Here is a 131680-nt window from a genome sequence, read left to right as displayed (position 1 = left end):
TGTCACAATTTATGTTTAACAAACATCTTCGTGAACAACACGGTATAGGCAAACCAGTCTGGCGCGTCAACAATAAACACATAACACAAACTATTTCACACAAAGACATGAGGGGGAACAGAGGAATAAATACATGCAGTGTGATTGGGAAATGAAAACCAGGTGTGAAGGGAACAAGACAAAACAAATGGATAAATGAAAAATGGAGTGGCGATGGCTAGAAATCCGGTGACGTCGACCACCAAACGCCGCCCGAACAAGGAGAGGAGCCGACTTCGGCGGCAGTTGTGACAGTTACTTGATGCGGAATAGAGTTCCATGTAGTCATGGCTCTATGTAGTACTGTGTGCCTCCCATAGTCTGTTCTGGACTTGGGGACTGTGAAGAGACCTCTTGTGGCATGTCTTGCGGGGTATGCATGGGTGTCCGAGCTGTGTGCGAGTAGTTTAGACAGACAGCTCGGTGCATTCAACATGTGAATACCGCTCATAAATAAAAGTAGTGATGAAGTCAATCTCTCCTCCACTTTCAGCCAGGAAAGATTGACATGCATATTATTAATATTAGCTCTCTGTGTACATCCAAGGGCGAGCCGTGCTGCCCTGTTCTGAGCCAATTGCAATTTTCCTAAGTCATTTTTTTGTGAAACCTAACCACACGACTGAACAATAGTTCAGGTGCGACAAAACTAGGACCTGTATGACCTGCCTTGTTGATAGTGTTGTTAAGAAGGCAGAGCATCGCTTTATTGTAGACAGACTTCTCCCCATCTTAGCTACTACGGAATCAATTTGTTTTGACCATGACCGTTTACAATCTAGTTTTACTCGAAGCAGTTTAGTCATCTAAACTTACTCAATTTCCACATTATTTATTACAAGATTTAGTTGAGGTTTAGGGTATAGTGAGTGTTTTGTTCCAAATACAATGCTTTTAGTTTTAGAAATATTTAGGGCTAACTTATTCCTTTCCACCCACTCTGAAACTAACTGCAGCTCTTTGTTGAGTGTTGCAGTCATTTCAGTCGCTGTAGTAGCTGACGTGTATAGTGTTGAGTCATCCGCATACATAGAAACTCTGGCTTTACTCAAAGTCAGTGGCATATCGTTAGTAAAAATTGAAAAAAGCAAGGGGCCTAAACAGCTACCCTGTGGAATTCCTGATTGTAATTGGATTCTATTTTATAGACTTCCATTAATGAACACCCTCTGTGTTCTGTTAGACAACTAATTCTTTATCCACATTATAGCAAGGGGTGTAAAGTCATAACACACAAGCTTTTCCAGCAGCCGACTATGATCAATAATGTCAAAAGCTGCAATGAAGTCTAACAAGACAGCCATCACAATCATTTTGTCATCAATTTCTCTCAGCCAATCATCAGTCATCAGTCAAGTGCTGTGCTTGTTGAGTGTCCTTCCCTATAAGCATGCTGAAATTCTGTTGTCAATTTGTTCACTGTAAAATAGCATTGTATCTGGTCAAACATTTCTTTTTCCAGTTGTTTACTAAGGGTTGGTAACAGGCTGAATGGTCAGCTATTTGAGCCAGTAAAGGGGGCTTTACTATTCTTGGGTAGCAGAATTGACTTTAGCTTCCCTCCAGGCCTGAGGGCACATGCTCTCTGGTAGGCTTAAATTGAAGATGTGGCAAATAGGAGGGGCATTATCGTCTGCTATGCTCAGTAATTTTCCATCTAGATTGTCAGACCCCGGTGGCTTGTCATTGTTGATAGACAACAATATTTTTTTCACCTCTTCCACACTGACTTTACGGAATTCAAAAGTACAATTCTTGTTTTTCAGAATTTGGTCCGATATACTTGGATGTGTGGTGTCAGCGTCTGTTGCTGGCATGTCATCCCTAAGTTTGCTTATGTTGCCAATGAAAAAGTCATTAAAGTAGTTTGCAATATGAGTGGGCTTTGTGATGAATGAGCCATCTGATTCAATAAATGAAGGAGCCGAGTTGGCTTTTTTCCCCAGAATTTCATTTAAGGTGCCCCAAAGCTTTTTACTATCATTCTTTATATAATTTCTTTGTTTCATGGTGTAGTTTCTTTTTATTTAGTTTAGTCACATGATTTCTTAATTTGCAGTACATTTGCCAATCAGTTGGGCTGCCAGACATAATTACCATACCTTTTTGCCTCATTCCTCTCAACCATACAATTTTTCAATTCCTCATCAATCCAAGGGGATTTAACAGTTTTTACAGTAATTTTCTTAATGGGTGCGTGCTTATTAGTAACTGGAATAAGTAGTTTCATAATTGCATCAAGTTGCTCCTCATTACACACCACAGACCAGAAAATATTCTTCACATCATCAACATAGGAATCACTACAAACTTATTGTATGACCTCTTATACACTATATTAGGCCCAGCCTTTGGAACTTTGGTTTTTAATATGGCTATTATATTGTGATCACTACATCCTATGGATTTGGATACTGCTTTAAAGCAAATATCTGCAGCGTTATTAAAAATGTGATCAATACATGTTGATGATTTAATTCCTGTGCTGTTTGTAACTACCCTGATAGGTTGACTGACAACCTGATCCAGGTTGCAGGCACTGGTTACAGTTTGAAGTTTTTTCCTGAGTGGGCAGCTTGATGATAGCCAGACAATATTTAAATCACACAGAAAATATACTTCTCTGTCGATATCACATACATTATCAAGCATTTCACACATATTATCCAGATACTGACTGTTAGCACTTGGTGGTCTATAGCAGCTTCCCACAAGAATGAGCTTTAGGTGAGGCAGATGAACCTGTAGCCATATTACTTCAACAGTATTTCACATTAGATCGTCTCTAAGCTTTACAGGAATGTGGTTCTGAATATAGCCCGCAACACCGCCTCCCGTTGGCATTTCTGTATTTTCGGTAGATGTTATAACCATGTATTGCTACCACTGTATCATCAAAGGTATTATCTAAGTGAGTTTCAGAGAGTCAGAATATGAATGTCATCTGTTTACATGCAAGTTATTGACTTCATGGACCTTGTTTCTTAGGCTACATATATTAATATGGGCTATTTCTAGCACTTTTCTGGGTTGCTTGATTGTTTTTAATGCTTTACTGGGAAGCTTATCAGAGGTAGACTTACTCATGTCATTTACATTGGAACTGATAGTGCAGGGTGAGCTACATAAAGGGGTCTTTCTACTATTGCACACCGTCTCAGTGCTAACAGTGTAACTCTGGTGTATAAGCTCATGATTACTGCTTACAATCACTGTAGGATAAACAGATGTATTCGGTGCAATTAGGAGTACATAAATTAAATTACTTACATTGTGTTTACCAATGCCCTTAAGATCATGTACATTTGATGCAGCATTATGACAACTCATTGTCGCAATGGTAGGAATTAACTGATCATTTACCAGTCATTGTTTCCATGCAGCCTTGAAATGGGTGGACAGAGTCCAGGAGGCCAGATGATTTAGATTGACTCCATCATTCCTGTCGAGTATCTTCTGTTTCCAGAAGGTGTCAAAGTTATCAATAAAAGTGACTCCAGCAGAGCTGCAGTAGTCTTTTAGCCAGATGTGTAATTCCAGCAGTCTGCTGAATCTTTTACACCCGCGGCTCAATGATGGTACTGGACCTGAAATGATTGGCCATTTTTTGGAGTCTTTTAATGCTAAAATCAGTTCTTTAAAATCCATTTTCAAATGTTTCGAGCTAGGCCTCCTAATGTTGTTTGACCCACCATGGACTACGATAGTGTCAGCTCCCGGCATCTATGGTAGAACAGTCGGAAGCAGCCTTATGTCCTGTACTCGTGCTCCTGGGTAGCACAGGGTTTTTGCCTTGGGGACCGAGATGTTTCTCACCATAGAGCTGCCTATGATGACAGCTGATGATGTTGAATGGCCGCCTTTCCTTCCAGTTCTCTGCTGCCAGTGACTGGAACGAATTGCAAAAATCACTGAAGTTGGAGACTTTTATTTCCCTCACCAACTTTAAACATCAACTATCTGAGCAGCTAACAGATCGCTGCAGCTGTACATAGTTCATCTGTAAATAGCCCACCCAATCTACCTACCTCATCCCCATACTGTTTTTATTTGATTTACTTTTCTGCTCTTTTGCACACCAGTATCTCTACTTGCACATCATCATCAGCTCATTTATCACTCCAGTGTTAATCTGCTAAATTGTAACTATTCGCTCCTATGGCCTATTTATTGCCTACACCCTCATGCCTTTTGCACACACTGTATCTAGACTTTCTTTTTTCCACTGTGTCATTGATTTGTTTATTGTGAAATTGGCTTGTACTTCATGTGTAACTCTGTGTTGTTGTCTGTGTCACACTGCTTTGCTTTATCTTGGCCAGGTCGCAGTTGCAAATGAGAATATTTTCATAATATACTTTGAAATTAGCATTGCAGGAGTATTGGTGAAAATGTTTGTAGTCATCCTTATATAATGTGTCATGATTGAAATACAAATGTAATGCTTTTTCATCCGTTTTGGCCTTATCTCGTACCAGTAACTGCTTTCAGACCTAGTCATGCTGATCAGGGTGAAATTCAATGGTGAACAAAAATATGTCAAGATCATTTACCTGACACTTGAAGACCTTTTGATTGGAGGTAAACTTTTCATTTGCAATTGGAAATAAATGTATTGTTTTCATACCAGTCAGTCTGATTAGTCTTACCATTTACGATTGCGATTCTAATTGTAGGTTGTTTTTTAAATGTTTGTCACAGCTTTCCTGACATTTGAGATCCCACTTACTAGTTTATCAGAGGCAAAGCTGTATGATGGGTCTGGAACTGAAGTTGATGGGAATGTGTTTGAGGAGGCGGTGACACGGCCAAATCTTGGTGTTTTCAAGCTCACACTGTACAATGATGCTAAAGGTATGTTCTGGTTTTCAAGTCTTGGTTACTTGTGGCATCACTTTCAATATAACCATACATTTGACATGCATGTCTTTGTTTACGGCATAATCTTCTCTGAGTCCTGTCTGCCAGTTCTGTGGTGGGTGGTTCAGACCATAAGTCAGTTGATGATACAATACTTTTTGGCGAGGATGGAAGCCCTCCACAAAAGCGTCAAAGATCTGATGACGAAGCAAAGAATTTACATTTGTAATTCATTCTTCAATTCAATGGATTTTTCACTGCTGTTTTTAAATTATTATTTTTACAGCTAATAGAGATAATGAAAATGGTTGCACATTACTTGCTCCCATATCTGCTGAATGTTAAAAATGACTTCTGTATCAGTAGCTCAATCGCATAATTGAATAGGCTACTGCTGACCATCCACTGCTATTGGTAGAAGATTGATCTTGTATCAAACTCGATGTGATTCAAAAATCACTCCTGATATTTAGCTGACTGGGGACCAATGCTGCTTGTGGAGATTCTGATTGCCGCCTAAACATAACATTATATTCTTGTCAGGACATCACCACGGCGCAGTGTGAGAGAAACATTTGAAAAGGCATCGTCTCCTTGTTCCCATACCTAAAGGATCCCTACACCGCATATGGATATGTAATTAAAAATGACAACTGATAAAGGGGATCTGCGTTTAATTCATCTGGTATGATATCTGAGCAAATGGGACTTGGTTATTTGTTTTTTCTTTCAAGATTAGTAACCATGTTCATTTTCTTAAGGAACATTATTACGACCCTAATAGTGGAGTAGTCTTATAGAATCAAAACCATTCAGAGGAATTTGGCTTCATCAGAGAAACGGCCGACTCAACTATACTCTGGAGGGCCAACTGCTGAGAGGGAGTCCAGTCCATCCACTTTGGCTACCCTGAGTTAAGACCAGTGCCGAGAGGCCATTTCTCTTATGAAGCATTGTTCTGATGAAGAAACAGTCAAACAGAAGATGAAATTGACCTTTGAGTACAGGAAGAAGTTGACCCACGACCCGTGTAAATGCTCCACCATCCTAACCGAATTTCCACGCTTTCTTAATGTGAAGGGCTTGGTAAGACTAAAAAAATGCCAATTCAGGTTGGCCGGTAATAGTAGTTCAATGAATGTGTAGGCTGGTGATTTACTCAAACTCTGCTTTGGATGTTAAAGTGGACAATTTTTATTTTTTTGTGATGCTGTTTGGAGAGGGGGCCAATAACATTCAAGCAAAAGATCATCATGCTAAGCAAGACCCTAAGCAAGGCGATTCAGGGACCTGAACTTCAGGAGCTGATCCAGATGGCAGAATCTGCAGTTGATGAGGGAGCTGACACAAATGCTGAAAATTAAAGTGGAAAACCACACTACAGGCTGATCCAACTTTGATGTAATGTCCTTAAAACAAGTCAAAATGAGGCTCAGTAGTGTGTGTGGCCTCCACGTGCCTGTATGACCTCCCTACAACGCCTGGGCATGCTCCTGATGAGGTGGCAGATGGTCTCCTGAGGGATCTCCTCCCAGACCTGGACTAAAGCATCCACCAACTCCTGGACAGTCTGTGGTGCAACGTGGCGTTGGTGGATGGAGCGAGACATGTCCCAGATGTGCGCAATTGGATTCAGGTCTGGGGAACGGGCGGGCCAGTCCATAGCATCAATGCCTTCCTCTTGCAGGAACTGCTGACACACTCCAGCCACATGAGGTCTAGCATTGTCTTGCATTAGGAGGAACCCAGGGCCAACCACACCAGCATATGGTCTCACAAGGGGTCGGAGGATCTCATCTCGATACTGTGCGGCCCCCCAAAGAAATGCCACCCCACACCATGACTGACCTACCGCCAAACCGGTCATGCTGGAGGATGTTGCAGGCAGCAGAACGTTCTCCACGGCGTCTCCAGACTCTGTCACGTCTGTCACATGTGCTCAGTGTGAACCTGCTTTCATCTGTGAAGAGCACAGGGCGCCAGTGGTGAATTTGCCAATCTTTGTGTTCTCTGGCAAATGCCAAACGTCCTGCACGGTGTTGGGCTGTAAGCACATCCCCCACCTGTGGACGTCGGGCCCTCATACCACCCTCATGGAGTCTGTTTCTGACCGTTTGAGCAGACACATGCACATTTGTGGCCATTTTACAGTGCTCTGGCTGTGCTCCTCCTTGCACAAATGCGGAGGTAGCGGTCCTGCTGCTGGGTTGTTGCCCTCCTACGGCCTCTTGATGTACTGGCCTGTCTCCTGGTAGCGCCTCCATGCTCTGGACACTACGCTGACAGACACAGCAAACCTTCTTGCCACAGCTCGCATTGATGTGCCATCCTGGATGAGCTGCACTACCTGAGCCACTTGTGTGGGTTGTAGACTCCGTCTCATGCTACCACTAGAGTGAAAGCACCGCCAGCATTCAAAAGTGACCAAAACATCAGCCAGGAAGCATAGGAACTGAGAAGTGGTCTGTGGTCACCACCTGCAGAACCACTCCTTTATTGGGGGTGTCTTGCTAATTGCCTATAATTTCCACCTGTTGTCTATTCCATTTGCACAACAGCATGTGAAATTTATTGTCAATCAGTGTTGCTTCCTAAGTGGACAGTTTGATTTCACAGAAGTGTGATTGACTTGGAGTTACATTGTGTTCAAGTGTTCCCTTTATTTTTTTGAGCAGTGTATTTCAAATAACTCTGAAATGTTAATGTCACTGGAGGAATATACCATTTTAATCAGGATCTCTTTGTTTAGGATGGGATAGTGACCTATCCTCCATCCTTCTCCTGCTCCATTTGACTCCTCCTACATCACAAGGCCGCAAAAGACCAGGAAAGATGTCTGCATCCCAAGCTGAACAGCATCTTGTCATATTCCAAAAGGTTTGTATTGACATTCTTATTCATGGACAGTGCTGCAGCCGTTATGATGAACTAATGATGGTGTTAGTTTTTGTCTTCTTCAGGCAGGAACCAGTATCCAGGAGCACCTTGATGCGATTGACCAGAGCCGCCAACCATATCTTATTGCAGTCGGGACCAGGAAGAGCAGCATCCATGCTTACTTCATCATCCTGGACATGCGAGCCTTGCTGTGCAAGTCAATGAGAGCTCTTGTTGCCTTCGATGAGCTTTGCAAGACTCACTTTGTTTTTGGTACTGCTTACAATAGAATGCTGCGCAACATGTACACCTTCATACAAACAATTGTGTACAACATAGACATTGGGAAGGTTAAGGAGACTCCAAGGGTTGCTGAGCTCAGAGCTTTTTTAAAGATGGAGTTAACTTTGATTTAGAATATGGACTATATATGAAGAGACATCCTCTCTTTTCTAAAGAGAAAAATGCGTTTCAAATTCAACTCTTATGACTTTGAGACCGCTAATCCATTGGGATCAAAAAAGGATATTCACAAGTTGGAAAGTATATAGTTTACTTTGAGAAATGTTACCCCAAAGTTTAATTTAATTTTGGTAAATATTCACTTATGCGCACTTTTCCATACCCAGGACCTTAAAACTTATGGATTGGATTCCATTCTTGAGCCAATAGTAAGTGATTTGAAAGTGCTTGAGACTGAGGGTATTGAAGTTGCCTTCTTCAGTGGTCGTATACATGGCAGTATTGTCCAAGTAACTGGAGATAATCTTGGTATACATTACCTGTTCGGTTTTGTGGAGTAATTTAGTGCTCGTTATTGTTGCTGTTTTTGCCACACTGGGAAATGCACTCAGACCATTGTCAAACTATTCAGTCAAACTCAACACTACCTCATGTGTACGGTGTGAAGCATGCTTGCTTATTGAACTCTATGCAGTTCTTCAATACTACAGACAATTTTTCTGTTGATATAATGCATGACATTTTAGAAGGAGTTGCACAACTTGAGGTAACTTTGTGACTGCTAAAGATGTGTACGGTAGAGTTCGTTCATTTTACTATGGCTACACAGAGAGGAGGAATTTTCTACCTGCACTCAAATTGGATGATGGGGGCAATGATTTGGGTCTAAAGGCTATTCAGTCTTGGTGTCTTTTCTGTAATTTGCCATTGATATTTGGTGATCTGGTACAGAAAGATGATAAATACTGGCAGCTGCTTTTGTTACTACTACAAATGGTAAATATTGTGTTTTCTCCTATACTAACAGAGGGCATGACTATCTATCTGACACACTTACTTGCTAAACATCATAGGCTTTTCGTGTATTTGTTTCCTGATAGAAATCTGTTACCGAAACACCACTTCATGATGCATTATCCTCGTCGTATAAGGAATATTGGGCCCATTCTTCATTCGTGGTGTATGCCCTACGAGGATAAACATAATTTCTATAAAAAGCAACTGAAGAGTTTTAATGACCTTAACCAAGAAACACCAAAATGACATGGCATATAATTGGGAAACGTTCAGCCAGGATAGACTAGCTATAGGTCCAGGAAATATGTCAAGGCTCAATGAGCTGAAAGAAAGCCATGAGATTGCTGCCAAGCTGAATGTCTCAGTGCACACATGTTTTGTCAGTTAAATGGGTATAGCACCATGGTACAGAATATCGTCTTGATTTGGTCATACCTGGTGAAGTAGTCATTGAAATGCCAGTATTTTACAAAATTAAGGCTATTGTTCTGAAAGAGGAAAATGTTTTTGGGGGTTGGGTCAGTTCTTGAAACCTTATGTTTTGATGATCATTTGCATGCATTTAAAGTTGTTTTGAAGCAATGTCCATCATGCAAGGTATTTCATGTAAATGATATCATTTACCACAAACCTTTTCATTTGCTCATGTCATATGGAGCAAGGGATTCTTTTGACTACATTGTACTCTTACTTGATAACAGTTTAAGCCAGGGCTGGGACTTGTGGTTTGGTCATAATTCACATATTTGAATGTTGAAACAGCTTTGCTTGAGTTTATTGTGAAATTCCAAGTGCTTTTACAAAATATAATTTATATTTACATGGGGGAAGAGTAAATGAATAAATGAACACTGTTTAGAGTAAACACATTTTTACTCTAAAAGGATTCACCCTAGATCAACACTAGTGAGTGTCACTATAAAGTGACTCTCAAAGTGTTGATTACCTCTTAGTGTTACATTTTATTAACACCGGCCAGTATAGTGCAGTGTTAACTTTTTGCACTCCTCAGTGTTAACTCAACACTAGAAATGTAACACTTTGATCACTTTTTACTCTGTGAAGAGTGGGGCCATATGTACTTGCCGACAGTGTTACATTTAACACTGTTAAATCAACACTTTCAAATTTACTGTGTAGAGTTTACAAGCTTGATGTAACCATTGTGTGCTAGGAATATGGGACCAAATACTAAACTTAACCACTAATACACAAGTGAATTTGTCCCAATACATTTGGTCCCCTAAAATGTGGCGACTATGTACAAAAAGTGCTGTAATTTCTAAATGGTTCACCGGATATGGATGAAAATACCCCCAAAAATGAAAGTGGACAGTCTGCACTTTAACCCCATAGTCCTTGTATAATTTCAAATTCAAAGCTTCACTGTCCCAATACTTTTGGAGCTCACTGTATATCTGATCTTATGCAAGCAGTATATTTGTTGAAAGGGGAAGGTGAATTAGGGGTTAAATAAGCAGTTGGAGCTGCAGATCTCCTTTCAAAGTCCTTTTTACACAACAATGATGGCTGTGCATTCATCATTAAGTATACCCAAGTGCGCGTGTTGCTCTTTAAAATGGGCTTGTCATGTTTACATTGGTTAGTTATTGATGAATAATTCTGCGTATCATAATAATTTGTAAAGAGGTTATTGATATCCCCCTTCTCATCTTAGTGCATGGATCTAAAGATGTGTGTGAAACTTCCCTCAAGAGGTAGATCTCCAACTTGGTACTATGTAAGTGCAGCAAGTCATGTGCCAATACAGGATTAAAGGGATAGTTCACTCAAAATTTAAACATGATCAGATGTTTCCATACTTTAAATTCTACCACTCATTCAAAGCAGTGAAAACATCTGACCTGGTCCCATTAGTGGGCTGTTATTGTCAGTGTCTATGTTCAGTAGTAAGGCTTTTGCTGTGTCATGTTGGGATCACATGACCTGAAAGTATGCCTCACTGAGCACCTCTCCCAGGCTAGAGGTGGAACAACATCTCAGTTTCCATCTAAATATACACCCCTGGCAGGAACACAAACGAAGAATGACTTGGCAAAAAGTGTCTGCAATCATTTTGCTTCATGCTTCACAATCCACTCGGAGCAGATTATTGTAACAAGTGAGAGTATGGTCTCTTTTCATCGTATATTTGAAACATGTTTCGAACAATATATTAATTATCAAACAATGATGCGTAACCTATTTTACTTAATTTACCTTCTCTTTGTAATACCACAATTGTTGGGAAATGGACACCGTACTCCACGACCAGCTGGCTCCACTGGGTACGACCATGAAGGAAATCCTCCGCCTTCTCCACCGCCTCGACACCACCAGCGAGGTTCTCAATACTAGAGGTCAGCCGATTATGATTTTTCAGCGCCGATACCGATTAATGGAGGATCCCAAAAAAATTGGCCGATTAATTTATATTTGTAATAATGACAATTACAACAATACTGAATGAACAATGAACTGTCACGGTCGTTATAATGAATGTCGGACCAAGGCAGAGCTCCACATGTTTCATTGAAATGAAACTCACGAAAACAATAAAGAGCAAAAAAAAATAACGAAAACGTGAAGTCATGGAGTGCTCACAGGCCACTAGACACAAACAAGATCCCACAAAACACAGTGGGGAAAATGGCTGCCTAAATATGATCCCCAATCAGAGACAACGATAAACAGCTGTCTCTGATTGGGAACCATACCAGGCCAACATAGACATACAATAACCTAATAACCCACCCTAGTCACACCCCGACCTAACCACCATTGAGAATAAATGCTTTCTATGGTCAGGGCGTGACAGTATCTCCCCCCTCCCCCCAAAGGTGTGGACTCAAACCAGACTCAGTAGGGGAGGGTCCGGGTGGGCATCTAACGTCGGGGGCGGCTCCAGTGCGGGGCGAAGTACCCACTCCCTTGCGGATATGGTACCGGGTAGAATGCCGTGCCCGGACTGGGCACCGGCGCAGAGGAAGGCTCCTGCCATGGAGCGTGACTGGACGCCGTGCCTGGACTGGGCATCAGCGCAGAGAAGGGCTCCTGCCATGGAGCTGGACTGGACGCCGTGCTTGAACTGGGCATCGGCGCAGAGGAAGGCTCCTGCCACGGAGTGGGACTGGACGCCGTGCTCGGACTGGGACTCGGCGCAGAGGAAGGCTCCTGCCCTGGAGCTGGAGGTTCTGGACCGTGGACCGTCGCAGGAGGTTCCAGACTGTGGACCATCTCAGGACTGGGAACTGTCGCCGGAAGCTCTGGACTGGGAACTGTCCCCGGAAGCTTGGTGCGTGGGGCCGGCACTGGTGGTACCAGGCTGGTGACATACACCTCAGGATGAGCGCGAGGAGCAGGCACAGGACGTACTGGACTGTGGAGGCGCACTGGAGGCCTGATGCGTGAGGTGACACGCACCTCAGGTCGAGTGCGGGGAGGCACAGGACGTACTGGACTGTGGAGGCACACTGGAGGCCTGATGCATGTGACCGGCACTGGTGGTACCGGGCTGATGACACGCACCTCAGGGCGAGTGCGGGGAGGAGGCACAGGACATACTGGACTGTGGACATGCACTCCAAGGAGAGTGCGAGGAGCAGGAACAGGACGCACCTGACATGGAAAGCGCACTTGAAGGAGAGTGTGAGGAGCAGGCAGAGGACGTACTGGGTTGTGAAGGTGCATTGGAGACCTGGTGCGTATAGCCGGCATCAATAGTTCCGCAACTTTAACACACTTCTCATGACGAGTACGGGGAGCTGACTCATGTGGCACCAAACTGATAACACGTTCCTTTAGTCCAAATCCGTGCATCCTCCACCAACTCAACAACTCTCCCTTTTCTCTCTCCTCCAAAGTCTCCTTCTTCTCCCAGACTGACTCTGGTTCACTCCTCGGCTCCGCCCACTGCTCCATGTGCCCCCACCCAAATTTTTTATTGGGGTTTCTGTGGCCTTCCTCCCCGACTTTGTCGCTGTCCCTCCTTCGCTGCTTCCGCCTGCTTCCATGGCAGGCTATTGTCTCCTGCCATTATGTCTTCCCAAGTCCAGGCTATTCTCTCCCTGATCTCCTTCAAAGACCAGGATGCCATCTCCTCCCGAGCACGCTGCTTGGTCCTGTTGTGGTGGGATCTTCTGTCACGATCGTCATAATGATTGGACCAAGGCGCAGGGTGTGTAGAATTCCACGTTTAATAAATAATAAAACTCACCAAACAAAACAGAAGAAAACGAAACGTGAAGCTAACATAGTGCTCACAGGCAACTATGCAAAGTTAAGATCCCACAAAGCACAATGGGGAAATGCCTACCTAAATATGATCCCCAATCAGAGACAACGATAAACAGCTGCCTCTGATTGGGAACCATACCAGGCCAAAATAGACACATAATTCCCCTAGATAACCCACCCTTAATCACACCCCGACCTAACCAACACAGAGAATAAACAGCTCTCTATGGTCAGGGCGTGACAGCCATGTAAAAAAGCGTTTAAGTTCCTTGCTCAGAACATGAGAACATATGAAAGCTGGTGGTTCCTTTTAACATGAGTCTTCAATATTCCCAGGTAAGAAGTTTTAGGTTGTAGTTTTATAGAACTATCACTCTCTATACCATTTGTATTTCATATACCTTTGACTATTGGATGTTCTAATAGGTACTTTAGCATTGCCAGCCTAATCTCGGGAATTGTTAGGCTTGAAGTCATAAACAGCGCAATTCTTGAAGCATTGCAAAGAGCTGCTGGCAAACGCAGTAAAGTGCTGTTTGAATGAATGCTTACGAGCCTGATGCTGCCTACCACCGCTCAGTCAGACTGCTCTATCAAATCATAGACTTAATTATAATATAATAACACACAGAAATACGAGCCTTAGGTCATTAATATGGTCAAATCCAGAAACTATCATTTAGAAAATAAAACGTTTATTCTTTCTGTGAAACACAGAACCGTTCCGTATTTTATCTAATGGGTGGCATCCATAACTCTAAATATTGCTGTTACATTGCACAACCTTCAATGTTATGTCATAATTATGTAAAATTCTGGCAAATTAGTTCGCAACGAGCCAGGCGGCCCAAACTGTTGCATATACCCTGACTCTGTTGCACAGAACGCAAGAGAAGTGACACAATTTCCCTAGTTAAAAGGAATTCATGTTAGCAGGCAATATTAACTAAATATGCGGCTTTAAAAATATATACTTGTGTATTGATTTTAAGAAAGGCGTTGATGTTTATGGTTAGGTACACATTGGTGCAACGACAGTGATTTTTTTTGCGAATGCGCTTGTTAAATCCCCCATTTGACGAAGTAGGCTGTGATTCAATGATAAATTAACAGGCACCGCATCGATTATATGCAATGCAGGACAAGCTAGATAAACTAGTAATATCATCAACCATGTGTAGTTAACTAGTGATTATGTTAAGATTGATTGTTTTTTATAAGATATGTTTAATGCTAGCTTGCACCTTACCTTGGCTCCTTGCTGCACTCGCATAAGAGGTAGTCAGCCTGCCACGCAGTCTCCTCGTGGAGTGCAATGTAATCGGCCATGATCGGTGTCCAAAAATGCTGATTGCCGATTGTTATGAAAACCTGAAATCGTCCCTAATTAATCGGCCATTCAAATTAATCGGTTGACCTACTCCTTACCTCTGATGGAGGGCCTCCTACCACAGGTCGTCACAGTGAGCCAGTCCCCCAACCTACCCAGCCGTCCACCCAGGTCAGCGATGCCCGACTGTCCCTTCCGGAGAAGTATTAACGGCACTCCATTGAAATGCCGTTGCTTCCTACTCCAGCGCTCCCTCTATTTCGCCTATCAGATGGGAGCCCCCACCACCGAGAGGTCCAAGGTTACCACGGTCATTTCTCTGCTGACCAGACTAGTGTTGGAGTGGGCTACGGCATCTGGGAGAGAGGAGAGGAGGAGCTGGGTTCCCATGAGAGGTTCATGGCTCCGTTCAGGTGGTCTTCAACCATCCTCCAGAGGGCAGAAGGAGGTGAGTGACTTTCACAACTCCAGCAGGATGCCCAGAGTACCGCCTCACCTTTTGGACTGTGGCGGCCTCCAGCTGGTAGAAGGAGCTGGCGCTCTGTACTCTATTCTGTGGTGGACTGCGCAAAGAGGTCCAGATGGAGTTGGCATGTCAGACAAAGGACAAAATATCCTTGGACGCTCTCATCGTGATGGCCATCCGTCTGGAAAACCTTCTTCGGGAGCTCCGGTGTCCACCTCGTCACTCACCTCCCTCCTTTGGCTGTCCTGAGGCAGAGCCTGAAATCATGGAGGTTGGGGCCACACACTTCTTCACGTCAAAGCGGGGTCGCCTTAGACAGCTGAGACTCTGTCCCTATTGCGGCCAGGAGGTGTCCGGTGCATTCCAACCTGGGGTCCACGCCTACCCCGTGACCTTCCGTCTCCCTTGGCTCCAACTTAATAACCGCAAAGGTCAAAGGTGACAATCACTGCCCGGGGGCCAGGATGCTGGAGAACATTCTTTCCCACACCCTGTGGTTCCACGTCGGTGGAGGGTCCTGTGAGTGTCCTCCAGCCCATCAATCGATCCTCCCATATTGTTGGCTCATGTTTTGGGACATAGATGTGGGCATCCACCAGGTTCTGGAGAGGGAACCCGCTCCTTCTACCTGCCCTCCAGAGCGCAGCTACATCCCCACGGGGGTGAGAGAACGGCTGTTGACCTGGGAACACACATCCCTCGCCGCTGGACACCCAGGTATCACCTGCACCATCCAATCCCTCTCCGTTTCAAATATTTTTATTAAACACACACAAGAATGGTGTATAGGTATACATGACAGGTATACAATTCTTATCTAAACATAAAAGAGCATACAGGAACAACAAGACCCAGAGTTCTGGGTGCAGAACAAATAATACAAAACACGACATACAAAACAAGGACACGTAGAAAGAAAGAGGGAAGATGTCCCCCCTACCCCCCCCCCATCCCCCACACGCTGCCCAAAGGTAGATTAAAATATTACAATTGAGAGTGTGTTAATAAGTACAAATTCACAGCGCCGACTCGTCCAAGTAAGAGAGGAAAGGCTGCCAGATTTTATCAAATGTTGATAATTTATTGTTCAGGATATATCTAATTCTTTCTAAGTGTACAGTGTTTGCCAATTCACTGAGCCATAACTTCCCTCCTTTTCCAAAACAACAAGATTAGTTTTTTTGCCGAGATGAGACCATACGAGATTAGTTGTTTTTGGGGGTTGGTTAATCCGTTTAGGGACTCAGATACTCCCAGGATTATCAGAAGCGGGTCTGGATCTATTGAAGTCTCCAAAACTTCAGAGAGGATCCTAAAAATTCCACACCAATAACCATGCAAGCTAGAGCATAGGGCAAAGCAGTGGAGTAGTGTACCCTGCGTAGCCTGACATTTATCACATGTAGGGGATGTGTCAGGAAATATCCTATGCAGTTTAGTTTTGGAATAGTGTAATCTGTGTAATACCTTGAATTGTATGAGACGATGTCTGGAATTAATGGAGCATGTGTGGATATACTCCAAGCTCTCTTCCCAGTCTGCCACTGAGATGTCAGTCCCTAGTTCTTCCTCCCATTTTGCCTTGATGGCATCAGTAGAAGGTGTGCTAACAGATTGAAAAGCATCATATAGACGCGATATCAGTTTATCTGAGGTGGGGCATATCTTTATGCATCCGTCAAACATGGAAGGTTTAGCATTCCCAAATGTTGGGAGGTGTTTTCTAACGTAGTCTCTAATTTGTAGGTATCTGAAAAAATTACTTCTGGGAAGATTATAAGTTTCCCTCAGCAGCTCAAAGGAAGCAAAGGTCCCTTCTATGTATAAATCCCCTATGGTACTTATCCCCAACTCTCCCCATCGCTCAAAGGTGTTATCAAGGTTAGAAGGGGCAAAGGAGGGATTCCTGGCGACAGGGAGCATGAATGACATTGGTCTGAGCTCAAAGTGGACTTTAATTTGCTTCCAGATTCGGACTGTGCTATGTATTATAGGATTGTTACAATAAAGTGACATCTCCAGATTGACAGGCGACAAAATCACAGCGCCAATAGAGAAGGGGTGACACTCCTCACGCTCCATACTAAGCCAGCTGGATGCCGGGAGTACGTCATCCAACAGAAACGTAACAATGCAGAGGTTAGCGGCCCAGTAATAAAATATAAAATTTGGGAGAGACAATCCTCCTTCCATCTTGGATTTACAGAGGTGTTTTTTTACCTATCCTGTGTGTTTTATAATCCCAGATGAAAGGATTGATAATTGAGTCCAGTTGTTTATGAAAGGATTTAGGTATGAATACTGGGATGTTCTGATATAGGTAGAGCAGTTGTGGGAGGAAGACCATTTTAATGGCATTAATTCTTCCGAGCAGAGAAACTGGGAGAGTTCTCCAAAATAGTATGTTTGCTTTGAGTTTTTGTATCAGAGAGAGGAAATTCTCTTTAAATAGTAAGGAGTATTGTTTGGTAACTACAATTCCTAGGTAGGTAAACTTTTCTGAAGATAACTTAAATGGGAGATGTTCTAGCCAGGAGGTATTTTGCGACCGTATGGGCATTAATTCACTCTTGTTCCAATTTATTCTGTATCCCGAGAAGGTACCAAACAAATTGATCACATCAAGAATAGCTGGGATACTAGCCTGGGGTTCTGTTACATAGAGGAGGATGTCATCTGCGTATAGGGAGATCTTATTTAGAGTATCTTTAGTATTATAGCCGTGTATTGCTGCATGAGATCTAATCGTCTGAGCGAGCGGTTCGATAATTAGGGCGAAGAGCATAGGCGACAGCGCACAACCCTGCCTTGTCCCCCTGTTGAGGTTAAATCGGGCGACAATGATTGGTTAGTGAGTATTCTGGCACAGGGGTTCCTATATAAAAGCTGGATCCAATTTATGAACCTATCTCCAATATTACATTTCTGTAGGACCTTGAATAGATAGGGCCACTCAACTTGGTCAAAGGCCTTTTCGGCGTCAAGAGATATGACGGCAAGGTCAACGTTGGGTAACCTCTGAGAATACATAATATTGAAGAGGCGCCTGAGATTGAAGAATGAGTTTCTGTTAGGGATAAAGCCGGTCTGATCCGAATGGACCAATTTGCCAATTAAAGTGCTAAGCCTGTTAGCCAAAGTTTTTGCTAAAATCTTTTGGTCTGTATTAAGGAGAGATATTGGTCTGTATGACCCTACCTCTTCTGGATCTTTACCCTTCTTATGTATAACTGTAATGAACGCTTCGTCCAAAGTAGAAGGGAGAGCTCCATCCTCATTGGCCTGAATCAACATTTTGGCAGATAGGGGGAGAGCATGTTGCTGAATGTTTTATAGAATTCACCAGGGTATCCATCTGGGCCCGGGGTCTTGCCACTCTTTAGAGATTTAATTGTTTCTCGGATTTCATCAAGAGATATTTCCTTATTCAGGAAGTTAGAATCTTCCTGGTTCAGGGCAGGAAGACTACAGTCCTCCAAAAATGTTTGCATAATTAAGGGGTTAGGATCCGCTTTAGATGTATATAGAGTCTCATAAAACTGCCGGAATCTGTCATTGATGTCTTTGGGGGAAGAGAGTAATTCCCCAGATGCAGATTTAACCCTGTGAATCATTCGGTCACTCACATTTTTTCGAAGTTGTCTGGTGAGTAATTTGTGTGGTTTGTCACCAAACTCAAAATATTTTTGCTTGGCATAGAGAAAAGATTTAGCAATTTTAGCTGAGAGAATCTGATTATATTCAAATTTTAAAGAGGTAATTTTTTTATGTTTCTCCATAGATGGGTGGCTAGCATTCTCCCTATCCAGTAAGTGAATTTGACCCTCTAGTTCTTCCAGTTTTCCTCTGTTTTGCCTACTCCTGGCAGCCTGAAAGGAGATGATACAGCCTCTCAGATAAGCCTTCAGTGTTTCCCACAATAATGCTGGGGAGGTCTCTGTGTTGTCGTTGGTATCAAAGAAATGTTTTATTTGGTCTTTAAGATATTCACAGAATGTTGGTTCTGTGAGGAGCTGAGGATTCAACCTCCAGACCTTCTCGTTTGGTACAATGTCACCCAATCTCAGGGAGAAGGTGAGTGGACTGTGGTCCGAGATTATAATATCATGATACACATTACAGGTATAGGGGAGTAGTCTAGCATCCAACAAAAAGTAGTCAATTTGAGTGTAAACCTTGTGAACATGAGAGTAAAAGGAGTATTCCCTACCCGTAGGGTTAGCGATCCTCCATGTATCAAATAAGTTAGAATTTTTTATGTAGGTATTCAAGAATTCGCTTGAATAGGAGGTAGGGGTTCGCCGGGTAGAGGATCTATCCAAATATTGGTCTAGCACACAGTTAAGGTCCCCTCCAATGACCAGGTTAGTATGGAGATATCTGGAATCAGGGCAAGGACTCTTTTGAAAAAAGAGGGGTTGTCAATGTTTGGCCCATAGATATTTAGTAGAGTTACTGAGGTAGAGTGGATTTCTCCTATTGCGATCACATACCGACCCTCTTTATCCGCAATAGTGGTTTTATGTAGAAAGGGAATTCCTTTCCGTACCAGAATCGCTGTGCCTCTCGTTTTGGCAGAGAAGTTAGAGTGATACACTTGCCCCACCCACCTACACTTAAGTCTGCTATGAGAGTTATTCTTCAGATGGGTTTCTTGCAAAAATATAATATCAGACGAGAGTGCTTTCAAGTGGGCTAGGACCTTGCCCCTCTTAATTGGTTCGTTTAAACCCTTGACATTCCAGGAAGTGAATGTAAGCCCCGCCCTCCTCTCGTTTGTAGTTCCTATGGTGGCCTGCATACCATGTAACTTGATAAAAAGGTAAGAAAGCGCACCAAACCATCACGATCAGCATATGTAGCACCTACACCCGAGCAGTATCCAACCCACCCCTCCCCCCCTGCAAGCACCTTTACTTCCCACCCTGTTCCCCTAATTTCCCCAACACTTACCCCCCCCCATCAACCCACATTTAACAGGCATGTACAAACAGGAGAGAAAAAAAAAAGGAAAAATAAAAATAATAAACACATTGTCTGGCCGATGCCAAAAAAGCACGGCGTGACCTCGAACAAGAGGTAAAACAAAAATAAAATCCCAACTATACGTTCACCTCTCACTATCCTAGAACTTCTACTAACATATGAACTGAGGAGGCTCCCGCGAGTTAAGTGTTCAGTTAGCATCTAATAAACCTAAACCGAATAAGTTGCAACTTAAACATATTGCGCATTTAAGCGTCATCCTGGGTCAATCCCAGAGATAAGCAAGATATAGCCTCAAGATAATATTGCTAAGCACTGCCGGTCAAAAAATAAATCATCCGCAACCGACCTAGTCAGCCATACCTTTACATACTGTGGGTCAGGAGATCGGAACAAGGATTTGTTAAATTAAACGTTCCCCCCATAAAAAAAAATATGTTTAATAAAAAAGTAAAAATATATATATATACACACACACATACATACATACACATATATAATATATATATATATATATATATATGTACATATATATATATACACACACATACCTATATATACATATATATACATACACACACACATCCATACATATACATGTATGTATACATACCCACACAAAAAAATCATATATAAAAATATCTATTTAAAGAATATGTATATACATCCATATGCACACATACACATACAAACATTCATACCCCAGAATAACAATCTACACTGATTTAAAATATACACATACATAATACTAAAATGCTAAGAGAAAATAGTAATAAAGTACAAATAGTAATTATATTTACGCACACCTACACATACATAAGCACTACAGAGGGCTGGTGGGACTCTAGTCGGGAGAGAGGCCCACGGCCAGACAAAGGCAGAACGGCACAAAACATCAACTTGCTAACCAGGCGTCTGCCCCCTCCCAACCATCACCCCCAGTCCCCTGCAAGCAATAAATAAATGGTATGGTAGTAAGAGTGATGTGAGGATTGTAAAATAAATAACGAAACAAAACAAAAGTGGGGGAATATAAGTATATCTGTCCGAAGGTGTCAGTGATCAAACCTGGAAGTAAAAAATATGCATCGCTGAGCACAGCCAGGATGAAAGTGAATTTAACGTTAAATGAGAGCTCTGACCGCCATCCATTGGTCTGCTCAGCGTCTTACATGCTCGGTAGCCCTTGTTGAGCCCGTTTAATACATTTTCACCCAATATGGTATAGTATGGATTCGAGTCCATGAGCAGACCCTGACACGAGGCACTCTAACCTGTACGGGGGATTGGTGTATATCCCCGGATAAACTTCTCTGCGTCCAAAACCGAGGAGAGCCAAATCTTCTCACCGGAAGGCGGGGAAATTCTTAGTCTTGCAGGGAAGAGTAAGGCTGGGCGAAGATGGAGTTTGTAGAGTTTGGTCATGACATCTCTGTAGTCGGCGCGATGCTTTGCCACATCGGGCGCATAATCCTCATAGACACGGAATGTATGCCCTTTATGTGACAGGTTGCCCCTCATTCGAGCTTCACACAGGATAAGATCCTTGGTCTTGAAACTGTGACAACAGATTATTACTGGGCGAGGACGTTGGCCCGGTCCAGGCACTGGGACAAGGGAGCGATGTGCGCTGTCCAGCTGGGGATCCGAATCCAAAACATCCCATTGCATCCTTCAATAGCTTGGCGAAGAAGTCGGTAGGGCGAGAGCCCGCCTCTATCCCCTCTGCCAGACCAACAACGCGAAGGTTATTACGTCTGGATCGGCCCTCCAGGTCCACCACTTTCACAGAAAGCCTCTGCACAGTATCCTGCAATGACATGCATAGCTTCTCTAACTCGTCGATCCTACCAGCGTTGAATTCAGAAGCTTTCTCAAGGTCCACAATACTCTGGCCATGCGAAGCGACCGTTCGAATGACGCTCTCGATTTTGGTGTCCAGCTCAGCAATAGTGGCCTTAAGATCCTCAGCTATAGCAACACGTAGCTCCCCCAGAGCCCGGGTAAGTTCTGTAAGTGTCACGTTGTTGCATGTGCCTCCCGCCATGTCTGTCTCGTTGTTTAGTGGGGAGTAGGCCTCCGCTGTCGATTTATTGTCCTTTGGTCGCTTATTACTCGGCATTTTCATATAAAAAGTTACAATCTTGTATTAGAAAGAAACGTTTGTTGTAAAAAGTGCCATAAAGTAGGTTAAATTAGATTATTTCGCAAAAAAGTTGCAGGAGCCTCTCACGCACAGCCGTTCACTCCAACATGCTAGCTCCGCCCTCTCCAATCCCTCTCCAATAAATACTGGTGGCCCACCTTGGCTCAGGACGTCGCCCACCTTGTCAACTCATGTTCGGTATGTACTCAATCCCAATCCAATGATTGGGTTCAAGTCCAGGCTCTGGCTGGGCCACTCAAGGACATTCAGAGACTTGTCCCGAAGCCACTCCTGCATTGACATGGCTGTTGCTTAGGATTGTTGTCCTGTTGGAAGGTGAACCTTCGCCCCAGTCTGAGGTCCAGAGCGCTCTGGAGCAGGTTTTCATCAAGGATCTCTCTGTACTTTGCTCCATTCATTTTTGCCTCGATCCTGACTAGACTCCTAGTCCCTGCCGCTGAAAAACATCCCCACAGCATGATGCTGCCACCACCATTCATCACCATAGGGATAGTGCCAGGTTTCCTCCAGACGTAACGTGACGTCAGGCCAAACGGTTCAATCTTGGTTTCATCGGACCAGAGAACCACTGAGGAACTCTGGAGCTCTGTCAGTGACCCTGACCAAGGCCCTTCTCCCCCAACAGTTTGGCCGTGCGGCCAGCTCTAGGAATAGTCTTGGTGGTTCCAAACTTCTTCCATTTAAGAATGATGGAGGCCACTGTGTTCTTGAGGAACAGGCCACCATTAACATCGATAAGGCTGAAGTGAAGCGGGTCGATGTCAGGAAGCTTGGCCCCAGTGATGTACTGGGCTGTACGCACTACCTCCTGTAGCGCCTTACGGTCAGATGCCGAGCAGTTGCCATACCAGGCGGTGATGCAACCGGTCAGGATGCCTCTCGATGGTGCAGCTGTAGAACTTTTTGAGGATCTGGGGACCCATGCCAAATCTTTTCAGTCTCCTGAGTGGGAAAAGGTGTTGTCGTGCCCTCTTCACAACTGTCTTGGTGTGTTTGGACCATAATAGTTTTTGTTGGTGATGTGGACACCAAGGAACTTAACTCTCAACCCGCTCCACTTTAGCCCCATCGATGTTAATGGGGGCCTGTTCGGCCCTCATTTTCCTATAGTCCACGATCAGCTCCTTTGTCTTGCTCACACTGAGGGAGAGGTTGTTGTCCTGGCACTACACTGCCAGGTCTCTGACCTCCTCCCTATAGGCTCTCATTATTGTCGGTGATCAGGCCTACCTCTGGCCGGCTTACTTTATAGTCAAACATTCCATGCACATATGTCTACTCAAAGACTGGAATAATACCGTTCAGGTACGGGCAATATTTACTTCCTTGGAGAGCATGGGTCAGGGTGGCTGGCCAATCAGGGTGTGCCCAGGCGTGAGACACATGGCTTGTCCGATTGGATGAAGCCATGAGCTGGAGGAGATATCAATCTCTATAGTGAGTGGGAGAAAGGGTGAGGATGGTTGAGAGTCAGACACTGCAGCTCCAGGCAGACAAAAACAACAACACCCGCTGGAAATTAGTCCTACAGCACCCTCGGCAGGGGGATTCTGTAAGATTGAGGCCAAAGGGTTGATCAGTAGGGAACAGTGTCAAAGAAGTGAAAGTTTATCAGAGCTGCTGAGGTTTCAGAAGGTTTTGCCTGGAAAAATACAGATAGGATTCTTTAGTTTCATTGTCAGAGAATTTCTCCCATCCCCAGTGTGGTGTTTTAAATGCCAAAAAATGGGACATGGGGGACGACGACATAGTGCAGCATTTGGTGGATGCCAGGTGGAGAGAGGCTAGAGAGGCCCAGAAATATAGAATCAGTCATGATGTATCATATGCACAGGCTGTAAGAGACATTGGTGGAACTACAGTGCGAACTGATGGCGCTTCCATGGCTGCTCCTGTACTAAGTGGATCTACTGTTGGGGTTGGTGCTTCTGCTGGTCCTGGCATGTTTTCGAGACCTGTTCAGAAATCTTGAGATCATGAATGTGCTGTGTCAGAGGACAGTTTGATAGTGAATAAACTTCATAGCTTTCATTGGTAAGGTTATCAACATGTGGAAAGCAGAAATGCCAGATTGAAGGTCATAGTGGATATGGCAAAATAATTATTGGGGGTAACAGATGTTAATGTCGAAATGGTTATTGACATGCTGAATAATTCTAAGGGTGGATTGTTTCAGCATCAGTGGAGGCTGGTGGGAGGAGCTATAGGAGGACGGGCTCATTGTAATGGCTGGAATGGAGCCAACGGAACGGAGTCAAACTTGGTTTCCATATGTTTGATACCGTTCCATTCATGGCAGCCTCAGGGGCTGAAGATATTTGGCTTGGCCCCTAAGATCCTCAGAAACCTTTACAGATGCACAATTGAGAGCATCCTGTCAGGGGCACACTGTCTGCCTTCCAGGACACCTACAGCAACTGATGTCAAAGAAAGGCAAAACAGATAATCGAAGACATCAACCGCACGGGTGGGTAGAAGTTATATTTGTTTTTTACATTTTATTTTCGTAGTAGTACAGAATTAGGCAGAACATGATTGCTCGCACACTCCAACACAGTAGGGGGCGGCATGCACCTTAAATGGTTGTTTGCGGACCGCCATGATATATAAAAGTACTCAGACCTCGTTGACTTCTCTTGCTTGTACAATGTTTTTCGTCTGCTAGTGCTAGCTAGGTAATAAATAAGATATTATCTTCGCTGTGTGTTACCTTATCAAAATGTCTGCAAAGAACCAGCGAGAGAACGAAAACATTGATGAGGAAGAGTCTACGCTGAAGGAGGAATTAAACAAAAAGGTAACGTTAGATAATTCCAGATTGTTGGTGTGGGTAATGAGCAGATAGGCAGCTAAATTAGTCAGAATCTGAGTTTCTGGCAGCCAAATAATCCATCTAAACTCTCAATTGCCTCAATACATGTTACACGCTCGAACTTTCCAAGCCCTCTTACTGGGGGAGCCGTTTCCGGTGCGTCAGGCATTAACCGACAGGGAGGATATCTCGTTAAATATGGTTTAAATTCGTTAGAATTACTAAATTATATTCGCATAATTTAAAATCTACAATACTGTGCTTGTGAGAAATTTAAGGACATTTTTAAAACGAGTGTTTCAACATAGTAGTAGTTAGAACCACTACAAAGCTGATGCTATCTAGCTACCTCTTCCATAGACTTGACTGATTGCTAGCAGCAGAGCCTTCTGGCTAATGTCATAGACTGGATCTAACGTTGTTTTACAGAGAAATCGGTCGAAGTACTTATGTTGTTGTTAAATTATTGTTAAGGCGTGTTTGGTTGGATTTGCTATCTAGAAAATTGAGATCTCAGTGCTCAAGTTGGTCCAATGTTTTGAAAACAACTTTCTAGCCCCGTCCTGCTAACATATGTAACGTTATCTAATTTTATCCTAAGTAATGTTATTTCTCTGAACCGTTTTTTTTGTTGTCATTGACACGCTCTACATTTACCTGCTTATTCCCTGTCCATGTCATTTAGGGATGAGCTCCGTTTATACATCCATGAAGTCACTCACTAATTCTCCCTTCCGCCAATATATTCCATATTGCCCACTTCACTTCCTCAAAAGACAGCAAAAACAAATATTCAGAAAGTGTTAATTTCGTTTACAGATCATAATCCAGCTCAAAACTAATAAGGCTGTTACACCACATCCACCAAGGTACCTGCAAGTTCCCGGACATTTCTGGGTGGAATGGCCCTAGCCCTCACCCTCCAATCCAACAGGTCCCAGAGGTGCTCAATGGGATTGAGATCTGGACTCTTCGTTGGCCAGGGCAGAACACTGACATTCCTGTCTTGCAGGAAATCACATACAGAACAAGCAGTATGGCTGGTGGCATGGTCATGTCAGTGTGAGGGAGGCAATGCAGAAGCACCAGTGACTACCTGGCTGAGCTCAATCAAGGGTCCGGGATAAGGTAGCACGCCCGGTGAAATCAGGCCAGGAGTACACAGCTGCAGTTGGAGCAGCTGCACGACCCAGGGGCTCAGGTTGTCCAGAAGGGGACACATAGGGAGGGTGGGGATTAGTGGGAGCATGCCTAAGAACCCACAGTAAACCCAGATAAGAAAAGCTGACCCTAGCCCCTGGCACATAAGCTATTGCAGCATAATTACTGGGGACTGATGGGTTGGTAGACTGTGGGCCTGTTAAACAGGCATGGCCAACCAGGAAGGAGCTTACCCAACAACTCTGAGGCACAGTCGCCCTAGATCTTGAATGGAAAAAAACAATACTATATGGTGCAATAAACCCCCCCCCCCCAGAAATGTCCGGGAACTTGCAGGTGCCTTGGTGGAAGAGTGGGGTAACATCTCATAGCAATAACTGGCAAATCTGGTGCAGTCCATGAAGAGCAGATGCACTGCAGTGCTTAATTAACATCATGCGGTGTCTTTCCATCGGCCCTGTGTAGTGGTGCCTAGAGAAGTGGGTATACTCTAATTTTGCCAGAAAGTTCCCAAACGGCTCGCCCAGTGAAGGAAAGGCACCCTGTGTGAAAAATCCTGTTTTCCTACATGTTTTCCAATAGATTTTCACTCATTCACACTTTTTTATTTAGACCATCACATTTTTGTATTTATTCTAAGTCCACAACAATGCTTAAACCACATCAATCTGATTGGATGGGCCTGTCAGGGCCTGGCTCACCCAGGTCCATCCATGTCTACGCCCCTGACGCAAACAGCACGACAATTGTACATTACAAATAGCCTACTAACCAACACTTCAGACTAAACTTTTTCAATACCTGGTTTACTGGTAGATGTCATAAATTGAAACGTCTTTCCTAACCTCCCGGCTACCGATGTCATTCTTCTGTGAGTTGCTCCATGCCAAAACCAGTTGAGAAGTGCATATTCTTGCTGCCTGCAGACGATATTCTGTGGAAACTAGGCTGTGTGTGGCGCACAGTTGAATATATTTCACATGCTTCGCGATTGTGCAGGCTACTTTGTGCATGATTTCTCTATTTTACTACAGATAAATCGTATTCCTCCACTACACTACTTTGATACGCATCAGTGGGGATTAAGAAGTGAGCATATGCAACGCCCAATGAAAACATGAGTGCATTGGTATTAGGGATGCTGTCCTTTCAGAATCAAAAACCTGTCACACACTGAAGCCCTATAGGTTCGCCACTGCGCAAACATGTCTATAATAGATATAAAGGCTGTTAAGATATTGTTTCAAGAAAGTAGTGTGTATATTTGGCCTGCAGACGCAGTTTTATGCTCTGACAAAATGGAAGCTAATTCTGAGTTTTTTTTTTTTTTTTTTTTACCCGCTGGTCTCAGGAAGAAATGAGTCCTCACTTTCAAGACTGAGTACAAATGTATCCAACACAAGACCGAGACACTCTTGTGGTCTCGAGACTGGACTTGAGACCAATGCCGGTCTCGTACTATAACACATGCTATGAACGTCATATCAATTAGTTTCACCTGCGCTACACGGAATGCAATAATATGTAAGAAGATTAAGTACACAATATAGGGTATCTTTTTAGTGATTGTATATTTCAAGATATGCTTTAGTTAGTGTATTTGAATTATATTTACTAATATTGCAGGGGGTGCAGAACAGGCGCATGCGCACTTCCTCAAAAACAATACTTCTTTCAAAAAACTTCTCTCAAAAACAACTGGATTCTTTCCAGACTACATTTTTTTGGGTTGCATGTAACTTTCTATGTAGACCTTTTTTGTACATACCGGCCGGGACGCCAGTGATGACGGTAGTTGCTCAGTGAAACTCCATTCTTTGGTAAGTACAGAACGTAATTTGACATGTATTAAGCTTGAAAAGCTGGTGAATGGCTGCTTCCGGGGCTTAAAGGAGACCGTCTGCTGTACCCAGATTCTGGTTGACCTGCCATTCAGACCTTACAGGGAAATTGGGAGAGTAAAGTCAATCTTTAGGCTAATGGCCGTCTCTCTTTGGTTGTGCCATCATTTCATGAAAGTTCTCTGAACTGAACTCATGTCTATATTATCTGGGGTTTTTTCACTGAAAGTCATGTTTCTGCAGATCAAGGAACAGAAAATTGTGTTTGATGAACTCTCCAATCTGAAGAAAAACCGGGTAAGAAGTGGTTAATAAAATGTAAAACCTAGTTTAATTTCTTTAAGGTGTGATGTTCCTGTGAAGATAATGCTAATCTTGATGCATATTCCTTTCAGAGGGTCTATGTTCAACAGCCCAACAGTAACATATTCTTCTTGGCAGACAGAGGGCAGACTCTTGCTTCATGCAAAAGTAAGAATTACCATTTTTGTGTTAAAGTTTTGTTCTCTCTTAACCATTATTTTTGTGAGATACACTACATGTGAACTTCTCTTCCCTCAGAGGAACTCGACAACATGAAGAAGGATATGTAGAATCTACTCAATCTGTGACGGAACTACAAATAAGGCCTTACTAGCTATAAATATGTGTGGTATTTGCTGTGTACTGAGCTTGTCCCCCTCCCAGCTTGTGCTGGAGAAGCGTGTGCATGAAAACCTAAGGAAAAGAGGGCCTAACTCCAGTTGCAACATCACCAAAACAGTTTCAAATCCCCACTACCAGTGTCTGTTCTCTGCTCACGTACTTCACATGAGAGGTTGCCCTGCCCCTCAGCCAGCACAAGACCGTAACAGCAATGTATTGATGTGGAATGGAGAGGTTTTTGGAGGACTGTTATTGAGACCAGAAGAGAATGACACTGACGTTCTTTCACACCACCTCGCAGCCTGCCACAGCCCTACAGAGATCCTGTCTGTCCTGGGCAATGTCCGAGGACCCTGGGCTTTCACTTATTACCAACAGGCTGGACACTATCTTTGGTTTGGGAGAGACTTCTTTGGCCGGCGAAGCCTGCTTTGGCAATATGATGCTGAGGAGAAGTCTTTGACTCTGACGTCTGTGGCTGCCTGTCTCCCTAGCTCTGACCGACCACCACAGTGGCAAGAGGTTCCAGCAGTTGGTGTTTACAGGATTGATCTGAGGGCGTTTGCTGAGTCTGGCTGTTTGACCTTTGAGGTTTATCCATGGGTTCACGCAGGCGATAATCTATCGTCTGTTAGTCATGAATCTAAGTGGGAGGGTCTACCAAGTTACACCTCAGCAATGATGAACAATTCAGGTCTCTCCCTCACGTCTCCAGTTTGCCCACTGAACATGTCAATCCCTCAGTTGTTGGAGATAGAACATGATCCAAGCTTACAGTCCTCAGTTGAAGACCTGGAGGTGTTGCTAAAGTCTGGTGTGAGAGAGCCTGTGGTAAATCGTCTCATTGATGTTCTCAGTGAGGCAGTACGGAGGCGTGTGCAATGTCTTCCCTTTGATACACAGGTGACATCACCACTGACCAATGACCAGGCAGCAATTGCAATTCTTTTCTCAGGAGGGATTGATTCCATGGTTCTGGCTGCCCTGGCCGACCGCCACATCCCAACCCACCAACCAATCGATCTTCTGAATGTGGCATTCAAACTGCAGGAACCAAAAATTGTGAAGGAGTCTACCAAAAAAAGCAAAAAGCACAAAACGAAGCCAATGGATTCTAAAACTGACGTTCCTGATTCCAATGTGTACAACCCCTTCGGCGTTCCAGACAGGATCACTGGTAGAGCAGGTCTGCAAGAGCTTCAGGACTTGAACCCAGAGAGAAGATGGAATTTTGTTGAAATCAACGTTTCTCGGGAAGAGCTGCAGAAAATGCGCCAGGAGCACATCTGTCACCTGGTGCACCCATTGGATACCGTGCTGGATGACAGCATTGGTTGTGCTGTGTGGTTTGCGGCGAGAGGAACCGGCTTCCTCACAGAAAGCAACGAAGAAAGGGGGTTCACATCATCTGCCAAGGTACAGTAGAGTATCAAATGGGTAAAACAATAAGGAACATTCCATTTACAAGTTGTGAAAAAAGTCTTTCATATTCTAACTCCTTTAAAAAAAAATGTTTTTTATAAATCAGACCCAATTAACAACCTTTCAAGTAAATTGTCTGTTCCACTACTCTGTGATGGCAGGTGATTTTGACCGGTATTGGAGCGGATGAGCAGCTGGCAGGGTACTCCAGACACCGAGTCCGCTTCAAGACCTCTGGGCAAGAGGGTCTGGTCCAAGAGCTGGCCATGGAGCTAGGCAGAATCTCCACAAGGAATCTGGGTCGAGATGACAGAATCATAGGGGACCACGGGAAGGAGGCTAGGCAAGTCTCGGTCATTAGAAGCAATCAGATTTTCCAGTACCAAAAATACACTACATGACAAAGTATGTGGACACCTGCTCGTCAAACACCTCATTCCAAAATCATGGGCATTAATATGGAGTTGGTCCCCCCCCCTTTGCTGCTATAACAGCCTCCACTCTTCTGGGAAGGCTTTCCACTAGATGTTGGAAAATTGCTATGGGGTCTTGCTTCCATTCAGCCACAAGAACATTAGTAGGGTCGGGCACTGATGTTGGGCAATTAGGCCTGGCTCGCAGTTGGCATTCCAATTCTTCCCAAAGGTGTTCGCTGGGGTTGAGGTCAGGGCTCTGTGCAGGCCAGTCAAGTTCTTCCACATGATCTCAACAAACCATTTCTGTATGGATCTCGCTTTATGCATGTCGAAACAGCAAAGGGCCTTCCCCAAGCTGTTCCACAAAGTTGGAAGCACAGAATCGTCTAGAATGTATGCGGTTGCATTAAGATTTCCATTCACTGGAACTAAGGGGCCTAGCCTGAACCATGAAAAACAGCCCCAGACCATTATTCATCCTTCAACAAACCTTACAGTTGGCACTATACATTCGGAAGGTAGCGGTCTCTTGGCATCCGCCAAACCCAGGTTCGTCCATTGGACTGCCAGATGGGGAAGCGTGATTCATCATGCCAGAGAACACGTTTCCACTGCTCCAGATTCCAATGGTGACGAGCTTTACACCACTCCAGCTGATGCTTGACATTGCGCATGGTGATCTTAGGCTTGTGTGCGGCTGCTTGCCCGTGGAAACCCATTTCATGAAGCTCCAGACGAACAGTTCTGCTTGGAACTCGGTAGTGAGTGTTGCAACCGAGGACATGATTTTTATGCGCAAAAGCACACGCCGGTCCTGTTCCGTGAGCTTGTGTGGCCTATCACTTTGCGGTTGAGCCGTTGTTGCTCCTAGACTTATCCCCTTCACAATAACAGCACTTAGTTTAACGGGGCAGCTCTAGCAGGACAGAAATTTGACCAACTGATTTGTTGGAAAAGTGGCATCTTATGACGGTGCCACATTGAAAGTCACTGAGCTCTTCAGTAAGGCCATTATACTACCAATATTTGTCTATGGAGATCGCATGGCCGCGTGCTCGATTTAATGCAACGGGTGTGGCTTAAGTAGCCGAATCCACTCATTTGAAAGGGGTGTCCACATACTTTTGTGTATTTGAATTAATGGTGATATGCTGGATGTTTTTGTTGGCCTTGTATAGGTTTCCCTATTTGGACGAGGATGTGGTGTGTTTCCTGAATGCCCTGCCAGTGTCTGATAAGGCAGATCTGTCCCTGCCTCGAGGTATAGGGGAGAAACTGCTGCTGAGGCTGGCTGCCAAGAAACTGGGTCTGGGGGCATCTGCTCTACTGCCTAAGAGAGCCATGCAGTTTGGTTCCCGCATTGCAAAGATGGAAAACAGCCACGAGAAGGCCTCAGACAAGTGCAAGAGACTCCTTACACCTTAGATCAGCATAACATTTCATCACAATTTTTTTTTATACACTCGACAAAGCAACTAAGTCATCCTCTTAATTAGGGTCACAGTGAACTACAATATGAACAGACGTGTTAATTTCTAATAAATATACAAATACACATTTTGATTGTAATATAATTTGAATATTTTCAAAATATGTTTAATAGTTAAGGCACAAATAAAGTGGCAATGTGAAGAAAATTGTAAATCTCAAACATGGCTCTGTGCACACTACATCATATAAGACTTCACATCTTGAAGATTTTCTCTGAAGTACCGGTCACATTCAACATAGGAGGGCAGGTTTCCCACATCAAAACGGCCAGAAATCTGATGAATATACACAGGCTTTCTGTGGTGGGAAAAGGGAAAGTGTACTGAGAGAATATATTGTTTTTGCAGCCATGAATGTTGATCCTCAATTTTGAAATAGTACCTTGAAATGAGCCATGACAAAAAGTTTCCAGGTGCGTCCTTTTCTTCGATTGGTGCGTCCTTTGACAAAAGAGCTGCTTTAGTTTAATATCAAGTGATGGATTATCAGCACAAATTAAGGAAATTACTGTTTACCTTATTTTCATCAAGAAAGGCATCCAATAGATGAAGGATTTTCTTGGAAAACAAGTAGAAACATGGACACTGAAAAAAAAAAAGGCATACACTAGCAATAGGCGAATATGTAGACACTCTGGGAAACTGGGAGGTTTAGTAGCAAGTCGCGAATGCTTCTTGAGCTTATCAGCAAATAGATTACTTGCTCCTAGTTTGAGCCTTAACATAAACCAAAGGTTTATCTGCTGTGTTCAATGTTGCAATTATAAACATTCCAAAGTAAGAAAAGTCTTGAGGTTGTATATATATTGTAGGGAGGGACAGAAAAGTGTTAGTCTGCACATACTGCTCTCCTTGATTTTGTCTCCGAGGGAAGAGGTTTCTCCTTCATACAGAGCACCCGAAGGTGTTCATCGACTTCCAAAATACCATACTTCTGTGTCTCTATGGGAGCAAATACAGAAATACAACTCATTAAGAAGGTGTTTGGTATACTCTATGTAATATTACATGTAATGATACTCTCACAGATGTTATCCAGCTGGATGTGCTTCAAACAAGTCATGTGATTTGTGCAGCAATGGAAAGGTTTGTGTAAAAAACAGGATAGAGATACAAAATAGATTTGAGTTCTTTGGGGCTACAGCTAGCATGACAACTTCAAAAGCACACAATCTGACTTCTCACTCACCCTCATCTTTACATTGGTAGGAAAGAATCAGACTGCTGTCTTCACACATTGCTTGCAGTTCAGAAAACTTCTCTTTAACTTTAATGAGACTGAACTCTTCCTTGAACAAAGTGTCTCTGTGTGGAGAAGAGCCTGTCAGCATGAGTCAGTAAATGTTTTCTACATTGAGTCAAGTGAAGGCTTTTTCAAACGTACCCTCCGATAACTATTACATGGTCTTCGATCTTGAAGTGCTTGACTGTTAGCTGAAGACAGGCGACAGCACCAAGACGGTCCTTGTGGAATAAAAATGGTCAAATGTACAATTCATATTTGACCTGGACAATGCACATGGATTAACATGAGACAACACTATCCCAGGGGAAATCATGCAAGCTGACGAACCTCATTGCTCTTTGTTCCATCACTTAGTACTTTGACATTACGGAAGTCCAGGGCCCACTCCTCAAATGCTTTGTGGTGAAGGGCATTGGTCTGTTAAGGTAAAAAGATAGTCATCGTTGACATTATCACCACATATCATAATCTCAGTCCTTTAAACACGAATTTAGGTATTTCGAAATTCTTAAAATATTTATTGGGTTTTACGTTCCAATGAACTGATGAATGTTGAAACTGTTGGCCAGGTACAGTTACATGTGGAGTAAAACAATTCACATAAAATACTCTCTCTAATGTACTTTGATACTTACAATGACAAAGACGGTGTCCACGCATCCAGTGGTATTCAAAGCTTGGACCCAGTGAGATATCAAGGCACAGTGCCCCACAGGAAGCAGTGGCTTGGCAATGCCAGCCAGATGTTTGAATCTTCCGCTCGTGTCGTTATCAACATCTCTCTGCAACCTTGTTCCATATCCCGCAGCGAGAATAACCGCTTTCATTTAAACAACCGTGCCAGAGTGGGCTACTTAGCGTCAGTCACTTATTTAGCTAGGTGGCTAAATAAGACGCTAGTTCAAATGTTGCTGTAAACAGTTACCTAAAAGCAGTGAGTTATAGGTCAAGTATACGTATCAAAGCAGCAATGATAACATACGACTTCACATCTGTGTGCAATAGTGAATACACGAACCTGTGTCAATCAGAATCTCATTCCTCCACGACGTAAAAATAAATTTGGGGGGGAAAACCGACAGTGCGCTATAGGTTACAGTACAAAGTCTCAACAAAGCAACGCCTTCAAAAGTAATTGAACAGCGCCCCCATATGTCACAAATTGGAAAACTTTATGAGGAGATCAGGGGTGCGTTCGAAAATTCACTCTGGCTATCTACTACGATTTCAGAGCACTCTCTTTGAGTGTGCCAGGGAGCAGAATAACTAACGAATTTACGAACGCACCCCAAGTCTGTCTAGACAAAACGCGCCCGTAACCAAGGCTGAGCGTCTTGGTTGCCAAGAGCAAAGAATCTTACACATTCATTTGGACTTTGAGGCAACAATGTTGTGCTGTAATGCCATCAACAAGTTTAACCCATTATTCTAAAACGGTCTATGCAAGTACTTTAGAGTGTAAGCAAAGGTTAAAATAGCCTGCTAGCTAACGTAAACTATGGACATAATGGCGCGCTCACTGACATCCAGTGCTTCGTCCAGATTACAACATTCTTCTGTTGAAGAGGAGAAGGATGACACGGCCCACCTTGCTGCATTGACAGCTCAAAGAAATGCCAACGCTTTCTTTGAGAAGTACGACAAGGGTGAAGTTCAGGAGTTGCTGAGCCTAACCTCTTGTAACTGGTTTCTGGGTGGTGATGACTTCACTCAGCCAGTTGAAATGCCGCCGGGCATAATCAAACAAATGAGGAACTTCACTAACTCAAACTGTATCATTCTCGCACCTGTGGATGTGCGAGTCCCTCTTGATTACAAGGTGGTCCATCAAATAGTCAGAGAGCTCACAGTTGGCATCTATTGTTTCAACCAAGTGCCATGTATAAGTCTTGAGCCCAACTTTGACCAGAGCACCTCGTGCCAACTGTCTCCAGCATATTATGATACGAAAGTAGGACAAATTTTGGTTCATGTTGACTACACCATCAAGGCTCTTTGGCATGGAGCCAATATTCCTAGAGAAAATCGCATTCGCTTCTCTGAACTCTGGAGAAGCAGCATGGGTGTAGACTCAAATGGAGTGCCCCAGACAAAGAAAGATGTGTTTGCAGAGTTTCTCACTGCAGGTATTTGGGTGACAGTGAAATGTAATGTAATGCAAGATCAATACTGACATAGATAAATGCATGCCCTAACTTTGAGGCAAAATTGTGTCCGTTTTTTAATAATGATGTTGATTAGATTCAATTGAACATGCCTACTTTAGAAATAGGATTCCCCTCAACTGGTGATGCTTGTTGAATCCTCCAGGTCTTCAGGACATCTCAGAGGAGCCCTGTTACCAGGGCATATACAACATGGAAGTCAATGTGGATCCTACCTACGACCCCAACAGTGCAGAGGAGGAGAGGCTTTTTTCCCAACACCAGGAGAGCATCCTGCTTAAGCTGACATCCTACCTGTCCTCTGTCCGACAGCACGGCAACCTGTTTGTGTTCGAGGGCGCCCACAGTCTGGCCAGTGTGGTGAGGCTGACTGAGGAAAGGCTGGAGCTGGCCACCTATCAGAGGCTGCAGCAGAGGCTGGGTCTACAGGCAGGTCTGGTTAGGGGCTGCTTGGAGAGGAAGGCAGAGGTGTGCAGAGACCTGGCTTACCTGCGCCTCCTCACTTTCCTGGTGCCCTTCCTGGTAGGGCTAAAGAAGAGGATGAAGATCCCAGACCTGGCGCAGATGCTTCCGGCTTACTCAGGTCTGTTGCTACAGCGCAACAATGAAATATAACTTACAGGATCTCCATGAGCAACACTAGCTACATCTCTGCTACGTACTTACTGCGTTCATAACGGTATTTGAATTCTAGACTGAGGCCAATTTTCTGTCACTGAAACAACTAGGTTCCCCATTGCCTAATAAATCAGACTTTTATAACCAATACTTAATATACAGTCTGAAACATAGCAATGCAAAATCAAAGTTTTCCTTATAAGCCAGAATGTTGACTACAATTCCTTTTTAACTTACTCTACCGGTTGTGTGGTTGGTCCTTCAGCTGCTCAAAATGTTTGACAAAATATCCACAGTAAAGCGTTGTTTCACAACTTTTTTTTTAGAGCGCCAGTACTGCTGTTGAAATGTTTATCACCTGACGCGTGTAAAACCATGTAAACAACTGCAGACTTCGGTTACTGTACTTCCGTCTTGTGCACGTGCCTTTGGTCACAAGCAAACCAATCTTAATTGCCACACACAGAGATGCGTATCTTGAAGTCAGGCTAATAACAATTCCTTTGGATATTGCCTCAAATTTCAACCAACTGAAGGACCAACGCCACAAGACAATCGGCAGAGTATGTTCAAATTCTGTTTATTCAACATTCTGACTTGTAGGAACTGTTTGGAATGTTTTAACATCAACTTGTGTGGCGATGCCTACACAATTTGAAGGCATTGCCACGTTTCGTGCCAAGGTTCCCTATGGCTATCATACCATTGACTTTGGGGTTGCAACAGATGTGCTTATCTTTGTTTTCATTCTGTTTTTGTAGATGATAAACTGAAGACAGAGAGGGAATTACCACCATTGCTCCTTGGACCTGCGTTCGCCTGTAAACATTTTCCGTACAAGTCAGATGAGTATTTTCACCTTCACGGTGGGATTGAAGTTGACATCGGAACCCCTCAGCTAGAGGAAGTCTCTGAGGAAACAAAGGTGAGAGTTAGATTCACTTACTAGTGAGCCGTCAATAGCCACTTAAGAGATATCTACTTCCACAGTGAGGCCCTAGTTTCATAATGAAATCAGGTTGTCTTGTGGTTCCCTCCAGGAAGCCTTTGCTGCACTGCAGAGTCTTGCAGTGGATCACCTAAGAGATCTGCTAAGTCAGGACACCACCTACAAAGAGCACTTCCCCGTACCAGTCCACAAGGTCAACGGCAATAAGTATGTTAAGTTCACTTGCAGAGAAGCGGTCTTAATATGCACGCATAAACACACACATCTCACTTACATTGAGCTCGGAGGCCTTACACTCGCACACAGATGCACTTGTAAGAGAACACAAACCCATGCTTTTCAGTGTCCAATGGTCAGGCTCTTACACGCTGCTTGATGTCTTTGGCAGCTATCATGTGATCTCCATTGAGGTGGGCTCATTCTACCCTCAGCCTAATGTGGTTCCATGGTGGGAGGCCCTCAACACTGCCATCAAAACCCTGAGAGGGAAGAGACTGCCTCTCTCTGACATCCAGCTGCATGAGCAGTTCAAGAAGACATTTGGCTACAAAAAGGCCATCAATTGCAAGGTGCTGATGGAGAAGAAGATATAGCAATATAGGAAGCTGTTCTTCTTTTTTTTGTATTAAGTAAATGTAAAAGGCTTGTATGATCGTGTGTGTTATTTCTCACTGGGTTCAGAGTGTGCCATTTGGCCTGCGTGCTGCGGCAGAGCGTGGCCTATCCGCTGTGTTCTACTCGCTGAGCCGTCGGAACTCTCCATCTCACCTGGGAGTCCTGGATGAGCAGGGCTACTCCCTGCTGCACCACGCCGCCAAACACAACCACACTCACATCATCTGCCAGCTGGCCACCACCGGGGTCAACCTCAACCAGACAAGCAGTGGCAGGTTCAGCCGCACAGGTCAGAGACATGCCTCTCTCTCCCTTACTCTCATTTACACACTGTCCTCAACTGTTTACAAACACCTTTTATTTTGCAGTGAAATCTGGAGGTGGCGGTGGGCCCCCAAAAGAAGGAGCTGGTAAGCACATACCAGTGAGAACATGCCAGCCTCACTCTACTGTAACGAAATAGGGCTTTCAGACACCGCTTTCCACTTGTTTGTACCTGTTCCAGGCTCCACTCCCATGCACCTGGCTGCTCAGTGTGGTTCCCTGGAGGCCATCAGCTGTCTGCTGGCTCTGCAGGCCGACCACCGGCTAGTGGACCGCAGGGGCTGGATGGCTGTGCACTTTGCTGCCTACTACGGCCAGGTGGCCTGCATACAGGCCCTTTGCAGGAAAGACCCAGAGCTGGTGGAGATGCAAACCACTGCCGAGTGAGTGAAGAGGCACTTCTAGGTTTAGAATAGATGACATGTCTAACAGGATTCAGTAGGATGCAACAGCAGGCCACTGGCACCGTTCACAGAAGCTTTCAGTGTCATTTAATGTAACACTAGCATGACATTGCTCTGTAATCAGCACATACAACAGTGGAGGCTGCCGAGGGGAGGACGGATCATAATAATGGCTGGAATAGAGTCAATGGAATGGTATCAAACACGTGGTTTCCATGTCGTCGATACCATTCCATTGACTCCGTTCCGGCCATTATTATGAGCGGTCCTCCCCTCGGCAGCCTCCACTGACATACAAGTAACAGACGCCACAAAATGCACTGGAGGCGGTACGGATGCATCTGCTTCTACGTGCACACAGGTTGACGGTGTTGTTTTTTTGTCTCCTCAGGTACCGCAGCTGCCCGTTGCTCCTGACGGCCACGTCTGGCTCCGTGGAGGCCCTGGACTACATGCTGTCCGCGGGAGCCAACTGGAGGAGGAGGGACAGCAAGGGCAACGACGTCGTGCAGCTGGCCGCCCTCTACTTCCACCCCAAAGTCCTCAGGCACCTCATCTCGCTGGGCCTGCCGGACCTGCCTGTCTGGAAGATCCTCGTGGGTACGCTGCCTGGTGGAAGAGATGGGAATTAGCTAGCGAGCGAGGGTTAAGCAAGGCCAATGTTTGTTTGGATCGCAGGTTGTATCCGTTCGATGAGTCTGCACGGATACTGAGGTGTATGTGTGTGTGTGTGTGATGGAGCAGAGATGCTGCACAGCGAGGACCACCGCAGGCTGGAGATGGCCATCCGCTGCCTGGAAGCTCTGTGTGTCACGGCCAAGTCCTTCTGGAGGGATATCATGGATGCAGGTGAGTGAGTTTTTGGAGAGTTTGGGCCTATATCAGACAGGAATGCCTTGTTTTATACTATAGCCATGAATACTAGCTTTGTATTGCCAATTTATATTTAGCTAATTTTCAACCATCCTTAGAGTTATACTCCATATCACAGTAACATTACAGCATTAAACATTTTTGGTACTACGGAATACAAAGCTAGGCCACTTGCAATAGAATCAAAATATCGAAGGACCCTAAAGCAGTTGACCTATTCTGTAGGAGGGATCCCGGCCCTGTTGGAGCTAATGCGCAGCACGAGACCAGCGCTGCAACGTATGGCTGCCGCCGTGGTGTGTCACATCTCGGAGAGGACACCCGTGTGTGAGGCCCTGGTGCGCTATGGTGCCGTGCCGGTTCTGGTAAATCTGCTGGGCAGCCAGCAGGCCGAGCTCCACTCCCGCTGTGCCCTCATACTGGCAGACCTGGCAGGGCACAGTGACCAGTACCAGTCCCTCATAGCCCAGCAGGTTAGTACTACTGATATAATCAGTCTTTCCCATAGCCCATCTGGTTAGTAATTGCTCTAACTAATAGGTGGGTTCAGTTATAACCAGGCTTGTGTGTGTGTGTGTGTCCTGTATTTGTGTATGTTTGACGATTCCTGCATGCGTGTTTGACAGTTCATTTGTGTGTGTCCAGGGTGGAGTGGCCCCGTTGGTAAGGCTCCTGGGCTCGGACCTACATGATGTGCTGGTGAACACTGTGCGGTGCATCAAGGCGCTGTGTGTCCGTAGCCCCGGCAATCAGACGGCCGTGGCTTTGGCTGGGGGGATTCCACAACTTGTGGAGCTCTTGACTGTCAGATCAGGTACACTGTTAAATCATGAGTAAGACGATGATCATGATGTTATAGAACATGATGATGAATCGTCTTTCTGGCCATGTATTCTCCAGAAGTGTTGCAAGAGGAGGTGTGTGCGGCTCTGGCTGAGCTGGCTAAGGGACACCGGGAGAACCAGGACACCATCTGTGGAGTGGGTGCCGTGGCCCCGTTGGTGCTCATACTGCGGGGGAGGAAGATAGCCACGCAGGTGACGGCAGCCAGAGCCCTGGAGGCCATCGCTGATCACAACCCTGCCATTCAGGCCCGCTTTCTGAAGAAGTCGGCCGCCAAGCACCTCCTACGACTCTTAAAGGTAGGACCTGAGCAAGTCAAATCATTGTTTCCCTCATTTTTAAATATGCTTATGGAATTCTTGAACATTTTATATTCATGTACTTTAAGTTGTGTCCCCTGGGCCATGTTCAGGGTTGAGTTCAGTAGGGCACACTGTATCAAACTGTTTTGCCACAGAAAATTAACATTGTGCTCTTGTGGGACAAATTCAGATAGTACCTCCCCATTTAAATCTTTCAAAAAAGTTTTCTCCCTATTGAACGTGACCCAGGTGTTCCAGGTGGAGGCGAGGGAGCAGGGGGCCGTCTCTCTATGGGCCCTGGCAGGACACACTCTGAAGCAACAGAGACTCATGGCAGAGCACATCGGCTACCACTTCATCCTCGAGCTCATCCTCTCCTCCTCCGACAGGATGCAATATGTCGGTAGGTTCTCTCATTTCTCATATTTTTGTTTTAAACGCTACCCCTCTGTACTTGCTAAGTCTCTTATGCAAAATAGGTCTTTTACACCAAAGTAATCTCTCTCACAAGAGGAAGTTAAATGGCAATCATCGGTTCATGGACAGAGTTGGCTCGCTGACATCAAGCTTTTCCAGACATTTTATTCGGGTCAAGGGGATGCCGTCTCCGGGGATCGATGAAACTAAACACTGAGTGTCGTAAAACAACGAAACTTCCATGCGCTGTTGACAGGCGATGCGGATAAATGATTGACGGTACCATAAACAGGCACCCTGAGGTTTGTGCTGGAGCGAGGCTCACCTCTGTCACCACAAGACCAGCCGCCTCCTGCCCCCAGACGGCTTTCTTCTGCTAGACTCATCACCCGCAGCCAGAGCACAGGAAGGCATGCAGTCAGGAATGCCTGTCTGTCTATCCCTCCATTGGGAATCCCAACACCTTGAAAATAAGAGGAACACAATCTCAAACAAAATTTGAATGAGACAAACATTTCAATATCCCAAAGTTGATTTGGAAGAACTGGGGTATCAATTGAAATGGGATGGGTCACTCCCCATACCTCTGTCATTCCTTGAACACATGTTCCCGGGTAGTTTTTAAGAGCCTCTACTCTTCCCTCAGGTCCTCGGTCTGTCAAACATGTCTACAGAACATCTGTACAGCAGCTTCTGAAATAGTTTCTGTCCAGACAAGAGGACAGATGGTTCTTTCATTCCAGCCTTCTTTTTCACCAAAAAAATGCCTGTCGTTCTCTTAAAAGGGAGACGAACTGAGGTTAATGATGTGGAAATGGTAGGCCTGCGCCTGACCACAGTAACACCCCGACCAATGGTTTAAAAAGTGAATGTACAGATTGAATTCTAGGTAACACTTTACCTGAACCATCTGTCACAAAGTCTACATAACGCCACCATAGTAATGGCACTAACAGTCATGACTGCTAATGTCAGCTTATAGTCCTAGCGACTAACTTTACACTATGCATAACCCAAAATTGTTATTAGGGCCAACTAATTGACAGGTCAAAACTCTAGCCAACTAGCTTACCTAGATAATATTTTCCGCCATGACTCTTTCATGAGCTGACAGCTGGCAGCAACTTATGCCTTCGTCCTGTCATCTTTACACTGATGGACACCACTGCTGGCCGATACTCCATAAAGGCATCAATCACTCACACCCCAGCACTGCCACCAATTGTCAAATGTGGTGTGGAGGTTTCAGATCTGGTCACGCCAGAGAGGGACCGTATGAAAGAATTCAAGTCGAGGTTTACATACAATTCAGCTTGGTAAAGAGTAAAAAAAATAGTATTGTCTTTCAGGCTGCCAGGCAGTTATAGCACTGAGCAGGGACAGTCGGAGCCACCAGGATGGGCTGTGTAAAGAAAATGGGGTGCCCCCGCTGGTTCGTCTACTACGGGGGTCCCGGACCACAGAGAGTACCCTCCTCAGTGTTATACGATCCCTGGGCATCCTGTGTATTGGTTTGTACATTCTCACTGTTGCATGTACTGTGTTTCTCAAGATAAGATTAAGGCAATCAAAGGTTTGCGTAAACCATGCATTGGTATCAATGGGCGATTTGAGTAAACCTTTGTCATGATACTACTTGACGATTTTGACCATTGAAGTTTTAACAGTGCTACAGTAGTAACATGGCTTTCAGACTTGACTTGGAAACAAGTCATGGTATACAAGCTAATAATATACCATAACTTCTAGTGCATGCATGTTTCGTACATCTAATTTTAGGAGGGGCACACACCAATAACCCAAACAGCCAGAGGGTCATAGCTGAGGCGCAAGCCATTCCAACTCTGTTAGAACTTGTGAAGCACCAAGAATCACTGCAGGTCAAGGTAAATACATTGGAAATCGATCACACACACAAAAAAGCGTTCTCTCTCTCCCCTTAAATGTCCTTGGTAGTGCCACAAAAGTCCCACATACAAGGGCGTCCAATACTAGAATTTCCATTGAAAGAAATTGAGGCTTGGGTGACATGTTGATTCTCCCTCAGGTCCAAGTGGCTCAAACGCTGGCCTGTGTGCTGCTGGGAAACCAGGACCTACAAACAACCTTCTGGGAAAAAGAGAAGTTTACCTACGAAACAGTTCTAGAGTTGCTGCGAGTGCCAGATCAGGTAAACCATTTGAAAGGCTGTTTGTGGGCTACTTCATAACTTTAGCCCAGAACCTTTCGGTATGTCAGCTGTCAGCACAGTCACTAACAAGATGAGGTGGAACAAGATATGGGTCTAATAGAGATTAGAAAGAAAAGCATCCAAGATACAATACTGTTATCGCAATGTGCAATGAACTACTGGCACTTAATGGTCAAGGACTGCTCAAGCAGTAAGGGGTGTTGACACTCCGTAAAGTGCATTCCCCATGGCAATTTGTCATGTTTGCCTTTTTCCCAGCAGGACATCTGCCTGGAGGCTGGTTATGCCCTGTCTCTGTTTGCCTACAACAACACCACCCAGCAGGCAGCTATCCTGCAGAATGGTGGCATTCCCATAGCCATGTACGAGCCCTTCTTGAACTCCAGGAACGAGATGGAGAGGGCCAAAGCTGCTTTTCAGGTAGCCATGAACTAGATCATTAAAAAAAATCACCTGAGGGCCACAGTAATATCAATGAGTCATTAACAGCTGCTGATTTGTATGTGTTTTCCGACTTGACACGGAATTAGTGTTAGGTAATGCCTTTTATCGCTACCTTTTCGTTTTGTGGTAACTGGTCTCTCCAGATAGTTGTGCTGGCCAAAGTGATCACAGACACGGACCAGGTGACTCTGTCTGCCAGAGGGGTGACTGTCCTTGTAGACCTTCTGCAGTCCACTAATCCCAACACTGTGGTCCTGACAGGTAACTTCAGCCCAGTACTATGTATGGGAAGAACATTATATACACTGAGCAAAAATATAAATGCAACATGTAAACTGTTGGTTCCATGTTTCATGAGCTAAAATAAGACCCCAGAAATGTTCCATACGCACAAAAAGCTGATTTCTCACATTTTTTGCACAAATTTGTTTACATCCCTGTTTAGTGAGAATTTCTGCCAAGATAATCCATCCACCTGACAGGTGTGGCATATCAAGAAACTGATTAAATGGCATGATCATTACACAGGTGTACCTTGTGCTGGGGACAAAAACCCATTCTAAAATGTGCAGTTTTGAGTGTACAGAAATATGTGATGAGATCCTGAGGCCCATTTTTTAAAGTTATCTGTGACCAACAGATGCATAATTAATTTATTTCAATTGACTGATTTCCTTATGAACTGTAACTCAGTAAAATCTTAAATTGTTGCGTTTTGTATTTTTGTTCAGTATAGAAGAACACTAGTCTTACCTTACTGCATACATTTCTGCCATAGCTCAGTTGCTAGCCAGTCTGGCTCACACCCGGGCAGGTATTCCTGATGCTATTGTCACCATGGGAGCTGTTGGTCACCTAGTCTTACCTTACTGCATACATTTCTGCCATAGCTCAGTTGCTAGCCAGTCTGGCTCACACCCGGGCAGGTATTCCTGATGCTATTGTCACCATGGGAGCTGTTGGTCACCTATGTGCTCACCTGTATTCTGAGGAGGAAGAGGTAAGGATGGGACTTGTGGTGTGGGGGAGCATTCCTGTCTATGACTATTGCCTGAAATCTTATTTGGAGAATCTGAACTGCTCTTGACTTCAAGTAATGACACTAAATGATATGACTGACTGAAGAATTTAACTTAACAGACTATCAAGATAATTAATTCTACAACCATCAAATGCTATCCAACTTTACATATTTCAGGTTACGATGTGCAGATTTTTGATACAAGCATTGTGGTAAAATCTTGAATATCTTCAGGTGCGAACGGCATCTTCAAGTGCCCTCGGCTACCTCACCTTTAACCGTCACGCACATCGCCTCTTGTTGGTGGAATGTCGAAACACTCCATCTATGTACAACCTTTTGACCCAGCATCTCATCGAGGATGCCAAGATCTCACACATTTTTACTGCAGAGTTCGAAAGGCAGAAAATAGTGGGGCTGCCATCACTAAGGTATGTTTGTTTTTTTTGCCCTAAAAAGCTATGCTTTCATATTTCTAGCTGGGATAACATCAATCATTTCTGTCCTTTTTTAAAAGTTTGGAGATAAATGGTGGCCCACCTGTTCCTCAGCGCAACAAAAAAGGTACATTTTGTTATGCTGTACATAATTATTTGAATCTATTTCATATAATAAAAAGTCGCAATCGTCTTTTGTCGCCTCTACCTACGGCAGGTTTGTCCAAAAAGACAAGCCGCACTCCTGGCCTGTCAGTGTCTGCAGGCCACTTTGGAAGGACCAGCTCGGCTCCAGTTCTCCAGCTTCAACCCCAGAGGAGCAGGACAGCCAACCCCAAGGTTAGGCTGCAGGGAGAGGGGCCAACCCATAGCTCCCAGCCCACCCTGGAGTCACTGAGGCTGGATAAGGACAGCCAGTGGCCCTGGCAAAAGCAGTGACCCTGGAGGTCAGCCTAGGATCTAGCCTGACTGGGCTAGCTTAAAGTTGTAGTGAAATGATGACTCAGGGAGCCATTCTATTTATGTTCAAGATGAATATATTACATTGATATTATTAATGGGAATGACTGACTTAATGGTATAATATATTGGAAGTCGATTGAATAAAAAAAACGAAATGAAACACCTAACACAGAATGGAGTCCTTTCTGCCAGGATGTATTTCAAAAGTTTAATGGTAAATAGTAGGAATTATATGGATATGTACATAAGTGAACGTCAGTCCGTAACCCTCAGCTTTAATGGTGGAAGTTTGATAGCTGCCTCCTTCACTTCTGCTGTTATGTTCACACCCAGGGGAGCTCTAGAACACAAGGGGCAACAATTAAGCTATAGAACTGTTATCAATTGAAGTGAGTCATCTTTTTTTGGACTTACTTGGGCTCATAGTTGACCTCCTCAGTATGGGACAGGATGCCCTTTCCTTCCCTCAGTCTCTCAACTCCATTCCTGAAATAACGTGTGGTTGAATGCACTGGACTCCAAAGCCATATATAAGCTGTGTATTATAGCTTATTTGTCATGTTTTCTTTATTATATACAGTACCAGTCAACATTTGACACACCTACTCATTCAAGGGTTTTTATTTGTACTATTTTCTACAATGTAGAATAATAGTGAAGACATCAAAACTATGAAACAACACACATGGAACCTTGTAACCAAAAAAGTGTTCAAACAAATTAAAATATATTTTATATTCTTCAAAGTAGCCACCCTTTGCCTTGATGACAGCTTGGCACACTCTTGGTATTCTCTCAACCAGCTTCATGAGGTAGTCACCTGGGGCCTCATAAAACTGTGCAGAGGATTCACGTCAAAAGGTGGCTTACGGGCGAAACACAAAGTGCTTAAGCACAAAAATATAATGATTTATAACACAGTGCGCACCCACGTCGGTTTCCCTTTAACAAATCACAATCGACAAGAAATTTGCCGCACGTGAGCGAGCATTTTGTCCCACCCTTTTAACACCCAAAGTTGCCTATAAATAGTGAAACGCCCCTAATTAATATTCATCCATACTGACTGCATGATGGCAAATCGCAACAGAAAGGCTAAAAAAATACATTTCACCTAGTGTGAAATGGAAGTTCTTGAAGGGGAGGTTGAAGCAAGGAAAAAAATATATTGTTTGGTAGACACAGTGTGGCACATTGTCTGTGCAAGGTTAAGTGTTTGTGCTGCGGGGGAAAGGGGACACCATAACACAATCCCCTTTGAGCGACTTGCCAGTACTATATGGGAATCCCTCCTGAGTGGAGTAGGGGGACATGCAAGACGTACAGGATGATTTTGATTGTCAAAGCTACCCAATTGCCTAACACCTTCAGGTGTGGTAATTACCCTGATTGTAACTGACAATGACAGGGCCATTATCACATTGACAGTTCTGGGCAACGAACATGTGATAACATAAACTGCACTCGTATCTGTCCGACTGAGGCATCGTAAACGGCATCAGTTTAAACGTAATTTGTCCTACTGTTCACCTTTTATGAGAATAGATTTCATAACATGCAAGTATTGTTTAATAATTACAGATCCAATTAAATATGATTCCCGATTAAACTACAACATATTTGAGGGGTTATTTTGTAAAAACATATCTCCGTTTGTATTTATTATCCTAAATCATGTTTCTTGTGTGTTTTTATTTGTGTGCACTCCAGGGAACTCTTCATATATAATATGTGAGGTAATATTTCGATTTATTTTAAACAATGGTATCGATTTCAAAGTGTTTCTCGAGTTTCATCCATCTGCCTTTGGAGTCACCGTTTCTCATTTCTCCAGGTTATGTGCGTAGGTATGGGTCAAAGTGTCGGTGGAGGACTGCACATTCTCCTGTCAAGTTTGTTTTTTATAAATCCCAAAAAGTTTGCTTCGAAAGTGGTGTACGCCTTCTTTTGTGCCTGTGCAATGTTTTTAAATGAGGCCCCTGGAATGCATTTCAATTAACAGGTGTGCCTTAATTTATTTTCTTAATGCGTTTGAGCCAATCAGTTGTGTTGTGACAAGGTAGGGATGGTATACAGAAGATAGCCCTATTTGGTAAAATACCAAGTTCATATTAAGGCAAGAACAGCTCAAATATGAGAAACGACAGTCCATTACATGAAGGTCAGTCAATGTGAAAAATGTCAAGAGCTTTGAAAGTTTCTTCAAGTGCAGTTGCAAAAACAAAGCGCTATGATGAAACTGGCTCACAAGAGGACCGCCACAGGAAAGGAAGACCCAGAGTTACCTCTGCTGCAGAGGATAAGTTCATTAGAGTTAACTGCACCTCAGATTGCAGCACAAATAAATGCTTCAGAGTTCAAGTAACAGACACATCTCAACATCAACTGTTCAGAGGAGCCTGCATGAATCAGACCTTCATGGTCGAATTGCTGCAAAGAAACCACTACTAAAGGACACCAATAAGAAGGGACTTGCTTGGGCCAAGAAACACGAGCAATGGACATTCAACCGGTGGAAATCTGTCCTTTGGTCTGATGAGTCCAAATTTGAGATGTTTGGTTCCAACTACTGTGTCTTTGTGAGACGCAGAGTAGGTGAACGGATGATCTCCGCATGTGTGGTTCCCACTGTGAAGTATGGAGGAGGTGGTGTGATGGTGAGGGGGTGCTTTGCTGGTGACACTGTGATTTAGAATTCAAGGCACTATGTGAGACGATAGTCTTACTAAGCGCAAACTAGATGGGTTGGCCTATCATTTTTTCCCCAACAGAACAATGACCCAACACACCTCCAGGCTGTGTAAGGGCTATTTGACCAAGAAGGAGAGTGATGGGAGTGCTGCATCAGATGAACTGGCCTCCACAATCACCCGACCTCAACCCAATTGAGATTGTTTGGGATGAGTTGGGCCGCAGAGTGAAGGAAATGCAGCCAACAAGTGCTCAGCATATGTGGGAACTCCTTCAAGACTGTTGGAAAAGCCTTCCAGGTGTAGCTGGTTGAGAGAATGCCAAGAGTGTGCCAAGCTATCATCAAGGCAAAAGGTGGCTACTTTGAAGAATCTCAAATATATTTTAATTTGTTTGAACACTTTTTTGGTACCTACATGATTCCATATGTGTTATTTCATAGTGTTGATGTCTTTACTATTATTCTACAATGTAGAAAATAGTAAAAAATGAAGAAAAACCCTTGAATGAGTAGGTGTGTGTGTGTATATATATATATATATATATATATATATATATATATTTTTTTTTAAATTAGTTATACTATTTTGATATTGATTACTGCACTGTTGGGTAGAGCATGCAAGTTAAGCATTTCACTGTACTTGTGCATGTGACAATAAAACTTTAACTATATATTTTCAAAACCAAAATAACTAATAGTCTTCTACATACCATGCGATCATGACTCCATTGTCAGTACAAAACTTGGATGGAGGACAAAGCAAATGTAATCCAGTGGTGTCTGTGACAATCTTCAAAATCTTTCGGATGTACTGGTTACTGGCAACTCCTCCTGACACCACCTAACAGAGCAAAACATTTAGGACACCGTATGGACACCATACAATTGTTTGTAGAAATACTGTGCCTTCAGAAAATATTCACACCCCTTGAGTTTTTCCAAATTTTGTTGTGTTACAGCCGGAATGTAAAATGGATTAAATTGAGATTTTGTGTCACTGGCCTGCGCATAATACCCCATAATGTCAAAGTAGATTTATGTTTTTCAAAATTGTTACAAATTATGCAAGCCTATATAAATTCAGGAGTAAACATGTGCTTAACAAGTTGCATGGACTCACTCTGTGTGCAATAATAGTGTTTAACAGGATTTGATTACCTCATCTCTACCCCACACATACAATTATCTGTAAGGTCCCTAAGTTGAGCAGTGAATTTCAAATACAGATTCAATCACAAAGACCAGGGAGGTTTTGCAATGCCTCGCAAAGGGTTGTAGTACAGAGCCAAAACAAAACAAAAAGTGTCACTGCCCCAAAACTTTTGGAGTTCATTGTACACCGAGTATACCGAACAGTAGGAGCACCTTCCTAATATTGAGTTCCTCTTGGCCTCAAGACAGTGTCAATTCATCAGGGCAAGGACTTTACAAGGTGTCAAAAGTGTTCCACAAGGATGCTTGCCCATATTGACTTCAATGCTTCCCACAGTTGTGTCAAGTTGACTGGAAGTCCTTTGATTGGTGAAACATTCTTGACACACACAGAAAACTGTTGAGTGTGAAAAACCCAGCAGCGTTGTAGTTCTTGACACAAACCAGTGCACCTGGCACCTACTACCATACCCTGTTCAAAGGCACTGAAATATTTTTTATTTCCCATTCACCCTCTGAATGGCGCACACACACACACACAATCCATGTCTCAATTGTCTCAAGGCTTAAACATCCTTCTTTAACCTATCTCCTCCCCTTCATCTACACTGATTTGAAGTGGATTTAACAAGAGACATCAATAAGGGATAGCTTTCGCCTGGATTCTATGTCATGGAAAGAGCAGGTGTTCTTAATGTTTTGTTTACTCAGTGTATATTAGTGCTTTATTCTTGTTCATTTTTTACAAATGTTAGTATTTCTTCTTCCACTTTGACAGAGTATTTTATGTAGATCATTGACAAAAAATGACAATTAAATCCACAACAAAGTGGAAAAAGTCATGGGGAGTGAATACTTTCTGAAGGAGATCATTCAATGCAATATTGTGGATTAGATCATCTTGATAGCTGTGAAAACCCCTATCCAATGATTGGATTTCACTCACCAGTGTTGGATTGCAGGAAGGCAGAAGGTCTTTGGCCTTACAGAACAAAATGGCACGATGTGTGCGCTTGGCAATGTGAGAGGCCACTGCGTGCTGCGTAGCAGCAGCTATGTCATTAACACATGACAACAAAGTTCCCTGCTCCACACCTTGGATGAAAAAAAACATGTAGGTGCATTTTCACACAAAACTTGTCTTTTGGTATTTGTTTCATTAGTCCATTGTTGATATAGTCCCAAAATGTTTTGCATATCAGCAATCAAGGATCAAGATATAACTTTCAAAATAAAGAAATATAGCTGGGATTTCTGTATTTTGAAAGTTATACATCTCGAAACCTTGATGGCTGGCTGACATGCAAAACATGTTGGGCCGATATCAACAATGGACTAATGAAACAAATACCAAAAGATTGTTTTTTGGTGGAATTGTCCTTCAATTTAAGTGATCTGATTCTATTAGTTGATTAAGGAAAGGTTATGATATAAATGCATATTATATCTTTATGAATTATTTATTACCTTCCTCTTCCTCTTTTTTCTGTATTGACATCGTCACCTGGTTTCGCAGACCAGCAAATGAGAAGTTACAGTCATAGTGCGCTCCCATTGGTGGCTTGAAGAGAAACTTCAACCTGTTTCCATCTCGAGCCAGAATCTCTATTGCTTGACCCCCACTTATCATGGAGCACTTTGGGTGTTTGATGAGTGACAAACGTCTTGCCACCTGTGAACACACAAATGTCACAAATTCAAGGCCAAAAAAACCCACCGGCCTCTTAAGTGTTTTCTAAAAAGTTATACTCTTTACCTTGTCCATAGTGTCCCCTGGAGCTTCATCCAGTGTTTGACCCAGGAGAAGAAAGTCATCGATTCCTCTGGCCAGAGCCAAGAGAGAGTGACCTCCGGAGACTAGGAGGACAAGGAAGGGGAATACTACAGGCTGGAGCATCCTGACTGTCAGGGCATGGGCCTCCATGTGGTGGATGGGGATGAAGGGCTTCTGGTGTAGCTTTACAAAGTTCAGGCTAAAGTCCAGGCCTATCCCCAGACTCAGGGCCAGGCCCGGCTTCACTGTGGTGGCTACAGCAGACAGTTGACTCTGGGTGACGCCACTCCTCTCCATGGCCTCCTGGACAATGCGGCCTATGTTCTCTCTGTGGAGCCGCTGGGCAACAGTGGGAATAATCCCACCAGTCCTACAATCAAATACAAATGGAGAACATGATGACCTTTGCAAGGTTTTATCTTGATTCTTGACCATGGGGGGCATTGCACTGATAAATAAGACAATCACTTTTGTTGAATGAACATGAAAAAAATACAAGATTGTACCCACTTCAGGTGCACCTCTTTTTGTGAATGAAGAGATTCTCCAAGGATTAAGCCTGTTTCATCCATTACAGCCGCACCTGTCTCGTCACAGCTTGTCTCAATGCCGAGAACAAGCCGGGAACTCATTTTTCTTCTAAAAGCACATTTGCTTAAAATCTTGGCTCTAAACATATGTGTGCCCTGTTGAGCCGAAGCTTTAAATGCAAACATTTTATTTCACTAAACCCGATTTTCCTGCACTAGCCAAAATACATGCTTAAATTACTGAAATTTGGTAAGCACCGCTATCCGTAGAGATTCGCAAGAGGCGAGGAAAATAGCTCTGCTACTAGGGACCATTACGATGGTCTATTAGTATTTTCTAAAGGTATGTCATTCATTAATAACTTGATTTTAAGTCTCACGACAATGCCACTGTCAGTGACAATTAAATACGTTTGCATTTGTCGCAAATGCTAAAATTGCGGTGCTCCACGACCTCACGCTTGTACTTCTGAGGAGCTTGTGTCACATGTAAACAATTCCTCCATGAAACATCAAATAGTTTTCTAGTTAGGTGCAGTTACATTTTTCCGAGTTGAAAATTTGAAAGAACATTTCAAAATGTTTTGCGGATATCGACGGGAATATGTTTTAATTAAATAACTACTTTTTTTATTAACCTAGAAAACAAAACTGTGGGTGTCTCTGAATAGTGATAACCTTTGTTTCAGGGGGAAATTATATGCAGTTGGACATCAACAAGCATTTACGGAAATGTTGGATGAAATATCACTTTTTACAGCTCTAATCAAACCTGGTCAACAAGGCACATTTAATTCGGCAATCAATATGCGATAGGAATTCAAAGTGTGTACTTGTTGTATTTTGTTCGTCTGATGTTAAAGTATCCTCACATCTTTTCGGCACTGCATCCAATGTTTATCTTATTTGGATGATTTTGCAACTACGGGCACTCGGGGTAGTACATTTTTAACATTTTATAGAATGTTTTATTTTTAAATTCTTTAGATGTTAAATTCACACGACAATCACCCCATTCTTTTTTTAACACCTCTCTATCAAGAATTTTGACATTTTCAAAAGTATTTTATACCTACATTTCACTTTTGCCCTTGTCCCTGACCCAGAATGTTGAGCTTCTACTGTTTTTCTATGGGAAAACATTGTATAATGTGTAATTATTAATGTTAGAAAATAGGGAGAAAGATTCCCCAAAGACAAGAAGAAAGGGAACTGAAGGGAACTCCAAAGAACTTGAGAAGGATTTTATTTTATTGTTTCAAAATGCCATCATTGCAGAGTTAAAGCAAAAATATCAAAAAATGTGCATTGCCAAGGACAAACAACTGGCTTAAAAAATGCTTAGAGGCAACATCCTGAGAAAATATGGCCTGGTCAAAGCCGCAAACGGATCATTTGAATTTTCAGCAAAAGCAATGAGGGCAAATGAAAACAGGTCAACAAGTCTTCAATACTCCAGGAAAAAGCAGTGTAACATAATTAGCACAGCCACAGAAGAGAAAATCACTTGATTTTATGAACGTGATGACAACAGTAGAGCAACAAAAGGGGAAAAGGACACACTAAGAAGGAAAAATAAGAAAAAGCAGAAGCGCTTCTTTAATGGCATAATTCAGAAACTTTTCCTACTATGCATTCTTTAGAATACGTCCTTTTTGGGTTGTCAAGCTAACAGTCCAGGATAGGGACACATGCCTCTGCAAAACCTACGCCAACCTCCAGTTCATGGCAGACCAACTACAGTATCACAGCAGTCACTGTTATATATCTCAAAGGCGATAAAGAGCATCGAGGCCCTCCCACCAGATCACCTGGAGACAATCTGTGGGACAGTGAAGATACACCAGGTAATAGTTGTGGGTTATTTTATGTCAAATCTTCCATTTGTTATACAAACATTATCACTACACTATGTATCACTAGACTATGCTATCATTACATATTTTGAATGTGCATAACTTTTAGAAATCATTTTTTCCAGATCGTCAGCGACAGTCCAGAGGATACTCAGTTGCTTCTGTTCCTTTCCACATCACTGCACTCCACAGACTGTGACTCTGTTTGAAAAAATAGAGGCAGACCAAGATGGAAAATCCAACACATCTCACAGCGCCTTCCAGCCCGTTGAAGATCAAAGTGAAGCATTGATTGGAAAGTGGTGTGGGGTGGAGTGTGATCAGGACGTTTACCCTGGCATCGTGCAAGACGTTCACACAGAGAGTGGTGCTCTTGTTAAAACCATGAGTCGCGTTGGCCCCAACCGTTTTTTTGGAGGCCGATGAGAGACAACATCATATGATACAGACCACAGCATGTGCTTGGACTTGCCCTTGAACCCCGACCCTGTGACCAAGAGGTACATGGAGCTGGATGGTTGGTCTGAGAGGAACGTGGCCCTATTTCTAAGCCTTAGATACTCATATACAGTACAAAGCAGGACATAAAATCATGCATTAAATAAAACATGTGCAGCTCTCAATGAACTTTTCCCTCAATATATAGGTGCTGGAAGTTCTAGTTGTTGCATCTAAGTGTAGTCAAAGACAAAACATTGTTCTCATGTTAAAAAGGTGCTAGTTCCAGTGTTTTAGAATCTTACTTTGTCTTTTATTATTTAAATGTTTAAACAATGGTTGTGGTTCAAAATGTTAGCAATAAAATATTGTTTTCCTACGTAATTTTTTTTTACATATACTCATTTATTCAGAAATATGTGTTGTGGTCTATGTATAATTTACATTGATTGATCATTTACATTGATTGATTTGTTTTAGATAGGGAAATCATATGGTTGTTATCATAATCTCACAAAAAGGTTGGGTGGAAATATCTTATTTTTCATAAATGTTTTCAGCTGTCACCAAGGCAAGTTTATACATTCAGGCGTCGTGTTGAATTATTCATTTTAGGAAAACCTTAATCACTAAAAATAATATTCAATACAAGTTCATGTACACATAATAAATGTGTTAAAAATAAGTTCATTTCATTTTCAACTAAAATGGATGATTAATGATATGATGCAAATTACATTTGTCTGGCTGTCTGGGAAAAATGACAAAAATAGTACAAATGCAGCCGTTTTCAGATATTGTTTCTAGACAAATCAAAGACAAAATACTGGTAAAATGGTGTTTGAATATGTTTAACTTGGCCAAAGTGCCCAAAGTTGCAGAATCACCCATTTTATGTAAACATTGTCTGGATCGGAGTTCTTTGGCCAGATTTGTGGTTGAAAATCTTTTTAACACAGGTACTATGTGAAATGGAGCCACAGTCCAAACGCATCAAATAATCTGAGTGTGACATAGACTCCTGGGTCGCTAATCCTGTGCTGTCCAACGTTCACTCACATGACGCTGAGCTAATCGAGGCCTTTGCAGCTCCCATCGTCAACAAGAAAGAAACCTCTCGTTTGATAAAGGAGTTTGCCACATCAAGAGAGTACGGGGCATGCAAGGATAAGGGCAACCCTCACCCTCTGGAGATCATTATATGCCTTGCCAGTGATGCACCAGACATTGACTGCAGTAAGGACATGCACATATCTGATCTGTCGCCCTCAGGTAGAATAAACTGTGGAGGTCTAGGGGACCTTTTCCTGGTCAAGACACCAGCATGCCCTCCTTTGACCAGATCAAAGTCCTATTATGAGGACAAGCAAGTGACGGTGGCACTAAAAGGCCAGCTGTTCACCTCCTCTATGAAAGCCAAGATGCAGGACTACATGGCTGCTGTGGCTGCAGCAAGAGCAGGGCAGGAGAGAGGCATGGAGGCTGTAGGGGCTGCAGTCGTTGAGCCCGAGGCAGTGAGGATTGTTGCTGCTGGAAAGGCTTTCACCCACTTAATCACGCTGTCATGGTCTGCATTGACCTTGTGGCACGTGGGCAGCGTGGTGGGGCCTACACCCATGATAAGTACCCCTCCTGCCAGTTTGTTTTGCCCGACTCCTCACCCTCTGAAATACATGTCGCCAACCATCCATGCCAACCTGCGGGGTCCTGCGGGACAAGGACAGTGCAGAGGAGAGCGGTCAGCCGTACATCTGCACCGGGAACAACCTGTATGTAACTTGAGAGCCTTGTATTTTTTTGTGCCACGCTGCTAGTCCAGTCCAGGAAGTCTTCTATGGAACAGCCTCTATCGATGTGGCATTTGGGACTAAATATAAAATCGATGCTCAAAAATATCAGACTCACCGCTTTGAGGTTTTCAAATGAGTTTTGAGCAAACAGTACCAAAATTAATTCCTAAGGTTCACATAATTGTTACAGGAATGCTCTACCTTTATAATTGGATAGTCTCACATGTCAGATTACTATGCACACACGGTTTAGGAATAAGATCAAGGTGTAACGACATTTTGGATTACATAAATTTTCACTTTATTGCATTTCATTTTAAACAAAGCTTTTGCCACTGTGACATCACTTAAAAGCATTCACAGCTTGTTTTTATGCTCATCTCCCACTGTAGTCAGTGCATGTCAAAATATGGGTTTCCATCCATTTCCCTCAATAAATTTAGCCAGTTAAGACATACACACTGCTTTTAAGGGCACAAATGTTTTAATGATGTTAGATACAGGGGCTGACAAAGCTCCAAGAATACCGTGGATAAGCCATGACCAAACAGAACAGGACTAGCTGCCTTGGTAATACCATCCAGGAGATCTCCTAAACAAGTACAGCTACATGAATATAGGTACATAGGCAAACCGTAGACCCCTCTCAGTAAACACTTTCATCTGACAAAACATCTTATGAAAAATCATCAAGAAAGACATGAACCTATACATACAACTATATACACTGAAAAAAATGCCTGCCCTATATAACTGAGTAACAATGAGAAATGATTCATATACCAAGGAAATCATACAAAATGTGTATTTCATATTGTTCAGTTCTTTTCAGCAATGATAACCCATCTAAAAATAAGTGTCAAACATTGAACCATAGGCTCCTACTTTTATGGAGAAATTATCTTTAAAAATGCATCTGATATTTCCAAGGCTTTCGGTTACGATGAGAAACATTTATTGTAACAAGGAGGAACGCAATCTTTGTCACTGTGTGAAGTGAGGGCAAACAAAAACAGAACAAAAAAAGCTCCACTTTTTAAACATGGGCCAGCCCAGGTCTATGTAGATTAAAAATAATAATAATTAAATATTTACTTAAGTTAGTAATGCACATGGAATTATCGTCGATCTCCAAGTCTCCCACTATAGTTTAACCTGGCGTATCTAAACAATGAGTGACAATTACACATAACGTACAAAACTGCTCAGTACAAACTCCAGTGGTACAGAGTAAATAGGGTTAACTATTCATCTTGCTATGAGCCAATAGCTCCTTTGAGAGTTTGTCACACCACTGACTCTCAACACTCAGCTTAATACTTGTTGATGCCAAAGATGCGGACTCCGTGTAGTTGTGGCAATTTGGGGATCAGCACACTCAAAAGGGAGGCAGTGTTTATGACAAAGTGTGTAGTGTCGTACTTCGTGTAGAAACTTGCAAGAAAATATCTATAGGGGGAGAAAAAAAGACAAGTTAGCAAATGTGTCAGTTAAAAAAAGCTCTGCAACATGGTAAACAGTTGGAATTTATAGGGCTGGTTTCCCAGACACAGATTAAGCCTATCCTGGACTAAAACACATTCTCAATGGAGGATTTAAGTGGTTTTTAGTCCAGGACTAGGATTGATCTGTGTCCGGGAAACCGTCCCATACAGTTTGCAATTATTTCTGCATTGGATGCTAAAATGGGTATCTAAAGCCAATGGCCAAAAATGTAACCTCTTGTTCTAAATGACGGGAGGCGACGTACAAAATGATTGGGGAGATGGTGAAGAATTTTCTGGATGATGTGAACTGCACGCCGTAGTCCAACTGTTCCCAATGTGTCAGGAGCCGGGCTTTGCCTTGGTCTGGGGTCTCAAACGGAGTGCCTTTCACTGCATGCATGAAGACATACATCCCCTGCAAGACAGACACACAGTGAATGAGTCCAAATCTTGATGACGAGAGACAGTCCACTAAGACAAGACAAACTAATCATAAAGTAGCAAATGGTGCCTGAGACTGAGGGTAGATGTTGCAGCACAACTACGTGTCCTTTTGGTTCATTAAAATAAAATGTTTATTTGAATTCATCCTTCCTTGGAATGAGTTGGGATAGAATCGGAACTGTATTTATGCTAAGAAGCGGAGTGCGTGTGAAATCTGCTTACGGGTGCAAAGCTGACCAAAGCCTCTCACAATTACCTCAACTGATACTTTATGAACTACTAGGTCATACGTGGGACATTGGGAGTGAGTATATTCTGGTTATTCACTTCCTACGTTCCTTTACAACACTTGGCACTGAGAACATCAGGTCATTTGAATGAGAATGCTACATTCTATTAAATAACAGGGTCTGTAAAAAGTCTTCATATACCAGCTGAATTAGCAGTTAATGGCAAGCGAAAGATACAGTAAACAATAAGCTGCTGAACTGAAATAGCAGGATATTGTGGTTCCCTTTTAATGGCCTTCCTTAGGGCCATGATACAGAAGACTTTTCCAATATGGGGACAACAGTTAAACTTAGTGAGTTGTCATGTCAGTGACCTTGTTTCTTTATTCAACAGATTGTGCAAGGAACAATGAGAGGCCAGTGCAATGAGGAAGCAACAATTGTCTAGGCAACAACTTTGAAGGAAGGGGGGGGTTTACCATGATATGGCTGAAAGTAAGAAGAACAAACTGGTGATAGGCTATTAAAGTGTGAGAAGATAAATGACTTACAAAATTGTGTATAATATTTGTGAGAGTCCACACCACAGGTACACTGAAGAAGGGTATGCTCAAGAGCACAATGTGAAGCATTCCAACACCGAGGGCATAGGTGAGCCAGATCCCTCGACTGTTCATGACCCGAGTGTTGGGGTTCACCTCACTGTGCGCTACGCCAACATTCATTTTGTTTCTGTGAACAAGAGGAGTATGAGGATTGTGTTACTGATGAATACACCTTATTCCTTTGAAAACATCACAAAAATGTGTCACTCATAAATTATCCCAACAGGGAGCCAATTACTACTGCAATACACAAAGTTCATAGCCTGCAGGTACAGGATAGATTACGCAAATAAAATGAACATGATCTGCTTAGGCTATGTAGTACATTTTCACCTTTCTTGCACAACAATACCTCTTGCTGTTGTTTTCAGACAAATCATTAAAATTACGCTTTCCACAACATGACATATTGTAACCTATTTGGACTTTAAATTGTCTGAGAGTTGCTTTTCAGACCATTGGTTGGCTTGAGATTTAAAGTTTGAAGTTGCGTCATAAATTCTCAGATTTCTCAAGTTCTTGATAATGGTGATGTCGAAAAACGTAACTGTGGGCAAGTAGCTATCCTTGTTTATATACCAGTATGCTTGGAATAGGGTTTGCTGGTATCTCAGCCATTTGGAGAAAGTGTGTAGCATTTTCGCTTTCAAGCATTAAAGGGGAAACCAACCTATTCACTTGCAAATGTCCCATGAGGGTCATGCATTCAAAAGCAGCTGCACAGAGGCTTTTCATTTGAAAAGTGCAGCAACAATGCTATGGCAGACACTTGCTTGCTCTGATGACCTTCCCACCGATTCTTATTACCCTGTTAAATGGAATCTGATCTGTTCTCTAGAGCACCAAACAATATTCCCTAAAATGTTCCCTAAAACCCGTAATATTAAAAGGCAAAGATGGACTCTATAAAGCATATACAGTGCATTCAGAAATTATTCAGACCCCTTTACTTTTTTCAAGCTGTTACATTAAAGCCCTGTTCCAAAATTGATTAAATTGTATTTTTTCCCTCAATCTATGCACAATACTTCATAATGACAAATCAAAAAAAGTATTTTTTTTTCTTTCTGCAAATGCATAAAAATAAACTGAAATCACATTAACATAAGTATTCAGACCATTTACTCAGTACTTTGTAGAAGCACCTTTGGCAGTGATTAAAGCCTTGATTCTTATTGGGTATGACGCTACAAGCTTGGCACACCTGTATTTGGAGAGTTTCTCCCATTCTCTGCAGATCCTCTCAAGCTCTGTTAGGTTGGAGCATTGATGCACAGCTATTTTCAGGTCTCTTCAGAGATGTTTGATCGGGTTCAAGTCTGGCTGGGCCACTCAAGAACATTCAGAGACTTGTTCCGAAGCCACTCAGCGTTGTCTTGGCTGTGCGCTTAGGGTCATTGTCCTGTTGTGAGATGAACCTTCGCCCCCAGTCAGAGGTCCTGAGCGCTCTGGAGCAGGTTTTCGTCAAGGATCTCTGTACTGTGCTCCATTCATCTTTCCCTCGATCCTGACTATTCTCCCAGTCCCTGTCGCTGAATAACATCCCCACAGCATGATTGCTGCCACCACCATGCTTCACCGTAAGGATGGTGTCAGGTTTCCTCCAGACGTGACGCTTGGCACTCAGGTCAAAGAGTTCAATCTTCGTTTCATCAGACCAGAGAATCTCATTTCTCATGGTCTGAGAGTCTTTAGGTGCCTTTTGGCAAACTCCAAGCGGGCTGTCATGTGTATTTTACTGAGGAGTGGCTTCCGTCTGGCACTCTACCATAAAGGCCTGATCGGTGGAGTGCTGCAGAGATGGTTGTCCTTCTGGAAGGTTATCCCATCCTCACAGAGGAACTCTGGAGCTCTGTCAGAGTGACCATGGGGTTCTTGGTCACCTCCCGGGACCAAGATTTAGTACCCTTTCCCAAATCTGTGCCTCGACACAATCCTATCTCGGAGCTCTGCGGATAATTCCTTTGACCTCATGGCTTGGTTGTTGCTCTGACATGCACTGTCAACTGTGGGACTTTATATAGACAGGTGTGTGCCTTTCCAAATCATGTCCAATCAATTGAATTTACCACAGGTAGAGTCCAATCAAGTTGTAGAAACAGCTCAAGGATGATCAATGGAAACAGGATGCACCTGAGCTCAAATTCAAGTCTCATAGCAAAGGGTCTGAATACTTATGTAAATAAGGTATCTTTGTTTTTAATAGGTTTGCAAAAATGTCTAAAAACCTGTTTTTGCTTTGTCATTATGGGGTATTGTGTGTAGATTTTAAGGGGGGGGGGGGATTATGTAATCCTTTTTAGAATAAGCCTCTAATGTAACAAAATGTGTGAAAAGTCGAGGGGTCTGAAAACTTCCCGAATGCCCTGCATAAAATGCTTGGAGGATTGATTGTACATTAAACTTTCTCCATTTCCGTATAAATAACAGACATTGTTGACATTGAGTGAATGTGTTCAATGTTTCTTTTGTCGGAGAGCTAACTTGTTGCCAATGATGTTTCCTAGGAATTTGTAGTCCTCCACTCGCTCAATGATCTGTCTGTTCATCTCCAGTGGTGGGGATGGTAGGTTGGTCTCTTCTGTAGTCAATGACCAGGTCTTTGGTTTTGGTTGCATTGAGGTCCAGGTAGTTCTGTATTACACCACAGTAAAAACATGTCCATTTCAGCCTCGAGGTGCCCTTCTGAGTTGCCTGCTGTGTCCATAATTACTGTGTCATCTGAATACGTGATGAACATCATCTCTGGGTCTGAGCTCCTAAAACAGGTGAGATGAGGGAACCTTGTGGTGATTCTGTAAAGATGGTTCTGGACAAGCTGCAATGAGACAATTGAATCTGACCAGCTGTTATCTATTTGTCAGAAAGGAGAGGACCCAGAGAATCAGATGTGGATTGACATTCATGTTCTGGAGCTTTTAACCCATTAAGTGAGGACTATATTAAAAGGCACTTGAGAAATCCACAAATACCATTCTGACGCATGTCTTGGGTTTCTCCAAGTGGGTGTAGGCACAGTGCAGTAGGGACTGAACTGCATCATCAACACCCCTGTGCCGCTTGTAAGCAAACTTGAGTGTAGGCAACCACTAAGGTTGTCTGGCCATGATACTTTATCCTTTTAAATAAAGCATCTTCATCTTTTAGTTGAAGCTCAACATTTGTTACAGTGTGTGACATGTTAGGTCAGAGTTCAGCTCCTTCTTTTCCATTGCAAAGTCATATTGGTCAAATCTACAACAAACAAACAAAAAACTTGAGTTTCTCTGCCAAGCCAACAAAATCTTTTTATTTTGGAGCAGGGGACAGTTGGGTGTTGTTAAAGCCTGCCAGTGTTTTCACACTCTCCAAGCACCTCTGGCTTTACCTTCCTGAAAGAGCCTTTCCACCTTATCCTTGTACACTCACTCACTCTTGGCCCGTTTCATCTGTTTATTTAATTTGGATTGAATTAGTTTACCTTCAATCTTGTTGCCAGTGGTAAATGCTATTTTCTTTTCAGATCCTTTGTGATCATGGGTTTTTTGTTAGAAAATAACTTTTAAGTTTTGGAAGGAACAATAATATCCTCAGAGAATTTGTGGCCTCAAGACTTGCTCCCTCTGAACACACTCCAGTCTGCACAGTCAAAGCAGCCCTCTAAGGTCTCACTGGCATCATTCTCCCATTTTCTGACCACATCTTCCCGTTGTAGTTTGGTGCAATAGGCTGGGATTAGATGTATTGTGATCTGCGGTACTAAGGGGTGGTTTTTAATAGCTTTTTATGCATTCTTTAATTTAAAAAATAAATACAAAAATCCATAAACATATTAAGTCTTATGTATTATAGGTGTATGTATATATGTCCCTCATCTTTCATCGGCGATAAACAAAATCCTTCAAATAAAATAAGATACTGTAGCTGTTTAGCACAGATCCATACAGCTATGGGTGCCTCCACCCGATCATGCTAACGTTAGATAGCGAATTAGCACAGGTGGTGCCTGTCTTCCATCTGTTTTCCATAACATGGAGATATGGCCATGTGGGAACACTAACCCTATAAAATGTGTATATCCACTTAAATACTTTTCAAAAAACAAAAAGGTTCTCACTGACATGAAAGATAAGATCCTTATGCTTCAAGCCATGCGTGAAAATGTTCAGACCGAGCGTCGGGGCTTTTAACAAAACGCCCCCGTACAGAAGATGCCTTCATCCAATGACTTATGTTTAATGCAATGGAACTGAGAGTCACGATCAATGGCTAATTTCTAGTTAGCTTAGCCGCACTAGCTAACATTAGCTAGGTATCTACCATTACTTTCACATGTCTTTAAGTGCCAGCTAACGACTCCGCTGGAAACTAAGTAGCTAGCTTACTTTAGCCAACAGCCAAGCTCCAGCTACTTTCAACAAGTCAAGTGAAGTATTGTATGCTTGAAACAACACCAGTTGAATTGCTAACTTGCTAGCTAGATATTTTTTCGTGAAAATAGCAATACATAAGTCACAATATTTGCATATCAATAGTGTTATCAAATATTTTACCAAACAGTCAACACAGATATTGTCATGTACTTACTGGAGTACCTTGTTATGAATCGGTTTTTAAACGTGGCAGTAAGAACGACAGAAGGCCAAGCTCCCCTTCACTAGCGGCACAAACGATGACGTCACTTTTGAGTTGCAATTAGGAATCCAAAAAAAAATAAAAGCCAGCCTTTCAAAACATTGCAATGTGGATAACTCATTCAAAGATATTATATTTGAATCAATGTCATTTTTTTTATTGTGCGTATAAGCAAATGCAAAGAGGACTTTATGGAAACAATTATACAAATATGCTCCTAAATAAAATAAAAAATAAGACCACTCTCGAAAAATACAATGTTCAGGTTGGTATGTTCAAATCATTGGGGTGTAGAGAAAAAACGATTCTATGTGCTGAGGTAAAAGTGGGGTTGGGAATACTTAGTTGGGTCTATAGTACCTATATATGCAGTTATTTCATGGAGACTGAGGTCTAAATACCCATCAGCACTTTCTACTCCACTCACTCCATTGGTCCCAATGCAATACACTTTGGGTCTATAAATTACATATTGGCTTATAGAGAAAAAAAAACAATTTTATGTGCCGTAGTAAAGGTGTGGTTGGGATTACACAGTAGGGTCTGTAGAATATTTTTTGGTGTTATTATTACTTGGGGGACTGAGGTCTAAATACCAAGCAACACTTTCTATTGCACTCACTCCATTGGTCCCAAGCAAAACACTATGGGGCCAATTCCGACCCTTGTTAAGCAGTGCATAAATGGAACATAATTAACTTTATATGCACTTTTCTCTATGGCCCTGATTCCGACCCAAGTTAAGCGCATGTAAATGGAACGTTATTCCCTTTTATGTACTTTTCTCTCTGTGTATTCTGACCTTGAATTTAAGTATGAGTTATTCACCCGCTATTAATTCATGGTGGAGATCTAAGAATTTAAGGTGTGGTGGATGTGTCTACAGATAAGTCGTATTCTGACCTTGACTTAATGCCCTCATAATTCCACCACCTTACGTGCAAGGAAACCATGAATAAGGTAGAGTGAACCTGCCGGTTCCAAGTGGGAAAAGGTATCTACTTTTTCCCCCTGATATAAATAACAGCATTCTCCATGCACCTTAAGAGCTATTGATAAGAGCTAGGTAAATTAGTAAGGTAAAGGGGATTGTAAATACACATAGCAATTGTTTTAGAGAATTATTCCTTATTATTTCTGGAGATGAATGTGAAACCAGCCATATGGAAGCAAATTGAAAATAATATCAACATGAGGTATTGCAGCCCCTTTTCCACAGTGAAATAGGTGCCGTTATTCAGAATTTGATTTGTGTGCCCTCATAATTTGCGTGGATGAAATTTGGACACTCAAGCTATAGGCTTCTGTTGGGCTGAACCTGCTGAGAGGATGTATGCACTTTAGAATGTTTTAATTATAGACTATGCCCAGGCTTTTCTCTATTTTATTTGACAAATTGTATCATGTTAAATTTTAGCCACTTTCGGAAGCCACCGTCACATAACTGTCAGTGTTTTAGTGTTTGTTTTCTTCAATTTGTAGTTTATCTTTTTGCATCATTCTATTCTATTCCATTTAACTTTCTTTGTTTTTCCTGAGGGTCGCTAGCGTTAGTGGATCATATTATGCTAACATTGTGCAATAATTTGGGACATGCAGCCAATTTGAATCATTATGGAATCATTATGAAACCTGGTGCATGGTTCACAACTACACCGTTGTCATACAGTTCCATGATTAGTGACAGACTATTGTTCAACCCCTATGGTACACTTTTATCCACCTTCCAATGTTCCATGGATTGAACTTGAATATGACAAAAGTCTGGATGAATTCAAACTATATTTTTTATTCCTCAATATATTATAGTGTATAAAGGCTCTCCAAATATTTTTTTGTATGATTCATACATACTTTCCTAACCCTTAAATTTGCCTAAATAATCTACAAGATCAGAGTATTTTAAAATCTACCAGTTGGTACTGAGGCGGAGACTAATATGCATATATTTAGATGGCTTTCTTTCATTGATCCCTATATTCTGACACTGTTCTCTCAATGTATTCTAGTGTCTGTTGACAAACTTCAAATGAAAGGTACACCACATTTATAGGGATGGCTTAAGATAAATGTACTGAAAACCCTATTGAATGAAAATGCCACAAGAAAATCTGTCGAATGAAATGTCTTCAGCGCGGAAGGGAACCACGCCTGCAAAGCCCGTTAAGCACCTGCATAAGGTGTCTGAATACTAACGACTGAGAAGTGCTGAGGAAAGGCGTGCATAGAAAAGGCTTACATTTCCATAGTTGGAATCGGCCACTACAGGCCTATAAATTACACATTGGCTGAAAAAATAAAATACTAATATATATGCCGAAGTAAAAGAGGGGTTGGGAGTACTTAGTAGGTTCTACAGAATCTATGTATGGTATAAAACATATATAGAAGTGCTCCTGAACCCCCCAATATGAAAACAAGTACTGCATTTAAATCAGCAGCAACGCTCCTAGGGGTGTAAACTCTGTGGATTTGGAAACTACAAATGAATGGAACCCCCTTTTACTGTGACACAATGTAGGTGCAATAAATTATAGGAAATACACACACACACAAAATAACATTGTGACCATTTAGGCTTGAAGAAATATACAAATGAATCACATCATATCTTATGGAAATACTTTAAATTATAGCTAGTATAAAATATATCAGTAATTGTGCACATTTGTCATCATTTTATTAATTTACAAAGTGTACAGGTCATAACTCTAAAAAAATCCATGACCCGGATGTACTTAGTTAGGAACTAACTTTCCAAACAGCCAATCACATGCCAAAGGTGTGAAGGCGCTAATTTGACCTCTTCCACCAGCAAGAATAAGGCCGTGACCTCCGCGATTTCCCTTCAAAATAAAAGTCCCGCAATGAAGATCGTAAAAAATCGATAAAAATGGTTGAATTTCATTACATTTTATGTGGAAATGTTAGCAAACTTAGAATTTTGTTTAACAATATGAAAAAAAGGGAAAAGTTAATTGCCTTTATAGCACAAATAATACTATATCAATGTTTTTATTGTTAACAGCTTTGAAAGTAATCATCCATTGCGACATCCATTTGACTTAATTGTGTATGCACACACCCATTTTGATTCTTGACGATTAACTTATACATACCACATGTGCTTAGTTCAACTATCATACCCAATCAGAACCCAAAATAAAAGCTTGCTTTATTCCAATGTTTAAACACTGTCTCAACGCTGTGCGTTACAAGGATGACATCCTCCTCCTTCATGTGGTATCCTTCCTGCAGGCCCATCCTGACATGACCCTCCAGCATGACAATGCCACCAGCCATACTACTCGTTCTGTGCATGATTTCCTGCAAGACAGGAATGTCAGTGTTCTGCCATGGCCAGCGAAGAGCCCGGATCTCAATCCCATTGAACACGTCTGGGACGTGTTGGATCAGAGGGTGAGGACTAGGGCCATTCCCCAAGAAATGTCTGGGAACTTGCAGGTACATTGGTGGAAGAGTGGGGTAATATCTCACAGCAAGAACTGAAAAATCTGGTGCAGTCCATGAGGAGGAGATGCACTGCAGTACGTAATGCAGCTGGTGGCCACACCAGATACTGACTGTTACTTTTGATTTTGACCCCCCCCTTTGTTCAGGGACACATTATTCCATTTCTTTTAGTCACATGTCTGTGGAACTTATTCAGTTTATGTCTCAGTTGTTGAATCTTATGTTCTTACAAATAATTGCACATGTTAAGTTTGCTGAAAATAAACGCAGTTGACATTGAGAGGACCTATTTTGTTTGTTGCTGAGTTCATTTAAGGACCACAAAATGAGCAGCACGCTCCTCTGGGTGAAACTCTGTGGATTTGGAAACCAGAAGTGGTCCTGACTAGAATGGACACCCTTTACCTGTGACAAAATGTTCAGAAAATTGTGTACATGGTGCAAAAAATTATAGGGGTACACACACAAAAAACATTGTTGACGATTTAGTCTTGAAAAAACAACTAATCAATCACATATCTTATAGAAATCATTTTATTATTCTTTGTATGATAACTAATCTGAAAAAATATAATAGCAACATGCAACTACTTCAATGATTAACTGAGTTACAGTTCATGTAAGGAAATCAGTCAATTGAAATAAATAAATTAGGCCCTAATCTATGGATTTCACAACTGGGCAGGGGTGCAGCCATGAGTGGGCCTTGGAAGGCATAGGCCCACCCACTTGGCAGCCAGGCCCACCCACAGTGGAGCCAGGCCTAGCCAATCAGAATTAGTTTCCCCCCCAAAAAGGGCTTTATTACAGACATAAATTCTCCTCAGCACCATCCCACCCCCTCTCAGATGGTCCTGCAGGTGAAGAATCCAGATGTGGAGGTCCTGGGCTGGTGTGATTACAGGTGGTCGGCGGTTGTGAGGCTGATTGGACATACTGCCCAAATTCTCTAAAACGAAGTTGGAGGTAGCATTCAATTATCTGGCAACAGCTCTGGTGGATATTCCGGCAGTGAGTTTGCCAATTGCACGCTCCCTCAACTTGAGACATCAGTGGCATTGTGCTGCGATAAAACTGCACATTTTAAAGTGGTCTTCTATTGTCCCCAGCTCAAGGTGCACCTGTATAATGATCATGCTGTTCAATTAGCTTCTTCATATGCCACACCTGTGGATGGATTATCTTTGCAAAGGAGAAATGCTCATTAACAGGGATGTAACCAAATTTGTCCACCGAATTTAAGAGAAACACACTTTTTGTGCGTATGGAAAAAAATAATAATAATTTAAATCGTGTTTTTGTTCAGTGTAGGATAAAATATATCGATAATTGTGCACATTTTCCATAATGTTCGTCCTAACTTTTATTTACCAAGTATACTGGACGGGACTCTTATTCTGAATGATTCCAAAAATCCGTGACCTGGAAATACTTAATTATTCTTGCCTGCTTTACACACTGAACTACTTCACAGCGTCTAATTTTTTAGCACGTGTATTTGCGTTGTTGTTATTGAACCAGACCGGACGCGGAGGTAGGAGATAGCTGTCTTTCAAATAAATAACTACACAGTCCACCAGTGAGTCCCTATTGTGTTAAAATGTATTGTAAATGAATTCATCGTTTCGAGAGTTCATGGCTGTCAGGTAAGGTTCGTTAACTAGCTAATGTTATTCATTCAGCCAGCCATGGGTATAATAATTAGCTGCAACTAAAACGAGAGTTTATATTGGACAAATTAATTGAAGTCCCGTTCCGTTTTAACAAACTTTTAGCAACCGAATCTGCGGAATGACTACACCCTTGCTAGCTAATTTAACCCTAATCAGCCAACCAGTTAGCTAGCAATTGTGTTGTGAGTGACATCTCATTGCACTACAATCAAAGATTGGTATAACTCAACCAAGATAGACCATGGCCTGTCGTTTCCAATTGGAATAGAGTCATATTGGCGTTGCAGCCAAGCGAGATCCTATTGGCCCGTTCTTGCACACGTCTAAATATTTCCGTTCGGGAACGCCTACTCGTGAAATGCGCGTGTGCAATAACTCAATTCGACTTTACACTCCTAAACAATGTGATTTAAAAAAAACTTTAATCGATGAGAATATTTGCAGATTGTAGCCAAAATCGATCTCGTTTCATCTTCTCCCACTGCCTGCCATATTTGGTAGTGAGTGGAAACGCCAAGTGGATGCTTCATATGTTATATTCCAGTGAAATATCTCATTGTTCCATCTGTGCTACAATGTCATATCAGTTTTTTCCTCCATATTGCAGGTGTCCATAAACGGTAACAAATCATGAACCGGCTGCCTGCAGACACCGTGAGGCTTCTGTCCAGCTGTCAGGTCATCAACTCTGTGGTAAACGTGGTGAAGGAGCTGCTGGAGAATTCCTTGGATGCTGGTGCCTTGAGCATTGACATTAAACTGGTAAAATATTATTTTAACTGTTACTGTGACCAGGGAAGCACATGAAAATCACTAATGGCATGTTGAAATTGTCACGTTGTAAAGCACATATTTGACTTGTTTTCCCTGGTGAGAATTAGGCCTACTTAAAGGGCAATTGCACCACTTTTCAACCTGATATTCATTATCTCCAGCACAATAAGTGTCTTCATGTGAAAATATGTTTTTCTACATGGGGTGGTCATTTTGGTGCGCATAGAAAGGAGTCATGAGTGCATTCAGGTAGGTTTGCCGTGGTAAATTTAAAAAACAAACTGGGTCATTCTGTTAAGAACAACCCAGGGTATGACGGCATGTCATCTTGTAACTGTACATCAAACAGTTTTCATAAAAGTTGACACTGTATATGACATGTTTGATGATTTGGAAATATGAAGTGCACATTTGAACTCATGGCTTGCTTTTATGACATCAAAGCAGTATTTATTTTAATACTCAATGTCTCATCTGTCAAAATACATAGTCATTTTAATTTACAGCATTTCATTCTTGCAGACAACAAATAATGTGCAAAAATTGCTAGGAGGGATGGGGGTAACTTCTTGTTGCTTGCAGTGTTTAAATTCAGAACGGCTGTCAGTCAAAACCATACAGCACAGTGAAGCGCAGAGCCAGAGCTCTGACGTCATGTATAGCATGTTACTGTACAGCCATTACGTTCCAATTTAGGAGGCTTATAATTGCCCAAATCTGCCATTTTCAACCTATATACGAGAACGAACGTTAATTAAGGGTTACTCCTACCCTGCATTTTTTTAGGACCTTGTCTTTTTAACCACAGATCATAGAAACGTTTCCACATACAGTGCAATCGGAAAGTATTTAGATCCCTTGACGTTTTCCACATTTTGTTAATTAAGTTACATCCTTATTCTAAAATGTATTAAATGTTTTTTCCCCATCAAGCTACACACAATACCTCGTAATGACAAAGCAAAAATAGTTTTTTTGAAATTTGTGTACATTTTTACCAAATAAAAAATGGAAATAGAACATTTACATAAGTATTCAGACCTTTTACTAAGTACTTTCTTGAAGCGCCTTAGGCTCGCTGCAGCCTCCAGTCTTCTTGGGTATGACGCTACAAGCTTGGCACACCTTTATTTGGGGAGATTCTCTCATTCCTCTCTGCAGATCCTCTCAAGCTCTGTAAAGCTGGATGGGGATCGTTGCTGCACAGCTACAGTACCAGTCAAAGTTTGGACACAACTACTCATTCCAGGGTTTTTCTTTATTTGTACTATTTTCTACATAGTAGAATTTAGTGAAGACATGAAATAACACATATGGAATCATGTAGTAAGCAATAAAAAGTGTTAAACAAATCAAAATATATTTTCAGATTCTTCAAAGTAGTCACCCTTTGCCTTGATGACAGCTTTGCACAGTCTTGGCATTCTCTCAACCAGCTTCATGAGGTAGTCACCTGGAATGCATTTCAATTAACAGGTGTGCCTTGTTAAGAGTTCATTTGTGGACTTTCTTTCCTTAATGCATTTGACCCAATCAGTTGTGTTGTGGAAGGTAGGGGTGGTATACAGAAGATAGCCCTATTTGGTAAAAGACCAAGTCCATATTGTGGCAAGAACAGCTCAAATAAGCAAAGAGAAACGATGGTGCTCTGGAGCAGGTTTTCAACAAGGATCTCTCTGTACTTTGCTCTGTTCATCTTTGCCTCATCCTGACTAGTCTCCCTGTCTCTGAAAAACATCCCCATTGCATGATGCTGCCACCACCATGCTTCAATGTGTGGATGGGGCCAGGTTTCCTCAAGACGTGACGTTTGGCATTCAGGCCAAAGAGTTCAATCTTGGTTTCAACAGACCAGGGAATCTTGTTTCTCATGTCTGAGAGTCTTTAGGTGCCTTTTTGGCAAACTTCAAGCGGGCTGTCATGTGGCTTTTACTGAGGGGTGGCTTCTGTCTGCCCCTCTACCATAAAGGCCTGATTGGTGGAGTGCTGCAGAGATTGTTATCCTTCTGTAAAGTTTTCCCATCTCCACAGAGGAACTCTATAGCTCTGTCAGAGTAACCATCTAGTTCTTGGTCACCTCCCTGCCAAGGCCCTTTCCCCCTTAATGCTCAGTTTGGCCTGGCTGCCAGCTCTAGGAAGAGTCTCTTGGTGGCTCCAAACTTCTTCAATTTAGGAGTGATGGAGGCTATTTGGTTTTGGGGACCTTCAATGCTGCAGACATTTTTTGGTTCCCTTCCCAAGATCTGTGCCTTGACACAATCCTGTCTTGGAGCTCTGTGGACAATTCCTTTGACCTTATGGCTAGGCTTTTGCACTGACATTTACTGTCAACTGTGAGACTTTATTTAGACGTGTGTGTGTGTGCCTTCCAAATCCATGTCCAATCAATTGAATTTACAACAGGTGGACAATCACTTTGTTGAAACAGCTCAAGGATGATCATTGGAAACAGGAGCTCAATTTAGAGTCTCATCGCAAAGGGTCTGAATACTTATGTAAATAATGTATTTCTGTTTATTTTGAATACATTTGCAAAAATGTCTAAACCTGTTTTCACTTTGTCATTATGGGGTGTTGAGTGTACATTGCTGAGGAAAATACATTATTTGATCCATTTTAGAATAAGGCTATAATGTAACAATGTGGAGAAAGTCTAGGAGTATGAGTACTTTCCAAAGGCACTGTATGTAGACAATGGTTTTGTGTTGGAGATAATGAATGAGGTTGAAAAGTGGCAGAATTGCCCTTTTTAAGGTATGCTGTTTAACCTGTCATGATAAAATGAATAGCAAGCAACACACACTGTCTCCAACTCTCAATTACTGTCTGAAATGGTTGTAGTGTACTCATGGTCATGTCATCTGAATTCCTAAGATATTTTCCCATTTCGAGTGGGCTCAGCTCACCTGCTCTCAGTGTGAGCTTGTTTTTCTTGGCATGGCGGAATACTTGAGTTCACTCTCATCAATGCAGTCTTTGCCCACTTCAAAGCCATTTCTTAATGAGCTGTCAGCAGTAATACTTTCAGGCAGCACAGCCAGCCTCTGAGGACATAGTGAAGCTTTTTTTATTGGACTAATATTTCTAACTCTTCTCCTATATTGCCAAGAGGGAAGCAAATCCACTTATGAAGAGGAAGACATTTTTCCGGAACTGTGAACACCACATCGTCAATATCAAATGCCTCCAAGCATCTAGCACATCTAGCCTGTATGGAAGGAAGCTAATGTTTTATTGAAGCACAATTGATTATTTTCTTGTACTTCCTCCTCTTGAATTGGAAACTAAGCTGCAGTGGACACTAAAATATGATCAGATCAACCCACAAAAGGTACTTTTAAGATCTTAGGTGTTAATAGGACCCAAAACTAAATCTGCTTTTGAGAGACTTTTGAAGGGACTACACTGAACTAACTACAATTTCTTATGAACTGCATTCTGTTTTTTGTTTATGTCATGTCTTAGGAGAATTATGGTTTTGATCGAATAGAAATCAGAGACAATGGCTCTGGCATCAAAGCTGCTGATACTGCTGTGATGGCTGTGCAACACTACACCTCTAAGATCTGCAGCCACGACGACCTGGAGCACCTGGTGACATATGGCTTCAGAGGAGAGGCCCTGGGCTCCATCTGCGCTGTGGCAGAGGTCAGATATGTCTTTTAGACAATTCTGCTCCAAAAAGTCAAAAGCGGAACTAAGTAGCTGTGATAGATTTGTCCCATTGACTCCCACCAGGTAGCTGTCACGACAAAGACGTCAGAGGACGACGTCGGGACCCGATACACGCTTGACCTCACGGGAAGTGTTGTTTCCCAGAAGCCCTCTCACCTAGGGCAAGGTTTGGCTTTTTCCTTTTTACTGAAACGGACAATCCATTCCGTCCGATTCCAGCAATATTTATTATGTATACTTGACAGAGAGAAATGTTATGGGTAGGCATAAGCTTTGATGTCTTTTCAGGTACCACAGTCTGTGTGCTGAAGCTTTTTAAGAATCTCCCAGTGAGGAGGCAGTACTATGTCAACACGAAGAAGTGCAAGGAGGAGTTGAAGAAGGTGCAGGACCTGCTCATGGCCTATGCCATTATAAAACCAGAGCTGAGACTCACCCTCACTCACAATAAGGTGCAACTTCTTTCTTATTTATTAATCTTATACTTCTTACCACAAGGTGTCCTCATCTGTCTGTATATTCCATGAAACCAATCCCTGCATACCTCCCAATAATCACTGTTTAGAGTGTCCTTAATGCTGTGTGTGATTTGATACGTTAGTGGTGTCTTGATGGGACTTAAAATGGTAGATCATCTTATTCCAGGGATGTGTTTCTCTCCTTACAAACACAATTCGATACACATCTTGTTACATGGGCTCCGATACTATACAGGAACGATACTTTTAGTTTGAAACGATTGGCTCTGTCTCAGCTGACTTCTGAGCTGTGTGTTTTGTATGATGTAGTGTGTGAGCTGAGCCATAGGGCAGACTGAGCATCTACCACAATCAGATGAGGGGGGGGCAATTGATCTGAAATTCTCATCACCCAGTGATTTAACTTGTCTATTATAAGTTCAAATTGTTTTGAGCTAGTAATATGTCAATATTTATCTTTGGAAATGAGCAATGACCTACATAGCCAATTAATACATTGCTCAAAAAAATAAAGGTAACACTAAAATAACACATCTTAGATCTGAATGAAATATTCTTATTAAATACTTTTTTCTTTACATAGTTGAATGTGCTGACAACAAAATCACAAATTATCAATGGAAATCAAATTTATCAACCCATGGAGGTCTGGATTTGGAGTCACACTCAAAATTAAAGTGGAAAACCACACTACAGGCTGATCCAACTTTGATGTAATGTCCTTAAAACAATTCAAAATGAGGCTCAGTAGTGTGTGTGACCTCCATGGTCCCGTATGACCTCCCTACAACGCCTGGTCATGGTCCCGTATGACCTCCCTACAACGCCTGGTCATGCTCCTGATGAGGTGGCAGATGGTCTCCTGAGGGTTCTCCTCCCAGACCTGGACTAAAGCATCCGCCAACTCCTGGACAGTCTGTGGTGCAACGTGGCGTTGGTGGATGGAGCGAGACATTATGTCCCAGATGTGCTCAATTGGATTCAGGTCTGGGGAATGGGCGGGCCAGTCCATAACATCAATGCCTTCCTCTTGCAGAAACTGCTGACACACTCCAGCCACATGAGGTCTTGCATTAGGAGGAACCCAGGGCCAACCGCACCAGCATATGGTCTCACAAGGGGTCTGAGGATCACATCTCGGTACCTAATGGCAGTCGGGCTACCTCTGGCGAGCACATGGAGGGCTGTGCGGCCCCCCAAAGAAATGCCACCCTACACCATGACTGGCCCACCGCCAAACCGGTCATGCTGGAGGATGTTGCAGGCAGCAGAACGTTCTCCACGGCGTCTCCAGACTCTGTCACATGTTCTCAGTGTGAACCTGCTTTCATCTGTGAAGAGCACAGGGCGCCAGTGGCAAATTTGCCAATCTCTGTGTTCTCTGGCAAATGCCAAACGTCCTGCACGGTGTTGGGCTGTAAGCACAACCCCCACCTGTGGACGTCAGGCCCTCATACCACCCTCATGGAGTCTGTTTCTGACCATTTGAGAAGACGCATGCACATTTGTGGCCTGCTGGAGGTCATTTTGCAGGGCTCTGGCAGTGCTCCTCCTGCTCCTCCTTGCACAAAGGTGGAGGTAGCGGTCCTGCTGCTGTGTTGTTGGCCTCCTCCACGTCTCCTGATGTACTGGCCTGTCTCCTGGTAGCGCCTCCATGCTCTGGACACTACGCTGACAGACACAACAAACCTTCTTGCCACAGCTCGCATTGATGTACCATCCTGGATGAGCTGCACTACCTGAGCCACTTGTGTGGGTTGTAGACTCCGTCTCATGCAACCACTAGAGTGAAAGCACCACCAGCATTCAAAAGTGACCAAAACATCAGCCAGGAAGCATAGGAACTGAGAAGTGGTCTGTGGTCACCACCTGCAGAAACACTCCTTTATTGGGGGTGTCTTGCTAATTGCCTTTAATTTCCACCTGTTGTCTATTCCATTTGCACAACCGCATGTGAAATTTATTGCCAATCAGTGTTGCTTCCTAAGTGGACAGTTTGATTTCACAGAAGTGTGATTGACTTGGAAGTACATTGTGTTTAAGTGTTCCCTTTATTTTTTTGAGCAGTGTATAACACAGCTTTGGATTTCACCCCTGTCACAAAAGCAAATGTTTCTGACCGTTTGGAACTTTACGGAGGAGAGCTGCTCTCCTCCCGTTCAGACCAGTGCAGCTCACAAAAATGATTGCTGTCCTTGTTACGAAATGACACATTTACCCTGTTCATGTAATGACCGAAAAAAAACAATTGGCAGGAACATGTTCAATCAGCGAGATGTGAGTTGTGTCCACCCCAAGTAGCCCACACAGCTCTACCGGTAAAAACACAATTTTCTACAGCGCATTTGGTAACAATGACCCAGCAAATTACATTGGTTGTCCCGCATTAAAGCCTATGATTTTAATATTGTGCAAGCCATTTTACATCTGAACATCTGAATGCTGAAGGTGCAGCTCAGGTGTAGCCTACGAATATTAGAACAGGGATAGGGTAGGCCTAGCTACCTCACAGCTGCTCACGCCAATGAGTCTCCCGCACTGTGCGCACATGACTTGTAGATCAGTGTCATACGCAGGTACAGTGTCTTCAGAAACCATTCATACCCCTCGACTTATTCCATATTTTGTTGTTAGAATTCAAAATGGATTACATTTGTTTTTTTTCTCACCCATCTGCATACAATACCCCATAATGACAAAGTAAAAACAAGTTTCTTGACATTTGTGCAAATTTATTGAAAATGAAATACATAAATGTAACTTACACTGAACGAAAATATAAACGCAACATTCAACAATTTCAAATATTTTACTAAGTTCCAGTTCATATAAGGAATCAGTCAAATGAAATTAGGTCATTAGACCCTCATCTATGGATTTCACATGACTGGGAAGATAGGTATGCATGTAAGGGTCACAGATGCCTTAAAAAATAAAAGGTAGAGGTGTAGATCAGAAAAACAGTTCGCATCTGGGGTGTCGCGCTGCATTGGTCACATCTCCTTTGCATAGAGTTGATCAAGCTGTTGATTGTGGACTGTGGAATGTTGTCCCACTCCTCTTCAATGGCTGTGTGAAGTTGCTGGATATTAGTGGCAAATGGAACACACTGTTATACACCTGAATCCAGAGCATTGCAAACATGCTCCATGGGTGGTGACATGTCTGGTAAGTATGCAGGCCATGGAAGAACTGGGACATTTTTAGCTTCCAGGATTTGTGTACAGATCCTTGTGACATACAACTTTCATAACAGTTACATACCAATTCAAGTCCGGGAGTAGTTCAAAGTCCGGGTACAGGGGGTGGCTTGGGTTTAAAATGATTTTGTGAGCCTTGCGGAGGGCCCTGACCTTAAAGATCTCATCCAGGCTTGTCTGTTTGACTCCTTCATTTGCCAAATTAAGTCGGTTACAATGCATATCTGCAGTCAATTCAAGACACTGAGGACGACGAGTTCGCAAATGAGCTTCCTTGTGACAATTTGTGCAGACATTCTTTAGTTGTGCAAACCCAAAGTTTCATAAGCTGTCCCGGGTGGCTGGTCTCAGATGATCCCGCAGGTGAAGAAGCCAGATGTGGAGGTCCTGGGCTGCTGTGGTTACACGTGGTCTGCGGTTGTGAGGCCGGTTAGACGTACTGTCAAATTCTCTAAAATGACGTTGGAGGCGGCTTATGGTAAAGAAATTAACATTCAATTCTCTGACGACCACCTCTGAGGGGCATTCCTGCAGTCAGCATGCCAATTACACACTCCCTCAACTTGAAACATCTGTAATGATCATGCTAATTTAATAAGCTTCTTGATATGCCACACCTGTCAGGTTAAATGTATTGATCACATACACATGTTTAGCAGATGTTATTGCGGGTGTAGCGAAATATTTGTTTCTAGCTCTGACAGTGCAGTAATATCTAAACATTTCACAACATATACCCAATACACACACATCTAAGTAAAGGAATGATGAATTAAGAATATATAAATATTTGGATGAGCAATGTCAGAGCGACAGACTAAGATACAGTATATACATATGAGATGAGTAAGGCAAGATATGTAAACATTATTAAAGTGACTAGTGTTCGATTTATTAAAGTTGCCAGTGATTTGGATTATCTTGGCAAAGGAGAAATGCGTGCATGGAACATTTCTGGGATCTTTTATTTCAGACGAGCACGCACTTCTGCCATTTTGCTTTGATTGGCTTGTTAAGGATCATATCACCTTAACCGACACCCACTACAATTTGCATACTGCCCCAACAGATCCAGGGATGACGCAAACGCAATGCACACTGCCCTATCTCATCTGGACAAGAGGAATACCTATGTAAGAATGCTGCTCATCAACTACAGCTCAGCTTTCAATATAATAGGGCCCTCCAAGCTCATCACTAAGCTCGGGGCCCTGAGTCTGAATCCTGACCTGTGCAACTGGGTCCTGGACTTCCTGACGGCCGACCCCAGGTGGTGAAGTTAGGCAACAACACCTACTCTACGCTGCTCCTCAACATAGGGCCCCACAAGTGTCCTGAGGCCCACTGTTATGCCATTCATCTGTCGCCATCACCTGTTTCAGCATGATAATGCATGGCCCCATGTCACAAGGATCTGTATACAATTCCTGGAAGCTAAAAATGGCCCAGTTCTTCCATGGGCTTTATACTCTCCAGGTGTGACCCAATGAGCATGTTTGGGATGCTATGGATTGACGCGCAAGACCGCATGTTCCAGTTCCCGCCAATGTCCAGCAACTTCACACAGCCATCGAAGAGGAGTGGGACAACATTCCACAGGCCACAATCAACAGCCTGATGCACTTTATGCGAAGGATATGTCTCGCTGCATGTGGCAAATGGTCACACCAGATACTGACTGGTTTTCTGATACACGCCTCTACTTTTTTAAAGGGATCTGTGACCAACAGATGCATATCTGCATGTAAAATCCATAAATTGGGGCCTAATGAATTTATTTCAATTTACTGATTTCCTTTATATGAACTGTAACTGTATTCAAATCTTTGAAATTGTTGCATTTTTTTTTCTTTTTCCCGTGTATATATTTATATTCCAGACTCTGACATTGCTCATTCTTTTGGGGTTTGTGTGCGTTTTTGTTTTGTTAGGTATTACTGCACTGTTGTAGCTAGATACAAAAGCATTTCACTGAACATCTGCAAATAGTGTACGCCGCCAATACAATTTGATTTGAGATTCAGTTTCAGTCAGTGGCCACTTGGAATAAAATAATAGGGGAGGGAGTCAGAGGAGTTACTCGACCGCCGTATACTTTTCATTGAAATCACTCGGAGATCATCAAGGGAGGAGTGTGTCCCCATTTCATGGCATTAGCACTTGGGAGACATATCCCGTATCCCGAACTTTGCACTTCAGCCTGTGTTGGGTTTCATGGCTTCTCCAAGTGCTTTTTACGGGAGTGATCCGTTTACAGTCACTAAATAGCATATTTCATTGCATAGACGTGTGCTGCTGCGGGCAGCATGCTTACAGAAATCAACACCCTTGAGATGTACTTGTTGGTGGACACCAATGACAGGGCCACCCGTGGGTGTGAATGTGTTTGCTTTTTCTCCTGGACTACTTTCCTCTCATACATCTGACACGAAGGAAAATCTGAGGAATCCGTGCCTCGGTGGAGGTTGCACAGTGATGAGGAAGATTGTGTAACCTTGTGGCCACTGTGGTCAACTTTCATTATGCAGTGCACAGTGATCCATTGGGTTGAATAATATGCTCAGACAACATGCTGATTTTGAGAATGTGAACTAGTGTCTGTTTTACAAGCTCCAAGGTGCTAGCACAGACTCGCTGATTCAGTAGAACTGCTCTCACAGTATGTGACCTAACATATGCACCAGTGTACACTAACTTGTTCTCTAGCCTTCCCCAAACACCCTGGTCTGGTTCAGGTCTTTCTGGAACAGTTGACACCGTAAACCTCTCTCTTAGCCCCTCTTGTGCCGCCACACAGGTAAGGGAAGTGCTACAGGAGAGGCTTTGACTGGTGGTCAGTGTCTACTGTCTTGATTTTGAGATCCGGCAGGTGGTCTTTTTTTAGCCAGACTGAAAATAAGCTGCTACGTGTTGTTGCAGGTGGTGTTGTGGCAGAAGGCCAAGGTGTCCGATCACAGGATGGCTCTCATGGCTACACTGGGGCCCAACGCTGTGGCCCACCTGCTCCCCGTCCACCATCAACAACCAGAGGTCAGTCAAACACTCACACCAGCATCACTCTGTCATGGGACTGGTTCAACCAAACCGGTAGTCATAGATAAAACGCTTCTGTCGTACTACAATAATGCAATTTAACTATGCTAAATAAGTGAAAAACAGAAATTGGATATGAGTTCTACAACACCGCTTAGGACCAACGCTGTTGGCCTTACCCCAGAAACTTCCCATCTGTTTTGATTGAACCCTCTTTCGAGTGGCTATCATAATGTAGTCTCAACATGGTCAAGGGCTTTAATGTTATACCTCAGTCCTGAAATATGTGAGCAGGTGGCTGTTCTTGGAGGTGTCCACACAGAGCTTGACTTAAACATTGCTGGTTTTGCAGTGCTCAATGACACCAATTACTATTTTATTGACTTCTGTATCTCCCAAATGTACACATCAGTCACTTTAAAAAACATTTATATATATTTTTTTACAATAAGTGCCCTGCCTCCAAAATGGAAAAAGAGGACATGTAAAGAGTCAGAGCACCATTTGACTCAAATGACATGTGATGCAAATGGAAGGGGCAATCATGAAACGATACACCATAACTGTCTTTACAAGAAAAGGCCATTCGAACCCTGGTGACAAATGTGGCACTGAATTAAATTCGAAGAGATTGTGTGACCCACGTGGTGCATGTGGATGGCCCAGTGTCATAGAGAGACATGGCACGGCTGCTCTGGCACCCAGCCACTCGTCCTCCCACTGCCCTCCAGTCTTGGCCAACACCAAGTTTCCCCAGAGACCCTCTCTCCATATCCTGGGTGTGTTCCACAGTGCATGGACCTTGCTCTGGATGGTGGTGTTTCAGCTGCAGAACGGACAGGTCCACCATGTTTGTGACTGACTGCAAGTGAGAAATACTAGACACCAAGCTTGGGAAATGACTGCACCAAGAACTCCTGCTTTCAAGCCAGTATATGATGTTGGTTGGCTGTTCGGCAGCTACGTCTATGCCCTTTTTCTCCTTGTGTGAGATTTGCTTTGTTGCTGGTAATTGAGTTGGCTGTGGAGCGTTAAGTTTCTGCTTTGTCATGGTAGGTGTTGTGTGGCTGCTACCTGCCGTGCATCTCTCGGCTAATGTGGCCTGACAGATACTGAGCACAAGTCCCTTTCCCTTGTTTGCTTTTGTTGTTATTTTTCAGCAGGACTCTGGGTCCTAGTTATGAGGAGGACCATTGGCCTTTGTCCTCCCGGTAGCAATGAAAGAACGCTTATTGGCTCCCCCTTCATTCGCCGAAGCTTAGCGATCACGGAATCCAGTTCATAGATTCTGGAAAGTTGATGTAGGGGCCATGCCTCTTGTGGAACAAAATGTGACGCTCATTTTGGCAACGTGACAACACACAACCATGCCCTTTGGTGCAAAGGTACCATTGGTGCTCTCATAACTTGACCTAATTAGATAATGAGCAGAACAAGAGGAAACCACATGTACACTAAAGTTCAAAAGTTTGGGTTCACTTAGAAATGTCCTTGTTTTTGAAATAATTTTTTATTTTTTTTGTCCATTAAAAGAACATAAAATTGATCAGAAATACAATGTAGACATTGTTAATGTTGTAAATGACTATTGTATCTGGAAATGGCAGATTTATTTTAATTTTTATGGAATATCTACATAGGCGTACAGAGGCCCATTATCAGCAACCATCACTCCTGTGTTCCAATGGCATGTTGTGTTAGCTAATCCAAGTTTAGCGTTTTAAAAGGCCAATAACACTGGCCTTCTTCAGACTAGTTGAGTATCTGAAGCATCAGCATTTGTGGGTTTGATTACAGGCTCAAAATGGCCAGAAACAAAGACCCTTTCTTCTGAAACTCATCAGTCTATTCTTGTTCTGAGAAATAAAGGCTATTCCATGCGAGAAATTGCCAAGAAACTGAATATCTCGTACAACGCTGTGTACTACTCCCTTCACAGAACAGTGCAAACTGTCTCTAACCAGAATAGAAAGAGGAGTGGGAGGCCCCGGTGCACAACTGAGCAAGAGAACAAGTACATTAGTGTCTAGTTTGAGAAACCGATGCCTCACAAGTCCTCAACTGGCAGCTTCATTAAATAGTACCCGCAAAACACCAGTCTCAACGTAAACAGTGAAGAGGCAAATCCGGGATGCTGTCCTTCTAGGCAGAGTTGCAAAGAAAAAGCCATATCTCAGACTGGCCTAAAAAAATGAAAAGATGAGGATGGGCAAAAGAACACATACACTGGACAGAGGAACTCTGCCTAGAAGGCCAGCATCCCGGATTTGCCTCTTCACTGTTTACGTTGAGACTGGTGTTTTGCGGGTACTATTTAATGAAGCTGCCAGTAGAGGACTTTTTTTAATCAGGACATTTTTCAGCTGTGCTAACATAATTACAAAAGGGTTTTCTAATGATCAAATTGCCTTTTTTACAATGCTAAATTTGGATTAGCTAACACCACGTGCCATTGGAACATGGGAGTGATGGTTGCTGATAATGGGCCCTTGCACGCCTATGTAGATATTCCATTAAAAATCAGCCGTTTCCAGCTACAATAGTCATTTACAACATTAATAATGTCTACACTGTATTTATGATCAATTCGATGTTATTTTAATGGACAGAATGTGCTTTTTTTTCAAGAACTAAGACATTTCTAAGTGACCACAAACTTTAGAACGGTAGTGTACATGCAAATCCACAAATTGCATTGCATCAATGAACTGGCTTTTCATTTACTATGTGTTACGTTATGAGAAGTTTTGCATTGCTCATTAAAATGAGCAGTGTGCCGCTCTAAAACCAAAACAATGTGTCCCTGGAACTACATCTTCCATGTGTGAGGATAGTGTGTTTTGTGGTACCAGATTACATATAGCTCAGCTACATCGATAGCTTTGCAATAACATTAGCCTTAGGTCTGGCTCATGAAACTCATTATCCAGATAAGGATATGTTTTTGTCTACCAATTTTGATTTTTTTTTTCTCAACATTCTTAGAATGTCCTATAGACCCACCTTTTTAATTTATGCGGTGAGAGGTCTGCTTGAGTAATCAGTCATTAGCCAGGGAGAGATGATCACTCATCGGGTAGGACACCAAGCCAAGATGTGTTCCAGTTCCGCGCTCATGGGTGTGACACGTGCAGACAGACTGGGAAACACAGCCAGGCCTGCTGCTCAGGTCACCTGAGAAAAGTTTGACTCAATCTTAGGACCCTGGCCTGTGTCAATCCTAGGACCTCTGTTTTTCAGATTTAGGTAGGTTGTCTTGCAGATTTCATATCTCAGACAGTTCTCACTTGGTTTGTTTAGTTATTTTCCCTTAACCTTGGTGCCTACTATATTTAACTATTTCATCTTTGGCAAGACATTGTTTAGATTTTATTTTATTTTTTTTACCCCCTTTTTCTCCCCAATTCCGTGGTATCCAATTGTTAGTAGTTACTATCTTGTCTCATCGCTGCAACGAAGGACAAAAGCCATGCGTCCTCCGAAACATAACCCAACCAAGCTTCACTGCTTCTTAACACAGCGGGCATCCAACCCGGAAACCAGCCGCACCAATGTGTCAGAGGAAACACCGTGGCTCTGGTTAGCGTGCTCTGCGCTCGGCCCGCCACAGGAGTCGCTGGTGCGCGATGAGACAAGGATATCCCTACCGGCCAAACCCTCCCTAACCCGGACGACGCTAGGCCAATTGTGCGTCGTCCCCATGGACCTCCCGGGCCCGGCCGGCTGCGACAGAGCCTGGGCTCGTACCCAGAGTCTTCTGGTGGCACAGGCTGTTTGACATATTTTGTATAAAAATATACTCATTGTCACTCCTTGATTGTGTGGACGCATCAAGAGGCTTAGCTGTAAGTGTGTCAACGAGTATCTGCGGGGAACCTGGGTCAGTTTTTTTCCTGTACTACTTTTGTAATTACGAGATTGGGGTCCTGTGGCAGTGAACACTGCTGCCAATGAGGCCCAGATTACCTCTACACGACTCCGCCTCGAATAACCGAGCTCATTCATGGCCAGGTAGTCTGTGGGCAGGACACCTGCATCAAAGTGAAATGCTAAACATTCGAATGTTGGGTAACTGATTTTTGGTTAGAAAACACTAATGTAAGTGGTATTTTTTAAATTTTTTGCCCTAGCAGTACACTGCTGATTCACGTAATCAACTCATCAACACGCTTTGATTATTTGAATCAGCTGTGTAGTGCTAGGGCAAAAACCAAAACGTGCTCGCCTAGGTAAACAAAAAATGCATAGACTGTCTCTCCTTGTCTATAGAAGGAAACAAATAAGTGTTTTTAATTTGGGGAAAATGTACCTTTTTTTAATTTTTACAATGCATCTGTAATTTAAATACCATGTAAGTACAGTATTGGTACATATTGTTAAAAATTATGCAAAAAGCATGTTTTGCATAGCTGCTGTAGTTAATGCGTACATTACATCATGATGATAGAAAAACAAATTATCATCAAATGAGTACTACTAACAGATTTAAATTACTTTTGCCCAAGGTATCCATGGAATATGTTTAAACTGTGTACTATTACTGATCTACAATATATGTTCATATCACTGACCAACATGGGCCTGGGAGGCTCTGAGACATTGGTATCCACAGTACTCCACCAATTATACATTTTTCGACTCAGTACTTTAAATGCACTGTAATGTAAGCTTTAAAACAGCAATGTTTTCTTTCTGCCTCATGGCAAAATGTGTAGAATTGCAGGATATTAGCTTGAAAAATGCAACATTTTCTTTGTCATGCTAAGAGGCTAGCCTTTAAGTGTTATTAACCCAGGGGGCGAGACTTGGTTCGTCCAGCTGTGCACTGCAGACGTTATAGTAGAACTCCTTGTAGGGCTAGGCGATATATTGAATTAATTAGATTGTGTTAAAACAAATTTGAATTAATGTTCCAAATGCCTGTATCGCAAGAATTTAGTAATTTTTATTCTACTTCTGTTTTTGAGTGTTTGTCTTTTTGGTCTCGTCTCCTTCATTCCTTCTTTACTGTGCATGTTCCCACTCGCACACAGACGCCAAGCCCCTCCCCAACAATAACAATGCAAATAAATATAACTTTCTCTCTGAATACAAGCAGTTTCAACTTGCTATTTGAGGTTTGGTTCAACATAATCGGTCATATGGACCCTCACCCTCCATTTGGCAAATACAACCATAATTATATCCTGATTCCTGCTTACAAGCAAAAACTAAAGCAGGACGTATCAGTGATTCGCTTGGTACGGAAGTGGGCAGATGATGCGGATGCTACACTACAGGACTGTTTTGCTAGCACAGACTGGAATATGTTCCAGGATTCATCAAATGGCATTGAGGAGTATAATGCAACAATGTGGATTAAGTCAAGGGGTATGAATTCTTTCTGAAGGCATTGTAATTGTGCGTCAAAGCTTATTTAGAGGTTTTAAAAATCGATGTGAATCGCCCATAAGTAGGAAAAATTCTAGATATTATTTTTTCGCAAAGCCCTAACTCCCTGTAATACATTTTTATCGCACAAGAGTTGTTCTGATTGTGAGGGGGGTCCCTGATGAATTTGCTATCACAAGGGGGAACTCCTGTATTACATTCTACCTGCCTGTGTAATATGCATGTTAATTGGCACTTGGCATGAAGTGAGATCAAAATGTAACTGTAAAAAAATGTTTTGCACTGATAAATTGTTCCCCAGTTATTATGTTGATTTTATTTCTTTTAACAGATCGTAATTGATGGATTCTTTCCCAGACCTGGTATGGATTGCTCTTTAGCAAGCTCCAGTAACCCCGACAAAACATTTATCTTCGTGAATGATCGACCTGTCCACCAGAAGGATATCCTGAAGGTAAAAACATTTTTTGTGTTAATGAAATGTACATATGTTTGTTTGTTTGGTTTAGGTAAAGGAAATCGGCAGCCAATGGGATAGAGGTGTTTTATAAACAAGAGCTTTTGAAGTTGCTTGGACAAAATATTTGTTGTCCTGTAATTGTACAGTGCGTATTCACTAGAGCTGGGACGATAAACCAAACATTATTGATCATACCGATCACTTATCGGTGGCATTTTGTTGATTTAGTTCATTATGGTAATTAGCCTATACTAGAGAAAGGTGAAGTTTGAAAATAAATAATTGTTCTAATATGGGTGATTTGTTAATGGGACAATTGATGGCTACAACCATCAAACTATTACTAGTAGTTTCAAGGATAATAAAAACATAGGTTTATAACACTAATATGGTTAAAAAATATATCATTCTATTTATTTTTATCACATCAATTCAGGCACTAGAAGCACACCCAGTAGTATTTTTTTATATTACATAAAGTCACTCCAGCTGAAGATGACAATGCATACAGAATAAAACCCAAAAGCTTATTTCCATTGCAGTCCTCTGAAGTATTACTTTGTCATCGTATAGGCCTGTCTATTATCCCCAATGTAGCTCTGTCATTTGTTACTGTCACTTTGACAGTGTTGTAGCGTTTACATAACAAAGTGACGCATTGCTCATAGTATCATTGCAGTTCATATACCTTCTTTCTGCTTGACCATCAGGTGGTTCGGCAGCACTTCCTGGCTCAGTACCCGGCAGACTCTGCCCTCAATCGTTACCCCACTGTGATGCTCAATATCACTGTTCCCTCATCCACTGTAGACGTTAACCTGACACCCGACAAGACCCAGATTCTGCTCCAGAACAAGGTGCCGTTTTCTATTATTTTATCCATTTCCTTGCAGACCGGTTGAAAGATTAGAGAACTAGGGGGAAACAGAATATGATGGGGGGGGGTAGCTGCAGAACCAGTTACCAGTCAATTTAGACATTTCGGCTTTCAGACTGATTCAACTGCGAATGTGAAATGCAAGATCCATTTAGCAAATTCACGATTTCCTTACGTGTAGCCTCTGCGGTACAGCAAGGAATCCACGTACTTGCTTTGGCGAGTAAACGTTACGGTCTCTTAACTTGAACTTCTCTAAAATGTAACTCCTCAAAACAACTTGATTTGATCTTTTATAAAAATAGAAAGTGCTGACCGTAAACAGTAAGTTGACAATCAGTTCTGCACCCACCACCATTTGAAATAAGAGGAGCTGACCAGTGCTGTAATTAACCACAGAAATTAAATGAACAGTTACCTGGTTGCACAGCCATTTTCTGTAAGCAGAAAGGGAAAAGTGAACAGCATGGGCATTCATGTGTGTGGTATTTCTCACTGAGACTTTGACTCTCAGGTGGCTGTGCTGGCTGCAGTGGAGACGCTGTTGGTTTCCTTCTATGGCCCTGGGTTGGGGTCTGCCACTGAGGCTACACCAGTCACTACAGAATATGATGGAGGCAGCGGCCTGCATGCTGGCCCATCACTGGGCGACTGTAGGGGAAACGCTGAGTTAGAGGACAGTCTTGCGGAGCACAGTGTCAGAGTGGCCAAGGCTCCATCTGACTGCAGTGATGGCCCTCTATCCAGGGTAGTGGCTGGTGACCAGACAGCAGACACTAGCTCCTCCTCTTCCTCTGAAGACTGGATAGTTAACCTAAATCCAGGGGACTTTGACCTGGCATTTCCACAATTGGAAGATTACATGGCTTCGACCGGCACCGGGACAACAAATCCAGGCACGGCCAAAGGCCTGGAGAGGCTCGACAACCACGACCAAGGTCATGACAAAGGCAAAGACGTTGAGCAGTTATCAGCAGTGAGTTGGAGCCGAGGAACGGCTCTGACAGACCCCTCCACAGGCGAGCCGTTGCAGCCCGTCAAGATCCACCTGGCCACCGGATGGAGCAGTGACCTTGGCCAGGTCAAGGCCAAGGGTCAGAGCAGCCCTGGCAAAAAGGTGTCCAACGCTATAACGGAGAAACGGGCGGCGCTGACGGCCTACGACTTGATCAATAACCGTGCCATGAGGACACCCCTGTCCCCTGCCGCCCTGTTTGAGAGGGAGACCCGGGCATCAGTTCTCCAGGAGAAGCCCACAGCCAGCCTGCAGGACATCACCACTGCCGTGCAGGAGCGATGGAAAAACCTGGGGGAGGAGGACCGAAAAAAGTGGGTTTCCAGACTTCACTTTCGAAGCAGTTGTTTCCATTTGTTATTATTAGCAAGGCAAAAAAAAGAAAGGTTGACCTGTCACTTGCATGTGTAAAATATGGCCCAGGAAATTTTGCTTGGCATATTCATGTTGCTACCCAGACAGAGAATTGTTGAGATGAGCTATGTTTATATTTTCCAGACAACTGAATCTGATTACTAGGTTACATGGTCAATATTTTCCACTGTAAAACAGGTATTCTGCATGATGAAATATCTCTCCTTTTTCCAAAGTATGCCATGCATCTTAGGCACTCAAAAGTATTTTGCTAGTCAGAAGCTTAACAGATTTAACTTAATATTCTGTATGTGGACACGCACTAACCCTCTCCTCTGTCTCGCCCGTCTGGTGTGGCTTGTTTCTAGTTGAAGACGTCAGAAAGATCTTAATCAGCAAGTGCAAAAGATGGGTATTGATTTATGAATATGTTCTAGTATTTCGATTTGTTGCGTTTTTGACAAATAATAAGATGTAGGCGAACAAAACGGATGATATACACTGTATACAAAACATTAAGAACACCTGCTCTTTCCATGACAGACTGACCAGGTGAAAGCTTTGATTCCTTATTGATGTCACTTGTTAAATCCATTTCAACTCGTGTAGATGAAAGGGAGGAGAGACAGGTTAAATAATTCCTTTTAAGCCTTTAGAGAATTGAGACGTGGATTGTTCTGTATGTGTTCCATTCAGAGGGTGAATGGGCAAGACAACATATTTAAGCGCATTTTGAACAGGGTATGGTAGTAGGTGACAGCACACCGGTTTGTCAAGAACTGCAACTGCTGGGTTTCTCACGCTCAACAGTTTCCCTTGTGTATCAAGAATGGTCCACCACCCAAAGGACCTCCAGCATACCTGTGGGACATTTCAGCACCGTGTAGAGTCCATGCCCGACGAATTGAGGCTCTTCTGAGGGCAAAATCAGGTGTTCCTAATATTAGGTGTATGAATGAATATAGTTTTAGAAAAATTATTGGATCATTTTGTTAGCACTTTATAATAACACCATGTAATCACACATTTATAATGGATTAGCAAAATACTTTATTCATTTACCAATCATTACACCATTCATACAATGTTTGATATGGGTCCTTTATAAACCATTTACTAATCATTAGTTAAGTATTTTTGCTTGACCTCAAAAGTGTGGCCTATTTATGCTTTATAAGTATATAAGCTGATGCTCCTTAAGTTCTCAAAATAGCCAAGAGCATAACCAATGGTTAAAGAATAAGCATACAACACAGGATGTTAAAGGAAATATGTCAACCATTTTATTCACAAACAGTGAAACTGTTGCAAGGAATTGCGTGAGTTGTAATGTAACTGTTTTGCTAATGTCAACCTAGTGAGTGGTAGTTAATCATGAAATGGGGAGATGTAGCCTACAACTAGTGGACTTTTTATTCCTTCGCTACTGAGGTGTGATTGTGGTAGAAATGTTAAGTGTACAATGCATGGCAAAGTATGTGGACACCTGCTTGTCGAACATCTCATTCCAAAATCATGGGCATTAATATGAAGTTGGTCCCCCCCCCCCTTTTTGCTGCTATAGTATATTTGCTTACATTCCCAGCTAACAAGATGCTTGTTTTTTTTCTTCCTGTTTCTACCGATGCAATTCATTTGGAAACTGGCCCAGCTTCGTAACTAATCAGCTAACATTGTCAAACTCTGTAGTTAGTCTGTCAGGCAAGAGTTGATTGGAGGAGACTGAGTTTGTGTGTGTGGAATGGGAGGCGTGTAACTGTCACACAATTTTTTTATGGAACCCCTTATTAGGAAGAGAGTATGTGTATGGTTAAGGAAGAATAAAGAGCAGAAGGAAGAGCGAGATTATGTTCCTAACCACAATTGTATCCTATTTGTTGCTCCTCTCCCTCTGTTACTCTAGGTCAGTGTTAGAGAAGGAAGTGATGTGGAGATTCAGGGCTCAGCAGCAAAAGGCAGGTAGGAAGAGGAGTTGGAGATGATGGGAGGGATAGAGATGTGGAGGGAGAAAGGAAGAGGAGAGTGAAAAGGAGGGGAGAGGAGGGAGGGGAAGGAGAGCACACATGAGAGGGGAGCCTATGTTTCCATCGAGTGTGTCTGCCCCAAGTCCAACCATTCACCCTTGTACCACACAGCCTGGGCCTGAAGTGACAGTGGCAGGGGTTTTGGAGTGATCTTTAAGTGGTAGGACCTTATATTGGTTCACATGGACCAGGTTGTAACTCATTTGAAAGCAGGTGAAGTTTTGAGGGTGTGTGGTGTGCGTCCTGAGTGGACACGGGGCAGAAAGTGTGAGATGTGTAGAAACCTCTCTTTAGGTGCTCTACGTATTCTGTGCCACTTTGCAGGATGGGGCCGTGCTTCCAGAAGTTCCATGACATGTTGTAGACTAGATGGAAACACAAACATGACCGTGTGAAATATGAATTGTCCAACAAATATTCAATATAAAGTTGGTTGCCCCTTTGCTCCAATAACAGCCTCCACTCTTCTGTTAAAGCTTTCCACTAGATATTGGAACATTGCTGCGGGGACTTGCTTCCATTCAGCCATGAGCATTAGTGATGTCGGACACTGATGTTGGGTGATTAGGCCTGTCTTGCAGTCGCCGTTCCAATTCATCTCAAAAGTGTTCAATGGGGTTGGTCAGGGCTCAAGTTCTTTCACACCAATCTCGACAAACCATATCTGTATGGAACTCGCTTTGTGCACGGGGGCATTAAGAATTCCCTTCACTGGAACTAAGGGGCTTAGCCCGGACCATGAAAAACAGCCCCAGACCATTATTCATCCTCTACCTAACTTCATCCTCTACCTACAGTTTAAAAAATAAATATATTTCACCTTTATTTAACCAGGTAGGCCAGGTGAGAACAAGTTCTCATTTACAACTGTGACCTGGACAATATAAAGCATAGCAGTGGGACAAAAACAACAGTTACACATGGGATAAACAAACATACAGTCAGTAACACAATACAAAAATATATGTAGTAATGTTAGGGAGGTAAGGCCATAAACGGGCCATAGTGGTGAAATTACAATTTAGCATTAACACTGGAGTGATAGATGTGCAAATGATGATGTGCAAGTAGAGATACTGGGGTACAAAAGAGCAAAACAAATTAATAATATGGGGATGAGGTCGTTGTGTATGCTATTTACAGGTACAGTGATCGGTAAGCTGCTCTGACAGCTGATGCTTAAAGTTAGAGGGGCTTCAGCTTCGGTGATTTTTGCAATTCGTTCCAGTCATTGGCAGCAAAGAACAGGAAGGAAAGGCGAAATATACCTTCTAGAGCGCGTGCTACGGGTTGGTGTTGCTATGGTGACCAGCGAGCTGAGATAAGGCGGGACTTTACATAGCAAAGACTTAGATGACCTGGAGCTAGTGGGTTTGGCGACGAATATGTAGCGGGGGTCAGCCAACGAGAGCATACAGGTCACAGTGGTGGGTAGTATGTGGGGCTTTGGTGACAGACTACATCCAATTTGCTGAATAAAGTGTTGGAGGCTATTTTGTAAATTACATCGCCGAAGTCAAGGATCGATAGCATAGTTTTATGAGGGTATGTTTGGCAGCATGAGCGAAGGAGGCTTTGTTGCAAAATAAGAAGCCGATTTTGGATTGGAGATGCTTAATGTGAGTCTGGAAGGAGAGTTTAGTCTAACCAGACACTTAGAATATGTGGACAACTACAAATACTTAAGTCAGAACCTTCCCGAGTAGTGATGCTGTACAGGCGGGTGAGTGCGGGCAGCAATCCGTTGAAGAGCATGCATTTCGTTTTACTAGCATTTAAGAGCAGTTGGAGGCCACGGAAGGAGTGTTTTGTACGGCATTGAAGCTCGTTTGGATGTTTGTTAACACTGTGTCCAAGGAAGGGTCAGATCTATACAGAATGGTGTTGTCTGCGTGGAGGTGGATCAGAGAATCACACACAGCAAGAGCGACATCATTGATATATACAGAGAAAAGAGTTGGCCTGAGAATTGAACCCTGTGGCACCCCTAGAGACTGCCAGAGGTCCGGACAACAGGCCCTCTGATTTGACACACTGAACTCTATCTGAGAAGTTGGCACTATGCATTGGGGCAGGTAGCGTTCTCCTGGCATCTGCCAAAACCGGATTTGTCCGTCGGACTGCAAGAGGGTGAAGCGTGATTAATCACTACAGAGAACGCGTTTCCACTGCTCCAGAGTTGAATGGTGGCGAGCTTTACACTACACTGCTCGGCCATGGAAACCCATTTCCTGAATCTCCAGAAGAACAGTTCTTACGCTGACGTTTCTTCCAGAGGCAGTTTGGATCACGTTCTGTGAGCTTGTGTGGCCTTCCACTTCGTGGCTGAGCTGTTGTTGCTGCTAGATGTTTCCACTTCACATTAACAGCACTTACAGTTGACCAGGGCAGACATTTTACGAACTGACCTGTTGGAAAGGTGGCATCCTATGACGGTGCCACGTTGAATGTCACTGAACACTTCAATAAGGCCATTCTACTGCCAATGTTTGTCTATGGAGATGGCATGGCTGTGTGCTCGATTTTATTCATCTGTCAGAAACGGGTGTGGCTGAAGGCCACATTTGAAGGCGTGTCCGTATACAGTTGAAGTTTACAAAACATTCAATTGTTTTTCAACAACTCCATATATTTCTTGTTAACAAACTATAGTTTTGGCAAGTCGGTTAGGACATCTACTTTGTGCACGAGAAGTCAATTTTCCAACAATTGTTTACAGACATATTATTTCACTTATAATTCACTATCACAATTCCAGTGGGTCAGAAGTATACATACACTAAGTTGACTGTGCCTTTAAACAGCTTGGAAAATTCCAGAAAATGATGTCATGGCTTTAGAAGCTTCTGATATAGGCTAATTGACATAATTTAAGTTAATTGGAGGTGTACCTGTGGATGCATTTCAAGGCCTACCTTCAAACTCAGTGCCTCTTTGCTTGACATCATGTGAAAATCAAAAGAAATCAGCCAAGACCTCAGAAAAAAAATGTAGACCTCCACAAGTCTGGTTCATCCTTGGGCGCTATTTCCAAACGCCTGAAGGTACCACGTTCATCTGTACAAACAATAGTAGGCAAGTAAAACACCCTGGGACCACTCAGCTGTCATACCACTCAGGAAGGAGAAGTGTTCTGTCTCCTAGAGATGAACGTACTTTGGTGCGAAAAGTGCAAATCAATCCCCAGAACAGCAGCGAAGGACCTTGTGAAGATGCTGGAGGAAACAGGTATGAAAGTATCTATATCCACAGTAAAACGAGTCCTAAATCGACATAACCTGAAAGGCCGCTCAGCAAGGAAGAAGCCACTGCTCCAAAACCGCCATTAAAAAAAGCCAGACTACGGTTTGCAACTGCACATGGGGACAAAGATTGTACTTTTTGGAGAATTGTCCTCTGGTCTGATGAAACAAAGAGAACTGTTTGGTCATAATGACCATTATGTTTGGAGGGAAAAGGGGGAGGCTTGCAAGCCGAAGAACACCGTCCCAACCGTGAAGCACGGGGGTGGCAGCAGCATGTTGTGGGGTGATTTGCTGCAGGAGGGACTGGTACACTTCACAAAATAGATGGCATCATGAGGTAGTAAAATTGTGGATATATTGAAGCAACATCTCAAGACATCAGTCAGGAAGTCAAAGCTTGGTCACAAATGAGTCTTCTAAATGGACAATGACCCCAAGCATACTTCCAAAGTTGTGGCAAAATGGCTTAAGGACAACAAAGTCAAGGTATTGGAGTGGCCATCACAAAGCCCTGACCTCAATCCTATAGAAAATTTGTGGGCAGAACTGAAAAAGCGTGTGTGAGCAAGGAGGCCTACAAACCTGACTCAGTTACAAAAATTCACCGAACTTATTACCTGAAATGTTTGACCCAAGTTAAACAATGTAAAAGGCAATGCTTCCAAATACTAATTGAGTGTATGTAAAACTTCTGACCCACTGGGAACGTGATGAAAGAAATAAAAGCTGAAATAAATAATTCTCTATTATTCTGACATTTCACATTCTTAAAATAAAGTGGTGATCGTAACTGACCGAAGACAGGGAATTTTTACTAGGATTAAATGTGGAGGAATTGTGGAATTTTCAGGAATTGTGAAAAACTGCGTTTAAATGTATTTGGTTAAGGTGTATGTAAACTTCAGACTTCAACTGTGTGTGTGGGGTGTGTGTGATTTGCAGGTAGAAATGTTCACGTTTAACCTTTTTTTGTTTCCATTGCTTCAGTCTTTTAACTGCGGACTTTGGCTTTCCTTTTGCGAGGGCAAACCGGAACTCCCGATTTCTAACACATATGGACCCAGAACTTAATCGCACAGCTGACCAAATTACGTGAGATTCTAGTTCTTGGTTGATTACACACTTTTGTTTTTGTAGAAAAGTCACTGCCAACAAACACTTGTTAGTATCTATAATGTATAAATAGCCCACACTTAGATGAGACCACACAAATATTTAACTAATGATTAGTAAATGTTTTATAAGGAACAATATTAATCATCTTATGAATCATTATTAAATACTTTAAAAGTTGTTTATAAATGTGGGAATAACCAGGTTACTAACATTTACAAATGAGTAATGATTAATCATTTATGAATAAATGATTTACTAATTCATAAATAAATGCTTTATTATGTGGAGCTATTATAAAGTGCTATCAATATTTTGAACATTTTGCAACTTTGGGGAATTACACAAATGTTGCACATCTTACATTTTGTGACCTTTTTTTAATTGCCTTTCCACAACTGAGAGGATAAGATTTTTCCGCAGTATCCATACCACAGTACACTGTAATAGGGTCTGCATGACTCATGATTCCGCACAAGGGAACTCACCTTTGTGCTTTCCTAACAGTGTAGAATTATTTTAATCGAACGTATCAAAGATGAGCAATGCATGTCGTACTACCATTCTCTGGACTTCTAACAACATCCAGATACGCTTTCACAGGCCAGTAAATCCAGACCGAACAACATGGAATAACATCATTAGCCTCTACTGAATTTATCGTAGATTACTGCATACCAATTGAAAGGATGGAAAATGTGTATCAGCATTAGCCTACGTGTGGAACCTATGTAAAGGTATGGACGAGTGTATGGAAAAAGACATCTGTTTTAGAATCGCGCCATGTGTTAGTGCTGTCTTAAACATGAAATAAGAGGAGGCAAATATTTGGCTCTTTTCGACGCTGCTGTTAAGTGGCACGCCACTTCTAGGAATCGTTATCGCTCTCGCATGAACTTTAGTAACACAGGTCAGTTGCATGTGTGGATGCAGTGCCATAAACCCATAGGGTTATTTACTTGGAAGCGTGTGGGAATGGAAGTTAGCAGACCCCCCCCATGCTTGATGTAGCTCTTGCAATGTTTTATTTGTTGTGATTATATGAAGCAATAGAATGAGGAAAGATAACAAAAACCCTGTCTGTCTTCCAGCTACCAGATCCTCCTCCAGAATCCCTGTGCTAGAGAAGCACTGGCTTCTTATTGCACGCACTAATATACTTTTGATCCTCTCTTATGAAAGCCAGGCTCTAAATGCAAACATTGTGTTACCTAATAATGCAGTAGCTTGAAACATTGAGTATAGCACGGTCCACTGTAGTCGGTCTTAGCGGACACTGTAGCTGCTGGGAGGATTTTTGAGGATCTCTCCCTTATTTCCCATGTGTGCACTGCATAACCAACACCTGGCTGCAATCTGAAACTGCACACTTTATCCAGGGAGACTTAAATTGCCTTACTGCTTTACATCGCTGTTGTGTAGGTGGACCTTTGTCTTAAGGCTGTACTGTTTGGGCTTCCAGAAGGTACGGCGTTGGTAGAAGGTGATTTACAGTATAGATGGACACTTTTTAAAATTGTTTTATATAGCAACGCTGACAATATTACTCCAGAATTTTGGGAGCACCCCAAATTTTTCTCTGTCCCCTGAGCTCCCCACAAATGCTCCTTTTGGAGCCTTTCACATTAGAATACTGGTATCGCTTCTGCACTTCACAAAAGTTTACAAACTTTAAAAGGTAAACTTTTTTTGGACCGCTTTTAGCTTATTTTTAATATACTTTCTCAGAAACGGAGACGTGTCCCTCTGACAACAATGATTTGCGCATTCTGAATTGGGTTCAATTACTTTTTTATTCTGTCACCCTGGACTGCCGTTTCCTGTTTCACTTGTGACTGTTTCCTTAAATTTAAACGGGGTGTTTCAGGGCATAAACGACTCAGGCAGATTGACAGTAAAATGGGATTGGTTTCTTTATTTGCCGACTCAATACATTAACACACAACTTGTGAAAGGAAGTGCCAAACAGGTGCCAAACATAATGCGGAGAAAGATGTGTGTTTTTTGAATGAATGGGGTTTCTGGAGCTAAACTCTTATTTTAGTGTATTGAACCAATATCTGATCATACTTGGATACAAGCAGTAGTTATTGCTTTCAAGCATGTTATCGCTACTTTAGCCCTAACCTCTAGCCTTGAGGTGACTCAAAAAGTTTGTATTGACAGCAGCTAGCAAACCTCAACACACTGCCACTGATGTTAATTGGCAGGAATGTGGACAATTCCAAGTGGAAGGTCAAGACTGGATATTTTAACAGTCCCCCACTTCCATTTTGAGTGATTCACCTCCCACCCCCATCTGACTACTAGTAGCAGATGTTTTTCATCTTGACATTTTCTGCACATTTTCTAAGCTATGATTTACTGCATGTCACTGGGACCCACTTAGATTCACTAGAGTAAATTGAATCAAGATTCCATATGTGAATTTAGGATATTTAAGTGGCCGCAACTTGTGACACCTTCAATAAACCTGCACTACCGGTCAAAACACCTACTCATTCAAGGGTTTTCCTTTTAATTTGACTATTTTCTACATTTGTAGAATAATAGTGAAGACATCAAAACTATTATATAACACATATTGAAAAATGTAGTAACAAAGTGTTATAAAATATATTTAGATTTGTTTATTTGAGATTCTTCAAATAGCCACCTTTGCCTTGATGACAGCTTTGCACACTCTTGGTATTCTCTCAACCAGCTTCACTGGTCTTGAAGTCCACTGACTAGTCCCATCCCAAACCATTTCAATTTAGTTGAGTTCGCAAATCCAGATTCACTGTCCTCCTTGGTCAAATAGTTCTTACACAGCCTGGATGTGTGTTGGGTCATTGTCCTGTTGAAAACCAAATGATAGTCCCACTAAGCGCAAACCAGATTGGATGGTGTATCGCTGCAAAATGCTGTGGGTGCCATGCTGGTTAAGTGTGCCTTGAATTCTAAATAAATCAGTGTCACCAGCAAAGCACCCTCACACCATAACACCACCACCTCCATGCTTCACGGTGGGAAATACACATGCAGAGATCATCCGTTCACCCACACCGCGTCTCACAAAGACACGGCGGTTGGAACCAAAAATCTCAAATTTGGACTCCAGACCAAATCACAGATTTCCACCGGTCCAAGCAAGTCTCTTCTTATTGGTGTCCTTTTTAGTAGTGTTTTCTTTGCAGCAATTCAACCATGAAGGCCTGATTTCACGCAGTCTCCTCTGAACAGTTGATGTTGATGTGTCTGTTACTTGAACTCTGAAGCATTTTTTTGGGCTGCGATTTCTGAGGCTGGTAACTTTATTGAGCTTATCCTCTGCAGCAGAGGTAACTCTGGGTCTTCCATTCCTGAGGCGGTGCTCATGAGAGCCAGTTTCATCATCACGCTTGATGGTTTTTACGACTGCACTTGAAGAAGCGTTCAAAGTTCTTGAAATGTTCTACATTGGCCGACCTTCATGTCTTAAAGTATTGATGGACTGTCGTTTCTCTTTGCTTATTTGAGCTGTTCTTGACGTAATATTAACTTTTTTTTTTAACCAAATAGCTGTCTTCTCTATGCCCCCTACCTTGTCACAGCACAACTGATTGGCTCAAACGCATTAAGAAGGAAAATTCCACAAATTAACTTTTTAAGAAGGCACACCTGTTAATTGAAATGGATTCCAGGTGACTACCTCATGAAGCTGGTTGAGAGAATACCAAGAGTGTGCAAAGCTGTCAAGGCAAAGTGGCTATTTGAAGAATCTCAAATATAAAATATATTTTGGTTTGTTTTACCCTTGTTTTGTTTTTTTGGTTACTACATGATTCCATATGTGTTATTTCATACGTTTGATGTCTTCACTATTATTCTACAATGTAGAAATAGTAAAAATAAAGAGATCCTTGAATGAGTAGGTGTTCTAAAACCTTTGACCGGTAGTGTATTAACATTCCCGTAGATGAATTGGTTCTGAATGAATAAGCCAGAATAATTAATTGTAAAAGATTAGGGCTTTACGACTAATAAGCTGAGCTTGCAAACTGATATGCAGTGTGTAATTAAGTGATAATGCCCGAGAAACTGGTATTTTGATGATATATTGGCACAGGTGTTAGGGCTGAGAAGAAGTCGAGGGCCGGCAAACTGTGCCAATATGTGACCAACTGGCTCGATTCGGCCTTATGTAGCAACATTTTAAATGGTGCTTTTTAGATTGGATAAAAGTACACTCGGAGCTAGAAAATTCTATATAATACACTACAGTTGAGGAACAATAGGAAAGTAATTCTGCTTTGAAAGTTGATTTTAACCTCACGTCTGAGAAAAGTAAATTCAACCTGTAGTGTCAGAGTGCGCTCTCGGCATTTGTAAACGCAGAGCACTGTCAGATTGTCCATTCATAAATTCAAATTTGGAGCGTTCAGAGCGCACACAGTACGCTCTGGCTGAGGATTAGGGTTGATCCGAGCATTCTGACCTAGCCAGTTAGCTTGGGTGCTTGACTGCTGTTAACATTGGCTAACTTGCTAGCTACTTCCAGACACATACGAGAACAGCTCATTCTGACCATTTTACTCGCCCTCTCAGAGCTGGTTAGGCTGTTTTATGTTATCCAGAGCGTTGGTGACTAACTGTGCTGCTGGCAACAATTTAATTGCGCTTTTTTGCCAACATTTACTTACAGTGGCCATATTCAACAGGTGCTGAGCGTTCATAAATTTGTCAATTATTCTGCACTCTGGCACTCTCAGATGAGTGCTCTGAATTCGGGGTAGATAGCCAGTTGTCGAAGTGACATCATGAACATTCCATTGAAATGGTTACTTGCATAGTGGAGTCTTTTTATTTAGACGTGTAACTAGTTAAACAATGAACCATAATCCCAACTCATAATGTTACTACCCTGCATGAAGCTGCAGGTAGCTAACCAACCAGGTTCAATGTTAGCTAGCTAACATTAGGCTATAACTAGCAATGCAAATGGCACTGAGATACATTTATGATCTGTGTAGTAATATTATTTGTAACGTTAGCTAACGATCCAGCTAACTTGAAATGATTTTCTGACAAAATTAGAATTGTTTAATATCTGAAAATGTAGCTTGCAAGACCATCTTCTCCCTTTGTCACGGATGCCATGGTTGCCCTTAGTTTGAAGATGTAATCTGGAGACAGGTATTTTATACAATAGCCTTTTGTGTGTTCTCTTTTCGACTCCCTCTGCATAATTGCAATCAAACGGCAGAATTTTCTCCCTCCTTATCTATCATACTTTAATTCAACTGGGCATTCCACTGATCTCAACTCTGTCCTCCAGAAAGGGGAGAGCAACATTGTTGATGCGCGACATACGCCTAATATATATATATATATATATCACACACACTTCGAGGGCATTATATCTTTAATACAATGGGTTACCAACATATTCAAATAATGATTGACATATTTTCATTAAACTTTATTTTGATTTAATTTATTCATACTATTTCATCCTTCCACAAGATATAGTTCCGACACAAATTTGCATTTGTTTAAGCTGTTTTCTAGTGACATTTATTTGGAATCATGGCATAGTGGCAAAATGTGCTCAATTGTCAGGACACTGTTGTTCAGAGGGTTACAACACCGCTAACGCAATCACTTCAAACTGAAGCTGGAAAGGCTGCAAACTAGCTGCACTTCATTTAGTTTGATCTTTTTTAAATTTACATTTCTTTATATATATATCCATATAAATGATGCCAGCTGATTCATGATTTTGACTGGCTGAGAAACGCTGCCTGCCTGCCTGCCAATAATGTATACTCCCGACATGTTCTTTACTATGGGACAGCTGGAGATCGAATTTGAATATTGAAACGATGTTGCAAATGTCGGCGAGACAGACCGCAAGGTTTATGCAAATCTCTGCTGTTAGTCTAAAAGAAATGTTAGATAATATCTAGATGCTTTTTACAGTGGAGATCAGGTTTATAAATTGTCTGGCTGGGCTGTTGACACAGTGGATTGCGCAGTCAGATGGAACAGAGTAAATTTGCATTTTAATGTCAAAGATTTAGACAGTGCTAACTTGTGGAATAGACACTGGCTGGAATGTGGTTTTAACCAATCAGCATTAAGGATTAGATCCACCCGTTGTATAATGCACAGTAGCTTACAATAACTAACTTTCTGAGCTTGCTCAAATTTGTAGATAGTTCTGAATTCTTAGATTGACAATTTTAAAGGGTATATCAGTGTTTTTAAAAAGCACTTTCTCACTGATTTGAACAACTAAAAAAATCCTAGGAATAAGCATTTTTGAGTGGAGTACTCCTTTTAACATCTTAAAGATGGTTTATAACCCAGTGCAACTTTGTGCTGCGTCTAGTGAGGTGACGTAGGAGGAATCCTGAATGTGATTGCTGACCAGATCTGGGATAACTATAGTTTTAACTCTGCTTTGTGGAAAGTAACTATTTTTTCAGGGGTGACCAAATGGTTACTTTGGAGGTGACTACAACTACTTGAATACAGATCCCCAAAGATTACTTGAATACAGAGCTGAGAAAGCAACTACTTTTCTGAAACTATTAGATTTGCTACCTTCAACTAAAGGCAGGACTGTATCTTTATCAGGGCACCCGAGTGGCGCAACATCTCAGTGCAAACGGCGTCACTTACAGTCCCTGGGTCGAATCCAGGCTGTATCACATTCGGCCGTGATTGGGAGTCCCATAGGGCGGCGCACAATTGGTCCAGCGTCGTCCGGGTTTGGCCGGGGTAGGCCGTCATTGTAAATAAGACTGACTTGCCTAGTTAAATAAAAATGTATACAAATCTGGAACTGCATGTTGAAGATGGAATGAATAGAGCACACACAATCTCCTGATAGTCATATTTGATGAACACAATTCTATCTGAACATTTTGTAAATGTCCGTTCTCCTGACTGTCCATAGCCCAAGGTATACATAATCCGTTCAAACCGATGATATTCTGTAAGATTAAGTATAAATAATAAGTTATGCTCAGCTACTGTATGACTCTTTCAACGTGCCGCAAACAATTTATTTGATACCTAAAAATACTGCAGAGTAATTCAAAGCCATTTGCAAACAGCACATTGGATGTTTAGCGAAAACAACTTCGATCCTCTGTCCATCTGAGGGTAAGTGTTCTTGTCTTGTCATCTTTTTTAAAGGGATACTCTCCTCAGAATACAAACTAACATTTTCCACATACCTTGGATGTAGTTGATTCAAGAAGGCAGTTTTGAGATTTCCTTTTGACACTTCAGCCATATTTTGTTACTGTTAGCATTCTCGGTAACACTTAACATTGAACAGTTCTTGTAATAAAATTACTTCTGGAGCAATATTTTATTAGCAAGTTGTTGCATAATACTTTCATAATTGCATTTTAATTGCATTGCAATGAGCTGAGAGTTACCTACTGTACACGAGGAATAGGTTCTGTTCCTTGTTCCGCTTATTATGCATTATAAAGCAAAGTACTATGTCAGGAAATGTTGCTATTGTAATCAGTTACTACACATGCATAAGAACTTGATGTCAAGTGTTAGTTTATTAACCTTATTTCCCATTCATTATGATAATGTATTCCATGTCCCTCGTATTTAAGTCTAGGCTATAGACAGTTGATTGTTTAGCAACAAAGCTGACACGTGTGCAACTGTGGGCCAAAACAGACTGGGTTGTCAAAGGCTGTTGATAACATGTAAACTATATTTAGTCTCCAAATGTTTATTGAAAGCATAAATACATTTGCACAATGAGCACTCTGTCTCTCAAATACATGGTTACCCTTACAATTTAAAAAAAGTTGTAACTGCAGTCGACTGTGGTATTTTGGTTGCAGTAATTGCAGAATAACTGCAGTGTACTGCAAAATTACTGCAGTAAAAAATATTGTTATTTTGGATGCAGCATACTGCAATTATACTGCACCCTAACTGCAATCTTTTTTAGTAAGGGTAGAGTTGTTGCTTAGGTAGCTAGCTAATTTTAGCAATATTAGCATAGAAATGACATCAAGACCTCAAAGTCAGACCGTCTCAATGGCAGCTTCTTGTCATTGTTGCTAGCCATCTGTCAGTTAAGAATCATAACCCACACCTTCCGGCCACATTGATGCGCTTGCTTCATTTTCGTGATTCTGTCTGCCAACCCGTCGATATGGGTATACTAAGATTCATCTCTAAGAGCCCTCCAAACCATGTGCTTATGATAATATGCAGTATTTAGACTAATTAAACTGTTGTAGTTTTTGGTTCTTCATCAAATATTTGGCAGTTATAAAATATATATTTTTTGTTTTCAAATAACTTGCATATATTCAAATAACTCCAAATATTATGTGGTTTTCTGAGAGTTATTCAAATTACTAAATTGTTTTTCTTAGATCTGTATTTGAATGTCAAAGTAGTTTTAGTTGAAACTCTAACTATATTCGACTAAAGTTGGTGTTTTCAAATAAACTACTAAATGCAATTATGTCCTGTCCAGGTCTGTTGCTACATTCTTACAGAGACCTTGAGTGAGATACCTTTGTGTTATGTTGGAGATGATAATATACCATTTCTTAATTGGCTTAATTGGTTTCTGGTCCTTGCAGGTATGAGGATAAGGCAAAGAAACACCTGGAACGCTATGACCTCCAGACCAAACTGGCCTCTGATCGAGATGTGAGAGAGCCCGAGCGGCGGCTCTGTCTGGTCTCCCCGCTGAGTCGGCCCCAGGGCCAGAAACGCAAGGTCCTGCCTTCTAACCAGCCGGTCCTAGACCAACTCTTCTTTTCCCAGCCCCAGAAAAAGAGGAGCCCTGGGCCAAAGCCCTCACAACCACTACCGTTCAGTGTGGTTACCCTCAGGCAGCGGCTTCATCGCCTCTCATTCCAGAGCAACCCAAGACCTCAGGGCCTCCGGCTTGTAAACCGCTTGGCCTCTCAAAGCGCCTGGGTCGTTTTATGTGGTAGAAAGCTTGTGTTGTTAAATCCATTTCGGGTGGAGGAGGCCTTGCTGTTTAAGAGACTTCTGGAGAATAATATACTTCCAGCAGCGAGCCTGCAGAACCCGATACAGTTAACAGATAGGTGAGAAATCTGAGTGATACGTTACCCAACAGTGAAATGTGAACATTGACCCAATCTTGTTCTTCGCTCATAAGTTTATTTCATAAAGCATTGTATAATCTAGTCATTATGTAACACTATCTGGTATCATCTGGTACCTACTATACAGTACTTATAAATGACTGGGTAGAATTGTAATTTTATAATTTATACTGAACAAAAAATATAAACGCAACATGTAACAATTTCAAAGATTTTACTGAGTTACAGTTCATGTAAGGAAATCAGTCAATTGAAATAAATAAATAATGTCCTAATCTATGAATGAAACATGACTGGGCAGGGGCATGGCCTGGAAGGGCACTGACCCACCCACTTGGGAGCCAGTCACACCACTGGGGAGCTAGGCTCAGCCAATCAGAATGAGTTTTCCCCCACAAAAGGGCTTCATTACAGACAGAAATACTTCTCAGCATCCTGCAGGTGAAGAGAGCCCGGGTGTGGGCTGGCATGGTTACACGTGTTGAGGTTGGTTGGATGTACTTCCAAATTCTCTGAAGAGACATTGGCTTATGGTAGACATTCAGTTATCTGGCAACAGCTCTGGTGGACATTCCTGCAGTCAGCATGCCAATTGCATGCTCCCTCAACTTGAGACATCTGTGGAATTGTGTTGTGACAGAACTGCACATTTGTTTGTAGATTTTTATTGTCCCCAGCACAAGGTTATCTTGGTAAAGGATAAATGCTCACTAACAGGGATGTAAACAAATTTGTGCACAACATTTTAGCAAAATAAGCATTCTGTGCATATGAAACATTTTTGGCATCTTTTGTTCCAGCTCCTGAAACATGGGACCAACACTACATGTTGCATTTATATTTTTGTACAGTGTACATGATTACTTTTGGGATCATTGTCCCATGTGGTACCAGGTATAGATTTGTTGTCCTTTGTTAATGCAATATGTGCTTGTCTTTTTTTAGTATCCTAGGGGGTGCTGAGTATACTCAGTCTCTCTGTACAATGGAGAAGGGAAGTCCTGAGCTGAGAGGAATGGCCATCTTCTCTGATCCCAGGCTTGTGGCCAACGGGTTTCAAATCACACTCACTCCAGGTAGGGTAGAATATGAATTAAATAGATTTTCACCATTGGTTGTTTAGTTGACAAATAGCCATATTTAACTTCTTGTAACTACCCATCCCGGATCCGGGAGCTTTGTCATGAACTACAATAATTAGCATAACGCAACGGACAAAAAATATTTTCTAGAAAATATTCATAAAATGATAGTGAAACACAGCTTAGCCTTTTGTTAATCACCCTGTCATCTCAGATTTTGAAATTATGCTTTACAGCCAAAGCAAGACAAGCATTTGTGTAAGTTTATCAATAGCATAGCATTATATGCCTAGCTAGCAGCAGGCAACCTGGTCACCAAAATCAGAAAAGCAATCAAATTAAATCATTTACCTTTGATGAGCTTCAGATGTTTTCACTCACGAGACTCCCAGTTAGATAGCAAATGTTCCTTTTTTTCCAAAAATATTATTTTTGTAGCCGAAATAACTCCGTTAGTTCTTCACGTTTGGCTGAGAATTCGACTGGATATTGCGGTCACGACAATGGCGAAAAATATTCCAAATTAGCTCCATAATATCGACAGAAACATGGCAAACGTTGTTTATAATCAATCCTCAAGGTGTTTTTCAAATATCTATTCGATAATATATCCACCGCGACAGCTGTATTTTCAGTAAGACCGGAAAAATAGCTACCTCTGTCTATTACGCAAAAATTACTCAGAGCCCTCAGCCGGACACTTACGCAATGTAGTCAGTCGCTTACGCTCATTCTTCAACATAAAGGCGTGAAACAACGTCAAAATGCTGTAGACACCTTGGGGAATACGTAGAAAAAGGAATCTGGCTGATAGCCCATTCACTGCTCAATAGGGACGCATCGGAACGCAGAGCTTTCAAAACATGAGTCACTTCCTGATTGGATTTTTCTCAGGCTTTCGCCTACAATATCAGTTCTGTTACACTCACAGACAATATTTTTACAGTTTTGGAAACTTTAGTGTTTTCTATCCTAAGCTGTCAATTATATGCATATTCTAGCATCTTGTCCTGACAAAATAGCCCGTTTTACTTTGGGAACGTTATTTTTCCAAAAATGAAATTAGTGCCCCCTAGTTACAACAAGTAGAACATGTCATCTTGAGTTGAAAACACAAAAGAACAGACACTGGACAGAGGAACTCTGCCTAGAAGGCCAGCATCCCGGATTTGACTCTTCACTGTTGATGCTGAGACTGGTATTTTGCGGGTATTATTTAATGAAGCTGCCCGTTGAGGACTTGTGAGGCGTCTGTTTCTCAAACTAGACACTAATGTACTTGTACAACTGAGCAAGAGGACATCGGGGCCTCCCTCTCCTCTTTCTATTCTGGTTTGAGACAGTTTTCACTGTTCTGTGAAGGGAGTCAGACACAGCGTTCTACGAGATTTTCAGTTTCTTGGCAATTTCTGGAGTGGAGGGAAGCAAAATCCAAACTGGCATCTATTGACACTTTTTTTGGTATACCAGGACCATTCACAGTTGAGCTCACTCAGTTTAGCTGAATGCTGATTGGCTATTATTATTTTTTAATTATTAAGGGAGGCCAAATTCTTGCTGGCTTCCATTGCATTCAATGCTACGGCACCAACAATGTCGTACTCTTTTTGACCAAATCAAATGTATTTATATAGCCCTTCGTACATCAGCTGATATCTCAAAGTGCTGTACAGAAACCCAGCATAAAACCCCAAACAGCAAGCAATGCAGGTGTAGAAGCACGGTGGCTAGGAAAAACTCCCTAGAAAGGCCAAAACCTAGGAAGAAACCTAGAGAGGAACCAGGCTATGTGGGGTGGCCAGTCCTCTTCTGGCTGTGCCGGGTGGAGATTATAACAGAACAAGGCCAAGATGTTCAAATGTTCATAAATGACCAGCATGGTCGAATAATAATAATAAGGCAGAACAGTTGAAACTGGAGCAGCAGCACGGCCAGGTGGACTGGGGACAGCAAGGAGTCATCATGTCAGGTAGTCCTGGGGGCATGGTCCTAGGGGTCAGGTCCTCCGAGAGAGAGAGAAAGAAAGAGCGAATTAAATTCACACAGGACACCGAATAGGACAGGAGAAGTACTCCAGATATAACAAACTGACCCTAGCCCCCCGACACAAACTACTGCAGCATAAATACTGGAGGCTGAGACAGGAGGGGTCAGGAGACACTGTGGCCCCATCCGAGGACACCCCCGGACAGGGCCAAACAGGAAGGATATAACCCCACCCACTTTGCCAAAGCACAGCCCCCACACCACTAGAGGGATATCTTCAACCACCAACTTACCATCCTGAGACAAGGCTGAGTATAGCCCACAAAGATCTCCGCCATGGCACAACCCAAGGGGGGCGCCAACCCAGACAGGATGACCACATCAGTGAATCAACCCACTCAGGTGACGCACCCCTTCCAGGGACGGCATGAGAGAGCCCCAGTAAGCCAGTGACTCAGCCCCTGTAATAGGGTTAGAGGCAGAGAATCCCAGTGGAAAGAGGGGAACCGGCCAGGCAGAGACAGCAAGGGTGGTTCGTTGCTCCAGAGCCTTTCCGTTCACCTTCCCACTCCTGGGCCAGACTACACTCAATCATATGACCCACTAAAAGAGATGAGTCTTCAGTAAAGACTTAAAGGTTGAGACCGAGTTTACGTCTCTGACATGGGTAGGCTGACCATTCCATAAAAATGGAGCTCTAGGAGAAAGCCCTGCCTCCAGCTGTTTGCTTAGAAATTCTAGGGACAACTAGGAGGCCTGCGACCAGAGAGCATCAGATCGATGGCCTACACATACAGACAGGGGGATGCTGTTTCACTGGCTCGAATGCTTTCTCCGGGGAGATGCATTGAGCCTCATGCGAATTGAAAGAACATTTTGAAACACGGAGAGACGAAATATACAATTAACATTTTTTGTAAAATATATTGGTCAGCATTTCCCTGGTCCTGGTGATGCAGTTGGACCCAGTGAAAGTTTGTTGACTTGTTAAAAAGGATTCAAGGTTGTTTAAAAAAATATTTTTTTACCTATTCGATGACTTCACTGTTTTCTTGTTTTCCTGGTCCTATCCTTTCATCTTACTTACCTTCTCTCGCTGGTACATAAAACTGCATTTTACAGCCCACCCTTTCCTTCTGTTAGAAAATGGGCCTTTTATTATTCCTTGATTCAAGCTGTTTAAAGGTCTGAAGGATTGTGCAATTCAATTTAACAAAGGTTGGGCTCATTGGATGTCATTAATGTCATAGTTCACAAATAATTTAGAAATGTCAAACATAAGAGCTGGAGTTACAGGATTATGGTAAATTATTTCTGACAGAGTTGCTGTGTCAGTATTATTTTAGCAGTGGATGAGAGGGAAAAAAGATAACATTTCCCCCCAAAATGCTTCCATCATATGCAACATATTTAAAGTTATTCAAGGTTCCGCATTACTTTGTATGGAAGTGGGTTTTCAGTGGTCAACATTTTCAAGTAACTTGTCTAGGTGCTGACTTGGGACCGAATTCCCTCTGGGGGGTTAACGATGATAAATCCATCCCATTATCATTAGTCTTAATCCCTTGCCATCAATGCTTTAAATGTGGAGGGGGGAAATTCCTATCAAGATTCAGACAACTGATTTACCATTTTTATTAGCTTTTCAATGTTTTGATTTTCAGTCAGTGTTTGTGTACGGGTATATTTCTGTTTTTCATATGACATCCACACAGTTTCTCTGCATTGTAATGTGTATATGTTCACTATTAATAGTGTTAGATGGTACTGAACAGTCTCAAATACCTTGAATGGCTGTGAAAGCTAAAGCAAACTACTCCCCATCCCCCATCTTCAGTTGGTGTGACCTTATTTTTTTCTTGCGGTTGAAAAGTGCAAAAGGCCTTCTCCAAATCCTGGTTGTTTTTAGTGCCGGTATGGGTCACCTTAGTTGACTTTGGCATTTTGCCAGGCACTGTGCCCTCACAGTGGGTTTGTACCACGGTGTGCAGGTGAAGATAATGGCTGCCCTTTAGAGAGGGAAGAATTTCCAAGTATTTTTGTTGCCAATCCCAGCAGGTGGGTGTGAATGTGAGACTTAGGTAGCCAGGATGGAGCGATTGCCAACAGTAATAGCAATATCAGATTTTTAACAGTAATGTAATATTGCTCACATTTCTGGTCATAGGAAAATGAGTGCTGGTATTATAATGGCCACAGTGGTTGTTGTCTCCGAGGTCTCTTAGAACTTAAGTTGTGCTATGTTCTATCCTACAGAATAGCGGAGTGGCGGCTTGTTGCTTATTGACCCAAATTTGATCCTTTGCCAGTGCGGCCCCTATTACATTTGCTTTCCTTTCGCCAATGTTTTTCCTCATTACTGAGTGATTAATGCATGGCGACTGTATTGTCTTGAGTTACCTGCCACTGCAAGTACTTAACCCATATCATCTTGACGCAATAGAGAAACCTACGTTTTGTGTGTCATGTGATTCCGATGGGTTCAACACAAATTTGTTCACAGGCAAGGGTTTTGCCTCATAATAGTAGCACACAGGGTTGGAGTAACTGATTACATGTGTTTTAAAGTTACATGGAATCTGATGGAAAGATGGCGCCAACAGAGAAGGGCGACATCTTAAGAGATCCAACCCAACTTTGCTATTTATCAACTTTTTTTGTGTTGGTTTTAACTTTTTTTGGTCAACGTTCATACTTGTAACACATATGACCGCCACACACACACTTCTTTACATCAGATTGACAGTTAATAATCTCAATTTTGACTTCGAATCCGACTTCAATTCTGACTCCGCTGTTCCCTTGTTCATACCGGACCCCATTTCTTTGTTTCATGGGCTACCAAAACACAGAGGGTGTGGACACGGTAGACGAGCCTGTATCCTGATGAGATTGAGACGAAGAGAAAACCAACTGGCACACTGTTGGCAAATGTCCAGTCACTCGAGAATAAGATGGAGGAGACTCGCGAAGAAGCTCATATCAGAGAGACTTGAGTGAAACATGACTGGATGACTATGTACGTAGAACTCAGTGGTTTCTCCATGCAGCGGCACGATCGGATGAAGGCAGCCTCGGGCAAGTCCAAAGGGGAAGAGGTGTGCCTCTTCATAAACAACTGGTGCCCTGCTTCCAGTGTGAAGGAAATCTCTAGCTTTTTCTCACCTGATATAGAATACCTCATGGTAAGCTGCAGACCCTTTTATCTACCAAGAGGGTTTTCATCCGTAATTATCATGGCTGTCTACATCCCTCCACAATCCCACACCTCTGACACTCAACAAACTGTATGGGGGCAAAAACAAACAAGAAACCACTAGACCAGAGGCAGCGTTTCTGGTGGGCGGAGACATTAACGTGGGCAGACCATAAAACCATTCTACCTAACTTTTACCAACACGTCTCCTGTGCCACTAGGGGCACAAACTTTAGATCACTTTTATTCTAGCCACAGAAACGCACACAAGGCCCTCCTTCGTCCTCCCTTTGGCCATATCTGACCATGACTCTATTCTCCTGCTTCCTGATTACAAACTAAAGCTCAAACAGGAAGTACCAGTGACACGATCAATACGGAATTGGTCTGAAGCAGAAGCGAGGCTACAAGACTGATTAGCTAGAGTCAGTGCTATCTGGGATCCTTGGGACGTCACTACCCTAAACCTAATGTTAACCCCTACCCTAAACATAAGATAAGGAAACTGTTATTTAAAAACATTTTACCATGTATTTATCCCCTTAGGCACTAAACTAAAATATCTCCATGTCTTCATTTTTTAACTGGTACCGGGGAATTTCAGACGAGTCTTGTGAGACTTGTGGGCGTATTAGAACAATACATTTGTAAAATGTAATAACTTAACAAAATGTGGAAAAGGGGAAGGGGTCTGAATACTTTCCGAATGCACTGTACATGGCCATTAAGGCAAAATTGTTCTTCAAGATGAAGTAAAAGCAGGGTCAAATAATAAGCACAGTGTTTAAGGGTGCAACAGGTCAGTACCTCAGCAGTGAATGTCAGTTGGCTTTTCATAACCAAGCATTCAGAGGCCGAGGCAGCAGGTGCAGTAGAGAGAGGGAGGTTGTCGAAACAGCAGGTCCCGGACAAGGTAGCACGTCCGGTGAACAGGTGCAGGCAGAACAGCAGAAACTGGATCAGCAGCAAACCAGATGGACTGGGGATGAGGACAGCGGAGTTGTCAGGCCAGGTAGTCCTGAGGCATGTTCGTTGGGCTCAGGTCCTATGGGAGAGAGAAGCGAAATGGGATAATTAGAGGGAGCATACCTAAGATCATGCTCACCCTAGCTTCCCTGGCACATAGACTATTGGAGACTGAGGTGGGGGGTTGGGGGAAAACTGTAGCCTCATCCAAAGTTACCCCCAGACAGGAGAACCCCACCCACTTTGCCAAAGCACAGTCCCCACATCACCAAAGGGATATCAACAGACCACTAACTTACAACCCTGACACAAGGCCGAGTATAGCCCACGAAGATCTCGCCCTACCACAAGAGCCCGAGGGGGTGCAATGCCGGACAGGAAGATCATGTCAGTGTCTCAACGCACTCAAGTCAAGCCTGGTACAACGTGATGCCCCTCTCCTTGGGAGGGCATGGGAGAGTGCGAGCAAGCCAGTGAATCAGCTCCCTTAGGTTCAGAGGCAGAAAATCGCAGTGGAGAGAGGGGAGCCGGCCAGGCAGAGACAACAACGCCTTGACGTTTGTACAGCAGGACCAAATCGGAGAGCAAGTTCATGTAATGCTTTGTAGGTTAGCAGTAAAACCTTGAAATCAGCCCTAACCTTAACAGGAAGCCAGAGTCTAGCACTTGAGTAATATGATTTTTTTGGGGGGGGTTCTAGTCAAGATTCTAGCAGCCATATTTAACACTAGCTGAAGTTTATTTAGTGCCTTCAACATGTTTCATTGAAATGTACAGCTGTTTTTTTTTTTAATTTAACCTTTTTATTTAACCAGGTAGGCCAGTTGAGAACAAGTTCTCATTTACAACTGCGACCAAAACAACAGTTACACATGGGATAAACAAATGTACAGTCAATAACACAATAGAAAAATCTGTATACAGTGTGTGCAAATTAAGTAAGGAGGTAAGGCAATAAATAGGCCAATACTGGCAAAGTAATTACACTTTAGCAATTTACACTGGAGTGATATGTGCAGATGAGGATGTGCATGTAGAAATACCGGTGTGCAAAAGAGCAGGAAAACAAATATGGGGATGAGGTATGTAGTTGTTTAGATGGGCTATTTACAGATGGGCAGTGTACAGCTGCAGCGATTGGTAAACTGCTCTGACAGCTGACGCTTAAAGTTAGTGAAGGAGATATAAGTCTCCAACTTCAGTGATTTTTTTTTTGCAATTCATTCCAGTCATTGGCAGCAGAGAACTGGAAGGGAAGGTGGCCAAAGTAGGTGTTGGCTTTGGGGATGACCAGTAAAATATACCTGCTGGAGCGTATGCTACGGGTGGGTGTTGCTATGGTGACCAGTGAGCTGAGATAAATCAAATCAAATGTTATTTATCACATACACATGGGGCTTTACCTAGCAAAGACTTTTATAGTTGACCTGGAGCCAGTGGGTTTGGCGACGAATATGTAGCGAGGACCAGCCAACAAGAGTATACAGGTCGCAGCGGTGGGTGGTATATTGGGCTTTGGTGACTAAACTGATTGCACTGTGATAGACTGCACCCAATTTGCTGAGTAGAGGGTTGGAGGCTATTTTGTAAATTACATCACCGAAGTCAAGGATTGGTAGGATAGTCCGTTATACGAGGTTATGTTTGGCAGCATGAGTGAAGAAGGCTTTGTTGGAAAATAGGAAGCCGATTCTAGATTTCACTTTGGATTGGAGATGCTTAATGTGAGTCTGGAAGGAGAGTTTACAGTCTAACCAGACACCTAGGTATTTATAGTTGTCCACATATTCTAAGTTATAACCGTCCAGGGTAGTGATGCTAGTCGGGTGGGCGGGTGCGGGCAGCGATCGGTTGAAGAGCATGCATTTAGTTTTACTAGAATTTAAGAGCAGTTGGAGGCCACGGAAGGCGTGATATATGGCATTGGAGCTCGTTTGGAGGCTTGTTAAAACATTGTCCAAAGAAGGGCCAGATGAATGGTGTCATCTGCATAGAGGTGGATCAAAGAATCACCAGCAGCAAGAGCAACATTATTGATATATACAGAGAAACGAGTCGGCCCAAGATTTGAACCCTGTGGCACCCCCATAGACTGTCAGAGGTCCGGAGGACAACAGGCCCTCCGATTTGACACACTGAACTCCATCTAAGAAGTACAGTTGAAGTCGGAAGTTTACATACACTTAGGTTGGAGTAATTAAAACAACCACCACAAATTTCTTGTTAACAAACTATAGTTTTGTCAAGGTGGTTAGGACATCTACTTTGCATGACACAAGTCATTTTTCCAACAATTGTTTACAGACAGATTATTTCACTTATAATTCACTATTAAATCAAATGTATTTATACAGCCCTTCGTACATCAGCTGATATCTCGAAGTGCTGTACAGAAACCCAGCCTAAAACCCCAAACAGCAAGTAATGCAGGTGTTGAAGCACATTGGCTAGGAAAAACTAGAAAGGCCAAAATCTAGGAAGAAACCTAGAGAGGAACCAGGTTATGAGGGGTGGCCAGTCCTCTTCTGGCTTATAACAGAAGATTATAACAGAACATGGCCAAGATGGTCAAATGTTCATCAATGACCAGCATGGTCAAATAATAGGTCTGGGACAGGTAGCACGTCCGGTGAACAGGTCAGGATTCCATAGCCGCAGGCAGAACAGTTGAAACTGGAGCAGCAGCACAGCCAGGTAGTCCTGAGGCATGGTCCTAGGGCTCAGGTCCTCCGAGAGAGAGAATTAGAGAGAGCATACTTAAATTCACACAGGACACCGGATAAGACAGGACAAGTACTCCAGATATAACACACTGACTCTAGCCCCCGACACAAACTACTGCAGCATAAATACTGGAGGCTGAGACAGGAGGGGTCAGGAGACACTGTGGCCCCATCCGATGATACCCTCGGACAGGGCCAAACAGGAAGGATATAACCCCACCCACTTTGCCAAAACACAGCCCCCACACCACTAGAGGGATATCTTCAACCACCAACTTACCATCCTGAGACAAGGCTGAGTATAGCCCACAAAGATCTCTGCCATGGCACAACCCAAGGGGGGGCGCCAACCCAGACAGGAAGATCACATCAGTGACTCAACCCACTCAAGTGACGCACCCCTCCTAGGGACGGCATGAAAGAGCACCAGTAACCCAGTGACTCAGCCCCTGTAATAGGGTTAGAGGCAGAGAATCCCAGTGGAAAGAGGGGAACCGGCCAGGCAGAGACAGCAAGGGCGGTTCGTTGCTCCAGAGCCTTTCCGTTCACCTTCACACTCCTGGGCCAGACTACACTCAATCATATGACCCACTGAAGAGATGAGTCTTCAGTAAAGACTTAACTTGTTATGGCTGCAATCCCACTAACGGGATGTGTCATCAACAACCGCTGAATAGCGCAGCGCTACATTCAATAAATATTACTATAAATATTTTATATTCATGAAATCACAAGTGCAATATAGGAAAACACAGCTTAACCTTTTGTTAATCCACGTGTCGTGTCAGATTTTGAAATTATGCTTTACAGCGAAAGCAATCCAAGCGTTTGTGTAAATGTATCGATCGCACGACAAAACATTAAGTACACTTAGCATCAGGTAGCTTGGTCACGAAAATCATAAAAGCAATCAAATTAATCGTTTTACCTTTTGATCTTCAGATGCTTTCACTCACGAGACTCCCAGTTACACAACAAATGTTCCTTTTGTTCCATAAAGATTATTTTTATATCCAAAATACCTGTTTGTTTGCTGCGTTATGTTCAGAAATCCACAGGAAAGAGCGGTCATGACAACGCAGACGGAAATTCCAAATGGTTTCCATAATGTCAACAGAAACATGTCAAACGTTTTTTATAACCAATCATCAGGTTGTTTTTAAAATATATAATCGATAATATATCAACCGCAAATGTCTTTCACAGGAGAGGGAAAAGCAATACCTATCCAAACTCTGTTGCGCGAGCAAAACTCATGTGACCACTTTGACGTAATGTTTTTGTTCTGGCTCATTTTTCAAAATAAAAGCCTGAAACTATGTCTGAAGACTGACACCTTGAGGAAGTGATAGGAAAAGGAATCTGGTTGATATCCCTTTAAATGGAGCAAAGGCAGGCTATGGAACATGGAGTTTTCAAAATAGAAGCCACTTCCTGTTTTGATTTTCCTCAGGGTTTCGCCTGCACTATCAGTTCTGTTATACTCACAGACAATATTTTGACAGTTTTGGAAACTTTAGTGTTTTCTATCCAATACTAATAATAATATGCATATATTAGCAACTGAGACTGAGGAGCTGGCCGTTTACAATGGGCACCTTTTCATCCAAGCTACTCAATACTGCCCCTGCAGCCATAAAACGTTAAAGGTTGAGACCGAGTTTGCTTCTCTCACATGGGTAGGCAGACCATTCCATAAAAATGGAGCTCTATGGGAGAAAGCCCTGCCTCCAGCTGTTTGCTTAGAAATACTAGGGACAATTAGGAGGCCTGCGTCTTGTGACCGTAGCATACGTGTAGGTATGTACGGCAGGACCAAATCAGAGAGATAGGTAGGAGCAAGCCCATGTAATGCTTTGTAGGTTAGCAGTAAAACCTTGAAATTAGCCCTTGCCTTGACAGGAAGCCAGTGTAGGGAGGCTAGCACTGGAGTAATATGATAATTTTTGGGGGTTCTAGTCAGGATTCTAGCAGCCTTATTTGGCACTAACTGAAGTTTATTTAGTGCTTTATCCGAGGTAGCCGGAAAGTAGAGCATTGCAGTTAGTCTAACCTAGAAGTAACAAAAGCATGGATACATTTTTCTCCATTTTTGGACAAAGTTTCTGATTTTTGCAATGTTACGTAGATGGAAAAAAGCTGTTCTTGAAACGGTCTTGATATGTTCGTCAAAAGAGAGATCAGGGTCCAGAGTAACGCCGAGGTCCTTCACAGTTTTATTTGAGACAACTACAACCATTTAAGATTAATTGTCAGATTCAACAGAAGATCTCTTTGTTTCTTGGGACCTAGAACAAGCATCTCTGTTTTGTCCGAGTTTAAAAAGAGAAAGTTTGCAGCCATCCACTTCCTTGTGTCTGAAACACAGGCTTCTAGCGAGGGCAATTTTAGGGCTTCACCATGTTTCATTGAAATGTACAGCTATGTGTCATCCGCATAGCAGTGAAAGTTAACATTATGTTTTTGAATGACATCCCCAAGAGAAAATATATAGTGAAAACAATAGTGGTCCTAAAACAGAACCTTGAGGAACACCGAAATTTACAGTTGATTTGTCAGAGGACAAGCCATTCACAGAGACAAACTGATAAGATCTAAACCAGGCCAGAACTTGTCCGTGTAGACCAATTTGGGTTTCCAATCTCTCCAAAAGAATGTGGTGATCGACGGTATCAAAAGCAGCACTAAGGTCTAGGAGCACGAGGACAGATGCAGAGCCTCGGTCTGATGCCATTAAAAGGTCATTTACCACCTTCACAAGTGCAGTCTCAGTGCTAATACCAGACTGAAGCATTTTGTATACATTGTTTGTCTTCAGGAAGGCAGTGAGTTGCTGCGCAACAGCCTTTTCTAAAATCTTTGAGAGGAATGGAAGATTCGATATAGGCCGATAGTTTTTATATTTTCTGGGTCAAGATTTGGCTTTTTCAAGAGAGGCTTTATTACTGCCACTTTTAGTGAGTTTGGTACACATCCGGTGGATAGAGAGCCATTTATTATGTTCAACATAGGAGGGCCAAGCACAGGAAGCAGCTCTTTCAGTAGTTTAGTTGGAACAGGGTCCAGTATGCAGCTTGAAGGTTTAGAGGCCATGATTATTTTCATCATTGTGTCAAGAGATATAGTACTAAAACACTTGAGCATCTCTCTTGATCCTAGGTCCTGGCAGAGTTGTGCAGACTCAGGACAACTGAGCTTTGAAGAAATACCTAGATTTAAAGAGGAGTCTGTAATTTGCTGTTTAATAATCATGATCTTTTCCTCAAAGAAGTTCATGAATTTATTACTGCTGAAGTGAAAGCCATCCTCACTTGGAGTGCTGCTTTTTAGTTAGCTTTGCAACAGTATCAAAAAGAAATTTCATATTGTCCTTATTTTCCTCAATTAAGTTGGAAAATTAGGACTATCGAGCAGCAGTAAGGGCTCTTCGATAATACACGGTACTGTCTTTCCAAGCTAGTCGGAAGACTTCCAGTTTGGTGTGGCGCCATTTCCGTTCAAATTTTCTGGAAGCTTGCTTCAGAGCTCTGGTATTTTATGTATACCAGGGAGCTAGTTTCTTATGAGAAATGTTTTTAGGGGTGCAACTGCATCTAGGGTATTGCGCAAGGTTAAATTGAGTTCCTCAGTTAGGTGGTTAAATGATTTTTGTCCTCTGACGTCCTTGGGTAGGCAGAGGGAGTCTGGAAGGGCATCATGGAATCTTTGTTTTGTCTGTGAATTTATAGCACGACTTTTGATGCTCCTTGGTTGGGGTCTGAGCAGATTATTTGTTGCAATTGCAAACATAATAAAATGGTGGTCCGATAGTCCAGGATTATGAGGAAAAAACATTTACATCCACAACATTTATTCCGTGGGACAAAACTAGGTCCAGAGTATGACTGGGACAGTGAGTAGGTCCAGAGACATGTTGGACAAAACCCACTGAGTCGATGATGGCTCCGAAAGCCTTTTGGAGTGGGTCTGTGGACTTTTACATGTGAATATTAAAGTCACCAAAAATGTGAATATTATCTGCTATGACTACAAAGTCCGACAGGAATTCGGGGAACTCAATGAGCAACAGTGGATATGGCCCAGGAGGCCTGTAAACAGTAGCTATAAAATGTGATTGAGTAGGCTGCATAGATTTCATGACTAGAAGCTCAAAAGTTGAAAACGTCATTTTTATTTTTTGTAAATTGAAATTTGCTTTTGTAAATGTTAGCAACACCTTGGGAGATATGGTCACTAGTGTAACCAGGAGGTGAGGCCTCATTTAACACAGTAAATTCTTCAGGCTTAAGCCATGATTCACATCAAGATTATGATCAGGGATTAGTTAATTGACTATAATTGCCTTTGAAGTAAGGGATCTAACATTAAGTAGCCCTATATTGAGATGTGAGGTATCACGATCTCTTTCAATAATGACAGGAATGGAGGAGGTTTTTATCCTAGTGAGATTGCTAAGGCAAACACCCAACCCAGGTTGAGGCACAGACATGGTCTCAATGGGGATAGCTGAGCTGACTACACTGACTGTGCTAGTGGCAGACTCCACTAAGCTGGCAGGCTGGCTAACAGCCTGCAGCACAATTCCAGTGGGTCAGAAGTTTACATACACTAAGTTGACTGTGCCTTTAAACAGCTTGGAAAATTCCAGAAAATGATGACATGGCTTTAGAAGCTTCTGATATAGGCTAATTGACATCATTTGAGTCATTTGGAGGTGTACCTGTGGATGTATTTCAAGGCCTACCTTCAAACTCAGTGCCTCTTTGCTTGACATCATGGGAAAATCAAAAGAAATCAGCCAAGACTTCAGAAAGAATTGTAGACCTCCACAAGTCTGGTTCATCCTTGGGAGCAATTTCCAAACGCCTGGAGGCACCACGTTCATCTGTACAAACAATAGTACACAAGTATAAACACCATGGGACCACGCAGCCATCATACCTCTCAGGAAGGAGATGCATTCTGTCTCCTAGAGATTAATGTACCTTGGCCCGAAAAGTGCAAATCAATCCCAGAACAACAGCAAAGGACCTTCTGAAGATGCTGGAGGAAACCGGCACAAAAGTATCTATATCCACAGTAAAACAAGTCCTATATCAACATGAACTGAAAGGCCGCTCGGCAAGGAAGAAGCCACTGCTCCAAAACCACCATAAAAAAGCCAGACTACAGTTTGTAACTGCACATGGGGACAAAGATTGTACTTTTTGGAGAACTGTCCTCTGGTCTGATGAAACAAAAATATAACTGTTTGGCCATAATGACCATCGCTATGTATAGAGGAAAAAGGGGGAGGCTTGCAAGCTGAAGAACACCATCCCAACTGTGAAGCATCATGTTGTGGGGGTGCTTTGCTGCAGGAGGGACTGGTGCACTTCACAAAATAGATGGCATCATGAGGTAGGAAAATTATGTGGATATATTGAAGCAACATCTCAAGACATCACTCAGGAAGTTCAAGCTTGGTTGCAAATGAATCTTCCAAATGGACAATGACCCCAAGCATACTTCCAAAGTTGTGGCAAAATGGCTTAAGGACAACAAAATCAAGGTATTGGAGTGGCCATCACAAATCCCTGACCTCCAACCCATAGAAAATTGGTGGGCAGAACTTAAAAAGCGTGTGCGAGCAAGGAGGCCTACAAACCTGACTCCGTTACACCAGCTCTGTCAGGAGGAATGGGCCAAAATTCATCCAATTTATTGTGGGAAGCTTGTGGAAGGCTACCCAAAACGTTAAACAATTTAAAGGCAATGCTTCCAAATACAAATTGAGTATATGTAAACTTCTGACCCACTGGGAATGTGATGAAAGAAATAAAAGCTGAAATATATCATTCTCTACTATTATTCTGATATTTTAGATTAGGATTAAATGTCAGGAATTGTGAAATACTGAGTTTAAATGTATTTGGCTAAGGTGTATGTAAACTTATGACTTCAACTGTAATTGGCGAGGCAGTCATTAGAGAAACCAAGGCTGTTGAGTCTGCCAATTTAAGAATGCGGTGATTGACAGAGTCGAAAGCCTTATCCTTAGCCTATGGTCGATGAAGCTGCACAGTAAAGTATTTTATCGGTGTCGGTTATGATATCGTTTAGGACATTGAGTGTGGCTGTGGTGAAGCCGTGACCAGCTTGAAACCGGATTGCATAGCGGAGAAGGTACAGTGGGATTTGAAATGGTCAATGATCTGTTGATTTCACTTGGTGTTCGAAGACTTTAGAAAGGCTGGGCAGGATTAATATAGGTCTGTAACAGTTTGGGTCTAGAGTGTCTCCCCCTTTGAAGAGGGGGATGACCGCGGCCAGTTTCCAATCTTTAGGAATCTCAGATGATACAACAGAGAGGTTGAACAGACTAGTAAATAGGGGTTGCAACAATGGTGGCGGATCATTTTAGGAAGAGATGGTCCAGATTGTCTTGCCCAGCTGATTTGTAGGGATCCAGGGGGCTTGGGCAGTTGCTGCGGGGGGTGCAGAGATGTTGCCTGGGGTTGGGGTAGCCAGGTGGAAAGCATGGCCAGCCGTAAAGAAATGTTTATTGAAATTCTCGATAATCATGGATTTATCAGTGGTGACAGTTTTTCCTAGTCTCAGTGCACTGGGCAGCAGGAAGGAGGTACTCTTATCCATCGACTTTAGTGTCCCAAAACTTTTGGGAATTAGTGCGTTGTCTGCATAGCAGTAAAAGTTGACAGTGTTTCTGAATGACATCACCAAGAGGTAACATAATGACTTCAGTTGTACAACTGAATAGGTATCCCCCTTTCCCTTCCCTTTCCCTACATAGTGAAAACAATAGTGGTCTTATAACGGAACCTTGCGGAACACCGAAGCGTGCCATTGATTTGTCAAAGGACAAACCATCCACAGAGACGAACTGATGAGATCTAAACCAGATAAGAACTTGTCCTTATAGATAAATTATTTTCCAATCGCTCCAAAATAATGTGGTGATTGATGGTGTCGAAAGCGGCACTTACTTGACCCTGCTTGTCATGTATGAACGTTGGAGCATCTTAAGAACAATCTGGCCTTAATGGCGATGTACTCTTATCTCCACCTGGGACACAGACAGGATGGGCCACCCCTCAGAGCCTGGTTACTCTCTAGGTTGCTTCCTAGGTTCCTGCCTTTCTAGGGAGTTTTTCCAAGCAACCGTGCTTCTACATCTGCATTGCTTGCTGTTTGGGGTTTTAGGGTGGGTTTCTGTATAGCACTTTGACATCTGCTAATGTAAGAAGGGCTTTCTAAATTAATTTGATTAAGGTCTATAGCATGAGGACAGAAGCAGAGCCTTGGTCTGACGCCATTAAAAGGTCGTTTACCACCTTAACAAGTGCAATCTCAGTACTATGATATGGTGGACTGGAGCGTTTCTTATGCATTATTTGTCTTCAGGAAGGCAGTGAGTTGTTGAGCAAGATTCAATATAGGCTAATTTTGAGTTGTATTAAAACATTTTCAGGTCAATGTTTTCCATGAGAGGCTTTATTACTGCCACTTTTAGTGGATTTGGTACACATCCGGAGGATAGGGCGTCGTTTATTATGTTCAACATAGGAGGATCAAGCACAGGAAGTAGCTCTTTCAATAGTTGGAATTCATTTTAGAGATACTTATATTCAAATAGGAGTCTGTAATTTGTTGAAGAAGTTCATGAATTCATCACTGCTGAAGTGAATTCCATCCTCGCTTGGGGAATGCTGCTTTTTAGTTGGCTTTGTGACAGTATCAATAAGAAATGGTAGATTGTTTTTATTCTTCTCAATCAGGTTGGAAAAGTAGGCTGATTGAGCAGCAGTGGGGGCTTTTCGATATTGCATGGTACTGTCTTTCCGTGGTATTGACTTCCATTTTGATGGCATGCCATTTTCTGGAAGCTTGCTTCAAGGCTCAGGTATTTTCTGTATACCAGGGAGCTAGTTTCTTGTGTCAAATGTATGTTTTTTAGCAGTGCGACTTAATCTATGGTATTATGCAAGGCCAAGTTTACGTCCTTGGTTAGGTGGAGGGAGTCTGGAAGGTCATCCAGGAATCTTTGGGTTGTCGGAGAATTTATAACGCGGCCTTTGATAATCCTTGGTTGGGGTCTTAGCAAATTATTTGTGGCAATGAGTACACTACTGTTCAAAAGTTTGGGGTCACTTAGAAATGTCCTTCTTGGCCTCCCGGGTGGCGCAGTGGTCTAGGGAACTGCATCGCAGTGCTAGCTGTGCCACCAGAGACTCTGGTTTCGAGCCCAGGCTCTGTCGCAGCCGACCGCGATGGGGAGGTCCATGGGGTGACACACACTTGGCCTAGCGTCGTCCGGGTTAGGGAGGGTTTGGCCGGTAGGGATATCCTTGTCTCATCGCGCACTAGCGACTCCTGTGGCGGACCGGGCGCAGTGCACGCTAACCAGGTCGCCAGGTGCACGGCAGTTCCTCCGACACGGGGTTGGTCCTTCAAACTTTGCTTTCGTCAAAGAATCCTCAATTTGCAGCAATTACAGCCTTGCAGACCTTTGGCATTCTAGTTATCAATTTGTTGAGGTAATCTGAAGAGATTTCACCCCATGGCTTGATGGTCGCTTCTTACGTACCATACAGTCAAGCTGCTGCCATAACAGCTCAATAGAGTTGAGATCCAGTGACTGCTGGCAACTCCATTATAGACAGAATACCAGCTGACAGCTTCTTCCCTAAATAGTTATTGCATAGTTTTGAGCTGCATAGGTCATTGTCCTGTTGTAGGAGGAAATTGGATCCAATTAAGCGCCGTCCACAGGGTATGGCATGGCCTTCTTCAAGATCCCTTTTACCCTGTACAAATCTCCCACTTTACCACCACCAAAGTACCCCCAGACCATCACATTGCCTCCACCATGCTTGACAGATGGCGTCACTCCCTCCTCCAGCATCTTTTCGTTTTTTCTGTGTCTGACGAATGTTCTTTGTGATCCAAACACCTCAAGCTTAGATTCGTCTGTCCATAAAACTTATTTCCAATCTTCCTCTGTCCAGTGTCTGTTTTCTTTTGCCCATCTTTTCTTTTTATTGGCCAGTCTGCGATATGGCTTTTTCGTTGCAACTGCCTAGAAGGCCAGCATCTCGGAATCGTCTCTTCACTGTTGACGTTGTGTTTTGCGGATACTATTTAATGAAGCTGCCAGTTGAGCACTTGAGGCGTCTGCTTCTCAATCTAGATACTCTAATGTACTTGTCCTCTTGCTCAATTATGCACCGGGGCCTCCCACTCCTCTTTCTGTTCTGGTTAGAGACAGTTTGCACTGTTCTGTGAAGGGAGAAGTACACAGTGTTGTATGAGATCTTCAGTTTCTTGGCAATTTCTCGCATGGAATAGCCTTCATTTCTCAGAACAAGAATAGACTGACGAGTTTCAGAAGAAAGGTCTTTGTTTCTGGCCGTTCTGAGCCTGTAATCAAACCCACAAATGCTGATGCTCCAGATACTCAACTAGTCAAAAGAAGGCCAGTTTTATTGCTTCTTTAACCAGACAACAGTTTCATCTGTGCTTACATAATTGCAAAAGGGTTTTCTGATGATCAATTAGGCTTTTAAAATGATAAACTTGGATTAGCTAACACAATGTGTCATTGGAACACAGGAGTGATGGTTGCTGATAATGGGCCTATGTAGATATTCCATAAAAAATCAGCCGTTCCCAGCTACAATAGTCATTTACAACATTAACAATGTCTACACTGTATTTCTGATCAATTTGGTGTTATTTTAATAGCCAAAAAATGAGCTTTTCTTTCAAAAACAAGGACATTTCTAAGTGACCAAAAACTTTAGAATGGTAGTGTAGGTCCCCAAGTGCAGTTGCAAACTGTAGTCTGGCTTTTTTATGGCGGTTTTGGAGTAGTGGCTTCTTCTTTGCTTAGCGGCCTTTCAGGTTATGTTGATATAGGACTCGTTTTACTGTGGGTAAAGATACTTTTGTACCGGTTTCCTCCAGCATCTTCACAAGGTCCTTTGCTGTTGTTCTGGGATTGATTTGCACTTTTTGAACCATAGTACGTTCATCTCTAGGAGACAGAATGCATCTCCTTCCTGAGCGGTGGTCCCATGGTGTTTTATACTTGCTTACTATTGTTTGTAGAGATGAACGTGGTACCTTCAGGCGTGTTGGAAATTGCTCCCAATGATGAAACAGACTTGTGGAGGTCTACAATTTTTTTTTGAGGTCTTGGCTGATTTCTTTTGATTGTCCTATGATGTCAAGCAAAGAGGCACTGATTTTGAAGGTATGCCTTGACATACATCCACAGGTACACCTCCAATTGACTCAAATGATGTCAATTAGCCTATCAGAAGCTTCTAAAGCCATGACATAATTTTCTGGAATTTTCCAAGCTGTTTAAAGGCACAGTCAACTTAGTATATGTAAACTTCTGACCCACTTGAATTGTGATAAAGTGAAATAATCTGTCTGTAAACAATTGTTGGAAAAATGACTTGTCATTCACAAAGTAATGTCCTAACCGACTTGCCAAAACTATAGTTTGTTAACAAGTCATTTGTGGAATGGTTGAAAAAACGAGTTTTAATGACTTAAGTGTATGTAAACTTCTGACTTCAACTGTATCCACCTACAATACTTCATACCCCTGCACATTGATCTGGCACTGGGAGTCCCTGTATATAGCACCATTCCTGTGTATTTTATTCCTCGTGTTAGTGTATATATATAATTTTTAAACTGCATCTTTGGGAAGGGCTCATTAACAAACAAGCGTTTCACAATAGTCTATACCTGTTGTATTCGGTGCATATGACCAATACAATTTCATTACAAAAAGACTAACTGTAATCAGTTACAAATCAAATGTTATTGGTCACATCACATGGTTAGCAGATGATAAAGTGAGTGTAGCGAAATGCTTGTGCTTCTAGTTCCGACAGTGCAGCAATATCTAACAAGTAATATCAAACAATTACACAACAGATACTTGATACACACAACTCTAAGTGAAGGAATGTAACAATATATAAATATATGGATGAGCAATGACAGAGGAACATAGGCTAAGATGCAATAGATGGTATAGAATACAGTATATACCTAATGAGATGAGTAATGCAAGATATATAAACATTAAAGTGCCATTTTTAAAGTGACTAGTGTTCCATTTATTGTTGGGGCCAATGATCTCAAGTCTGTATGAAGGCAGCAGCCTCTCTGTGTTAGTGTAATGGCTGTTTAACAGTCTGATGACCTTGAGATAAAAGCTGTTTTTCAGTCTCTTTCCCAGCTTGATGCACCTGTACTGACATCTCCTTCTGGATGGTAACAGGGTGAACAGGCAGTGGCTCGGGTGGTTGTTGTCCTTGATGATCTTTTTGGCCTTCCTGTGACATAAGGTGCTGTAGGTGTCCTGGAAGGCAGGTAGTTTGCCCCCCTGGTGATCTGTTGTGCAGACCTCACTACCCTCTGGAGAGCCCTGCGGTTGAGGGTGGTGCAGTTGCCGTACCAGGCGGGTGATCGGCCCCCGACAGGATGCTCTCAATTGTGCATCTAAATGTTTGAGGGATTTTAGATGACAAGCCAAATTTCTTCAGCCTCCTGAGGTTGATGAGGCGCTGTTGCGCCTTCACCACACTGTCTGTGTGGGTGGACCATTTCAGTTTGTCCGTGATGTTACAATTTTTGACAGGTGACTGGTAACTAATGGATTACATTTAGAAAGTAACCTACCCAAGCCTAGTAGCACATTGTTTGGTGTATGCAAAACATTTCTCTCCACAGTGGTAATATTTTTCATATATACTGAACAAAAATATAAATTCAACATTCAGCAAGTTCATAATTTTACACAGTTAAAGTTCATATAAGGAAATAAGTCAATTGCAAATAAATTCATTAGGCCCTAATCTATTGATTTCACATAAATGAGATTGCAAATATGCATCTGTTGGTCACAGATAGCTTTTATAAAAAAACATTATTTTTTAAAGTTAGGTGCGTGGATATGAAAACCAGGCAGTATCTCGTGTGATCACCGTTTGCCTCAAGCGGCGTGACACGTCTCCTTCACATAGAGTTGGTCAGGCTGTTGATTGTGGAATGTTGTCTCACGCCTCTTCAATAGCTGTGCGAAGTTGCTAGATATTCGCGGGAACTGGAACACGCTGTCGTACTCGCCGATCCAGAGCAGCCCAAATGTTTGTTTCACTCCTGCAAGGTCTTAGTAGCTTACAGGAAATGTGTACAAATCTTTGCTACATGGGGCTGTGTGTTATCATGCTGAAACATGAGGTGATGGCGGCGGATGAATGGCATGACAATGGGCCTAAGGATCTCGTGACGGTATCTCTGTGCATTCAAATTGCCATAGATAAAATGCAATTGTGTTTGTTTTCCGTAGCTTATGCCTGCCCCTACCATAACCCCATGGGCACTCTGTTCGCAACGTTGATATCAGCAAACCGCTCGCCCACATGAAGCCATACACATGTATGCGGTTGTGAGGCCGGTTGGAGGTACTGCCAAATTCTCTAAAACAATGTTGGAGGCTGCTTATGGTAGAGAAATTAACGTTCAATTTTCTGGCAACAGCTCTGTTGGACATTCCTGGTGTCAGCATGCAAATTGCACGCTCCCTCAATTTGACATCTGTGACATTGTTGTGTGACAAAACTGCGCATTTTAGAATGGCCTTTTATTTTCCCCAGCACAAGGACTACTTGTGTAATGATCATGCTGTTTAATCAGCTTCTTGATATGCCACACCTGTCACGTGGATAGATTATCTTGGCAAATGAGAAATGCTCACTGACAGGGATGTTAACAAATTTGTGCGCACAATTTTACAAGCTTTTTGTGCGTATGGAACATTTCTGTTATCTTTTATTTCAGCTCATTAAACATGGGACCAACACTGTATAATTTTTATTCAACAACATTGTATGCCATTAGGATCATTTTCCGCCTCAATATTTTGTTTCCAGTCTGCAAAGACATCGTAATAGTCATTTAGCACTCTATTTGGTCCCTTGGTTGTTTTACTTGGACCCCAGTATGGGTGTAAATCACAATATTTATTTATTATTCTTTCCTGGAGATAGTTGTTAGTGTCTGGAGTATATTAATCCTTGTTTTCTGCTTTCTTTGGCCAGGGTCCTCGTCCACTGAGAGACATCTGGAAGTGACAGCGATGGCCGACTGCGTGCCTTTCCTCGGTATGGAGGACCTCAGGGAGATCCTTACAGCTGTTCTGCACAGGAATGCTAAGACCGTAAAGGAGTGCCGGCCGCTAAAAGTCACCAACTACCTTCAGGTGTGAAACTAACATTGATTCATGTACCTGAAAATAAAGCTCACTTACACAATAATAAATGTATGTGTGAATATACAGTGCCTTCAGAAAGTATTCACACCCGTTGACTCTTTGCACATTTTGGTGTTAAAGCCCGAATTTAAAATGTATTCAATTTTAGTTTTTTTTTTTGGTCACTGGCCTACACAAATATCCCAAAATATCAACGTGGAATTATGTTGTTAGAAATGTTTACAAATGAATTAAATATGAACATCTGGAATGTATTGAGTCATTCAACCCATTTGTAATGGCAAGCCTAAATAAATTCAGGAGTAAACATTTGCTTTACAAGTCACATAATAAGTTGCAATAGTAGTGTTTAACATGATTTTTGAATGATTACCTCATCTCTGTACCCCACACATACAATTATTTGTAAGGTCCCTCAGTCGAGAATGAATTTCAAACACAGGTTCAACCACAAAGACTAGGGAGGTTTTCCAATGCCTCGCAAAAAAGGGCACCTATTGGTAGATGGGTAACCATAAAAAAAGCAGACATCGAATATCCCTTTGAGCATGGTGAAGTTATTAATTACACTTTGGATGGTGTATCAATACACCCAGTCACTACAAAGGTACATATGTCCTTCCTAACTCAGTTGCCGGAGAGGAAGGAAACCACTCAGGGATTTCACCACGAGTCCAACGGTGACTTTAAAACCGCTACAGAGTTTAATGGCTGTGATAGAAGAAAACTGAGGCTGTATCAACATTGTAGTTACTCCACAATACTAACCTAATTGACAGAGAGAAAAGAAGGAAGCCTGTACAGAATACAAATATTCCCAAACATGCATCATTTTTGCAACAAAGTTATACTGCAAAAAAAATGTGGCAAAGCAATTCACTTATTGTCCTGAACACAAAAAGTGTTCAAAACACGTTAAAGTACCACTCACCATATTTTCAAGCATAATAGTGGCTGCATTGTGTTATGGGTATGCTTGTAATCGTGAACATGTTTTCACATTGTCATTATAGAGCAGGGGTGGGCAACTCCAGTCCTCGAGGGCCTGATGGGTGTAACACTTTTTATCCATCCCTAGCAAACGCAGCTGATTTAATCAAATTGCGTTCTAAGCTGAAGATCATGATTAGGTGATTTATTGTTCACTGGGGGAAAACTGTGACACCAATCCGACCCTCTAGGACTGGAATTGCCCACCCCTATTATAGAGTATTGTGTGTGGATGGGTGAGAAAAAACATTGATTTAATGCATTTTGAATTCAGGCTATAACACACAAAATGTAGAATAAGTCGAGGGGTATGAATACTTTCTGAAGGCACTGTGTGTATACATAAGGTTCCTATACTGTACTTTCCTGGCGGTAAATTGATGTGAAGGTTTTGAAAGCCCTTTATCATGTAATGAAAGTGGAGATGGAGTCAAGACCGGAACACTCCAGTCCGAGTCCCATTGAGACCCAGACCCTGTATATTGACACCATGATGAGACCAAGACCAATTCATTGTGATAAAACGAGACCCAGAGAAATAATACATTCTCTCTAAACATTTGGCATCTGGCTTCCACGTTTAAAAAGCAAGGTAAGTAAGAGTAGCCATGTCCAAACCTGAATGGGCCCATGGGGCAAAAGCCTACCTCTTGTTTGTATTATAAAACAGCTTGATGTACAAGTACACCACCTGGACAGGATGCTAGTCTATCACAGGGCCTAACCACAAATCCATCTCCCCAACCTTCCAATCTCAGGGCAGATACTCTTACCCCCAAGGCCACTCAGTTGGCCAGAAAGCAAGGTGGTGCATCTTGACCACATGAGTTTAGAGACTACAAAAAACAATGTTATTTTCTGATACTATGAGCTGAGATCAAGACCCAGACCAGGATAGTGGTGCCAAGAAGCAGACACCCAATGTCAACATCAAGACCACTAGATCAAGACTATCTCTAGGTGAAAGCCAAATATACTGACTATGTTGCCTTTAATGCATGATGGTGTGTTCCGCTTGAAGGGAGAAGCTGTTCGACTGGCCCGTCAGCTGCCTGTGACCCTTGCCAAAGAGGATGTGGAGGACATACTTTTGCGGATGCAACAGCAGCTAGAGGAGACCAGCCAAGCCTGCATCCATGGACAAGCCTTTTTCCACCACCTTTCTGACATTCCTGACACCGAACAAGAGGCGCTGAAGATCATGTCCAATATTTTGTAGCTTTGTTATCTTTTGTTACCTTTTCCATGGAGGTATAGAGCTAGTTAAAACAAACCCTGGATAAAGTGCATTTGGAAAGTAATCAGACCCCTTGACTTTTTCCACATTTTATGTTACAGTCTTACTCGAAAAGGGATTAACTTGTTTTTTGTTCATCAATCTACACACTACACCATAATGACGAAGCAAAAACAGGTTTTTAGACATTTTTGCAAATGTATTAAAAATGAAACACTGAAATAGTACATTTACGTAAGTATTCAGACCCTTACTCAGTACTTTGTTGTTGCACCTTTGACAGCGATTACAGCCTTGAGTATTCTTGGGTATGACGCTATAAGCTTGGCACACCTGAATTTTGGGGGGGGGGTTTCTCCCTTTTTTCTCTGGAGATTCTCTCAAGCTCTGTCAGGTTGGATGGGGAGCGTCGCTGCACAGCTATTTTCAGGTCTCTCCAGAGATGTTCGATTGTGTTCAAGTTCGGGTTCTGGCTGGCTGGCATTGAGAGACTTGTCCCAAAGTCAGTCCTGCATTGTCTTGGCTGTGTGCTTAAGGTCGTTGTCCTGTTGGAAGGTGAACCTTCTCCCCAGTCTGAGGTCCTGAGTGCTCTGGAGCAGGTTTTCATCAAGCATCTCTCTGTACTTTGCTCCGTTCATCTTTCCCTCGATCCTGACTAGTCTCCCAGTCCCTGCCTCTGAAAAACATGGTGCCAGGTTTCCTCCAGACGTGACACTTGGCATTCAGGCCAAAAAGTTCAATCTTGGTTTTATCAGACCAGAGAATATTGTTCCTCATGGTCTGAGAGTCCTTTAGGTGCATTTTGGCAAGCTCCAAGTGGGCTGTCGTGCCTTTTACTGAGGAGTGTCTTCTGTCTGGCCACTCTACCACAAAGGCCTGCTTGGTGGAGTGCTGTAGAGATGGTTGTCCTTCTGGAAGGTTCACCCATCTCCACAGAGGAACTGTGGATCTCTGTCAGAGTTACCATCAGGTTCAAGGTCACCTCCCTGACAGTCTCTTTTCTCCCGATATGCTCAGTTTGGCCGGGCGTCCAGCTCTAGGAAGAGTCTTGGTGGTTCCAAACTTCTTCCATTTAAGAATGATGGAGGTCACTGTGTTCTTGGACTTTCATTGCTGCATACATTTTTTTTTGGTACCATTCCCCAGATCTGTGCCTTGACACAACCCTGTGTCGGAGCTCTACGGACAATTCCTTCCTCATGACTTGGTTTTCGCACTGACATGCACTGTCAACTGTGGGACCTTATATAGACTGGTGATGTTACCACAGGTGAACTCCAATCAAGTTGTAGAAACATCTCAAGGATGATCAATGGAAACAGGATGCACCTGAGCTCAATTTCGAGTTGTATAGCAAAGGGTCTGAATACTTATGTAAATAAGGTCTTTCTGTTTTTTATTTTTAATACATTTGCAAAACTTTTGAAAAATCTATTTTCTCTTTGTCATTATTGGGTATTGTGTGTAGATTGCTGACATTTATTTTTATTTAACCCATATTTGAAGATCTGCTTATCAAGATGTTGTGTTCCTGATTTATTTTTTTTAAATGCAGGTCTTCATAATAAATGGTTTTATGTATGCATTTATTCACTTTCATTAACATTAGTAAATACATGTTATACAATTATTATTTTTTACATAGTTTATTTAGTTAAGCAGGTCTTAAGGTTACAAGAAACGTCCATAGTCGATAAGATGAATATCTAATACATGCATTATATTTAGATTTTGCACAACACTTTTGATTCAGTCTTCAAAGTAATAATAAATATGCTCTAAGTTTTTGTTAATGGATGAATTGGTCATCAAATTTGATCTGATCTTCATGTAAGTCACAACAATAGACAAACAGTGTGCTTCAACTAATAACACACAAATTAGTGTATTTTTCTTGTCTAAATTGAATACATAATGTAAACATTCACAGTGTAGGTTGGAAAAAGTATGTGAACCCCTAGGCTAATGACTAATGACTTCTCCAAAAGCTAATTGGACTCGGGAGTCCGCTAACCTGGAGTCCAATCAATGAGACGAGATTGGAGATGTTGGTTAGAGCTTCCCTGCGATAAAAAAACTGTCACAAAATTTGAGTTTGCTATTCACAAGAAGCATTGCCTGATGTGAACCATGCCTCGAACAAAAGATCTCAGAAGACCTAAGATTAAGAATTGAAGACTTACATAAAGCTTGGAAGGGTTACAAAAGTATCTCTAAAAGCCTAGATGTTCATCAGTCCACGGTAAGACAAATTGTCTATAAATGGAGAAAGTTCAGCACTGTTGCTACTCTCCCTAGGAGTGGCCGTCCTGCAAAGATGACTGCAACAGCACAGCGCAAAATGCTCAGTGAGGTTAAGAAGAATCCTACACTGTCAGTTAGACTTACAGAAATCTCTGGAACATGCAAACATCTCTGACAATTATACGATACGTAAAACACTAAAAAAAAATGGTGTTCATGGGAGGAAAGCCACTGCTTTCCAAAAAACCCATTGCTGCACGTCTGAATTTTGCAGCAGTGCACCTGGAAGTTCCAAAATATTCTGTGGACAGATTAAACTAAAGTTGAGTCGTTTGGAAGGAATACAACACTATGTGTAGAGGAAAAAAAGGCACAGCACACCAACAGTAAAGCATGGTGGAGGAGCATCATGGTTTGGGGCTGCTTTGCTACCTCAGGGCCTGAACAGCTTGCTAATCATTGATGGAAAAATGAATTCCCAAATTTATCAAGACCTTTTGCAGGAGAATGTTAGGCTATCTGTCTGCCAATTGAAGCTCAACAGAAGTTGGGTGATGCCACAGGACAACGACTCAAAACACAGAAGTAAATCAACAACAGAATGGCTTCAACAGAAGAAAATACGCCTAATGGAGTGGCTCAGTCAGAGTCCTGACCTCAACCCGATTTGAGATGCTGTGGTGTGACTGTGGCATCACACCAGACATCCCAAGAATATTGCTGAACTGAAACAGTTTTGTAAAGAGGAATGGTCAAAAATTCTTCCTGACCATTGTGCAGGTCTGATCCTCAACTACAGAAAACGTTTGGTTTAGGTTATTGTTGCCAAAGGAGGTATACTTTTTCCACCCTGCACTGTGAATTTTTACACTGTGTTCAATAAAGACATGAAAATGTATAATTGTTTTTGTGTTATTAGTTTAAGTGAACTGTGTTTGTCTAATTGTTGTGACCTAGATGAAAATCAGATACATTTTATGACCAATTTATGCAGAAATCCATGTAATTCCAAAGGGTTCACATACTTTTTCTTGCCACTGTACGTTGTAAAATATGAAACTGTACATTGCTAACAATCAGCTTAGGGACATGTTGAAAATCATGTGTTGAATAATCTGTGTCATCGTGGGTTATGCT

General features: G+C 42.4%; 8 protein-coding genes and 2 long non-coding RNA genes across 19 annotated transcripts; 7 read left to right on the top strand and 3 right to left on the bottom strand.

Annotated features, from left to right (window-relative positions):
- Window positions 1-4309: 4309 nt before the first annotated feature.
- On the top strand, window positions 4310-10254 carry LOC112224911. Its single transcript, XR_002949506.2, has 3 exons — window positions 4310-4893; window positions 7649-7776; window positions 7860-10254. It is a non-coding gene; the product is annotated as an uncharacterized LOC112224911 (long non-coding RNA).
- A 14558-nt stretch (window positions 10255-24812) lies between these two features.
- LOC112225143 (ASNSD1 upstream open reading frame protein-like) lies at window positions 24813-28654 on the top strand. Its single transcript, XM_024388820.2, has 4 exons — window positions 24813-25018; window positions 28279-28332; window positions 28431-28506; window positions 28597-28654. The coding sequence occupies exons 1-4, from the start codon at window positions 24941-24943 to the stop codon at window positions 28626-28628; spliced, it is 240 nt and encodes a 79-aa protein (XP_024244588.1). The 5' UTR covers window positions 24813-24940; the 3' UTR covers window positions 28629-28654.
- Window positions 28655-28680: 26 nt separating this feature from the next.
- Window positions 28681-32076, top strand: asnsd1 (asparagine synthetase domain containing 1). Its single transcript, XM_024388812.2, has 3 exons — window positions 28681-30096; window positions 30264-30445; window positions 31697-32076. Exons 1-3 carry the CDS (start codon window positions 28681-28683, stop codon window positions 31941-31943), a joined length of 1845 nt encoding a protein of 614 aa, XP_024244580.1. The 3' UTR covers window positions 31944-32076.
- zgc:136439 (uncharacterized protein LOC678627 homolog) lies at window positions 32076-34469 on the bottom strand. Of its 3 annotated transcripts, none has more exons than XM_024388815.2 (9): window positions 34273-34469; window positions 33890-34179; window positions 33582-33671; window positions 33393-33472; window positions 33198-33313; window positions 32853-32950; window positions 32525-32593; window positions 32391-32463; window positions 32076-32306 (listed from the first exon to the last, which is right to left on the bottom strand). In XM_024388815.2, the coding sequence occupies exons 2-9, from the start codon at window positions 34079-34081 to the stop codon at window positions 32203-32205; spliced, it is 822 nt and encodes a 273-aa protein (XP_024244583.1). In that variant the 5' UTR covers window positions 34082-34179; window positions 34273-34469; the 3' UTR covers window positions 32076-32202. The 3 variants fall into 3 exon arrangements, with proteins under 3 accessions (XP_024244583.1, XP_024244582.1, XP_042162603.1); XM_024388814.2 differs by having other exon boundaries at window positions 32391-32449; window positions 34273-34462; XM_042306669.1 differs by having other exon boundaries at window positions 32391-32449; window positions 33890-34463.
- Window positions 34448-45480, top strand: ankar (ankyrin and armadillo repeat containing). Of its 3 annotated transcripts, none has more exons than XM_042306666.1 (23): window positions 34449-35380; window positions 35565-36002; window positions 36799-36962; window positions 37078-37193; window positions 37375-37555; window positions 37668-37890; window positions 37970-38011; window positions 38107-38308; window positions 38721-38929; window positions 39074-39178; window positions 39428-39675; window positions 39848-40016; window positions 40103-40344; window positions 40597-40750; window positions 42114-42275; window positions 42544-42650; window positions 42812-42934; window positions 43214-43375; window positions 43543-43660; window positions 44290-44399; window positions 44655-44851; window positions 44938-44984; window positions 45075-45480. In XM_042306666.1, exons 1-23 carry the CDS (start codon window positions 34753-34755, stop codon window positions 45293-45295), a joined length of 4368 nt encoding a protein of 1455 aa, XP_042162600.1. In that variant the 5' UTR covers window positions 34449-34752; the 3' UTR covers window positions 45296-45480. The 3 variants fall into 3 exon arrangements, with proteins under 3 accessions (XP_042162601.1, XP_042162600.1, XP_024244579.1); XM_024388811.2 differs by having other exon boundaries at window positions 34450-35380; window positions 43217-43375; XM_042306667.1 differs by lacking the exon at window positions 42114-42275 and having other exon boundaries at window positions 34448-35380.
- Window positions 45481-45513: 33 nt separating this feature from the next.
- osgepl1 (O-sialoglycoprotein endopeptidase-like 1) lies at window positions 45514-51656 on the bottom strand. Its single transcript, XM_024388813.2, has 7 exons — window positions 51451-51656; window positions 50923-51310; window positions 50634-50838; window positions 50113-50261; window positions 48725-48855; window positions 45734-45805; window positions 45514-45659 (listed from the first exon to the last, which is right to left on the bottom strand). Exons 1-7 carry the CDS (start codon window positions 51654-51656, stop codon window positions 45575-45577), a joined length of 1236 nt encoding a protein of 411 aa, XP_024244581.1. The 3' UTR covers window positions 45514-45574.
- A 71-nt stretch (window positions 51657-51727) lies between these two features.
- LOC112225144 lies at window positions 51728-54369 on the top strand. The gene is made up of 3 exons (XR_002949543.2): window positions 51728-51813; window positions 53114-53317; window positions 53452-54369. It is a non-coding gene; the product is annotated as an uncharacterized LOC112225144 (long non-coding RNA).
- Window positions 54370-54524: 155 nt separating this feature from the next.
- On the top strand, window positions 54525-56572 carry adat3 (adenosine deaminase tRNA specific 3). Its single transcript, XM_042306941.1, is given in 3 exon segments — window positions 54525-54536; window positions 54631-55303; window positions 55306-56572. Coding segments are annotated over 3 exon segments (921 nt in total). The 3' UTR covers window positions 55542-56572.
- Window positions 56020-62999, bottom strand: ormdl1 (ORMDL sphingolipid biosynthesis regulator 1). 2 transcript variants are annotated; one of them, XM_024388816.2, is made up of 4 exons: window positions 62887-62999; window positions 58267-58447; window positions 57305-57456; window positions 56020-57003 (listed from the first exon to the last, which is right to left on the bottom strand). In XM_024388816.2, the coding sequence occupies exons 2-4, from the start codon at window positions 58438-58440 to the stop codon at window positions 56868-56870; spliced, it is 462 nt and encodes a 153-aa protein (XP_024244584.1). In that variant the 5' UTR covers window positions 58441-58447; window positions 62887-62999; the 3' UTR covers window positions 56020-56867. The 2 variants fall into 2 exon arrangements, with proteins under 2 accessions (XP_024244584.1, XP_024244585.1); XM_024388817.2 differs by having other exon boundaries at window positions 62895-62999.
- Window positions 63000-67250: 4251 nt separating this feature from the next.
- Window positions 67251-128536, top strand: pms1 (PMS1 homolog 1, mismatch repair system component). 5 transcript variants are annotated; one of them, XM_024388809.2, is made up of 13 exons: window positions 67251-67419; window positions 68689-68843; window positions 72321-72503; window positions 72594-72696; window positions 72819-72982; window positions 79129-79239; window positions 84965-85087; window positions 85804-85950; window positions 86485-87299; window positions 102322-102798; window positions 103765-103895; window positions 125900-126060; window positions 128084-128536. In XM_024388809.2, exons 2-13 carry the CDS (start codon window positions 68712-68714, stop codon window positions 128279-128281), a joined length of 2745 nt encoding a protein of 914 aa, XP_024244577.1. In that variant the 5' UTR covers window positions 67251-67419; window positions 68689-68711; the 3' UTR covers window positions 128282-128536. The 5 variants fall into 5 exon arrangements, with proteins under 5 accessions (XP_024244577.1, XP_024244576.1, XP_024244575.1 ...); XM_024388808.2 differs by lacking the exon at window positions 67251-67419 and adding an exon at window positions 67785-67942; XM_024388807.2 differs by lacking the exon at window positions 67251-67419 and adding an exon at window positions 67785-67987.
- The last annotated feature ends 3144 nt before the right edge of the window (window positions 128537-131680 follow it).

Source organism: Oncorhynchus tshawytscha, linkage group LG26 (genome assembly GCF_018296145.1).
Source record: "Oncorhynchus tshawytscha isolate Ot180627B linkage group LG26, Otsh_v2.0, whole genome shotgun sequence".
NCBI classification, from domain to species: domain Eukaryota; kingdom Metazoa; phylum Chordata; class Actinopteri; order Salmoniformes; family Salmonidae; genus Oncorhynchus; species Oncorhynchus tshawytscha.
The sequence above is the reverse complement of the archived record's forward strand: the minus strand, read 5'-3'. Positions and strand labels throughout refer to the sequence as shown.

Coding starts and splice junctions, on each gene's coding strand:
- LOC112225143 (XM_024388820.2), top strand. CDS start 24,941: ATGTCTGCAAAGAACCAGCGAGAGAACGAAAACATTGATGAGGAAGAG. Junction 28,333..28,430: donor CCAATCTGAAGAAAAACCGG/GTAAGAAGTGGT, acceptor TATTCCTTTCAG/AGGGTCTATGTTCAACAGCC. Junction 28,507..28,596: donor GACTCTTGCTTCATGCAAAA/GTAAGAATTACC, acceptor CTCTTCCCTCAG/AGGAACTCGACAACATGAAG.
- asnsd1 (XM_024388812.2), top strand. CDS start 28,681: ATGTGTGGTATTTGCTGTGTACTGAGCTTGTCCCCCTCCCAGCTTGTG. Junction 30,097..30,263: donor GGTTCACATCATCTGCCAAG/GTACAGTAGAGT, acceptor CTGTGATGGCAG/GTGATTTTGACCGGTATTGG. Junction 30,446..31,696: donor GACCACGGGAAGGAGGCTAG/GCAAGTCTCGGT, acceptor GGCCTTGTATAG/GTTTCCCTATTTGGACGAGG.
- zgc:136439 (XM_042306669.1), bottom strand. CDS start 34,081: ATGAAAGCGGTTATTCTCGCTGCGGGATATGGAACAAGGTTGCAGAGA. Junction 32,951..33,197: donor CTACCAATGTAAAGATGAGG/GTGAGTGAGAAG, acceptor TTGCTCCCATAG/AGACACAGAAGTATGGTATT. Junction 32,594..32,852: donor AGACAAAATCAAGGAGAGCA/GTATGTGCAGAC, acceptor TTTTTTTTTCAG/TGTCCATGTTTCTACTTGTT.
- ankar (XM_042306666.1), top strand. CDS start 34,753: ATGGACATAATGGCGCGCTCACTGACATCCAGTGCTTCGTCCAGATTA. Junction 37,194..37,374: donor CACAAGGTCAACGGCAATAA/GTATGTTAAGTT, acceptor TGTCTTTGGCAG/CTATCATGTGATCTCCATTG. Junction 42,935..43,213: donor TGCTGCGAGTGCCAGATCAG/GTAAACCATTTG, acceptor CCTTTTTCCCAG/CAGGACATCTGCCTGGAGGC.
- osgepl1 (XM_024388813.2), bottom strand. CDS start 51,656: ATGTTTGCATTTAAAGCTTCGGCTCAACAGGGCACACATATGTTTAGA. Junction 50,839..50,922: donor CAGGGGACACTATGGACAAG/GTAAAGAGTATA, acceptor GTGTGTTCACAG/GTGGCAAGACGTTTGTCACT. Junction 50,262..50,633: donor GAAAAAAGAGGAAGAGGAAG/GTAATAAATAAT, acceptor TTTTCATCCAAG/GTGTGGAGCAGGGAACTTTG.
- ormdl1 (XM_024388816.2), bottom strand. CDS start 58,440: ATGAATGTTGGCGTAGCGCACAGTGAGGTGAACCCCAACACTCGGGTC. Junction 57,457..58,266: donor CAAATATTATACACAATTTT/GTAAGTCATTTA, acceptor TCTGTCTTGCAG/GGGATGTATGTCTTCATGCA. Junction 57,004..57,304: donor ACCATCTCCCCAATCATTTT/GTACGTCGCCTC, acceptor CTCCCCCTATAG/ATATTTTCTTGCAAGTTTCT.
- pms1 (XM_024388809.2), top strand. CDS start 68,712: ATGAACCGGCTGCCTGCAGACACCGTGAGGCTTCTGTCCAGCTGTCAG. Junction 72,504..72,593: donor CCATCTGCGCTGTGGCAGAG/GTCAGATATGTC, acceptor GACTCCCACCAG/GTAGCTGTCACGACAAAGAC. Junction 85,088..85,803: donor ACCAGAAGGATATCCTGAAG/GTAAAAACATTT, acceptor CTTGACCATCAG/GTGGTTCGGCAGCACTTCCT.